This window comes from Dipodomys merriami, unplaced genomic scaffold (assembly GCF_024711535.1).
Source record: "Dipodomys merriami isolate MVZ:Mamm:240054 unplaced genomic scaffold, mDipMer1.0.p SCAF_94, whole genome shotgun sequence".
Lineage (NCBI taxonomy): Eukaryota > Metazoa > Chordata > Mammalia > Rodentia > Heteromyidae > Dipodomys > Dipodomys merriami.
The window spans coordinates 4,581,175-4,722,640 of record NW_027206557.1 but is presented as its reverse complement, the minus strand read 5'-3'; the positions used below and the strand labels follow the sequence as shown (position 1 = coordinate 4,722,640).

Sequence of the window (141,466 nt, the reverse complement as noted above, 5' to 3'; positions counted from 1 at the left end):
TCCCTCCCTCCCTCCCTCCCTTCCTCCTTTTAAAACCCTGGTTCAGGGAGGGCAGTGGCAAGCATGGGTTCTGTGGGATTCGGTTGGCGTTCATCTCTGCTAAAAACAAATCATCTCCTTGATAACAGAGGCTGAGTCACTTCTGGCAGAGCTGTACCTGCTCACAAAGGAGCCTTGAACTTTACACCAAGAACAGCTGTGGGGCTTGTGTTTCCAGTTTGGTTCAGGCTCTGGTGCTGAGTGGCACTGGACCCGGATTCAGCTGTCACCTCTGTGGCTTCCCAGATGTCCCTCCCCCCCTCACCTGTTCCCTCCCGCCCCAGGCTGACATCTGAAGGGGATTCCTAGGACAGAGCAGGACAGGCAGCTACTGGGCCCCTGGGGCATGGCCTGTGCAGGGAGGGCCTCTAGGACCCTTCTGGGGACCTCTGTGGGGCTCCTACTGTGGGCCACCCCTGCCCTGCTCCAGTGCTCCCTGGACCTCTCTCCCTCCTGCCCCTGCAAATATAAGAACACCTTCTGTGGAAGCCCTGGTGAAGATCAAGGTAGCACCTATGTGACAACCCAGAGGGACTTCCTTATTTTACCTTGTGGGTCACATAACCACGGGATACCTTGCTAGGTTGCTTCATCCTCCGTGAACCTCTGCAGACCTGTGGCATCGATGGGTGGTTCAGCTTTTGGCCATCTGCTGTCAACTGAAACATCATCCTGCCCAGACTGGGCTTTGAACCACAATCCTCAGATCTCAACCTCCTGAGTAGCTGGGATTACAGGCATGAGCCACCGGTACCAGGCTCAGGATGCATTTTATGTATGTGTTGGGATGTCTTGATGAAACCCTCTTATACAACCCCCTTGCATCATCATCATCATCATCATCATCATCATCATCATCATCATCATCCTCATCCTCATCCTCATTTCATCATCATCATCATCATCATCATCATCATCATCATCATCATCTCATCATCATCATCATCATCATCATCTCATCATCATCATCATCATCATCATCTCATCATCATCATCATCATCATCATCATCATCATCATCATCATCATCATCAAGCATCGTTGTTGTCATCACCATCATCATGATCATTGTCATAATGGTCATCGTTATCATCATCATTGTCATCATCACCATCATGATACATTGTGCTAAAACATCCTACACCTTTAGTGGCTCTCCTGTCCTGCTCTGCAGACTTTGCAAGATGGCAACCTCAGTTCTAACTTGAACTTCCAGCCTGCCAATGAAGCATGAGCCATCATAAATTTATCTACTTATCATCTAGTGTCTATTTGTTTGCCTATTATTGATCTATTATCTGTTTTAGCCTCAGCCTCAAACTTCTCATCTATCAAATGGGCTAAGAGTCGTTGCCATGGATGGGGCTGAGAGGCTGGGTTCCCAGGGTCCCTGGCCCCTGCTTAGCCTTGCTCTGGTCAGAGCTGATACCTCTCAGGGAGATGCTCTGGTCATCCATGGTCCTGCCTGCTTTGTTCCTTTGGCCCTATTTGTGACAAGTGGTAGAAATTACATCCTACCACTCAGATCTACTCTTTTGCCTGGGCCTCAGCACTCTGGAACATGATAAGGTCCTTAAAATTATAAATGATTGTGTAGATGGGAGGGAAGGATGGTAGGGGGAAAAAAAGGAGGAGGCAACAATGCTTGATAAGAGATGTACTCATTACCTTGCTCATGTAACTGTAGCTCCTCTGTACAGTATTTTCACAATAAAAAACTTATTTAAAAAAGTACAAATGAGACTGGGCACTGGTGGCTGTAATCTTGACTACTCAGGAGGCTGAGATCTGAGGATTACAGTTCAAAGACAGCCTGGGCAGGAAAATATGTGAGACTCTTATCTCCAATGAACCACCAAAAACAAGCCAGCAGTGGAGCTATGGCTCAAGTGGTAGAAGGTTAGTCTTGAGCAAAAGAAGTTGTGCCCTGTAAGCACCAGGCCTCCCCATCCATATTCTCAGCATGTGTTGACTGTTGTCCTTTGGGGTTTAGTGAGTGTGTCACTCTGTCTCCCAGGGGAGGACAGGGTGTTTATATGTTCTGTCACCTTTGGTCACGTCCGTCCCAGCTGCTTGGACCCACACAGGTCTCTTCTCCATTGTCTATGCAGATCCACACATAGAGATCCATGACCTCCAGCCTGGAGAAGGGGAAGGTCTCCTCCTGGAGGCTGGCCTCACTTCTGTCTGGCACAGGCTGCACTGCCCACCAGGGTTCCATAGCCTGTGAGGCAGCTGTTATCTGGAGTGGGCGTGTCACAGGCAGTCAGGCAGGCTGGATGAAGTTGCTTCTTGAGCAGAGGCAGCGGAATCATGTGACTCTGCTTTTCTCTGACCTCTGCCTGCCACAGCTCCTTTTCGTGGGTCTCAGATCACCCTGGCATGTTGATTTTTGCCATATTCTGCCAGTTATAGGTCCCCAGAGAAACAGAACAAGCACAGGATGTGTCTAGATGGATAGATTGGTAGTTCTATCAATAGATATATAGATCAATAGGTAGACAGTTGATGTCTAAGTAGTTAGACAATAAAGACACAGTAGCCAGACACATAGATGATAAATGGATAGATAGATGCTAAACAGATAATAGATCAATAATAGGTAAATAGATACTAGATGATAATTAGATAAATTTATGATGGCTTCATGCTTCAAGTTAGAACTGAGGTTGCCATCTTGCAAAGTCTGCAGAGCAGGACAGGCAGGTAAGACATGTAGCCAGAGCTTCTGTGTGGCAGTCTTCAGATAGATTATTTCTTCATTAGGAAAACCTCAGCCTTTGTACATAGGTCTTCAACTGATTGCATAAGGCCCATTCATAGTATGGAGCCGGATCTACTTCTACAATAGATTCAAGTACTGAGTTCTGAGTCAAATGCATCTAAAAATACCATCAAGTACCATCTCTAGAGGTGCCTGACCAAACAGCAAGGCCGGATATCCTTGCTAACTCGACAGAAATCATTCACTATGACATAACCCCAAGCTGTTTATCTTAGGCCTCTGAATCTGAACTCTGAGTGCGGGCTTTTTTCCAGTTTGCTTGGGAATTTCTTAGGCCATGTGAACACACTAGTTTCTGCTAGATGGGATGGGGAGTGGGTGATGGATCACTTTCACAGAGCACGGCTAAGCTCACGCATCTAGGACATCTGCTAGGACAGAATAGAGCCACAGGCTCAGTGAGGAGGGCAGTGATTTCTTTTTTTTTTCATTTCTGCTTTTCAGTGTTTCATCCCAAATTCACAAGGATATGAATGACTTGATGTAGTAGGAAATTTATTAAAGAGGTAGGAATTGGCCTTTCGAGGAGGTGGCTGGCTATGACTCAGCCCCTTGGCTGGGTTGGCCAGGCTACTGGGGAGAGAGCTCCTGGCCTCAGACTCAGGCATGGGCATTCCCTCACTCCATGCACCCTCATGCCCTTCTGTCTCCATGACAACACAGAGGCCACTGGTTAGTTCTGAGCCTGGGGTCTGGAGTACCTGGCCTTGCCTACAGGGAGGCCCCATGCAAAAATGGGCGAGGGCACCAAGTCTGTGCCCAGCATTGACAGATCAGAAGGGGCTGCCCTCCTAAGACTGTGGAGGCTGAGCCTTAGAAGTAGGCTGTGGCCAGGTTGTGTTCTTTTGAGTGATCTGTAGACGATTTATAGATGCTGGTGGATTCGATGAGATAGGAGAAGCAGAAGGAAAAGCCAGACTGTTCTCAGAGAGGCCAGCTTCCTTGTTACCAGGGCTCAGTTCACTGTGGGAGCACTTAGGAGCAAAGATGGTCTCTAGCCTTGACCCCAGGGCATGGAAGGAGGGAAATGTTGGTGCTGGTGAGAGGGGAAGAAATTAGTTCTTCCTGCTTCCTGCCCCAGGAAGGCCTCCACATACTGTTCTGAGAAAGAATATGTAGTGGGGCATAAAATCTCACAGAACACCCTGGACTTCTGCTTTCTAAATGCCGGGCTCTCAAGTTACCTGGAATTCTAATCATTATAGCTCATGTTCGTGCCCCCACCCTGGCCAGGCACAATTCTGATCTCCCTAGGTGTGTGGTCCTCCATGTGGGCACTAGATTTCCTAATGCCCCTCTCCCATCTTGCCCTGTGGTCTGCATGTGGGGAAGGACAGGTGCTCTGGACTGCAGGTTCAGAACAGAACAGATGTGTGAATCTTTCAACTGTGCTTTCAACAATGCTGGATACAACATATTTGAAGAAAAAAGTGCACCTGAACTGAACATGTGCAGACATTACAAATAATCCACAGACAATCTAAAGCCTGCAGCAGATTGACTGGGTTTGGTATGCATGCTGTGCTGTGTGCAGTAAGGTACCTGAGATGGTGCCTCTTGGTATCTGGGTTGGGTATAAATGCTGCTCTGTGTGCGGTAAGCTAGCTGTGGCTCTTGGTACCCACAGAAGCCCTGGTGTGTCTCTTGGTACTGAGGCACAATGGCTGTATCTGCTTTGGTAACTGTGTTGGGGGAAGGAGAAACTGAGGCACAGAGCAATTAAGCCAACACACCAGGATCACGAGCCTTCATTGTGGACCTAGGATCAGTTTGGACCAAGTCTGTGCTCTCCAGTACCCTGCCATGGTATCCATCTGTGAGATAGGCCACCTGCATTTGCAGATCTCCAGTGCCCTGCCATGGTGCCCTTCTGTGGGATGAGCTGCCTGTGTTTGTGGCAATACATTCCTCCTTTCCCAGGCCTCTAGCCCTCCCTGGATTCCAGAGCCCACCAAGGCACCAACCAACTGCCCTCAGGCTTCCTTACTGAATGTTGTATGTGACTTTCACCCCAAAGCCTTTCCTCTCTTTTCTGCCTAAACTGAGGTGAGGGGTTAACAGGCATGCTGCAGTGATGCTTGAACTGCAGATCTCACAATAGTGTGAAAGGCCCTTACCATGCCAGGAACTACAGGAAGCTCAGGGACTACAGGAAGTTCTAGCCTTTTCTTCCCTTACAAATGGTAGTGCTTCAGCCATTGATGGAGCTAAAATAGGAGGGATTTGCTTGTGGAACTCAGCTCCTGTATAATTGGCTAATGTTCTCTTCCCAGGTATAAAGACCATTGACAAAGGAGAGTCAAATTACCCTGCATTCCCTGGCTCCTTAGGAAGAGGGGGAAATTGGTTTTTGAATATAGCATAAATATCATCACACATGTCCTCAAATACAGACTCTGCAGTGTCTTTTGTGCATGACCTTGGCTGAATGACTGCAGTTCTTGGGAGTTGGGGAGGGGTGCGGTCACCTGTGTGGGGAGCTGGAGAATAGGATCTGCTATAGTCAGATGCTTTTTCATTTATAGTGGTGTTATGGCCTGATAATCCATGGCAAATAAAAATGTCCTAAGTCAAAAACCCATGAATAGCCAGGCACAGGGACTCCAGCCTATAATCACAGCTACTTGGGAGGCAGAGATCTGGGCTGAGTCTCCATCTCAAACAATGGCTGGACCCCTTGGTGCATGTCTGTTATCTTAGCTATAGAAGATGCACAAAGGCTGGACATAGTGTCTTGTGGCTGTCACCCTCAGGGACTCAGGGAAGCACAAGTGAGAGGATCACTGGTCACCTGGCCTGGGCATAAAAGCAAGACCCAACCTGGAAAATAACCAGTGCACAAAGGAGCTATCAGCATGGTTGGAGCGGTAGCTGCTTGCAACAAGCCTACTCCCCAGTACTGCCAACCTACAAACAAAAGCATGAACACATCACAGCTTAGCAACTCAGTGCATTGTCAAAGCTTCTGTTGTCTCCTCCTGTGACCATGCCCCCTCTAGGGCTGGGCTGGGATAACTACTCAGCATTGCAAGGGAACGTGAGACTCCTGCAAACGCCTAGCCTGGGACAAGAGCCAAACTCAAATCTGATGGCTGGCTTCCACTGAATGCTCGCTACTTCCTCAGCATTGTAGACTCACAAAGTCCTAGGTTGAGGCATCTTAAATTAGTGATGGTGAGTACTTACTCGCTGGCTGGCTCTGAGGATTTCATCTGTTTATCTAAGCCCATTGGTTGAATCAGTACCTGGCCAGTATATGCCCACCAAACCTGGCAGCTGCTGTGAACCACTGGATGGAAGAGGCTTGGGATGGGAAATCATCTTGGCCTCTTTCTCCAGCCCCAGTCCTGGCCCCAGCCCTAATGGCTTAGCCCAGAAATGACATTGGCCTTTTACAGATGTTTACAAAAATCTAGCAATAGTTGGCAATCTAATATACAAGCAGGAACTTTGCAAGTGACTATAGAGAGTTCAATTTCCTTCATTTTAGAAACTGAGGCCTGGAGAGGGGAAGGGCATACTCAGAATGAGTGCCTGTTGGAGCTGGGCTGTTGCTCTGTTTAGATTCCCAGCTCTGTGTGTGGCTGTGCTGAAGTACAGCTTAGAGGTCTCCAGATACATAGACCACTTCTGGGAAAAGGTCCTTTAGACTCGGGTGGTCCAACTTGGCACTAGAGGGTTCTGATGGACAGTGCCATCAGTTTAACAATCATTCAGTAATCCCAGCCCAGCTGGACTTGGAGGTACAAGTCCATAATCCCAGCTACACAGGAGGCACAGGCAAAAGCTTGGGAGCTTATTTGAAAAATAATCTACGAAAGCAAGACTGAGTGATAGAGCACCTGTCTAGCAAGCCTAAGATTCTGAATTCAACCCTTAATATCACACAAACACACACACAGATGGGTACGTATACACACACACACATGCACACACATACACACAAGTACACACACATATACACACACAAACAAAACCTGAGCTGTGTGTGATTAATCATACGAATTCAAGAGAATTAAAATTCTTGCTGTACTTTCTTTTTTTTTATTGTGAAAATACTGTACAGAGGGGTTACAATTACATGGGCAAGATAATGAATGGATTTCTTTTTTTTGGGGGGGGGGTCCGGTTGTGGGCCTGAACTCTGGGCCTGGGCGCCGTCCCTCAGCTCTTCAGCTCAAGGCTAGCACTCTACCACTTGAGCCACAGTGCCACTTCTGGCTTTTTTCTTTTTGCTTATGTGGTGCTGAGGAATCGATCCCAGGGCCTCATGCATGCAAGGCAAGCACTCTACCACTGAGCCACCTTCCCAGCCCATGAGTGGATTTCTTATCAAGCATTGTTGCCTCCTCCTTTGTTTTCCCTTACCATCCCTTCCCATCTCCCTCCCCTTCGCCCCCATCTCCCCCTACCATGCCAAAGTTGTAAAGTTCATTTTCAACATAACATCTTGTTAATGGGTTCACCTGTCTCCCTATTTAAACAATTTGTTTTTTCCCTTCCCCTCCACAAATTATACCAACATCAAATACAGTGAAAACAGGGGTTATACTGTGGGGGAGGGACATACAAAGCAACAAAGAAATATCTTATAAATATGTTAGAAACAATAGTAAGAAAGAAAAAACATTTGAGTCCTTATCTTGGGGTTCATTTCGCTTAACATCAACTTATCTGACTATTTCTGCTTGTCTCAGACATATACTAGTTATTCTTGCTGTGCTTTCTGTCCCAAAGATTGATGTCTGAGCCTGCAGGCAGACACATTTCTAGATCATCAGGATCTCAGAGACATGGCAGGATTGAGAGATCCTTTCTTAGAGTTCCCAGGGAGGGGAATATTCATCTATTTTCTGGATAGAGTTAGATCTAGAGTCAGAACCAGTCCTGCTATCCTCCCAACCCCACCGTAGGCTGAGGGGAAGCTGGGCCCTGCTCTGGGATTCTGAGGGGGAAGGTAGGCCCTGGTTGGGGGTGAGCTGCCTAGCTGCTGCTGATCTGCCTGCTCTCCTAGAGGCTAGGCAGACCCCAGCTGTGGCTCCTAGGGCTCTTGCAGGCTTTGCCAGCCCTTCCCCTGAAGTGGGGCTGTCCTGTCTCAGAGGACCTCTGCATTTCAGACTCTTCCAGCTCCTCTTCACAGGGGAGAACTTAGCCAGCTCTTCCTAAGGGATCCTCACACCTTAGGCTTCTCTGAGAACCATCTCTACCTGCCCCATCTGGAATCTGTCTTCTGATCTCTATCCCTGGGATGTGGGACTTGGGCTGGAAGGCCTGGTGTCAGAACTTAGAGAGCATCACTTACTCATCCACACCTGGCTGCTGAAGGCCTGCCCTGTGCTGAGCCCTGCCTTGGGCTGCCTGCTCTGTGTTGCCTAATGTAAGCATTATGCCCACCTTTACAGCTCCACCCAGACCTGAGCTTCTCCAAGCCCTAGAATTCCTGCCATACAGCTGGCCCCTCCCTCTCTCCACCCTGACCCACCTGAACTCCCATTTACCTCACTTCCTACACCGGAGACCCTGCTGCTACTTAGATAGTGCTTCCTCTCTGGGGGAAAATATGGCTCCTCTAATACACCTTGTAATAATCTTTCTCCTGTGCCTGCCTGCCTGCGTGTGGTCTCCTGGGTTGGATGTGATGGATCCATTCACCTGCTCTGTGCTGAGGCCTGCCCTGTGTTGGGGCCTGCCCTGTGCTGGGACCTGTCCTATGCTGGAGCCTGGCTTGGGCTGCTTGCTCTGTGTTAAGGCCTGCCCTGTGCTGGGGCCTGCCCTGTGCTGTTTGCTCTGTGTTAAGGCCTGTCCTGTGCTGGAGCCTGCCCTGTGCTGGGGTCTGCCCCGTGCTGGGGTCTGCCCCATGTTGGGGCCTGCCCTGTGCTGGGGCCTGTCCTGTGCTGAGGCCTGTCCTGTGCTGGGGCCTGCCCTGTGCTGAGGCCTGCCCTGTGTTGGGGCCTGTCCTGTGCTGGGGCCTGTCCTGTGCTGGGGCCTGTCCTGTGCTGAGGCCTGCCCTGTGTTGAGGCCTGCCCTGTGTTGAGGCCTGCCCCATGTTGGGGCCTGCCCTGTGCTGAGGCCTGCCCTGTGCTGGGGCCTGCCCTGTGCTGGGGCCTGCCCCATGTTGGGGCCTGCCCTGTGCTGGGGCCTGCCCTGTGCTGGGGCGTGTCCTGTGCTGAGGCCTGTCCTGTGCTGAGGCCTGCCCTGTGCTGGGGCCTGCCCTGTGCTGGGGCCTGCCCCATGTTGGGGCCTGCCCTGTGCTGGGGCCTGTCCTGTGCTGGGGCCTGTCCTGTGCTGAGGCCTGTCCTGTGCTGGGGCCTGCCCTGTGCTGAGGCCTGCCCTGTGCTGGGGCCTGCCCTGTGCTGGGGCCTGCCCTGTGCTGAGGCCTGCCCTGTGCTGGGGTCTGCCCCATGTTGGGGCCTGCCCTGTGCTGGGGCCTGCCCTGTGTTGGGGCCTGCCCTGTGCTGGGGCCTGCCCCGTGCTGGGGTCTGCCCTGGGCTGGGGTCTGTCCTGTACTGAGGCCTGCCCTGTGCTGCGGCCTGCCCTGTGCTGGGGCCTGCCTCCCTGTGCTAGGGCCTGACCTGTACTGATGTGCTGCGGCCTGCCCTGTGCTGGGGTCTGCCTTGTTCTGAGGCCTGCCCTGTGCTGAGGCCTGCCCTGTGCTGGGGCCTGCCCTGTGCTGGGGCCTGCCCTGTGCTGGGGCCTGTCCTGTGTTGAGGCCTGCCCTGTGCTGAGGCCTGCCCTGTGCTGGGGTCTGCCTTGTTCTGAGGCCTGTCCTGTGCTGGGGCCTGCCCTGTGCTGGGGCCTGCCCTGTGCTGGGGCCTGCCCTGTGCTGAGGCCTGCCCTGTGCTGAGGCCTGTCCTGTGCTGGGGCCTGCCCTGTGCTAAGGCCTGCCCTGTGCTGAGACCTGCCCTGTGCTGCGGCCTGCCCTGTGCTGGGGTCTGCCTTGTTCTGAGGCCTGTCCTGTGCTGGGGCCTGCCCTGTGCTGGGGCCTGCCCTGTGCTGGGGTCTGCCCTGTGCTGGGGCCTGTCCTGTGTTGAGGCCTGTCCTGTGTTGGGGCCTGTCCTGTGTTGGGGACTGTCCTGTGTTGGGGCCTGCCCTGTGCTGGGGCCTGCCCTGTGCTGGGGTCTGCCCTGTGTTGGGGCCTGCCCTGTGTTGAGGCCTGCCCTGTGCTGGGGCCTGCCCTGTGCTGGGGCCTGCCCTGTGCTGGGGCCTGCCCTGTGTTGGGGCCTGCCCTGTGCTGGGGTCTGCCTTGTTCTGAGGCCTGCCCTGTGCTGAGGCCTGCCCTGTGCTGGGGCCTGCCCTGTGCTGGGGCCTGCCCTGTGCTGGGGCCTGTCCTGTGTTGAGGCCTGCCCTGTGCTGAGGCCTGCCCTGTGCTGGGGTCTGCCTTGTTCTGAGGCCTGTCCTGTGCTGGGGCCTGCCCTGTGCTGGGGCCTGCCCTGTGCTGGGGCCTGCCCTGTGCTGAGGCCTGCCCTGTGCTGAGGCCTGTCCTGTGCTGGGGCCTGCCCTGTGCTAAGGCCTGCCCTGTGCTGAGGCCTGCCCTGTGCTGCGGCCTGCCCTGTGCTGGGGTCTGCCTTGTTCTGAGGCCTGTCCTGTGCTGGGGCCTGCCCTGTGCTGGGGCCTGCCCTGTGCTGGGGTCTGCCCTGTGCTGGGGCCTGTCCTGTGTTGAGGCCTGTCCTGTGTTGGGGCCTGTCCTGTGTTGGGGACTGTCCTGTGTTGGGGCCTGCCCTGTGCTGGGGCCTGCCCTGTGCTGGGGCCTGCCCTGTGTTGGGGCCTGCCCTGTGTTGAGGCCTGCCCTGTGCTGGGGCCTGCCCTGTGCTGGGGCCTGCCCTGTGCTGGGGCCTGCCCTGTGTTGGGGCCTGCCCTGTGCTGGGGTCTGCCCTGTGCTGGGGCCTGCCCTGTGCTGGGGCCTGCCTTGTTCTGGGGCCTGCCTTGTTCTGGGGCCTGCCCTGTGCTGGGGCCTGCCCTGTGCATCATTCATCTGCACCTGGTCGCTGAGGGTCTGCCCTGTGCCCAGGATCTGCTCCTGTGCTGGGGCTTGCCCTCAGCTGAGCTGTCTAGCTGGGAAAAGGAAAGATGGGATCACTGTCCTAGTAGACCTGAGGTTCGGCAGGGAGGCAGGTAGTAAATGAGATGATTGAGTCAGATGGGTGGTGAGTCACGCAGGTGGAGGTGCTGTGCTATGGGTGAAAGGAAGCAGGGTGGGAGATTTGAGCAGGAAGCTCCTTGGGGAGTGTCTTTGAGTGGCGAACTTGAAGGTGAGGCAGGGCCATTTAGTGCACTTTCTTGGTCCCATCTGCAGGGACAGTGCTCACAGACAGTGCTCCAGGAGCAGTATAAGCACAGCATGCGGTGACCCATGGCACCCACCAAGTGAGCTGGGGTCCGTAGAGGGCACCAAGGGCAGGAGTGACAGGATGCAGTTCCTCATCAAGGCTGGGACAAGCAGCTTCCCCAGGGACCTTGCTCCTCAGAGGGCATCTGGCTGTGGCCTCTGCCTCTGCACCCCAGCCTCCTGCTCCACCCTGAACAACACACTGAGGATTTAGCCTTATTTTGGCATTATGGTGGTTTGAACTTGGGGCCTGTGCCTCCTCCTGCCTCTCCCCACCCCCTGCCCTGGCTATTTTAGATAGGAGCTCAATCTACTTATTTTAGGCTTCCTTCATGCTGGAATCATCAGCACATGCCACCACATCTAGCTCCCCTCCATGAGGACAGTGTCTTGTAGATTTTTCTGCCTAGGCAGGCTTAGAACTGTCATCCTCCCAACCTTGGAGGCATGCACTATTGTGCTTAGCAGTGATTTGACAATGGGTCTTGTGAATTTCCCTGTCCTGACTGGCCTCAAACCACAAACCTCTAATCCGCAGCCTCCAGGGTAGCTAGGACTACAAGCATGAGCCACTGGCACCTGGCTTCAGTGGGGATGGTAATGCTTTTTTGGCTGAGGCAAGAGGAAGTGGGTTCAAGAAAGAGAGAAGTGGGCAGCAGGCTGTTGGGCTGGGCCTAGGCTCTGGAAGCCTGGCTCTCAGCCCTAGAAGAACAGTGGAGAATCAGAATCATTCCTTGTCCCAGCCTCAGCTCTGAAGGCTTTAGCTATAAGGCCCCTAATAATTAAAAAAGAGACTCAGGCTGCTCCTCCTGACTCTGGGGAGGGACACTCATCTGCAAATAAATTAAAACCAAATCCAGCAATTTGCATGGCTTGGATTGCCTTCGCAGGGTTATGGAAGCTTCCAGTTTCTTGCAGAGAAGGTGGCATGAGTAATGCTTTGCTCCACTAGCTTATCCTGAGAGGTACTTCTGGCCATGGATTCTGTGCTGTGCTTATACTGTACCCCAAGCATTCACCCTGAGCACTGCGCCCAGAGCACTGACCCTGAGCATTGTTCCTGGTCACTGTCCTGAGCACTGTGCCCACAGCACTGACCCTGAGCACTGTCCTCAAGCCCAGAGCACTGATCCTGAGCATTGTTCCTGAGCACTGATCCTGAACACTGTTCCTGAGCACTGACCCTAAGCACTGTCCTTGAGAATTATCTCTGAGCACTACTCCTGTCCCCTCAGACCAGACCCAGAAAGTGCAAGAAGAAGGAGGCTCCATCTATCACTAAATGGCTGTTTGGCTGGGGAGCTGTCTCCAGGAATCATGCAGTCTTTCTGACTCTTCAGTGGCCTCAGGTCAACCCTTTACTTCTTGGTGCCTCAGTTTACTGCCAGGAAACAGGAAGAAGCCTTTGGTTACTGCAAACTGTGACCTCCCCAGGGCTTGCTACCAATGTGGATCCTCACACTCCACCCTTGCCTCCTCCACTGCGCACCTCACACCCCTCCACCTAACCTCCTCCACTGAGCAAGTACCTCACACCCTTCCACCCTCACCTCCTCCACTGCATACCTCACACCCTTCCATCCTCATCTCCTTCACTCTTCATGCCATTCCTGCCAGGTCCCCTTCAGTCTTAGGACCTTTGCCCTGACTGCTGTCACTGCTCTAAGGTTTCGCTCCAGATCCCATCCTGGCTCCCTGCCTCCTTTTGCTCAAATGTAACTTCCCAGGGTTTCCTTGCTACCCCTAGTCTGGACACCAAGCCCATGGATGGACAGCTGCCCTGCAGACAGCCTCTTCCCCCCTCCCCTTTCACAGCCAGCAGAGCTGATCACACCTGTTACCAAACTCCCCTCCATTCAGACCCCACCCCACGGTGGTCCTGGGCCTCCCTTTACAGCCCATCCATGGTCCTGGGACTTCATTCATACCTCACATCACGGTCCTTGGCCCTGCAGAATCATCTTTGGGGACCCAGAATCTCACCCCTGCGGGATCATGCTTACAGAGGTCACAGTGGGACAGGGTCCCAGGAGGTTCACAGGCCCAGTTGGAACGCAGTGTCTGCGCTGGGACTGAGAGATTGGCTTCAGAAAGGCATCTGTCTGGGGGCTTCTGAGTTGGTGGGCTTCCTGCGGGCTGGAAGACCTCAGGAGTCCAGAAGCTGGCTAGGTGGACCCTGGACAGTGGATTTTGAACCTCTGCTCCTTGCCTGTCACTGCCCTCGGGTGGCCAAAGAAAGCCATTGCTACTTGATTGCCGGCAATGCCCTCTGGTGGCATGGAAAACCACAGCTTCTCAATGCCTGACACACCCTCTGGTGGCCATCGGGAGAGGCTATTAATCAAGTGCCTGGCACTGCCCCCTGGTGTCCACAGGTGGCTATTGCAGCTCTATGCCTGACACTGTTCCTCTGGTGGCCACAGGGAGCCACTGCTACTTGATGCCCAGCACTGCCCCTTGGTGGCCAGGGAAAGCCACTGCTGCCTCACAGGGCCCCATCTACAGTAGGGCCAACATAGGGCTGAAACTCAATAATCTTTTTTTCTGACAGTGGAAGGATCGTCACTGACACAAGGCTCAGAGCCTCCCAGGAGTGTAAAGAAACTGGGTTGAAAAACACTGGTGCAGTGTCAGGGTGACAAGTGAGGGCTGTTCTTTCTCTGAACCGGGGTTAAGTAGAAGCCAAACCCCAGGACCTGTCAGCAGGAGGGTACTAAAGGCGTGGAGCCTACCTTTTGCGGGTCCAGACCTATATGTGGCTTAGGGGAGTTACAGTAGGCAGGCAAGGGAGCCATCCACCAGCTCTGGCTGCCCCTGGGGTACTGCAAGGGGCTACAGAGTGAGCCTCCCCTTCTAGCATGTTTCGGATTGATTTTCTAGTTGGAGCTGGTTTATTTCCAACAGAGTCATGATTCTCAAGTTAAATGATAGGGAAAGTGGCACAGAGACAGAACCTCAGGTAAAGACCAAGAACCTTGTTTGGCCTTAAGCTGGGCCAGTCAGATAGGCTGGGGTGTGTCTATAGGTGAGAACACAAAAGTAGCTCTGGGTGCACATCCTCAAACCCTGCATCCTCCTTCCATCCCTCTGGATTATATAATAACAAATAGTGACAAAGTCAAGGGCCAGAAAGCCTCAGATCTTAGATTTTTCATGGAGCTTATGCCTGAGGGACTCCTTGATACCCCTTTCCTGGCTCTGGGTGGTTAAGCTAGGCTTTCTGAGTGAACAAGTAATCCCAGGGCTACAGAGTCACACCCTGCCCAACTGCATGGAGGCCCTGTTTCAACTTGTCTTGCTCTTGGTGCTGCTGGATGTCTGACCTTGCCTGACTACCCTTCTCCCTCCCTCCTTGCCAAGTCTCAGTCTCCCTCTGGGACATACTCTATATGCAGCCCTTCCTGTTAGGTGCAGCCCTGTCCTCTCCTCAGATAGACTACAGCCTCTCAGTCAGGTGATCCAAAGGACATAGTCCAGGTTTAACTTTGTTTCACTTTCAGCCATGGTGCCGAGCAGCAGGCATAGTAAGTGGGCAAGTAAAGTTTTTGGCATGGGGCTTCTTGTCATCCTCTTCATTCTGCCCTCCATCCTAGCTGGGCCCTGCCATGCCTGCCACACCTCCTCCTAGGGCCAGCCCATGCCTACCTCTTCTTCTCTAGCCTCTTGTTAATCTTAGCTGGGCTCAGGTCTCCACAGACAAAGCCAGAGCCCTACATGGTGTTGGATTTCTGGCTGGAGTGGTTTTGCTTGGTAAATTGCCATGAACATAAGGGTGCAGCAAGGTCCCCTGTGTGGGCTGGCCTGTGCGTTTCTGGAGGGTGGCATTTCTGGTGTAGGTGCTGCTGGCATGGGGGAGGGGAGAGAATTACAGAGGGGCACAGAGAAACAGACAGATAGATCAAGAGCAGAGACCAAGGATCTGCTATAGCTCAGGGCTGCCTCACCCTTGTGGTTGGCAGGAAACAGGAATCAGAGCCCTTGGGGGAGGAAACCGGACTGGGAGATGCTAAGATTTCATGACCAGGGTCAGTGAGCTTGCCTTTGGAAATAGTTGTCCTTAGCTGAGTTCAGCTTGCTCTACCTCAATCCTGTTCATTAGTTTATTTGTTAAATCTTTCCTTTATGTACAGGAGTGAACTTAGAGCCTCTGAAAAACATGGGAAGCCCTGCATTTGCAAATGTGTGTTATAATACCACAATCCCCCCTCTCTCACACACACACATACACACACACACACACACACACACACACACACACACACACACACACACACACACACACACACAGAGGAATAACTCGGGAAAACAGATTGTATAGACACCCCAGGGTCTTAAGTGTGAGCTGGTACTCTCACATGATTTGGGTCATTGGATCTGGGGGCCAGAAACTTCTTGGGTGGACATAGAGGAGAGGTAAGCAGAGGGAAGTTATTAATGCACAGCAAAGTAAAGGCAAAGCCCAAGGATGCTCACCACACAGCAGAACGGGCAGGTTCAAGAAGGAAACCGTGCAGAGGGGCCCAAGAATTTAAGTTTTATTGGGGGGTCTGCATAGACAGAGGTGATCAATGCTGGAAAACTGTGTTAGTGTGTAATTGATCCTCACATGTGCCATGAGGGGAGTTCTTGGCCTTGGACTGGCTGCCATTTTCACAGATTGGGGGGACTGTGGGTAAGCAAACCCTGAGTACATCACAGTTGCATGAATGTCTGCAGTGCAGGATGATTATTTTCTACACAGGCCACAATTCTCAGCGGTCAGGCTTGCTAACTCCCTGCCTAACTCCTGATCTCCACCATTGCTCTGAAAGATGTCACCACTGAGGCCTCTGGGTGAAGGATGCTCCTGCAGCTGCATCAGAATCTACCATGATGTCAAGTAAGGTTTTGTATTAAAAGAGTGTCATAATCCAGGCATTGGTGGCTCACGCCTGTAATCCTAGCTATTCAGGAGGCTGAGATCTGAGGATCAAGGTTGGAAGCCATCCAGCGTAGGAAAGTTCATGAGACTTTCTATCTCCATTTAACTGCCCCCACCCCCCCAAAAAAAAAAAGCCTGAAGTGGCACCGTGGTTCTAGTGCTAGACTTGAGCAAAAGAAGCTAAGGGACAGTTCTTAGGCTCTGAGTCTAATCTCCAGGACTGACCAAAAAAAAAAATGGGTTCTCATACTCACCTCCCAGCATAGATGGGGTCCTCCCGCCTCATGTCATAGTCAGGTATTCACACTCACCGCACGCCCACTGTGAGACAGGGTCTTCTGTTGTTCCCACATCATCTCAGCATGGATCGTGAGGCCCTCATGGGTCCTGGGCCCACGTAGGCCTTGTGGCTCTGGCAGAATCCATGGAAATCAAGTTCACATTTGAGGCCTCAAAACCACAAGTATAGTGCAGGCCAACACCAAGCCCGGCCCTCTGTCCAGTCAAGTACACTATCCTTCCATTTTGTCCTAGATTCATGATGGATGTCCACGTACTGGAAGGCTTGGGAATTGCCTGGACCCCTGGGGCCAGCACAGATCTGCTCCTAAGATCCAGCCAGAGCACACAAGGCCCTGGGTGTCACAGGGGAAGGGCAGGGTCCTCTCCCAGAGCCAAAGACACCCAGAGTTTATTTGAAGGTTTAATTTATGGGAAAATGATTCCACAGGATATAAACTTTCATATTTCATCATCATTCGTATCCTTTTATTGTATTAGATATCAATTTTCCCCTTTTCTGGATTTCTTAAGAGTCTGGATTCTAGGGTATTTCCTGTTCAGTGAGAAAAGGGCCTGCTCTGTACCAAATGGTGCTGTGTAACTGCCTATCCAGTAACTGATGATAAGAGGAGGCACCTAATGAGTTTGTTAAAGATGAAGGGATGTTGGAATCTGGTTAACACAAATCCAATCACTGGAAAGACTGAAGAGAAGAAAGGACAGAGCTTCCCCAGCAAAGGGGTGTGTGTGGAATTCTGCAGCAGACACCTCCTGCTGTGCTATGCACCACTGCCTCTTACCTGGGCCTGAAGGAGCCTTGGGTCAGGTCAGTTCCTCCTCTAGAGTGGAGGCAATACTGGATCCATACTGCTGTAAAACCCCTCCCCCAGGATGGCAGGCCTCTCCTCCTAGTATCAACCCTACAACATACCTGAAGCCTCCTGATCCCAGAACCATACAGGGGCCAGCTGGGATTCAGGGGCTCCACAAACCCTTGTGCCTGGACTCCACATACATTGTGCTTACTGACTCACAGATGAACTACATTACAGCTGTGTAAAGAGGCATACGGCCTCATACGCCAGTGGATGCACACATGTGTGTCCCCTTGTACACAGGCACTGCTCCTCTGAAAGTTATGCCATGGCTGGGTCTTCTGCATGATCCCTGTGAGGTGATGGCCACTAGATTTTGCTCCCTTCCTCTCCTTTTGTATCTTAATGTGCAGAATTAAGTAAGCATGTTCCCTGATCATGATACATTGCTGTCATTGTTCCTGCAAGCCATGTTCTATTACCTATAGTAAATAGAAACAATTCAACAAGGCTTATGAAAGAAATGCCCTAATCAAGAACACTATTAATTGTGGGCGTCTCCCCTGCCACTTGTCTCCTGAATCCAGCCAGTTTCCTTTCCTTGCTTTTTTATTTAAAAATTTATTATTCATTTTACTAAAGCTCTATTTTCTCACAAATTTTAGTTTCTTGCTTTAAGTTCCTTTTAACTTTGCAGAAAGATGCAACACTGTATGTCATATTGAGGAATCTTCACTTAGATCCCCCTTGCTCGGGGATATTCACTTAGATCCCTCTGGCTAAGATTCAGCATGAGGATGTTGCCCTGAATTCCTGAGATGGTGGCCAGTGAGATCAGAGTCCATCTTGGCTGAATCTGGTTTGGGGTCAGTGTGTGCCATGAAGTTGTATTTTGTAGATACTGAGCAAGCATGCCATATGAGATTCTTTAAAAAACTCATTGACTTTGCTGGGCATCAGTGGCTCACACCTGTAATCCTAGCTACTGAGAAGGCTGAGATCTGAGGATCACGGTTCAAAGCCAGCCCGGGCAGAAAAGTCCGTGAGACTCTTATCTCCAATTGACCACCAGAAAACTGGAAGTGGTGCTGTGGCTCAAGCGGTAGAGAGCTCACCTTGAGCTGAAGAGCACAGGGATAGCGCCCAATCCCCAGAGGTCAAGCCCCATGACCAACCAAAAAAAAAATTCATTGACTTATTATCTTTAAGTAGTTGCACAATGGGGTTTCAGTTCCACATGTCAGTTTATGTGTACAAGGCTTGTTGATCAGTGCTGCCCCTTTAGGCCCACCTCTCTGACAGAGATTTAGTAAACATTTAGTAAACCTCTTCATATGGGCAATTATTGTTTGGAAATCCTTTTCTTCAAAAAAGTATTTATTAATGCACATATTAGTTTGAAGAAAATGATATACAAGTAATAGTATGGATATATGGGCTGAGTTGGGGCCCCTAGATTCACATGTTCAAATCTGTCTCTCATATGTCAGATTCTGACTATACTGGAGACAGTGGTCATTTTGGTTGAGCCCTGCTCTTATGTGACTAGTGCCCTATAAGAGGAGGTAACTAGGACAAGAATCTATGGAAGACTGTGTGTGTGTGTGTGTGTACCAATACAGGGGCTTGAACTTGGGGCCCTGGGTGCTGTTCTTTAGCTCCTTTTGTTCAAGACTGGAGCTCTCCCACTTAAGCCAGAGCTCCACGTTTGGCTTTTTGGTGGTTAATTGGAGATGACTCAGGGACATTCTTGTTCTAACTGGTAGAAGGAAGACTTGTAAAAATGAAAAGATTGAAAGCCTGTAACACTAGCATCCTCAGGAAGCTGAGAGTATGTTTTAAGCCAGGGTAGGCAAGAAATTCTGTGAGACTCTTATCTCCAACTAACCACCAGAAACCGGAAGTGGAGCTGTGGCTCAATGCAGAGTGCTAGCTTTGAGCAAAAACAGAGACAGTGCCCAGCCTTGCCTGAGTTCAAGCCCCAAAACCCCCACAAAATAGAAAAAGAAAAAAGAAAAAAAAAGATTGATCCATAGTCAAGGGTCCAAGAAATAATTCCTCAGACATTTTACCCTTGGACTTCAGGCTCCAGATCTGAGAGACAATAACTTCGTTGGTTGGCAGCTGGTGGAGTGCAGAGGGGGCAGGTGAGCAAGTGTGGGGAAGACACCACTAGGTGGGATCCGTCTGGTCCTGTTCCTAGCTGACTGCCTGCTACAGGACCTGCCTGACAGCTGCAGGACCTGCCGGTCTGAAGCAATCTCAGGCCATGTGTGTACAGCTAGCTCTTGGTGCTCAAGGCACCAAGGGGCAGAGGGTCTTGGCCCTTATCTTCAGACTTTAGGAAGCGGGGTGCGAGCACCCGGGGCAAGAGGTCAGGCGTCTACAGGCTGCTGTGCTAAGTGTGGCCTAAGGGACGGCCCGACTGCCACTCAGCTCCCCAAGGGCAAGGGCCTGAAGCAGGAGCAACGCCCACTAGCGTCAGTCCGCCCGCCAGCGGTAGGCTCCTCCCTCACCGTCCCGCCCCTATGGGGCGGAGCCATGTCCCTCCCCCACCGGGGCCCCGCCCTCCCCGGAAAGGGGCGGAGCCAGCTAGGCCGCCTGAGAGAGGCCCCTTCCTCTCTGTTCCCCGCAGGAGGCCCCTCCCTCAAGCTCCGGCCCGGGAAAGGGGCAAAGCCAGCCTTTCCCCGCCTCGCGGGAGGCCCCACCCTTCCTGCTCCTGGAAAGAGGAGGTCCCAGCCTCCCTGCCTGCGGGAGGTCTCTCACTCCAGCCCCGCCTAGGCCCTGGAAGGGGTCGGAGCCAGTGCATCTGCCTGAGATAGACCTCGCCCAGATCCGTAAAAGGGGCGGAGCCAGCGCGCCCCCCTGTGGGAGGCCCCTCCCTTCAGCCCCGCCTAGGCCGAGGATATGGGCGGGGCTATCGCCGGCGCCGCTGCTGCCGTTGTCACGGCAACGCGGCCATATTGAGCGCAACCGACTCAGAGGCCGGGGTCCCCGTCCAGCGTGGCTTGCAGACCGGCGGCACAGCATGGACGGCCTTTTCGTGGAGGAGGTAGCCGCCTCGCTGGTGAGGGAGTTCCTCAGCAGGAAGGTAAGGCCGACTGGGCCTCGCACCAGGGCCTCCGCGGAGGAGCAGCCTGGCCGCCGCTGGGGGCCGCAGGGCCTAATCCCTGGGGGAACTAAACCTTCCGGGGGCAACGTTTCCGATGGGACTCGTTTCTCGGATTCACTTCCGTTACGGCCCACACTTCCGATAGCCCGACGAGCCCAGCCTCTCGGGTCTCGGCTCCGGGCTAGATGCCCCGCTGGCGGGCGGGAATCCCGAGCGGCCTCCGCAGTTTGAGGGGCGGGGCCGGGGGGTTCCGGGCGGGCTCCTGGCGGGCTCCACAGGGCCAAGGGCGGAGTCGAGGGCTCCTCAGGGTGAGGGGCGGGGCCGGGGATTCCGGGCGGGCTCCGCGGGGCGAGGGCTTCGCCGGCCGGCGGGGTCACCCCCGACAGACCCACCGGAGTGCTTCCGGGGCGCCCCAAAGTTCTCCACGCACAAAGGGTTCAGGCTTTTAGCTCAGGGGATTCCCGCCAATGCATGGATTCTTGGAAGAGATTTTTGTACGTCTTGCCGTTGTCTTGTCCCAGGGGGTTTTGGAAGTGTTTGCAAGTGGAGGACCTGAGCCCTCACTTCAGGAAAAGGGGAGCGGGAACTGGGGTCGCCGGCATGGAGTTTGGGCTTTGCACCAAGTGACCGAGAGCTAAGGATACTGGCCGGTTCTGGGTGTCCTTGTGATACATTCAGCTGGGCCCAGGGCACGTGGACAACACGCACACATGCACTGCTTTGAATGGAGCAAAGAGTAAGGACTGAAGTTAACCTAGTGAAGGTTCAGATACTCGATGCTCGTTTTCAGTGAGCTCGCACACGTCACTCATGATTCTGACATAGACACAACGTGTACATTAGCATGCTATTCAGCTTTACACCTGCTTCCCCATCAAGCATCTCTTTTGGAAGTACTTTTGTGTGCTTACCGTAATTTATTTCATTTTAAGTTTGGTTACCAAGAAAACTCCCACTGAGAGCTTTCTTCTGCCTTTCTTTTCTGGAGCACAGATGAAATCCACGGGTGCATACAGTTTATCTTCCCACTCTTACTCTGGCTTCTCTCCTATGTTTTGCCCTATTCAGCCCTGATTCATCTTTAGTCATAGTTTTTCCAGACTTCCTTGCAGATGATTTCAGTAGTCTGTCTCATCAGTTGCCTTACTTAGGTTGGAGTTAGCAGATCTATCTGTCTCAGGACTGAAAAACTGACCTCTGAATTGTATCTATTCTTAGCTTAAATAAGATTAATTAGACCTTGCCAGAGAACCACGCAGACAATCCAGGTACAGAGAACAAAGAAATGTTTATTGCCGGGAAAAGGGGCCAGCAAGACTCCTTCTCACAAAGGAGGAATGAGAAGAATCCCGGCTATTGTCTAGGGTGGCCTGTATAACCTAGGGGGTTTAGGGGTGGTCTATATAATCTAGGGGGTTTAGGAGGGGCTAGAAGGGGCTAGGAGACAGAGACCCAAGTGTGGAAGTGTGGGCCTGGGGCTTCATCATGGCAGACTAGATTTATGGCTGCTGTCCAATAGTAGATAAGGGTCCTGCAATTGTCCAGACCTAAAGGTCACTCTAAGGGGCTCTTGTTGCCTTCTATGGTGGTAGCTGCCCCAGATAAGTGCCATCCCAAGGTAAAGGGGGTTGGAAGTTGGTTATTTACTGTCTTTACTATATGGGCCTGGTGTTGCCTAGGAAATGGGTATGCTAAGCTGTGGAGAAGGGAAGTAGTGGATTAAGCTATGGGAAGGGACTCATTTTGCTAACATCTATCCTTGGAGATTTTGTTTTTGTTTTTTTTTTTCCTCATAAAACTTATTTTTATTTTTAAAAAATTTTATTTATTTTTTTATTGTGAAAATACTGTACAGAGGGGTTACAATTACATGGGCAAGATAATGAGTACATTTCTTATCAAGCATTGTAGCCTCCTCCTTTGTTTCCCTCCTTGGAGATTTTGTAGCCACCTGACCTGTGCCTGAATGTCATTAAGGACTTGTCCCCAACCACTCAGAAAATCACAAGTGCTGTGACTGCTATTTTTTTATTATTATTATGATGATGAAAATACTGTACAGAGGAGTTACAATTACATGGGCAAGATAATGAGTACATTTCTTATCAAGCATTGTTGCCTCCTCCTTTGTTTCCCCTTCCTATCCCTTCCCATTCCCCCTCTTCCCCCCCACCAAAATTGTAAAGTTCATTTTTCTTTTCTTTTCTTTTTTTTTTTGGGTCTGGTCGTGGGGCCTGAACTCTGGGCCTGGGCGCTGTCCCTCAGCTCTTCAGCTCAAGGCTAGCACTCTACCACTTGAGCCACAGCGCCACTTCTGGCTTTTTTCTTTTTTCTTATGTGGTGCTGAGGAATCGAACCCAGGGCCTCGTGCATGCAAGGTAAGCACTCTACCACTGAGCCACTTTCCCAGCCCGTAAAGTTCATTTTTCGACATAAGGACTTGTACATCTCATTGTTGCAATGAGTCCACCTGTATCCCTATTTAAATGATTTGCTTTTGCCCTTCCCCTCCACAAATTATACCAACACCAAATACAGTGAAAACAGGGGTTATACTGTGGGGGAGGGACATACAAAGCAACAATCGCATGAAAGAAAAAAAAAACATTTGAATACTTATCTTGTGGTTCATTTCACCTAAAATCAACATATCTGACCTTTTCTGCTTGTCTCAGACATATACTATTTACTGCAAATAAGAGAAACCATGGGGCCTATGTTTCTTTGGGCCCGGCTTACTTCACTTAATATAATTTTTTCCAAGTCTTTCCATTTCCTAACAAATGGGGCAATGTCATTCTTTCTGATGGAAGCATAGAATTCCATTGTGTATATATACCAAATTTTCTTGATCCATTCATCTACTGAGAGGCATCTGAGTTGGTTCCATATTTTAGCTATGGTAAATAATGCTGCAATAAACATAGCTGTGCTGGTAGATTTAGTATGGTCTTGTTTGTGATCATTTGGGTAAATGCCCAAAAGTGGGATTGCTGGTTCATAGGAAGCTCCATGTGGAGTCTATTCTTATGGCCTCTGCTCTAGCAGAGACCCTATGTTCTTCACTTCACTTTGCACAGTCATAACCACAAGAATTCTCACCCTAGATACCTATTCACTTACCCAACTCTTTGTTGTTGTTGTTGTTTTTTGGTCCGTCGTGGGGCTTGAACTCTGGGCTTGGGTGCTGTCTCTCAGTTCTTCAGCTCAAGGCTAGCGCTCTACCACTTGAGCCACAATGCCACTTCCAGTTTTTTAAGTGGTTTATTGGAGATAAGAGTCACAGACTTTCGTGCCTGGACTGACTTTGAACTGTAATCCTCAGATCTCATCCTTCTGCGTAGCTAGGATTACAGGCATGAGCCACCGGTGCCTGGCTTCCAACTCTTTCTAACAGAGCTATACTTATACCTCTCCCTTTCATGAGACTAGGAGGCTAAGAAATTTGTCCAGACTATGTTACCCTTTTGCACAAAACCCTTAAATGGCTGGGTATAGTGGTGTATGCCGCAATCTCAGTGCTCTGGAAGCTGCGGCTAGAGAATCATGAGCCTGGGTTACATAGATCTGGTTACAGACATAGACACAGCATAGTCCTCTTTTCCTTTTCACCATCATTAGACTACAAGGCTTTTTGTGAGCCATCTGTCGGTTGGAACTCATCTTCCAGTTGGTCCACATTGCCTTGACCCTTTGCCTACATGTAGCTTCTTGAACTCAAGAGGACATCAATGATGGTCTTCTGGTGAATAGGATCCATGAATTGACTCATCTGGTGCCTCAGCCTCTTCGTGTGTGTGGTTCCACTCCCATTAACTTGTCCTCTATCTGATGTCTGTCACCCTGTCTTGTAGTCATACGTTGGGCTTGTCACCAGCAGCGTCTTTTCCATCAGACCAGCTCCAAGCACCCCACCTGTTGTCGTTTCTGGCTTATCCCCCTCTTTGCCCCTACACAAACTATTCTTCGGCTTGCTCTGCATCTTAAGTCCTGTGTTCCTGCCAACTTTATGTAGCCACCCTACCCCTGCCTTCCTGTAGTCCCTTCCACATGTAGAATCCCTCCCACTAATAGAATGTGTGCTCTATAGGAGCTCCACCATCCTGCTCTCTTTCCATCTTAGTCCTCTGATCTGCCTGCACCTGCACAGCTGGATGAGATCCATGTTGATGCATAGCTTTACATCTACCACCACTCCCCCTGTGGTGTTCTGGGGAAGGCTGTCTACCTGGTTATACCTCTCTAGTGCTGGATTAACATTCCTAATATTTTCTTTCAAACCCCAGAGCTCTTTCTCATAATTTCATGGAGAAAATAAGCAGCATCTTCCCTCGTGCTCCTGGGGATGGATCCCTGGACACCATAAACCCACTGTGGGTGCTTTCCCCATTGTTCAGGCCCTGAGGCACGGCCCATTACCATCCTCACAGCTTTTGCTGGACATATTTCTCCTCATCTAGTATTAGCACATATCGCATTCCTACAGTCAAAACATGTGCTAACATTATCTCAGACCCATACAGCCACTAGTCTTTTCCCTTTTGTAAGAAAACCTCATGGAAGAGCTGTGTGTACTCTCATTCTAACACTGTTCTCACTTTCTGAGACTTGTTTCAATCAGATTTTTTTTTCCCCTGCCCACAGAGACTGCTCTTGTCAAGGTCATCACTGACCTCTCATTTTTACTCCTTTTCCTTCTGATATAATGGTTGTGTTTGCCACAGTTGATTCCTCTTGTCTCCTCCGAGCTTTCTTTCCTTCTCTCAGGTGGACCTTTCTAGGGGTCCTTCCTAGTTACCCCTGCCTCCCCTGACCTGTGTATGCATCTCACCCAGTGCAATGAGTTCCAGTACCACCTGTGTGCTGACAATTCTCAAATGCCCATCTCTAAGTGACTTCGTTTTTTTATGTTTTGGTCCGGTCATGGGGCCTGAACTCTGGGCCTAGGCGCTGTCCCTCAGCTCTTCAGCTCAAGGCTAGCACTCTACCACTTGAGCCACAGCGCCACTTCTGGCTTTTTGCTTATGTGGTGCTAAGGAATCGAACCCTGGGCCTCAGGCATGCAAGGCAAGCCCTCTACCACTAAGCTACCTTCCCAGCCCCTCTAATTGACTTCTTGAGCTCAGATTCTTTCCTTCTATATCTGCAACATTTTTACTTGGATGTCTAGTAAACATTTCAATTATTAGCCTGTCTCTATTTGTCTAGAGATCCTCCCCTAATGATCCACAAATAGCTGCCTATGTAAAACAAGCCATGTCTCTAAGGTTTTGGATACTTGCTGGGTGAGTGTTCAGTTCAGTCTGACATCCCCTAGAGTGCATGCTGGCCCCATTGGTAAGGGCTAGTCTCTTGTACTTCTCCCATCCAGCCTGTCAGCTAGTCTGATGGCTTTACCATCTAGCATGTGGAGAATGAAGCCACTTCTTACTGCTTATGCCACAAATGCCGTGGTCTAGACCACCCTTCTTCAATGTGTATTGCTGTTGTCGTTTTCTACTTAGCCCCCTGCCTCCTCCATCTATTTCTACCTAGCATCCAAGCAATTAAAAAAAAAGGTTACCACATCCTTCACATTGTCTTGTGACCCTTTCCATTTCACAAAAGCCACCATGGCCTTTCCATGGCTCTGGAAGTTGTCCCTGGCTCTGAGGCTCTAGACATACTGGCTCTTGAGCCTCTTCATGTTCTCGCAGTTGTTCCTTGCTTGGAACACTGTTCCTCTACATGTCTGAATGGCTGCTCCCTATCACCTTTTATATCTCTTTTCGTTGTCACTACACCTTCTATAAAGTAGAAACCCTTCCCCACACCCTGTCCTGCCCCCCTCATCTGCTTACCCTAACATGTAGATGTTTTCATAGTGTATTAGACTATTGTCTTTCTCCCTCTAATGTATGCTATATGAGGGTTGATTTTGACCTGATCCTGACTTCCAGTAGCTTGAATAGTTCACTTGTGGTTCATTCTCTAAGATTCAGAGGCAGAAACTAGAAGACAGAAGTGACCACAAAATGACTTTCCATGATATTTGCATACTGAAACCCTTGGAGACCAGTGCCCCTCATCTCCCTATGGAGACCTTTGCCCCTCATCTCCCAATCTTCTTTCATGTTTTGTTTCCATACTGCAGACTTAGGGTCTCTTCCCCAACAGAGTACTAGCTCTTATTCCTGCTGCATTTGTACAACCAGAATAGAGCTGGCACATAGTTGGTTCAGGGCCAGTAGTTGAGTAGATAGAGATTAAGGGAGCTGTGTGGGACCTAGGACTGGCTGTCATGGGGGTCCTGCATTTTATTCCTTGTCTAAAGTGAGTTGACAGCCTTGGCTGACCTCACTAGGACACTGTAAGATCTGAATAATAGTTGCAAAAATGACATTGAGTATAAAGGTTATGTGAAAATGAAAAAAATCTGTTTGATCCTTGCATAACCTTGTAAGGAAGGCCAGAAGAGGCCGATTATAATGAATACCAGCAGACTTCGGTTTATACTGCGTCAGAGAATGGAAGGTTTTGATTTAAAATGGCAAACTGTGACTCAGACCTCTTCCCTCAGGGCTTAAAGAAGACGTGTGTGACCATGGACCAGGAACGCCCACGCTCTGACCTCAGCATAAACAGCAGACAGGACCTCCGTAAGGTTTTGCATCTCGAATTTCTATACAGGGAAAACAAGGTGTGTGCTTTAAGATGTGGTGTGAATAGTGCCACTAAGTTTGATCCTGCCAAAGCATTCAGGGCTCTGCCAGCTATGGCACAGGCTTGGGGGACTGCTGGCCAGCCCTGCCTGCAGAGAGAGAAGCAGACTGTGGTGTTAGTTGTCTTTATGTTTGCTTTGAGCCCAGCCTCTGATAGTCGTCCCTTGTGCTCCTTCCCACAACAAGGGTATTTTAATAAGAATATAGCATGCACTTATACTGCAAATTTTCATCCCCTGATGCATATGCCCTCCTATCCTTGGTCTGAGTGATGGCTCGGTCTTAAGGGTTTGGTGACATAATTCAGAGAAGCAGGAGCTGAGAAAGCAGATGGACTGCACTTCCTCTACTGGAGGGCCTCTCTGACCTGCCCCACTCTGACTGCTTTGGTGAGCCTGTAGCACTCTCATTTGTCACAAGAGCCCAAGAGTATTTCTGTGGTTGCTCAGTGTCTGCCTCCCCCATGGCCTTGGATGTAGCAGAAGGCAGAGATTCTCTTTTTTCATTCTTATGCCCCCATATTTAACACATTGTCTGGTGATATAGTGAGAAGCCAATAAATATTTGTAGAATGAATTAATGATTGGCAGGTGAGTGAGTACATGAATGTACCTACAATTCTGACTTGATTGTCCTTTCTGGTTGGAAGATAGAGCCTTCGTTGGATTAAAAAATAAGTTCTCCAGCAAAGCCTGCCTAGGGATGGGTATATTGTCAGAGCCAGGAAAAAACTGGCAATTGATCATATAGTTCTGCATCTACTGTAAGTTAGCAAGCAAGGCACTGCAATGATATCCCAGGTGGAAATCCAGTATGCAAAGTAGGACACCATGCTGTTAGAAGTGGGGGGGAGAGGTCCTGCCTTGGCCTTCTGGGTTGGACCCTTAGGGCTCAGGGGAATAGCTTTGAAGCTACTGTATGGGGAGTGTGGGGGGGGGGTGGAGAGAAAAGTGGCTGTCCTAGCCCTCATAGCCAGAGGTTCTGATCCCAGTTCTATCACTGTAGTGGTGGTCAGGCTTATTATTTTTAAAGTCATAATTTTATTGTCAAAAGAAGTCTTGACAGATTGGACTGGTAGGGGGTAAGGTCTTCGCTGTTTTCTTTTTAATTTTTAAATTGTTATTATGAAGATGATGTAGGAGGAGTTACAGTTATGTAAGTCAGGTAAAGAGTACATTTCTTTTTGGACAATGTCATCCCTACCCTTGCTCTCTCTCAATTTTTCCCTCCCATCTCTACCCACAATTTGTATAGTTCATTTTCGACATAGTGTGTAGTGCGTATCATTGCTGCATTTGTTTACTTTTTGTCCCACCATTTCTGCGACCCCTTACCTTCCAAAGACAGACAAATGAACAAATAAGACAAAAAGAAAACAAAAACAAGGAAAAAAAAACCTCGTTTCCATTTCTTAAAGCTCCTTTCAATAGATTGCTATTTTTTTCTGATCAGAGGCACATAGGCATTGTGCCAAAGCTATTGTTATACATGCAGAGGAACCTTTGTTCACTTGCAGATCTCTAAGTATATATCAGGGAGGACCTGAATCCCACCATGAATGAAGTGGGATTTCAAACAGCTGTGTAAATGTTAGACATTCTTGTGCTCCCCTCTGAAGACATAGAGGCTGTAGTAGTTGTGCCAGAGGGTTCGTGGAGCTATCACATATGAGAACCTTCCTCTGGGGCTGGGCTGACATCCTTGTCCTCTGGATGCACTCCTGTGTGCCACCCTGGAAGAGGAAGACTGCAGGTTTAGCAGCAGCTAGTCTGCCCCCTCTAGGGGCTCAGTTCTGAGGCAGAAGAGGGGCGGGCTGCTCATTTTAGGAAGATTTTATGTAGGAATGAGACTATTTGGGTACATTGGAATATAAACTATACATTTGCCTAATTTTCAGAAGTTTCTTTGCCATTCATGTTATTTTTATGTCCTCCCTGTGGTTTCCCTAAGTAGCCATTCTCTTAAGAAACACAAGATACTTCCACTAGATTTAATAAATGCTTTGATTACTTGATTGTAGTTGCAGTAAATTAGCTCTGATACAATGAATTGGAGCCTATATTTTACAGAAAAATGTGCTTATTAGTTTTATCTATCTTATGATAATTTTGACATCCGTTCAGCCCAACACTATCATGATTCTAGGAAAACTTTGTAATTTATGGTTAATGTTTCCAGTAACTTGTTTTCCCTTACAGGTATACAGTAGATTAAAATGCCTATATAATTTCCTTATAGGTATACAGTAGGTTAAAATGCCTAGCTGAAAATTGAGGTTTTGAAAAATGTCTAGACTCCTATGAAAGCTATCTATGTCTCTTTATGTCAAATGATGTGAAATCCTGAGTTACACTCCTGACAATTGGGGTCCCAATTCTGTCTTATTGAGAGAAAAATTAAGAAGGTAGAAATAAATGACATCTTTCCCTTAACTCTCTTCAGTCTAAGCTTTGTTTAGACTTAGGCAAAAATTTTTCTTGGTCTTGTACTAAACAACAACAAGAACACCTTCTGATTTTAACTGTCTGACACAATTGTTGAATTTGGTACTCCTCCACTGTCTTTTGGGTCTTGCTCAGATTGTTCTGCAGCCCAGAGCTGAGGAATAACAATGGCAGGTATGGCAAGGCCAGGTCTTCACTAAGTTCTTGTCAGACATTGTGGTTCTGCGGCAACATCACCACATGGCACATGTCCGGCCACAGCTCATCAGGGCCTCATTGTTCCCAGGCAAATGGGTTAAGAACTGTAGGTTTTTAAAGAGGCTGCTGTGTAAGAACCATACCATACACGTGGTATTCAGGTAAGGTGCAGGTTTATTCATTGTTCCAGCTGGCACTAGGCCAGATTGGCACTCTACTTGGCTGGGAAAGAGCATCTGACCTCTGGCCATGCCTTAACTAGTGTAAGGGGGGGAAGGTATGGCCAGGTATAAGGAGTTGGTACCAGCTATGAGAAAGGTGTGGCCACATGAAATCCAGATGTGACCTCAGCGCTTGTGAATGTGACCGATTCCAGGTATGCCAGTAGCCTAGATAATGCAGGTATTGGGTGGAGACTTGGCTGCGAGGAGGGTGGAGTCCGCTCGCCATCTAGGAGTGGACCTTACAAGAACTGACACTGACATGGCCAGGAGCCCAAAGTCAGCCTATGGATTGTCACTTGCATAGCTATGTCTGTTCAAATTACTTGGGATTTTAGGAGAAATCTAGGCTCTGATTCTTGCTGTTCTGGCTGAGTCCGTGTCCTTTGGAGTTTTAAAAACTTCTGAAGAGAACAGCACAGGAAAGGTTAGAGAATGTGGGTATCATTTAGTCCTGCTACTGAAGAATTTCATTTGTTTTTTAAAAATTAAGGTGGGAGTATAAACTGAGGTAGGTCTGACCACCTGTCCATGCTTTCCATACTAACCTTCTGATCCAGGTGTCTCTAATTGCTAGGGTTAAAAATTAAATGTAGAGCTTACTGAATAAGAAAATATGTGCCGCGGACCGGGTTCTGTCGGGACGACGGAGGATACCTAGGGGAGGAACCTGGAATAGGATGGGGAGATGGCAAACAGACAACTCACACACATTAGGAGTGGATGCTGAGTGCTGAGTGCGATTTAATGCAGAGGATAGCAAACTTTTATAACAGAAGTCTCCATGAGAAAGGGCAAAAGGTTACACAATCTTGCTGCATGGCTTCTTTCTTGGGTGGTCACCAGCTGGTCGCCTGATAGGCATTTGTCTCTGGCTTATCTCTAAGGAATACAATGGGTTTGGGTTTCGATGTTTGTCACCAATTAACCATTACCTATTTTTATAGAGGCCTTAACTTTCCCATAAGATCTTTCCTGTCTCTTCTTTAATAGTAAACTTTAAGGAGACCTAGCAATTCTCTTAGTAAATAGCAGGAAATTCTCTCTCCTAAATAATTATCTCAGCAATTGCCATACATTCTTTCTGTTTTAGCTGAGCCTATAGCTTCTTGTAAATCCCTTACAAATAATTCCTTCTGCTGAAGTGACTTTGTGAAACCGCCAATACTTTTATATTTACTTATAACTTGTCTACTAGCCTTCATAAGAGGGGTTTCAGGTTAGCACTTAACTATGGTGAGTTAGTCATATTTTTAAGACACTCATCAGATATTGCACTCGTCAACACTCTTAAGAAAGAGCTTTGAATAAGGGAACGTTGACAATGAGCAAGTACATAAAGCAGTAGAAGCAGTAAAGGATTAACAGGCACTCTTATGAGGGAAAGAAAGACAGAAACACATCTTTCCCAGGGGTTTGCCAGCCTTTCCAGGAGTAGGCCTCTTAGAAGCCCTATTCTCCGAGGTAGACTTCGGTGAAGTCCCAAAACTTGGAGATAGGTTTCTGTAAAGCCCCATTCTCTGAGGTAGACTTCGGTGAAGTCCCAAAACTCAGAGATAGGTCTCTGAAGCCCCTATCATGGTCTGATAGATGGTTTCCCATGCTAAGCAGACTCTACTGGAGTCAGCATGGCAAATATGCAGGTCCCAAGAGCTTATGAATCTGTAGTTGATTCGGGTTTATATTGATTGAAGTTTCATTCTTTTGTATTTTTGGTCAGTCATGGAGCTTGAACTCAGGGCTGGGTTCTGTCCCTGAGCTCTTTTGCTCAAAGCTAATACTTTACCCCTTTGAGCCATAGCTCCGCTTCTGGTTTTGGGGTGGTTAATTGGAGATAAGAGTGTCATGGACTTTTCTGCCTGGGCTGGCTTTGAATTGTTATCCACAGATCTCAGCCTCCTGAATATCTAGGATTACAGTCAATAGCATCTGTCTTATAAAGTTATTCTTGAGGGTTGGGGGGAAAGTAGATGAGATTTGCTCTGGCATTCCTCTGTTCTCATAGTTTCCTATAATTGTTGAGTTTTGTGACTAGTGCATTGATTGATAGATCTTCTAGGGTTTTGTCTTTATTGCTACCCAACACAGTGCCTGGCATATATACAAACCAGTATGTGTTTGGTGAAAACACGGAAATGTGAAAACATGAGTGAGAAGTTAGGCAGTTTATGTCAAAGAACTTTTCACCCTCCCCCTGACTCATATAATTAATGATTTTTTTTCCTTTTCTCAATAATAGGCAAAGGAAAATCCTCTAAAAACAAGCCTTGAACTCATAACCAGATACTTTCTGGATCGCTCAGATAGCAATCCAACTCAAGAAACTCAAATTCCTGCACTCGCAGTTCCAAAGAAGAACAACAGATTGCCACTAAGATGCTCAGAGAGCACGCTTGTAAACATATATGACCTGGAGGATGAAGACATAGGATGGAGAATGTCACATTCAGAAGCAAGCAAAGCCAGGTGTCAGCTCTTCCCATTTTAATTTGGGGTCAGCTTCCTGTTGATGCTATGATAAAGCACTGTACACCTTGTGGACCTGTCAGGGAGCACGTTCCAGAGGAGCACAACCATCAGCACATACAAAGGCTTCATGGCTTACAATGGATGACATCTTAACAAACCTATCAGCTATTTTTCCCTAATGGCACTAGACAGACAACCTCTCCCTCCTCCTGCCCTGATGGCAAGGGTCTTGGTTTACCCCATTGTCCCCCCTGCACCGCTTCTGTGGGTATTGTCCTGGTCCCCAGGCCTCTAGTTAATTTGACGTGAGACTCTGAGCTTGGTACAACACAAATCAGGTCAGGCTGGCCCTTGCTGAAAGGGCAGCAGACAGTTCCTGCTGCTTTTAGGAGAAAACATGAATTCCCAAGGATAACTTACAAAACCTTGTCTGTTACAATCCCTCATTGCTCACTCAAGCACATTTGCTTTATAGTCTATGTGCAGGCCTGGGGCACTCCTGGGGTTCTGTGCCTACTCAGTTTCTTGATTCAAGAAAGCCTTGGCTAGAGAACCTTCTGGATGTTCTTAGGCTGGCATGAGCATTTTTCTCTACATAATCTGTCCCAATCACAGTAAATGAGACCGCTGCCCTTCTGTGTGCCTTGGGGCTTGATAGGCAGTGTAGTGGAGAGGTATCAGTACTCAGGTATGCTAGAGGCCAGGGGTAGCCCACAGCCACACTGATCTGCCAGTCAGAGGAGTGATGACTTCTGAGCTATCCCCAGTGGGTTCCTTTCTACTAATTTCTCTTGCTTTGTCTCCTGGGCTCAGTCTTTTGCCCTCTCTCTCTTTAATATTCTTCTCACACATTGTCTTCTCTCCCTTTCCCATGTGCTACCTCTCTCTTTTCTCTCTCCCCTCTCTTTCCCATGTGCTTTTCTTCTCTCTCCCCTCTCCTCTCTTCTCTCCCCTTTCTCTTTCTCTCTCTGCTGTGAAAAGCTGGGGAATACCAAGCTTGCTATAAGTTTTCTCCACTGCTGTCAGTGGTGTGTTTTCCATGGTCACTCGGGTGGGAGACCAAGGATGCTTTTAAGTCCCAAGGCACTGAAGGATGCTAGCATGGCCATTGTCTTATTTTATTTGCTGGTCTTATTTCCTAGGCTGGACTTACTCTGAGACCAAAGTATTTTCTATTTTTTACCTTTTGTAGAGCACTAACTAGTTAGGAACCGTTATTTAGTTATGAATCGGCCTACTGTGAATGACAGTTAAATGTGGAGTTTGCTATCATTGTTGCTGATTGAGTCAGTGGACTGACTATCTAACAGAAACATTCCTTTGCAGACATGACAGTCATGATGGGGATGTGCTCAGTAATTCTGTGTCATGCAAAAGGCCCATACACAGAGAGAATCCCACGTCCACAGGCCCAGGTGGAAGCCCCTCCTTGACTTCTATGTGGGAGAAGATGGTCCAGCTTCCTTCACCAGAGCCTGCCATGGATGGGAAGAGGCCAGGGGAGAAGTCCAGGCCGAAGGCTGGCCTGATTGTCCGAGGCATGATGGCTGGGCCCATGGCCAACTCCCCACAGGTGGGCTGCTGCTTCTGCTGTCTTTAGACTGGGCTTGGGGGACCACTTGTATTTGTAGGAGCCTCACAGCCCCCAAGTGGGGAATCTGGGTGGGGGTAGAGAGAATGCATGCTTCTATTTCCCTGGATCTGCCAGCAGTGACCCCATAGGTCCTTAGGCAAACCTCATCTCTTTATCTCTTCCCTGCCCTTAGTTTACCCATCTTGTCAGTGAAGTGAATGCTGTGATTTTGAATGAAGCACCCATTTTCACCTGTCTCTCTATAGTTGAAGAGTGGAGGACTTGTCTATCTAGAGGACATTTTTCTTTAAGCCATACCATTTAAAAAGGGAGCAGAAGCTGGTGGCTGACACCTGTAATCCTAGGTACTCAGAAGAGGTCTGAGATCTGAGGATTATAGTTCAAACTAGCCCAGGCAGGAAAAGTCCCAGACTCTTACCTCCAATTAATAACAAAAATCTAGAAGTGGAGCTGTGGCTCAAGTAGTAGAGCCACAGTAGTGCCCAGGCCTTGAGTTCAGGCCTGAGGATCAGTGCCCACGTGTGCGCGCATGTGCACGCACAGACACACATGTGCACACACACACATGTGCACACACACACACACACACACACGAACAAAAATCCTGTCCTTTGAGTTTCATGGGCTTACTTTTGTTTTTTCTCTTTCAAAAAATATTCCAAAAATTTTACATCATTATTTTTTATGGCCTCCTTTGGGGAAGGGCCATAGTTTGGTCTCATTAGGTGGGGACTTTACTGAGTAAGGATGTGAGTGTGAAAGGAGTTCACAAAAGAATGAGCAGAGAAGCAGAGCAGAACTAGCACCAGTCATTCTGGGAGTGTAAGCAGAGCTGTGGCAGTTGTCTGTTTCATCTCCCTCACACTCATCTAGCTGCATGTTTGAATGTGAATATTTATGGCAGCACTGTTCTCCTGAATCACATAGGCCCTTTCCCTATCCCTGCCTGATCCTGTGGAATCTTCTTCTGACTCATGTAGACCCTTTCCCCGCCTTTGCCTGATCCTGTGGGAACTTCTCCTGATTTACATAGGCCTTCTTCCTGTCTCTGATCAATCCTGTGGGGGTTTCTGATTCACATTCACCCTCTCCCTATTTCTGCCTGATCCTTGGGATCGTCTCCTGATTCATATAGGCCCTCTCCCTGTTTTTTCCCATCCTGTGGGTCTTCCCTTGCCCCTGCCTGAACCTGTGGGACCTTCTTCTGATTCATATGGGTCCTCTCCCTGCCTCTGCCTGATCCTGTGGGATATTCTGATTTGTATAGACCCTCTCCTTGCCTCTGCCTGATCCTGTGGGGTCTTCTCCTGATTCACATAGGCCTTCTCCCTGCCCCTGCCTAATCCTGTGGGATCTGGGCTTAGAGTTCTCATTTCTCTTGGCTGTTGTCTCTTTTTGTGAGGCAGTTATGTGAGGTCCTTTCTGGCCTGGGTGGGGGACAGATGAAGGGTAGGAGAGTTTGCCTCCCCTGTGGTTCAGGCCACACTGTGGTGCCACGTCTTACCTTAGGTGTCTTGTTGAAGAAGGGCATCACACACTGGACAAAGTCCACAGGAAATAGGCTGGGAAGATGAAGTGTCTGGAGAAAATTCTAAGCTTTGAGATGTTTAATCTTGTACAGAGAAGTCTTAGGGGTAGAATGTAAGAGCTTTTTCACACATAGAGGTAGGGAATGTCCCAGTCCCAGGATGGCAAATGTGTGGCTTTCAGACTGCCCCTCTGTGATGCTGCGCTTGTGAAAGACATTACTAGTGGATCTCAGTACACTTTTTTCTTATGAAGACTTGGTATGACTTTAGAATATCCCAGGCACTTGATTAATGAGGGCATGTGAGCAAAATTCTTGTCATTGAGGGTTGAATCCGTGAGCTCCTGAGAGTGAGGACCCATTAATGTCATAGGGAGCACACAATTCGAACTGCTGGCCTTTGCTAGACTGAGAGATGTGGGACTGCCTTTTAGACTCCTGAAAGCCCTCTGGCCTCGTGCTGGCAGAAGCTGCCTGTGGCTCTGTGCTCCCTTGCTTCTGGAGCAGGCTAGGAGTAGGGTAGAGTCATATGCTAATAGAAGCTTGATGTCCCTTGCTAATCTGCCTGTGGCTATTGGCCCCTTCATGCTGGAGCAGGCTGGGAGTAGGGTAGGGTCATGTGCTAAGTGATGTCCCATCACTGCTTGTCTGGGTGAGAATTCAGACTGTATCAGTAACTTTTAGATGCTTTAGTCTCAGGATCTCTTTATTTGTCCTAAATAAAGAGACCCCAGAAACTGGTGTTGTGTGGGTTGGATGATGACATTTGCTATTAGAAATTAAAAGACTAAGATAAGAAGATATTTACCTACTAAATTATTCAAAATATAAATTACTTCATTTAAAAGTAACAAAAGTTTAATGGGGAAAACTATTTTTCAAAACAGGGCTGGGAGGTGGCTCAGTGGTAGAGCGCTTGCCTTGCATGCTTGAGGCCCTGGGTTCGATTCCTCAGCACCACATAAGCATAAAAAAAGTGGTGCTGTGGCTCAAGTGGTAGAGCGCTAGCCTTGAGCTGAAGAGCTGAGGGACAGTGCCCAGGCCCAGAGTGCAGGCCCCATGACCGGACCCAAAAACAAAAACAAAAAACTATTTTTCAAAACAAAAAAATGAGATGATCAGTAACACTGTTTTGCATATTAAAAATCTCTTTAATGTCTGGACTTGTTTTTGCTGCTGCAAAAATGAGTTTGTTGCATTATGGTGTTTTAGTTGAAGAAAATTTGTCCAAAAATAAAGGAAAAAATACTCTAGTTTTTTCAGAAAATTGGGGTTATTCACTTTTGATAATACCCCCAAATTAGACAAATTGTAGTTTTTTTTTGACTTTCCTTTCCCTTTTAGGTTTTATTTTTGTGCCTGTCCTGGAGCTTGAATTCAGGGCTGGGTGCTGTCTTTGGGCTTTTTTGCTCAAGGCTAGCACTCTACTTAGTCATAGCTGTACTTCTGGCTTTTTGGTAGTTAATTGGAGATAAAAGTGTCATAGGCTTTCCTGTCTGGGCTGGCTTTGAACCATGATCTTCAGATCTCAGGCTCCTGAGTAGATTACAGGTATGGCTCACTAGTACCTGACTTTTATTTTTATTTTAGTATATATTAGTTGTACAAGGGAAGTTTCATTGTGATATCTTCACATGTGTAAATAATATATTCCAATTGATATTACCCTCTCTGTTACTCCCTCTTCCTAAAACTATTTCAGCAGATTTCATTGTTCTTTTTTCATTCATACAAATAAACTAGACAAATTATAGTTTCTTAATTTTTTTTCCTGGTCCTGGAGCTTTTTTGCCCCAGGCTAGCATTCTGCTACTTGAGCCACAGCTATACTTCTGACTTTCAGATGGTTAATTGGATGTAAGAGTCTTAGAAACTTTCCTGCCCAAGTTGGCTTCAAACTGTGATACTCAAAGCTCAGTAGAAACTTAAGCCATGTGAATCAGCTTTTTGTAATACATCAGTTTCCATTGGTCCACTTGCCCTTGAAGCCTTTATCCTGGCATGATTTCCTAATACGTTGCCTTGGTCATTTGGATAATGTTGGTTACTGAGTTGTGTGGATTGTCCAGATATGGATACATTTCACTGTATCTATATCACGTTTGTTGGTGTCACCACCCAGCATCTCAGAAAAGTCTTTAAGTACTTTAAAGCCAACATTGGCAGATAGGTTTTTCCAAGATTCTGATTTTTGCTCAACAGTTTGTGTCTTAACACTGACAACAGTATACCATGTGTTTCCCTTGGTGTGACAAGTGCAATTTATTTTCATGAAATGCCTGCCCCATACCCCTGTCAATCTTGGAGGTTCATCTCTGGGTAGTTGAGTGAAAATAGCAGCAGCTGCAGTTACTGTGCAGACAGTTGCAGAAGTTCTGACTGTAGTCCTTTATATTTAGCAGACCATTACAGAAGAGATTGTTGTAGCTCTGACCAGACTGAATGAGGTTCATTAGCATTCATGCTTAAGTATGGATTTTCTCAAGTGAAATTAGCATTTTATTTATTCCCTTTTATTGCCAGTGCATGGGGCTGAGGAATACCTAGAACCCACATGACATTTGGTACTGCCACCCTGATTTTTGATGCAGGCCAGCATTTTCCCACTGTTTTGTATATGCAGGCAACATCATGGAGGCAAAGAGGTTCTGTTATTACTGTCTGAATAAGTTTTCTATTGCCATAACCATAACCAAATGCCTGACTCTGGATAAAAGGGAAGAGGTTTTTGTTTTTGTTTTTGGCTAGTCCTGGGGCTTGAACTCAGGGCCTGGGCTCTGTCCCTGAGCTTTTTTGCCAAAGGCTAGCACTGTACCACTTGAGCCACAGTGCCACTTCTGGCATTTTCTGTGTATGTGGTACTGAGGAATTGAACCTTCATGCATGCTAGGCAAGCACTCTACCACTAAGCCTTATTTTAACCCAGCCAAAAGGTCTGTCTGTCTGTCTGTCTTTCTTTCTTGTCGGTCGTGGGGCTTGAACTCTGGGCTTGGGTGCTGTCCTTGTGCTCTTCAGCTCAAGGCGAACACTCTACCCCTTGAGCCACAGCACTACTTCTGGTTTTCTAGTGGTTTATTGGAGATAAGAGTCATATGGACTTTCCTGCCTGGGCTGGCTTTGAACTGTGATCCTCAGATCTCAGCCTATCCTAGCTATGCAGGATTACAGGCATAAGCCACTGGTGCCCTGCTCTCTTTCTCCCTCCCACACTCCCTCCCTCTCTCTCTCTCTCCCTCCCTCCCTCCCTCCCTTCCTTTCTCTCTCTCTCTTTTTCTCTTTCTTTCTTTTTGCTTCTTCACATTTAAAGATTGAGAGGCCATGCTTGAATGGCCCATCTGCTTGGCTTCTATGAGGGGCTTCTGGTTGCCTTGTAGCCTGCTGGATGGCATCACAACAAGAGAACTTGTGAACGAGAAGGGCATGTATGTGGATCAGGAATTCAGGTTTCCTTGTATAAAAATTCTTTCTTGCAATAATGAATCTAGACCTGTACCACTTCTTTCTGCAGTTGTGCCTATGGACCTATCTTCCTTGTGCTGGGCTTTACTCAGCACCTGCACACTGGGAACCAGGCCTTGGGGGATGCAATGACTGCTGAGCGCCAGTGACTCACTCCTGTAATCCTAGCTACTCAGGAGGTTGAGATCTGAGGATCACGGTTCAAAGCCAGCCCTGGGCAGGAAACCCCTTGAGATTCTTATCTCCAATAAACCACTAGAAAACCGGAAGTGGTGCTGTAGCTCAAGCGGTAGAGCGCTCACCTTGAGCTGAAGAGTGCAGGGACAGCACCCAGGCTCAGAGTTCAAGCCCCACGACCAACAAAAAAAAATAAAATTAAATTAAAAAAAGCAATGACTGTAGTAACAATGACAACAAAAATAGCTTTGAGTTCCCAAAAAGGGTGTGGGGAAACCTCAGGGGTGAGTGGGCCACACCTTGAGAACTGGTCCTGTCTGTTGTGACATTTAATTCTTCAGTATGTGTACTTTGTTCCTGCGGTGGTATGGGTAACCTGGACCCACTGTACTGTCGGGGTGTGGCCGACAGCTTCTGCTTTTGGTAACTGTTTTGGGAGGCAAGGTTTCCCAGGAAACCTGAATCCTATGAAGGGCATCAAAAGATGTGAAGCTGGATTTTCCCTGGATTTTCTGGAAGCTCTTTGGTGCTTTGGCCACATTTGTTGGTTGCCCAGGAGAAAAGAGCCAAGGTGGGTTAGGCATGTCATCATTTCCACTACTAGGCCAGCTTTGTGATTGAGGGTGAGGTGTCAGGGCTCCTTAGGGATGGTGACTAATACCTTCCTGACTCTGTAGGGATGCCCTGGCAACTTTGGGAGCGTGTTTACAGATTCCATTACACCAGAATCTACATAATTAGCTCTCTTCATTCCAGCCCAGCTGACCATTTGGCACTGAATTATTTCTGGTTTTTGGAAATGCTGAGAGGTCTAGAAAAAAACCTAAACCAAGGAAATGCCTAGTAGGTTTATTTTTGTCCTTCACTTCCATTACTGTCCCACCCCCAGAGATGAGTAAGAGGAGCACTGATTCCCCTAGTTAGTCACAGACAGGAGGAAGGCAATTTCACCTGATTCTTTTATTTCAAAAAAATCAATGAAATCTTTTTTTTTCCTAGTCCTGGGGCTTGAACTCAGGGCCTGGGCACTGTCTCTGAGCTTCTTTTGCTCAAGGCTAGCACTCTACCACTTGAGCCACAGCACCACTTCTGGCCTTTTCTGTTTATGTGGTACTGAGGAATCGAACCCAGGGCTTCTTGCATGCTAGGCACTCTACCACTAAGCCACATCCCCAGCCCCCCAAACCAATCAGATCTTGAGTGTGACCCCAGGGTGGTCTTTTCCTTTACTGATTCACCATCTAGAGGGGCCTGAGATTGAGTGTTACTGGGGATCGGGAACAGTAAAGGTTTGCCAACTCCTGTGATGCCTGCTCTGATAAAGCGCTGCATTCCACCTACCTGCAACCTTTGGGAGGTGATGGCCACCACCCTATCCACCCCCAATCCACCTCCAGCCTGTGGGAGGTGATGACCACCACTCCATCCATCTCCAGCCAACTGATCCGTAACTGGAGGGAAGTGATGGCTACTATTCTGTCTACCTCCAACCCAAGGGAGGTTATGCCTGCCACTCTATCCACCTCCAACCCATAGGAGATGATGGTTGCCATCCTGTCCATCTCCAATCTGTGGGAGGTGATGGCTCTCTGTTCATGTCTAACCTGTGGGAGGTCATGGCTGCCACCCCATCCACCTCCAGCTGAAGCCCTTGTAGTAATGGTGTAAGGAGGGCTATGGACTCTGGAGTCTATATTTTCCATGGTGGTAGCATTGAGTGATACCTCCCAGGACTGGCAGGATGTTAAAAGAAGGGGTTGGAGAGGGAGCAGGCCCCTCTGGGGAAGGGAGATGGGGGAAATAGATGTATTTATTCCAACTCCACTAGGTGGGACCCTCATTGCCTCTGTGGTTGCCCCTCAGGACTCTTTGCGCAAACGCTCTCTGAGGCGATTTCCACCCTCAAACGTCAAGACCCAGCCCACAGAGGAGGAAAGGCCATTGGTACACAAGATTTCTGCCCTTGCCCCGGCCTGTGCAGGCTCTCAGGGGGTACTGGCTTCCAGCAGCAGTTCTGTCTCCAGGAGTTCCCCAGGCCAGCAGAGCAAACCCATCATGGAGAAGCTGGAAATTACCCCCAGCAGACAAGAGCAGCCCCTACAGGACAGACTCAAGCTGAGGAGTCCTTCAGAGGACAGCTCAGCAGAAGATGGTCCTGCAGAGGTACCCTGGAAGATGCACTTGTCTGGTGGGAATTCAAAGACCACCCAGGAGCTACTAGAAAGAACCTTCAAGCAGCGGGACAGCCAGGCTCTTCCTCTCAGGTGAGCTTGCTGAGCAAAGATAGTGACTTTCCAGAGTGCATGCTGCTCAGTCCCTCACGGCCTCCAGGGGGCCTCTGGGACTCCTCAGTCTCCCATTGTCAGCCTTGAAGTGGGCTGGGTGGGTGGTGGTGATCAGCTAGAGGAGAATGGAGTCAGAGGTCATACCTCCAGGGGCTACAAGATATATCCAATCTCTTCTACTTCTTCCCCTAGGTGAAAGAAGGCTTTGATAGACGGCTGGCCCCAAAAGAGTTGCTGCAGTCAGCCAGGCTGCAGCCACTCAGTCTGGCTCTGTATACAAGGTGTTTCCTTGTTTCTAGGTACAGTCAGGAATTGACTCCCACCAGCCTCCTTGCTGACATTTTTTTGCCCTGTTCCCACTCTTATTCTCTTGCAGTAGGCCTGTATGATTCCTGTATGGATATTTATGTTCTACTAATTGTGCACCCCTGGTTGGCTAGGGTATCTTTTTTTAACCTATCATTACATTTGATTATGTGGGATTTTGATGAGTAAGTTCATGAAGGAAGCTGGCTGAGAGATTCCTCCCTCTTGAGACTACCTAATGATGAGGGAAGCGGCCCTTCGGTTTCCCTTCTCTTGAAGAGTTAGTGTAAGATTGTTATACTCCCCTCCCCTCTGTCTCCTCCCCTCTCTTCTACTCTTTGTTGTGTTGATCCTGGGGCTTGAACTCAGGGCCTGGGCACTATCCTTGAGCTTTTGTGCCCAAGGCTGGTGTTCTACCACTTGAGCAATACCTTCACTTCTAGCTTTTTGCTGGTTATTTGGAGATAAGAGTCTCATGGATTTTTATGCTCTGGCTGGCCTTGAACTTTGATCCTCACATTTCATCCTTCTGAGTAGTTAGGATTATAAGTGTGAGCCACTAGTGCCTGGCTTGTGTTGATTATTTGCTGATACAGGGTCACATTTTTTTTATGCCTAGGCCAGGCCAGCCTGGACTTTGATCCTTTTATTGGTGCTTCCTTACATTGCTAGGATGACTGATACATGCAAGTATACCTAGCTGTTCTGCTTCCCTAGTACCTGGGATAACAGGCATGTATTACCATACCAGCCATTGATTGAGATGAAATTTCCAGAACTTTTTGCCCAAGCTGGCCTTGCGCTGTGATCCTCTGAACTCCCAACTTCTAAGTAGCTAGGATTACAGACTTGAGGCACTGGACCTAGTCTAGCTTGTTTGTTGAGATGGGGGTCTTACTGACTTTTTGCCAGGGCTGGCCTCAAAATGATTCTACTAACTTTTTTTCCCAAGCAGGTGAGATTACAGATGTGAGCCACTATGCCTTACTAGTATCTGTTTTTCTTTTGAGTTTGATCATTTTTGCCCTGTTTCTTTGCATTTCTGTATTTTAATTTAATTGAATTATATTACATGTAAATTATTATACTGGCTTTGGTTAATGTTTGCTCCCTTAAAGAGGATTTAATTTCTTTTCAGTAGATATTAATCTCTTATTACCTTTAGACTTAAAATATTACCTCTTATTCAGTTACTTGTCTAATAACTTTATCCATCATGTCCTTTGTTGAACAGGAATCCTTAATTCTATCATAACTAACCCCTTGCTTGGCACATGATTTATACTTTAAAGTCTCCTTTATTAAATTCCTTCTTGATTTTAGATTTTAGTAAGCTTCTCCTACATTTTTTTTCTATTCACATTGTAGTATTGAGCTTTTCTGTTAGGTATTTAAGCTTGTTTATTTGTTGGGATGAAAAAATGTACTTTCATTTTTTCTCTTCATAGTAAGGTGAATTTTCTAGCACTGTTCTCTACATGGCCTTTTCTTTCCTGATTGATTTGTGAAGCCACCTTCACTTTTCACTGAGGTCTACAGACTGGCTTTGTCTCTGAGCTCTCTAGTGTTTTTATGGGTCTTTTCCCTCCCTCTCTCTCTCCCTCTCTCTCCCTCTCTCTCCCTCTCTTTCCCTCTCCCTCCCTCTCCCTCCCTCCCTCCCTCCCTCCCTTCCTTCCTTCTGGTTCCTATGATCTTATAGTCATTACCTTAGTGGAGCTAGTCCTCTTCCTCCTGCCTTCTGAGGTTATTTAGTTGTTTTAGGTCTTAACTCTTTTTACTGGCCTTTCTAGTTTCTGTCATCTAACATGTCTGGCATGTTCTTGGAGAATGGCCTGACCCCTTGCTGTGAATGTCTTGCTCCTGATGCATCATGACAAAATCATGATGTGACTCTACTCCTATATTTTCACCTCCATCCTGTTTTATTATTTCCGTGGCACCTTGCATCTTCTAAGATTCTTCCATTCATTTACTTGTCTATTATGGTCTCCTCCACAATAGATTACAAACTTTATGAAAGCTGGAATTTTTATTATATTCCTTGTGCTCACACAGTGCACTCAGTGAATACTTAATACTACTGTTTTAACAACAGTGGTACTCTAAAGGTGACTGAACTTTGGATATTGGTCTATTTTGTATAAACACTGGTTTACATTCTATGTAAGTTTATTATTTTAATTTGCATAAAAGTTTAATGAGGGAAATACAGTCATAATCCCCATTTAACAAATGAGGAAACTCTCTTGGGAGTACTTTATCTGTCCAGGTCATGCATCTGGTAGGAGTCAGAGCAGGCGTTTGAACCCTGCTGCAGCGTGTGGTGAACACATGATGAATGATGTCAGATCCCTCCAGGCTTGGCCTGTGACTGCTCAGCCTGAGCCCCCAGTGGCTGGAACTCATTGCTTCTATAGCACCTTTGTATGACTCCCCTGTTATGGTCCACTTAACTCAGAGAGCTTTCCTTGCCTTGCCATCCAGTGCTAGAATTGGTTGTTACTGCAGACAGGGATACAGGAGAGTGACCCATATCACATGGAAAGGAATGACTCAGAGCCAGGAGGCCTGACTTCTCCAGTATCAATTTGGTCTTCATTCTGTCCTTACTCACTGGTTGGCCCTGGGTTCATTATTTTCTCTCAGTGTCCCCAGTGTTCCTGACTGTAAAACTTGGCCACTGAATAGATGATCTCCAAGCATTCTCCCAGCTCAATGTATCTTGTTGGCTTAAAATGATTACTTCCAGGCGCTGTGAAGGTGGCTCAGCAGTAGAGCACTTGCCTTGCATGCATGAGGCCCTGGGTTCAATTCCTCAGCACCACATAAGCAAAAAGAAAAAAGCCGGAAGTGGCGCTGTAGCTCAAGTGGTAGAGCACTAGCCTTGAGCTGAAGAGCTGAGGGACAGTGCCCAGGCCCAGAGTTCAGACCCCACGACCAGACCAAAAAAAAAAAAAAAAAAAAGAGAGAGATTACTTCCAGAAGTCTTCTGTGACCTCTGCATGAATCATCCAGTATTTACTAAGAATCTGCTGTATACAGGGCACTTAGGGGTATGACACATTGGCTCTGAGACTAACAATCTAGAGTGACACATGTGCTCTGTTCTTCATAGCCACTGTGGCCTTGGACCCATTATTAAACCTCTAGGGATGACATGAGCCTTCTTGGAAGAGGGGGAGGTAAAAATGCTTCCACAGTCCCTCCTAGCCATGATCAGGTGAGCAGTAAACAGCAGTGTTTAACAGTGTTTAACTTTTATTTTGGTCAAACAGTATCTTATCATCGTTTTTACTTCTCCTTTTCCTAACTCCTCCTTCTTTTACCACTTATCCTGTGCTTTCTGGGCACCATACTAAATGTATTAATTTTTTTTTTTAATACATGAAGGTAGTTGGTGGCTTTTTTTGTTTAGGGGAATGTTTTCCATTTACATAGCATTTTCCCCAACTACTGAATTCTAAACAAATTAAAACAAATAGTATCAGGAAGACTGTTAGATATAGTATCTAACTGGTTAGATATAGTATCTTTGTGATAAAAAGAGGTGAATACAGGGGCAAGTCAAGAAGTCTGGTAGGCTCAAAGCTAGACCTGGATGGTTTCTCCCAGGTGTGGAGGGCCTCCTGGGAAAAGCAGATTGTGTCTGAGGAAAAAGGAATGCCTGTTTAACCATATTCACCCATCTGATAAGTCAGACTTCTTTTAGGGAAGAGTGTGTGAGGGGAGAGTGGAGCAATGATGCTCTCTCCCAGAGGAGAAATGGGTCTCTCTGGGTCACCTGAGCCATCTGTTAGGAACAGGGGCTGGATGTCAGAGAGTGTGGAGAGACACTGGATGTATTTGTTTCCTGTCACTTGTGCAACAGTAACCACAGATTCAGCTGGAGAACAGTACTGATTTGTGATCATGCTGCTGTTGCTGGTGGCTCCTTCCTCTGATTTCAAAGCCAGCCACACTGGCTGAACTACCCCTAGGCTGCCATATTTCTGAGTCTCCTCCTCCCTCCTTCTCCTTCCACTTGAGAGGACCTATCAGACAGCATTCGACCCTGGTTTCCCCAGGCTGCTTTTTCAGGGCAGATTGTTTGCGTTTTGGTTTCATCTACAACCTTATTCCCTCTTGCCAGGCCACTTAACCAGTTCAGGGGTTGGGATTAGGATGAGGTCATTTTTATACCTATGATTAAGGGCAGCTGTTTCTTTTAATATTTAACATTTTTCAGTCTCAGTATAGTTTCTTCTTGCTCAGTTTCCCTTCCTACCACTGTTGGATAGTTTGTGTCATGTTTTATCTTTGCTGGGGGTGGTGGTGGTGGTTCTTCTTTTTCCTCCTCTTCTTGGTTCTGGGATTTGGACACAGGGCCTCATGTTTGCTAGGTAGATACTTTATCTCTGAGACCTGCCTCTAGCCTTTTTTTTTTTTTTTGTACTAGTTAAAATTAGTTAAAAGTGAGATCAGATCTTGCATTTTGCCTAAGCCTATGCTTGGACTGTGATCCTCTGGTTTTATACTTTCCATTGTGGCTGAGATGGTAGGTGTGTGGCACTGCATGTAGCTTTCTTGCTGAGGTAGAGTCTCCATGCTGGCCTGGAACCTCAGCCTTACATGTAGCTGTGATGACAGATACACAGCCCAGTGTGGACAAAGAAGCAGGAAAATTCACAGCTATAGATCCAGAGAGTGTTTGCTGTGATGAGTCTAGAGAGCTCAGGGTAGGTATTAATTCCAGGAGTACTGGTGAGCTTCACCTTGGAGAAAGTGGATATATTCTCAGAATTAAATTTTGAACTTAGAGTCAGTAGAACAGAAGTTTGTTTGGAATTTTAAATAGGATGTTTTAAAAAGCAGAGTGTAATAGATGCTCCTTTGGGACCCACTTGAGTTCCCACCTGACTGTTGGGCTGGAATGGTTCTCATTTTGTGGAGGAAAAATGGCCCCTGAGAGCAGAGGGGCTGCGTTAGGGACTCTACAGGTAGATCACAGCCCTCCTGTGAGCAGTTTCCACTTTGCAGTACACAGGCTTCCCTGAACTCATTACACCTCCATCGCAGCTGCCACCAGCCCACCAGTGATGTCCTTGTGGTCATGTGCTCCTTGCCTTGGTTTTGAGTAATTCCCGAGAAGAAATAAAAACCAGAGAGCAGTGATGGGGAGCACTGAGTACAGGACTGCTATGTTATAAAGGAGGAGCTAGAGAAACCTTCAGTGAGATACCTGGGAGAAAGCCAGGAGACCAGAGGGAGGGGGGTTGCCTTTCAATCCTAGAGACAGATCCCCAGGGAGAGTGGGTCTCTGCATCAGCCTGCTACTTGCTGAGGCTGGCTTCGGTGGAGGAGGAAAAGAGGCAGTGAGAGGATACCCGGGCTTTGTTGTAGGGACTTGGAGTCCTCTGGAGCTCAGGTGTTTCCTTCTGGACACAGAAACACTGTGGAGGCTGGGCAGTGACCTGCTGTGGTCTTACTGATGTTTTGATGGGATTCTTGTGGTTGCATGTTGAGAATGAATTCAGGAGGCTAGCATGGAGGGAGGGGACTGACTGTAGAAGTGTTTGAGAAGGAATTAGCTAGTGGTAGTTGGGTCTAGACAGTGGCAGTATAGGTGGTAAAATGACGCTACATTGTATGATAGGTGGTGAGATAGGGCTACATTGTGTAGACATGGAGATTGATTTGTGGCATAGATGCTTCTGCCTCTGTTTGCAGAGGTAAAGACGACCCATGGGTTTTGGCTGAACAGGCACAGAATTGACTGTCCCTGAAACAACGAACATGGGAGAAATAGGCTTAGGCCTTGGCCACAGGACTGGCACCCTGCTGCTAGTACACCATGCTATTTTCTCTATAGCAGGCCAAGGACAGACTTGGGGGAGGGAGGAAAGTAGGAACAAGCTGCCTTCTAAGCTCACAGCTCCTCATGTCGGGATTTGCAGCCTCTTTGCTCATTTACCCTCACTGGGTCATGTCCTGGTCAATCAGTGAGACAAGAAGTATCTTTGAATGCCTCTTGGTGTACCAGCCCTGCTGTCACTGGGGATGTTGAAAGACAAGTGGCTTCTTGTGTTGGGAATCTGGGGCCTGCTGGGAGGTACCGTGGTGCTAAATAGTAAGGACGACAAGGAGGGATGCTCTTGAGGTCCTAGAAGTATTGGGCATAGAGAGGAATTAGAGAAATTTTCATGGGGAAGCAGCAGCACTGGGCAAGGAGTGGTGGTGAGCTTGGTTCCTAGGTGCCCTCTTGTTTGCATCCTGGAAACAATGGCTTCAAAAACCTCAGAGTCCTAGACTTTGGCCTGATCCAGAAGACAGATCTCCTGACATTGTGCTGTCTAGGTTTTTAGGTGTTTTGCAGAAGAATGGACAGCAGGTGGCAGTAGATCCATGTGTATCTTCATAACACCACTGATGTCTGCTTGCCTCAAAGCATTTCATTCACCAGCACTCACCAAACTATGGCTCATAAGCCTGGGGGAAGGGGAATGTATTCCAAATCTTCTTGGGGCCTCTGATCCTTCCCAAGCCCCCAGATCATGAGTACAAGCCACAGACCACAGGAGCCTGTATGCGTCCAGAGGGAATAGATTCTGCTGGCTTGGTTTGCTCCTTAGTGGAGGATGTGGCAATACTGATTGGTCCCCTCACCTGAGCATTCTGAGTCTAACATCTTAATTCATTCCAATGCATTATTTGGACTTTGACCAGACCACAGAAACTCGTACATAGCTGCCTTTTGTGACTTGCTTGACTGCCAGACACTTTCCTACATGCTGGTTCTCCCACAGGACTATGGGCTTTGGGGAGTTAGTCTCTCTTTGTAACCTTTTCTGAGGTCTCTCTTCTGTGACTGGTCACCCCTGCACCCTTCAGCATGCGCTACATTTGATCTTGTGATTGTGCCCAGTCTGCAGACAGAACCAGTTCTTCTAAGCCTGGCTTCTCCGTGGTAGGACACTTGACATGAGATGCCACTGAAGTGCATGTCACAGGCTACTTGAGGTCCTTCTGGGGGGCTCATGGCTCCTGCTTCTGTGTGGCTATTTTAGCTCCATGTTCCTTCAGTTGTAGGTTTTTCTTTTTTGGTCCAGTCGTGGGTCCTGAACTTTGGGCCGGGGCGTTGTCCCTCAGCTCTTCAGCTCAAGGCTAATGTTCTACCACTTGAGCCACAGCGCCACTTCCGGCTTTTTTCTTTTTGCTTATGTGGTGCTTGAGGAATCGAACCCAGGGCCTCAGGCATGCAAGGCAAGTGCTCTACCACTAAACCACCTTCCCAGCCCTTAAAGGGTTTTATTTATTTATTTTTTTTGTTGTTGTTGTTTGGGTTTTTTTTTTTAACTGTATTTTTTTTGTCTTTTCTTTTTTGGTACTGGGGATTGAACCCAGGACGTTGCACTGCTAGGCAAGCGCTTTGCCACTGAGCTACATCCCAGCTCAGTTGTAGGGTTTTTAAGTCTTTCATCCAATGGATCTTCTGGGGGAGAGAGACTTCCCATGACACAGATTTCCTTTGAGATAAAAAAAATATGGCTATCAGCAGGTAGAAGGGTTAGTGATCTCATTTTGTCTATCCGTAGACATTGATGTGGCAACTCCAAGGTCTTCCCATCACTGGGCCTTATTGGCTCTTCCTAAGGTCCCTGAGGCCTGGTGTGTAGGGCAGGGAGACGTCCTGTGCTATCAGAAGGAAGCCATTGAGAGACTCAGAGGTAATTTTTGGAAGTTGAGTGTGGGAGAGCTGGGTAAGTATTATTGAGATTCTTCTTTCCTGTGTATTTTCTTTTTAACTCCAAAGCTGTCTGCCAAATAGCTTTTACAGGTCCCAGTTACTACAGCCTCAAAGTAAAAGCCCACATGGAGGTCAGTAAGATGAGGTCAAGGAGTGAGGCAAGTGAGGTATCAGGACACAGCACATCTGGAAGAAGGGCAGTCACCTTGGAGGGAGTGCTTCCTGGAATATTGCATCCTAAGTCTCCTCCTTGTTACACTCTCATCTGAGCCTGGCTAAAAGAGTACACCTTTTGTTCTTTCAGTGTTATGGGTACCTCATAGTATAGAGTAATACTATGAAGATTGGACCATTTGCTTGTCTTTCCCCATCTATATCTATAGACTTGCAATAACAATGTTGAGTAGCTGAGAATGGACTCAGAAAGGAGAAGGGAAGGGAAGATTTTACTGATGTTCCGTAAGATCAATGTTATAAAACTTAAAACTGATATTTAGTAGAATTGAAGCAATTTGAAATTTCATCTTTCAGGTTTTCTTACTGACATTAATTACCTCATTAATTTTTTTTATTCATACAGTCATTTAACGAACTAATCACCCAACCATCCAACCAACACAACCATCCTTCCATTTAACCAACCAATTAGCTTAACCTACCAATCAACCAGCCAACCAGTCAACTCAACCCAGCCAACAGAACCAGCCCCAACAAGCTACCCAGCCAGCCAAACCTCCCCACCTATCTGCTCAAATTTCAATACCCTACATTGGCCATCTGAAATCTTGCCTTCCTCAGGATAACTTCTTCTTGATTGCTTCCTTGTTCCTAGATTACCACTCAGAGCATATACCACATTGAAGAAAGTTGAATGAGCTACTTTGCTCCTCCTACTGGGCTGGTACCAGCTCTATTTCTTCCAGTGTTACTCAGAATTGTTCTAGTAAATAACAGTGGAGATGAGTTACTGGCTTTGCTGAGTTGAGTGAGAAGTGAAATGGTGAAGTATTTCCCTCTGCCATACAACTTACAGAAGAACTGGATTAGTGACCTAGAAATGACAGGCAGTACCTTTCTTGGGCCAAATAGATGATGCTACTTGAAATGCCTTTGAATCTTATAGGAGACAGTTGCCTGGGTGAGGCAGGGCTGAGTGGAACCTTGAAGGCTGAGTGGCACTTGATTAGCCTGGTTGAGGATGAGTGAAAGGTCTATTTCTTCTCTTCTTTCCTCCTAGCCTGGGATGTTTCTAAGGAAGAGCTGGCTGGTGTCCATGGGTCTCATTCCTAAGGACCAGAGTGGCTCTTTGGTTCCTCCTTGGCTCTTTTCCCTAGGGTGTGCCTGTTCAGACATTTCTGGATGGAGGGCTGTGGGAAAGAGCAGGGGCCTGTGTGCTGAGTTCCCCTAAGAGATTGGAAGGGCACAGAGAACTAGGGAAAGACGGACTTCTTTGTTCCTCCGAGAGCCAGAATCCTTCCCTGTCATATCCCATTCTGTCTTAGTGGAGAGGACACTGTGATTCCCTGGTTGGTTTTTCTAAATGCTAGCCAGGAACAATTCTATGCTTTACTCCCAGGGAGAGTGGAAAAGACTGCTTTGAAGCAGTTGAACCACTGGCATTTTGTACAGTTTCTCAGATCACAAATATGACTTGCCAGGATGGCTTCCTGCATGTGGACGGCCAGATTTTGCATGTGTGCTTCATTCCAGAAAATTTTACTTTGTTTTTTCTGCTCATTCCTCAAGAAGTTACTAAAGTCATGGGGTTTCTTTCATTTCCGATTCAGGCCAGACTTGGCCATGGACCTCTTAGAAGTGGAACCTTTTCCCAATTTTTTATCTTAGTCTAGATGCACTGTATTTAATTTTGTTCAATTCAGTGAAACATTTGTGAGTACTTATTGCTAGTTCATAAATGGTGTTGGGGAGAGATGTGGAAGGTGAGGTTCTTGTCCCCAAGGGCCTGAGGAATCCTTGCACATATGTGCCCCAATATTAAGTGGGGAAGAGACAATGACAGGGAGATGGCCAGAGAGCAGGGATAATGATTATTGAGTACTCGCTCAGGATTTGACCAGCACTTTTAAGGTATTGCGTATAGTACCTTATTTAACTAGTAGCAGCACTACAAAGGTTTTTGGATCCACTTGACAGGTGGGGAAACCATGGCACAGAATGGTCAACCAATGTGAGTCTGTGCAGGAAGTGTGGCTGAAGAGGTCTCTTCCACCCTGTCCCTGGCACCACCCAGACCATCTTCAGGAGGCAGGAGATCGGCAGATTTGGGACCATAGGAGGTGGGACGTATGCTGGGTGGGATGCATGTGGTAGGGAAGGGGTGCTGTCAGTACCCCATTCATACTCTGCCATGCTCTATATCGATACTTGATGTAGTGATGATCCCCTCAGGCCTTACAAGTTCCTACAGTGCCTTTTAAGGCCTCAGTGAAAGAGCTTATTCTGCTCTTCAGTTTCTGACTTATTTGAAATTTGTTTCTTAAGCAGAGCTTTGTCAAGTTATGGAAGACTGCTAGTTGGGGAACACTGCATTTTATTGTATTGTAAGACTTTGAAATTCAGCTTGCTGTGTAACATATTTAGTAACTCTTAGCATGATGAGGTTGAAAAGGCCTGGATTTAGAATGAGATGGATTTAGGTTCAACTTCCAGCTCTGCCACATACTACTCTATTTTCAACCCCATGTGACCCAAGGTTTAGTTTCTTCATCTAAAAATTGGGTGATAATACTTACCTTTTTAGGATTATTGTTATGAGGAACAAATTAAACAAGATATATAAAATATTTGGTCTACAACCTATTTTAATACCATTACCCCCTTCCCAATTTGGTCAGTCTTTTTTAGAGATGAATATGTTCTTGAGTAGGTGGGATTTATGGGGGGATGAGACATAAGGTTGTCATTAGTTTGGGAAAGACTGTGTTGGCTGGAGGGAAATGCTCAGATACTCAGTGGGGGCTGTGGGCAATGGAGATGAGAGCCTGAGTTCCTGCCCCTGTGACTCACAGCAAGTGTCTTCCAATAGCCAGGCACTCAGTAAGCCCCTGGAATGCATTTGTGCTTGAATGGACTTGCCTTCCGGGGTCATTTCCCCTTTATGAGACAGGGAGAAGTAGGTCCCTGCTAAAGCTCTCATGCACCCTCTTTTCCTACAGCTCTCCCACGGCCCTGTTTGCTCTGTGGGTTGGAACAGTGGCTGCCTCTGGAGCCCACATGGCTGTGATCTTCCATCTTACCTTGCTGCTCTGCCTGGGCCAGCGCATCATTAGCTTCAGTGAAGGGCTGGGCTGATGAAGTCTTTGAGAGGAGGCTGTATTCCTGAGTGATAATGTGCCTCCCAGTGGTCCCCATCTTGTTCAGCTTCTTTCCCTGTAAGTAAAAATTCTTTTGAAATGAGCAGAAAAGTCAGTCAGGCATTCTGGAAATGTCGCTGGCGGAAGCCAGTCCCAGAACTCTGCTCCAGCTGAGGACCTGAGACTGTTTGTGATGCTTATTACATTACATCCCCCTTCTCAAGAGCAGTGAACATTGAGCGCCCTCTTCCATGGAAGGCAATTTTGACAGGTGTCCAAGGGCCAGTCCTGGAGCTGCCAAGCACCCACCACACAGATTCCTCAGCCTAGATTCTTCCCTGACTACACCAAAGCTTCCAAACAAATCTCAAGTCACTTTTCAGCCTTGACTTGAATAGAGACCCTTAAAAACCAATACTTTCTAGGAGAGATTAGAGGAAGAGAAGTTGAAAGTATCCATTTCAGATCATAAACAAAAGAGGATGTGGCCCACTTAATATTTAATCAAGACATTAGAACTAATTCCTTTTAAAGACAAAAGGGCATGTGCTGCTGATACAGGGGTCTGGGAATGCTTAGGCAAGGGTCCTGGATTTAAAAATGTGTCATCATACAAATAAGCCCACATAGCTTGTGTAGGAGAGGCAGGCTGAAGCACTTAGAAGTGATATATCAGGATGTTGCAACTTAACTTTCAAATACTTAAGCAAAAAACGTGTGTGTGTGTGTGTGTGTGTGTGTGTGTGTGTGTGTGTGTGTGTGTGTGTGTGTGTGTGTGTGTGTGTGTGTGTGTGTGTGTGTGTGTGTGTGTGTGTGTGTGTGTGTGTGTGTGTGTGTGTGTGTGTGTGTGTGTGTGTGTGCCTTTGCCTGTAGAGAGGGAAAATGTCAACTTATTGTGAGTGAAAGGTATGCTGGTTGTGCGTTTATTCTTCCAGTTCTTCTTGTGGCTTAATGGTTTTCAAAATAAAGGGAGGTTGAAAGCTCATGGGACAGACAGGGAGAGGGGTAGTTAATGGAATCTGTCATATATCTCTCAGTGAATATCAGAAAAACAGCGTAATAGGGTTGTAGTGGGTCTGACATCTGAGTGAGGTGATGGCATAAAACCAGCTGCTCCAAGGAACCTGAGGAGAGGCCCCTGCCCAGCTGATGCTGGACCTTCAAGGTACTGGCAGCACTCAGAGGCTCCAGATGCACACAAAGCAGCCTGCTTGGGTGACACTCCAGAGGGTAGCCCCGTCACCTGCCGACCACCCTGCTAGGACTGAAACTTCTCCCCACCCTCTGGGGAGACATTTCCCCAAACCCTCATACTTTGATGATATCCATATCGTGAAGCTCAGCGTGACATTTAAACAGTGGACTGCCTGACGTGGTTCTGTTTCAGATGTTTTTGTTTGTTCTGGAAATTGTTCCAGATAACTTTGGTCACAGCTCTTCCTGTTGGCTACTTGCTGGGGCCATTGCTAACCCACATGGTAGATCCAGAGAGGCCTGTGGTTTGGGTCTCTGTGGTCTGGGTCCCATCACCCCCACTTGGGTGGAGGGAGATGATGGCAGGAGGGTATAGCTGAACTCTGGGGATAGAGGATCTGTGTGCTCAGCCTCCCACAGCAGTGTTACATTCACATCCTCTGGAACCTGAGGGACTAGGCCCTTGCAAAAAGGCTTTATTCTGCTTCTGCAGTAGTTTTGCTTGTTAACTGAGAAAAAAAGGTCAGGTTACTGATCTTTTTTTTCTCTTTTACTTAGAAACTCATGTGGAATATTGTTACCTGGGAGGGTAACAATTTGGGAGGGAAACTTGCCTGTGCTAACACTTTAAATCCCTGCTTGCTGACCTCTTGAGACAGGCCTTGTGCTCCCCTGCTGTGAGGTTTATGGAAAGTTTCAGTACTATCTCCCTGATCCCATGACTAGCTGTGTTCTCAGCCAGCTTCCAGCCTCATAGTGCATCCCCACCTGCCGTAGGACTCCCCACCCAGGAGCCACCTGAGAACCTCTCCTGAAAGGCAGGAGCCTGCAACTCTGAAGGAGCCCAAGAACACTCACACCCCATTTCACATGAGCAGCTGCCAGAAGAGGCACAAGAGGCAGCCAGCTGACTCAGGGACACCTCTGATTTTAGTTTAGAGTATGCTGGTCCCAAGTTGGGGCTGGCTTGTTCATGGAACATTCCACAAAAGTGTAGCACTCCCAAGTTTACAAAGCTGACTTGGGTTTAGAGCAACATGTTTCTCCTTCGTAGAAAGGCCCAGAGAACAGCCAGTCCTCTGTGCTTGGAGAGTAGGTACAGATTTCCTGGAGGTTCTTTTTTCTCGATGACAGTGTGAGTGGAAGGAAGAGTAGGAGCTGCCTTGGCATGGCCTTTCTGTCCTAACAAGGGCCAGACAGAAAGTCCTAGTAACCCACCAGGGTTACTCACCAGATGCAGAGGGCCTTGGATTCTGAGGATTCATGCATCAATGAAGTGAAGACAAATGAATGAAAAAAAAAAACTGGGGGACTTAACATCAGTTTCAGAGACCAATTCAGATTATGTAGGCCTGAAATTTATATAAGCTGAGCAGTCTTTTAAGGAAAGGGGTATAAAAGTATCTCATTTTTGAAAATTTCCAAAATTACAAACCATGCTAACACATTTCTAAGGCCTTTGGAAGATAGTCCCTACAGCTTAAGTCCTGTTAATGAAATGGTAAAACAGACACTGTTCAGGTTGTTATTATAATTCTAGCAAAGAAAGGACATTAAAACAACTTTATGAAATTTCAGACAGTTAAATAGACAGTAACTTGAAATTAAAGCCCTATCTTCAAAGTGAGGTGCTTTATGCATCACCTCACTGTTGTTTCTCATTGTCCTTATGTCATGATGGACCTGGGTTTCATGAGCTGGGTGTGGCAGGCAGTTGACTGTCTTAATTTGTAAAGTCATTATGCTGCTTACCATGCAAAACTTCTATGAGAGTTAAATTTAAAAATGTGCTCAGTAAGTGCATGGGAAAATAGAGATGCTTTTCGGGTAAGCAGTGACTACTTCAAGGGCACAGTTGATGTGTTGCAGAACCCAAGTGTCCCAGGGAGGAAGCACTAGCTAAGGGAAGTCTCACTTAACACCCAAGGCTGCATGAAGAAATCATGAGCTCCAAGAATACGATTTAAGCACAAGTCTTGCCATTCTCAAAGCAAACAGACCTATCTTTGTCCTTCCAAATGGAGTCAAGCCTTGAGAGACAGTGCTGTTTCAAACTGCTCCTGGCTCTTTGAGGAAGGCTCACAGTAGGGAATGTTGTGTAGAGTTCAGAATGAAAATTCTTTATTCTAAGTTGTTTTTGCTACTCTTTGGCATGTTTAACCAAACAGAGTGGAGTGGATTGAATGTTTGCTGGGACCTCTTGGCATGGATTACTTCCCTGGATATGTTTATTTGGTCCTTGGAACTGTAAAGGGCAGGACTGGTGCTCATCATGGCTTCTCTTCACAACTAAGCAAACATCTCCACACAGCTTTCCAGTCCCCTTTAGAGACCAGTGGCAACTTTTCTGTAATGCCTTCCTGGCAGCCTGGCAGACTTTCCAGCTATGAGGAGACAGTCTTGGAACCCTTGCCCCTGGTAGAACTGTCCTAGGGTGCTGGTTCCACTCAGGAGCAGGTCAGGCTTTCCCAGTTGGAAGCATCATCAGTGGTCCTGCAGCTGCTATGAAAGCTGTGTCCTGCTCAGAGCCAGGGCTCCTGGGGCATGGGTAAGGACCTCCAGCATCAGCCTGCCCTTTGGGCTCATTCAGCCCCTTGCATTAGGCATACTTTGGTCGAATCTAACAGTCCATGGAGTGCCAGGTTATGGTGAAGAAAGCTCATGGCTAGCACTATAATATTTGATGTGTCAGAAGAATGGCTACTTAGTGAAGTTGGCCATGTTTCAGGGATGAATTCTGTAGAGCGTTTCCCTCAAGAAAACATTTCATCGTGGAGCATCATCCTCTTTTTGTTGCCTGTGGATCAAGTCCTACCTCCTGTACCAGCCACCTTGTGAAGCTGAGCTTAACCACACCCAGGAGACTTCAGCCCCAGACAAGGTCAAGAAGACATGAAGATAAAATCTTGCTGGATTTTCTCCCATCTGCCAGGGCAGAACATCTTATCCTCATGCATCCTGGGTCCTAAGCATGAGATGCGTGAAGCTGGGATGAACTGTGTGGCTTTGCCTGCCACCCAGGGGATCTTGGGAGAAGTTCTTATTTCTCCTCCCCCATTACCTGCAGGCTGCCAGGTTGGGCTAGGTCTGGATTTGCTTCACAACCTGCATACTGGATGTCGGTGCCCAGGTTAATTCTGAGCTCTCAGATTCCAGAGAACATCCACTAAATACCAATTGTATGCTACGGCTTGAGCCAACAGAAGATTGGGAGAACAACATTAAAGAAGGTCATATCTAGTACAGTTTTGTTTTGCAAATTCTTTGAAGGAAGGAGACTAGGATTTTTGTTTCTCTGTTCCTGGAATGTTCCAGAGTCCATCCTGACTCATGGAATAGATATACAGGAAGGAGAATGTCGGACTTGATTTTGAGTCTTGCTCATGCTCTGCATACTTCTTGTTGAGGGCGCGTGCCAAAGCCTGTCAGGAGGGACACATACGGAAAGAGAGTTAAGCTGAGAAGTCATCACTCTGAAGAACAATGGTTCAGGAGGCAGGAGTACAGCATGTGTTCTCTCCAGCCAAACAGCCTGGCCCGATGGCTTTTCCAGGAGGATGCAGGGCCATCAGGACCCTCCACCCCAATCTGTCCTCACCAGGCGATGCCTATCTTTGTCCTACCTTCGTCATCATGGACCCGGATGAGGAAGATGTGGGTATGCATCCCAATTCCCAATTAGGGATTTTTTTTACTCATTTCAGGAAGATCATTTATTTGGATTGAATTGTTAAGGCAGATTGTTTTCACAGTGTTTCAACCAGAGAGCTTTCTCACAGGAAATATCAGACCAGGCAATTATAGTCAAGTTTTCCACATCCTTAAGAGGAAAGGAAAGAGAGAGGGAGGGAGAAAGGGAGGCCATAACATTTTCTCTATATGTCTCAAGTCTACGCCAGAACACTAACCACTGTGGGCATTTACAGAGGTCACCACATGTTGTGAACATAAGAATACTCGGTGACTTCTGGATAACCTAGTCCCTCTTGAGACTGCATGTTCCTTATGATTTAATTTTAAAAACGCCTGCTGATCTAGTGGTAGAGGGAGGTGGAGGAAGCCCTCACAGGCCTGGACACCTCCCATCCGTCCAACTGGCCCTCAGCAGTAGAGGCTTGGGGGTACGCCTTTCCTCTACCAGTACCCATAGCTGACCCTGAGGGCTAGGCCAGGTGACCTCCCAAGGCTGTCCATCCAATTGCGGCTCTGGACCTCATCTTTCCCTTGGGGGAGCACTTGGCTCAGGCTCCATAGGGAGCCAAAGAGAAATGGGAAGTGGGAAAGTTCTGAGGAGAATAATTTCGATTTTTTAAAAACCTTTTTTGTATCAGCTTGCTCTCAAATTTGTGGCTCACAGACCTTTCAGCATTCAGTCTTCTGTGCCCACCATCTAAGAGCAAGGATGCAGGATAGGGGGGCTACAGAGGGCTTGGAGTGGGGTGGGTCTGAAGGGCTGAAGTCCAGGACTACTAGATGTACTGTCCCCACAGCCCTTCCAAGAGGGCTGAGGCAAAAGTGGAGACAAGACTCAGCTGCTGCTCATTGGCTTGCCTGCCCTTTCCCTCTGTGGAAACCCTGGATTCTGCACTTCCCCCTCCCCTCATGTATTTCAGGTGTAAGTCCTTCAGGAGCTAGTGTGTTCTGGTTACTCTTAAGTTTTTAATCATAATTGTCTAAAAGTTCAAGTTTAATCACTATCTTGACATCCTCAAAAAAATGAAAGGGCTGGATGTCAGTGGCTCATGCCTATAATCTTAGCTACTCAGGAGGCTGAGATTGAGGATGGTGGCTTGAAGCCAGCCTGGACAGGAAAGTCTGGGAGATTCTTGTTTCCAATTAACCATCAAAAAGCTGGAAGTAGAGGTGTAACTCAAATGGTAGAGTACTAACCTTGAGCAAAAGAGGTAAGGGGAGGCTGGAATGTAGCTTAGTGGGAGAGTGCTTGTCTAGCATGCATGAAGTTTGATTCCTTAGTACCACATAAATAGAAAAAGCCAAAAGTGGCGCTGGGCTCAAGTGGCAGAGTGCTAGCCTTGAGCAAAAGAAGCGCAGGGACAGTGCCCAGGTCTTGAGTTCAAGCCCCAGGACTGGCAAAAAAAAAAAAAAAAAAAAGGTAAGGGATAGCTTGGAGGTCTCAAGTTCAAGCCCTTCCAGTATTGACACATATGCACATGCATGCACGCATGTATAAAAGGATTTTAGAAAGTTTTAACTCTGAAATGGTCATTTTGCTTCCACAGTCCTTGCTTATTGTCTCTCATTTCTGTTTTACTTTGTTTAAAGTCCTCCCAGATTAGCTGTGGTTGTTATACTGTGATTGCTTTAATTTAAATTTTTTTCAGACTTCTTTTCTCATTATTGCTCTGTATTCTCTTATTTACTCTTCTCTGGTTCATCTTCCTTCTTCTGACACAAGCTCTTTAGAAGATTACTCAGTGAAGCTCTTTGAGAGTAAATTTCATTCTTTGCTCCAAAATGTCTTCCCTTTGTCCCTATCTTCAGTGATTTATTTTCAGCTAAGGATGTCCAGGTTGACAGATACATTTCTCATCACTCTGAAGATGTTGTTTTTTTGTCTTACAGACTTACTTAAAAAATCCTGTTGTTGCCGGGCGCTGGTGGCTCACGCCTGTAATCCTAGCTACTCAGGAGGCTGAGATCTGAGGATCGCGGTTCAAAGCCAGCCCGGGCAAGAAAGACCATGAGACTCCTATCTCCAATAAACCACCAGAAAACCAGAAGTGGCGCTGTAGCTCAAGTGGTAGAGCGCTCGCCTTGAGCTGAAGAGCTGAGGGACAGCGCCCAGGCCCAGAGTTCAAGCCTCACGACCGACCAAAAAAAAAAAAAAAAAAAAAAAATCCTGTTGTTATTATAAAGGTGATGTACAGAGGGGTTATAGTTACATAAATCAGGTAATGAGTACATTTCTTTTTGGACAATGTCACCCCTTCCCTTGCTCTCTCCCAGTTTTTCCCTTCAATCCCACCTGCAAGTTTTATAGTTCATTTTCAACATAGTGTCCAGTGAATATCATTGTTGCATTTGTTCACTCTTTGTCCCTCTCTTTCTGTGTTTCCCTTACGCTCCCGAAGACACATAAATGAACATACTGAACAAAAAGGAAAAAAAAAACCAAAAATAGCAAAAAAGAAAAACTTCTTATTTTCATTTCAATAAATATTATTTTGTATGATCTGATGCACATAGGCATTGTGCCTGGCTTTCTGAGTGGTTTACTGGAGGTAAGAGTCTCACGGACTTTCCTGCCCGGGCTGGCTTTGAACTGCAATCCTCAGATTTCTGCCTCCTGAGTAGCTAGGATTTCAGGTGTGAGCCACTGGCTCATTGTGCTTTTCTTTTTTAAAAAATTTTTTTATATATATAGCTTTTATTGTGAAAATACTGTACAGAGGGGTTGCAATTACATGGGCAAGATAATGAGTACATTTCTTATCAAGCATTGTAGCCTCCTCCTTTGTTTCCCCTTCCCATCCCTTCCCAGCCTCCCCTCGCCCCTCCATTGTGCCTTTCTTACAGCCTTACCTTTGAGAAGTCACTACTATTTGCTCTGTGACTTAAAACTCTCTTTGGTATCTGGTAGTTTCAGTGTGACATATCTAAGTGTGCATTTAGTTTTATATGTCTCATTGAGGCTTGGAATATCTGGGCTGGTATCTGGAAAGTTTTTAGCAATGTTTTTTTTTAGTGTTTTCCTTTCTCACATTCCATTTTCCTTCTATAATTTCTTTCCTTCTATAATTTCTGCGTCTCTTATATACTCTTTCAATATTGTTTTGTTTTGACTGAATTGTATTCCAGGCAAGGTTCTTGTCAGTTATCTCTTCACTGTGTGCAACATAGAGTTTAAGATTACCAAAAGTCTTTTCTTAACTTTAAAAAAGTTCAAATCTGTAGAAAAGTTGAAAAAATTGCATAATGAACACTTAATGTACCTTTCACCTAAATCCAGCAACTGTTAATATTTGGCCAAATTTATTCTTTGCTCTCACCTTTCCTCTTCCACAATATATACTACATGTTTATATATATACATGGATTTGTATGAAACTGAGTAACTCAGTTTCTTGGCATTTCATTCCTAACATTTCAGCTTATATTTCATAAGGACAAGCAAGTTCTACCACACAGTCACAGTGCCATTCTCACACATGAGAAACTGCACATTATATACCTACATCATGTAATCTGGAGCCCTGAGTAAATTTCTCTTAGATGTCTCCCAAATGATCCTTGAAGCTTTACTTTTTCAACCCAAGGTCCAGTTAGCATTTACTTACTTTATTGGTTGATATGCCTCGCTGGTGTCAAGTTTTTAGTTTTCAAGTTTTCTTTAAGAATGTAGGCTTGTTGTCTTCTATGAATGCCCATATTCTAGATTTGTAAGTTTGTTTTATTTGGCAAAGGCAGTGCATATACTTGATGTATATACCTCCTATTATATCCCAACAGGAGCATGTGATGTCAGTTTATTTTTGGTAATGCTAAGTGAATCATTCTGTGAAGATGGTTTGTGTCAGTTATTCCAGTATCGTAAAGACAAGTTTCCCTTTTGCAATTAATAATCTATAACTTTCAATCATGTGAATGTCCTGTTCCTAAAAACCTCTCATCCAGTGGTATTAGCAATCCATCGATGATCTCTTTCCATTAAATGATTAAATTAGTATTAAGTGGTAGTTTTCTAATTTCACTTTTCTTTTGCATTTATTAGTTGGCTGTGTTCTATAGAGTAGCATTTTCCTGTTCTCTCTCTCTCTCTCTCTCTCTCTCTCTCTCTCTTTCTCCCTCTCCCTCATCTTCCCTCCCCACTTCCTTTAGGAGCAGACTGTGGATCTCTTCCAATATGTTGTATATCATCTGTAATACCATGTGATGTGTGCACATTTAATTACTACAGTGACTGCATTTACTCTTCAAAGCTGCTTGTTCTCCCATAGTTGCTTCTTTCATTATAATTTGCATGCCTTTAAAAACATTCCCCCTGATGGCTCCAATTTACAGTATGTCTTAGATTGTCGCTCAAGTTCTTCAAAGTCTTCATTTTCTGTGTCTACCAGCTTTGATTCAGGGTGCATCAGTCACTTCCTCCTGTGTTCAAGAGTGTTTTATAATTTTAAGCATATATTGAGTAGGACTTAAGAAACTTACATTACTTCTGTTAGGTATCCTGGTTTGTCACTGTCTTGGGAAAATTTATGTTAATTTCTTACATTCTAGATTCTTAGGCTGTATGATTGGTGGTCAGTTTAAGCTCCATTGATGCTGGGATCTGGTATTTCATTGGGTTGGTGATCTGTGCCTTCATTCTCATAGGATACCTTTCTTTTGGAAAGAATAATAATAAATAATCCAGCCAATGTCCAGTACAGACAGAGCATGGAGCTTCTGGATCCTCTATGTTGTGTTAAGAGCTAGTGAGTGACTACTGAGAGTCATTTACTGAAGAGCAGTATGTACTTTCCTGATGACTATGCCTGGAGCACATCAGTCCTTTAGAGCTTCGTGCCTGGCCTGTTGTGAGTGAAAGAACTGCTGTCTCCAGAAGACAAGTGGCTTGCCCAGGGCCAAACAGAAGGGAGAAAGGGATAAGAACCCAGGGCTCTTGGTGAGTCTACTAAGCCAGGATTTAGTCAGGCATTGATTAAGTCTAGGCCTTGTGTACCTTGAACCCAGGGCCCATCCTTTGCCTCTTTGTCTGGGACATCAAGGGAAGTGGAGTATGAGGTGGAGGCCTCAGGCAGAGCAGGCAGGCTGGTGTCTGCCGCCAGCACCCTTGGATTTATTAGATGTACACTTTGTCACATGTCTCTGGGTTAGGGTTATCTACACAATGGCACTTTAAGAATGTATTTTGAAGCCCTCAATTTATCTTTCTGCCATTGTTCATAGTAGTTTTCACTCAAAGGCAAGAACATGCCTTTGAACTGACCTTTTAAACTTTGCATTTCGTTGGCCACAAAGGGGCACATGAAAGGAACAATTGCACATTCTCCATGTATGAGCACACTAAGGCACCAAGTTTCTTAGCTGGTTCTGCAGCTGATGACTGGCTCTCTGAGGGGAAGTCCTATGACCAGGGAGAGGTCCTGCTGTTTCCCATCCAGCAGATACACCATCCCCACCTTCACCATGCCTGAGGCCATTTGCCTGCCCTCAGAAGCCAGGAACAGTTCAGGGACTGGGCTTTATCCCATGGTTTCTAGGAAGTTTCTGGGCCAAGGAAGGGGGTAAAAATTGGAGAAGAACAAAGAGCATTTGAAGTCAAGGGCTAGCTGGCTCTGGCACTTCTAAGTTGTACAACCTTGTTTAAGTCACTTAACTTCTGTGAGAGTCACTCTGGTACTCAGCATCTGTTTATGGACCTGGGACTTATGCTGGATTTGTGGGATGAGTGAGACCAAGAGAATTCTGCTACCCTCTCTTCCTTCTTATTTACAACTCTTAGCAGACCTATCATTTCCCAGTGATGTCATAGCAAATCACCAAACTCAGTGGCCTAAAACAGCATGAACTTATTGTCTCACAGCACTGGAGGGCTGAAATCTGAAACCAGTTCCACTAAGCTAAAGCCAAGGTTTGGTCAGTGCTGCTTTCTTGAGGCTACTAGGGAGACCTCTGTTCTTTTTACCTATGTATTCTTTGGCTGTGGCCCTCTTCCATCTGCATTGCACACCACTCACTCTGCTTGTATCATCTTAGCTTATCCTCTTCTGGCTCAGATCTCTTTTGCTGTGCCCTTATGTTGTAAATGGTGGGGAATAACTGGCCAATGTACTATATCAGGTACTATATCATTTGGTACATAACAGGACAGAGGTATATGCTTCTTGTATGCTTCTCATTGGCTGCCTGTGGCTGTCTGCCTGCACTGATAGTTTTCTGTGGCCTGCATATGATATAAATATCCAAATGGTTGTAGGCAGAGAAAAGGTTCTTCACCCCTATAAGGAACCTTGTGATTAGATTGGTCCCATCCAGAGGATATGGGACAGTCTCACCATGTTGGCCTTTAGCTTCATCCCACTTGCAAAATTCCCATTAGCCATATAAGGCAAACACCTGAAGTCTGGGAAGTAGGACATGGGCATGTTTAGGAACCAGTCCACCATGGCACACCTCATTATGTGTTTTGCACCTTTGGTGGTCTTCCACGCAGGAAAGTGGGCCTGCCGGATGGCCTTGTGCTGGGTTGTGGAGGAATGCTTGAAGGCCTGAATGAATGAAGTCCTGTTTTCAGTTGGTCTTAAGGGGATTAGGGTGTTCCAGGTAGAGTAAGCAGGGCTTGGCATGAGACATTCCTACCTGTGGATGATGGTGGGTCACAGCAGATGAATCTGTGAGAGCCAGGCTATGGAGAACCTATGGGGTGGCCCAGTGGGCTGGATTTTATTCCATAAGGCTATTGCCATTATATTTGGAGTCATTGCTTGAGTTTTAGTTCCTGTGCTGCTACTTACTTGCTGTGTAACCCTGGAGAAATTATGAAGCCTCTCAGACTTGGTACAATAACTGCTTTGGAAGACTGTTATGAGAAGCAGATAACTTTTGAAGCTTGCAAGGCACCTAGTACAATGCCTGAATAGTCAAAGAAGGAATTTGTTATTGTTATAAATGTGGTATTGTTGATGGTGATTGAAAAATTGCAGCCAGACAGCAGTCATGGCCAGACTTTCCTTGTAGAACAATGATGTGTGAAGGTGGGAGAGGGCCAGGGGCACCACACTGGAGGTCAGGAAACCCTTAGGACATCATTAGGACACTCAAGATGAGATGGGAGAGCTAATGCAGAAGTGCTCAGGTGGGACACCAGCAGACTCATGTGTCCTGAGATATTTAGCCTCTGCTGTCCCCTACTGAAATGGCAGGAAGAAGGACACTTACGTAGGACAGGCACAGAGGAAGCCCAGATACTCAGCTGTGCTGTGGAGCAGGTGGGCTGAAAACCTGGCACGATGAGACTTCTGTGAAAGTTGAGCATAGTTCTTCCTCCTACTGTGCGGGATCTCTGTAGTGATCTCCCTTGTGTATCTTAGCCCACTTTCTAGTGCATTCCTCTACTCCACCTCCCACAAACAACCACAGAGTCCTAGGAGTTTGGGCTTTGCATGGAGGTGCTGCCTGACTGAGTGGGGAGGAGAGGAGGAGGGAGTAGAAGAGGAGAAAGAAGAGGAGGAGGAAGAGGAAGAGGTCAAGAAGGGGTATGGAGGGGAGGGAGCACTGTGTTGGAGGAGAAGGAGGACCAATAGGAGGAAGAGAAGGAAAAAAAGGAAGAGAAAAAGGTTGAGGGAAAGGAGGGGATGGAAGAGAAGGGAGCACTGTTTTGTAGAGTCTGAATCTGTGCACTCTTGGCTGAGTCCTGCACGTCCTCTATGGTCTTCCATTCACGCCCATCACACATCCTCCAGAGGAAGCCAGCTCAATGGGGTGCACCCTGCAAGACTACGATTGTTACTTCGGTCATATTTCATCCTGCAAGGATGTTGGAGGGAAACATATTTCAATGCCACCTTCAAAAGAGCTGTCATTTTGAACATAGTAAATGGGTATTTAGAGAGTGATATAATGTTGTTATTTTGAATACATTCTTTTAAAAAATGGTTTTCCTTTAGTTTGGATTGATGTATGCTGGAGGCAAACTCTTAAGGGGAGCTTCCACACAGGTGGATCATTATAAGATGCTCTGCGCACATACCTGCGTTTACAAATCAGAATCACAGAATCTCTTTCTCAGGTAACAAAAAGTTGTGGCCTAAGTTCTAAGTCTCTATAAATGGCCGCTGGTGACTTTACAAGAAGCTCAGAGAAACAAACCAACAGAGAACTCAGAAACGAGATGGAAGCATTCTATGTAATGATTCTGAAGATTATCTCTCTGTATGAGACACAGACATCAGTGAAACATGTTGACATTTGGTACTTGACAAGTGTAAACCACAGGGTCTTCCAACCTCAATTAGTAGGAGTGCATGTGATAGTAGAGCCCCTACAGATACTTCGAAGGCCATTTGATGTCACCCCATGTGGAGCCTGTGGCTGAGAGAGGTGAGCTGTTGAGTCACACACTGTGGCAAGGCTGGCACTGGAAAGAACTCCTCAGCTCCTGACCCTTTCTCAGCTCCTCCTACCTTCCTAGGCTATTAGGTTTCTTTGCCATTCTCCTCTGGTACACTGACATTTTATTTTATTTTTCCAGGAATAATCGATTGGTATCTGACAAAGTGGATGATGAGCTGGGTGCCCTTCGGCTTGGTAGGTGTGAGCCCTCGGAGACTGGTTGGGCTTCCTCCTGGCTGGGGAGTATGCTTTTCTTCTACCTGACCTCAGGAAGCAGGGACAGGCCCCTGTTCTGTTGCTGTCTTCTCTATGCTTGTCTTGCTGTCTTAGAAAAATCCTTGGAGAAGGATTGATAATTTATGGTATCCTCTCAGAGGATCCCCAGGATCCCTTTCTCCATTTGGAGTTTCTCTTAGGACCATTTAGACCCTATGAAGATTTCCAGAGACAGTTGTAGACCATGGTATTACATAGCTCTGCTTAGGGAGGCCTGACCTTTAAAAAAGTTTCTAAGTGTCTGGTTGAGGTATAAGATACACAGTGAAATAAGTGTGCAAGGTGAATTTACCTTCCATGTTCATGAATTGAAAGCCATTGTGTAAGTACTTTCTAAGACAAAGATACAGAACCTATCTTTCTGCTTTCTGTCTGCACACAGTTCTCTGTTCTTGGAAAAAGAAAGTCAGAACCGAGGGTGGCAGCCAAGGGATATGTGTGCGATAGGAGACTTGAGGGCTCTGAGTATTTGCTTCTCTGGAAGCCAGCCACTACCTGTTGGGCCTTCCCAGCATACAAGCATTCTCAGTTTTTCTTCCTGCTTTAAGCATTCCTTTCAAGCAGCAGGAAGAGAGTGTGCCCCCCTCAAGTAAGTGTATAGTCTCTGTGAGTGAGATGATCTCTTCTGCTTTGATCAGTATGAAAGCCGGCAGCCCTGCACAGGGAGGCAGGGCTTATTTATAATGCTTAACTAACTTCAGAGATCCAAGAGCTTCAATCCGAATCCCCAGAAACGATGGTGGGGGCCATCAGCCTTGCCCAGGAAGGGCAGGTTTCTGTACAAGGCAATGCCGAGTGAAGGATGGAGCCAGGAAGCCCTGGCATCTAAGGCCTTCTGGGAGGCACTATGCTTGAAGATTTTCCAAGGAAAGGCACTTGTTTGGACATAAAGCAAAGCAGTTCCCGGCCTTTGGAACAAGAGCGCTTCTCTTGGAAGGAAGGCTTTTAGCCATTCTCAGAAGCTAGCTGTTTGAAGTGCATCTGCACATTTTCTTGAAGAAAGCAGACCCCTCCCGGCTAGCACAGCTAGTGGTTTAGGAAAGGATAAGGAGATGGAGGAGAAGAGACTATGGGACCCACTCACCAAGATAGTCAATTGGAGAGAAAAAAGAGTCTCATGGGGGAGAGACACAATGGCAGCTTAGAAATAAGGCACAAAATTTGGTGACACAACATTTCTTGCTTTCTCTGATCCCACCTGAAGTGAAATGCAATCACTGTGCAAGTTTTTCCTCCAAAGGCTATGTAAAATGCAATGGGACACAAATTCCTTGCTTCTTTCCAACCAGACATTCATGTGAGGGGCTTAAAAATAGCATTCTCAACAACTGGCATCAATGACAGTTTTGTCTGCTTGGCTAACATATTATTCTGGAGCAATGTATTTTTCCCTTGCATGAAGGCCTCTTCACCACATCTGAGCCCAAGGCTTGCTCTGTGGTCTAGAACTAGCTCCCTGCATGCAGCCAGGTCTTCCTTGTAGAAATCAACCTCTCTTGGCTGCTTGCTTCACAGAGTTTCTCATGTCTGTGTGTCATAGGCTTCAGCCTCCCTCCCTGACTCACTTCATGGGCTGGGCAAAGCATGTCACAGACCCTGTTCTTCCTGACAACATCGGACTAAACAGAAGACTCAAATAGGCTGAAATACTGCCTCCCTATGCTTCCAGAGACAGTCTGTCCGCAAGCAGTATAAGTAGCTCCTCAGGCCTGTTGGCATCACTTAGGGAGCTCTGCCCCCTTGTCTGGGGCCTTAGATACATTTCTTCCAGCCAAAAGTCTCAGTGTGGACCTTTGCAAACCTGCTGTCAGACATCCTCATTTCTGTTTGGCTTCCTCTAGCTCACATCAAAGACAGTCTCTCTCTCTCTCTCTCTCTCTCTCTCTCTCTCTCTCTCTCTCTCTCTCTCTCTCTGTGTGTCTGTTCCTACATGAAGTATAGTGTTGTTTAGTGCACATGCATTTTTTGCTCAGTATTCTGTTAAAATAGCTCAATTGATTTCTTACTCTCTCTGCCTGTGCCATGTTTTCAAGCTCCATTCATGTCACTGGGTGGACATCTGAACTCTATATTTTAGGTTATTTTTTGTAAAAGCATGGCTACAGTCGCATTTTTTGAAGTGTTTAGGAAATGCTCTCATTTAAATGCAACTTACTTATATTCCAGACATTTTTTTCCCTCTTTTTTTACAAAGGTAGAATCTACTCCTCATTCACTGAACTGGGCCTTAGGAGTTTGCCTACGCTGTGGCTGACTCCCGCAGAGAGAAAGTGAGGTGGTAGAATAAGACACAAGTGTTGTCTTGGGGATGTTGGCCCTGCCCCTTTGCCTTGCTCTGGCTCTGGCATCTGCTGGGCTTGGCTTTATCAGCATGATGGCTAGATGTTCTTTTCCCTCAGGCCCTTCACCCATGCACTCTAGGAGATTCAGTGGCAGAAGTTGGAAGGGTAAGCAGGGACCTGAGCCAGTTGAGAAGTTGAAGGTGGTGTTTCAGAGGACTCTAGGACTGATAGAGGACCCCCATCCAGTCTATGGCTTTGCATTATTTCTAGCTGGAGGTCCAGGGGTGGGCAGAGTGACTATAGATGACTTGTAGTCAGCCCGAGGTGTATCATGCCTGTGTCACCTGACAGTTTCACCTGACAGTGGTAGTTGTACTGCTGTGGAGGTCCATGGCATCAGTAAATATCAGTCACAGTACTGAGAAATGGTTATGAGAAATGAAACTTGGGGGTTGGAGGTGTGGCTCAGTTGGTAGAAGGTTAGCCAGTAGGTGAAATTGGAAGGTACTGAGTTCAAGTCCCAGTCTGGGACCTAAACAAATAGAAGAAAAATGAGCCTGCTCTCAGGGTGACAGAACTGTGCATCCTGCCTGTTGACCTTCTGTTAAGGAACTGCTCCGTGGCTTACATCTGGGGATGTGGTTTACTCCAAATGTGGCATTTTCTAGTGGACCAGCCATGATCATTCTTGAGGCATGATGAGGGGAGGGGTTATGGTAAGGAGCAAGATCCCTCTTGACCTGCAAATTTCTTTCCTTCTGGTGGAGCCCTAGTTGCTGCAGAGCAGGGACTGGGGTAGTGTAGAAGTACCTGTCCCTCATCCAAACCTTTTCCAACTTGGTGTCCATTATGTTAATGACTTCCTGGTCTGTTCTCTGCAAGTCATCCAGTAATCCTCTTGTTTTTGTTTTTCAGAGGACATAGAGGATGAATTGGTGAGGGAAGAAATCATTCTGTCTCCTAGCCCATCAGTGCTCAGATTACAAATAGCATCAGAGCCAATTGACCTTGCACTGGCAAAGGTAAGTACAGCTCAGAAATGTAAGGAGAATGCTGTGTTAAATACATCTCAATGTGGATAAGGTCACTGTGATATTTTTGGTCCAGCATCTCTCATTGTAATCTCTTAGTCACTATAGAAATTGAGATCTGAGTGTGACTTAGAAAAAAACCTGAACTGAGGGTCAGGAAACTGTTTGAGTTCTGGCTGCTCCCTTTCCCTCTCCAGGACAAAGGGTGTTCCTCCTCACCCAGATATTGCAGAGCTTCTTCAGCACAGCGCTAATGGGCACTGCCAGCCTGTAGTGGGAGTGAGACAGTTGTCCCCAAGGCTTGGTCTGCTCCTTCCTGGGCTCCCAGACTGGCTTCAGCCAGCCACAGCAAGGGAATAATAGGGAGGATGCATTTTTTCACTACCATCCCTGTTTGCCCCTGTGGCCTCTTGGATGGGCCGTGGCCACAGGACACAGGAAGCAGGTTCCCAGCCATGACAGATTCCACAGCAGGGGCCCTGGGATACTAGTAGGGTGAGTGGGGAAGGAGAGCGGCTCCTCAGGTGTCAGGCTGGCTGCTTTTTCCTCTTGGCCTGAGAATCCTACAAGATGGAGTGTCCTTCCTGAAGTCTTCCAGCAGCCTTTCTGCCAGGACCAGGAGGAGAGATGGAAGCTCTGGAGACATTTCCCATAATACAAATCAAGAAGGGCAAGATTTTTCTAGAAGGTTCCTGTTTTTCCCCCTTCTGCCTCTAATCTGCTTCTTGCTTTTGAAGCCACAGAGGGTCAGGCACATTTAAGAGACCCCAAAGTGAGGAGTGTGTGCTCTGGCTATCTGGCATCATAGGCTGTGGCTCTTTGCAGAGAGATTGGCTCTTGGAGGTCTCAGAGACTACCAGCAAGTGTGGTGGGAGAAATCAGTGCCCATGGAGAGAAGGGGAGAGGAGGACTGGGGCTCAGGAAGTTTGAGGATTCAAAGCCCAGCCTATTGAGAGGAGAAGAGAAGATAAGAGAGGAGGGACAGGTCTCAGGGTATATGAGATCTTGACTACACTATGCTTGCTCCAGAGATGATAGCCTGTGACTAGGAGACAGAGATGGAATTCATCCAGAAAACCAGAATCTGTATAGTTTCTTGGCTCTTAGGAGATGCATTTCAGACACCTGCATGATTATAGTTGTTACAAGAGGGAAACAGCCCAGATGGATGAGTTCACATACCCAATGTACCATCAGCTCACTTCTTTCTTTTTTGGCCAGTCCTGAGGCTTGAACTCAGGTCCTGGGTGCTGTCCCTTAGGTATTTTGTTCAAGGCTAATCCTCTACCACTTGAGCCACAGGTTCTCTGGGGTTTTGGTGGTTAATTGGAGATGAGTGTCACAGACTTTGCTGCCTAGGCTGGCTTTAAACTGGAGTCTTGAGCATTCTGAGTAGTTAGCATTACAGATGTGAGCCACCTGTGCCAGAAAGCCATATGACATAGGACAGATGCTTCTGTTAAAGAGATCTCTTCATATTCAAGGAAAAGAAAGAAACAGAAGAACCTACTCAAATGTAAAGTAAGAGAGTAGGCCTGGTCTGTATGAAAGGCTCGATCTAAGCAAGTCCAGGGTAGAAGCTGTCAAGTCCACCTGGTGGTCCTGAGGCTTACTTGAGGCTTCAGCGTTCCTTGGGATGTATAACCAGGGCTAGGCATGCAGTCCACCATGGAGGTGCTGCTCTGAGGCCCCATAGTGATAGTGGTGGGGGAGATTGGTATTCCTGAGGCTTGGGGAAGGTAGGAGGTAAAAAGTCAGCTCAATATCACCTGGAAATCTGGGAAGAAAGATGATACTGCCTTGGGAGACAGTGGGAGCCTCTCTCCAGTTGGGAGTGTTAAGGCGGGGTCCATGGGGTCACTTGGAATGTTCATGTGGAGTTCATGGGTCACTCACAGGTGGCTTTGGAGAAGGGATTATTTTTTTTTCCCTGCAGAGAACTAGAGCGTATATTTTAGACTTTGCTTTATGGTATGTGTTGCAGCTATTCACCTCTGCTAGGATGTAAAAGCACCCCTGAACAAAATGTAGACAAATGGACATTGCTGTATGCTAATAAAGGTAGAGGTTAGGATGCCATCAGGTACCAGAGTACTGTTTCTTAAACCTGACTGCAAAGTGAACCACTACTGATAGTGGTGTTGGGGATTCTGACTCAGTGACTAAGCCATTGCTTAACATGTGGAGGGCCCTTGGTTTGACATGTGCTAGGGAGCAGTGCAGAAAAACAACGGAATAAAACAATACAAAAACAACAACCCTACTGATACCCAGGTCTCACCCTCAGGAATTTGGATTTATTGGCCTGGCCTGTGGCCCAAGCATCAGGATTATTTTTAAGAGCTTTCAAAGACGTTGGCCCTTGTCAGTTCAGGCTGGTCTGGTCTGCAGATGTTTCAGAGGTAAGACCCTCAAGGTCAGATTTCTCTGCCCTCAAATATGAGAAGAATGGGCCTGCAAAATAGAGTAGAGACACCCTGCCAAAAAGGGCATGGTCCCATTAGAATTCCAAACAACTCCAGCGGGTTATGCCCATGAGAAAACAGTCAGTAAGACTCTTTCTTTCCACAGGAAGTCAAGACCCTTCTGTTTGGTTCTGCTTTTTGCTGTTTCAATGAAGAGTGGAAGCTTCAGAGTTTTTCCTTTAACGACAGTGACTCACTAAAATACGGCATTGTGCAGAACAAGGCAGGTGATTCTGGAGGCCTCTGAGGGCCTTCTGCCAGGCTGTTGTGCATACTGGGGCATCTCCCTTTTGTGATAAACAAGTCAAGCATCTGTGGAGCTGCCTAGGGCTGTCCTATTTCTTCTGAGGGTCTGCTTAGGGTCTTCATGAGGGGTGAGAAGTGGAGATAGTGACTTCATACGGGGTGAGGGATGGAGATGGCTTATCAGCCCTGTGCTCAGTCCTGTGAAGCCTACAGAGAGGAGCCCTTCAAGGCTCCTTTTTGATACTGGGAAGGAAGGGACACAGACATCTGGTAGCATCCTGAGGTGGCCTACAGCCTGGGCCAGATCAAGAGGGAAAGTGTTCTCTGTGCTCCAGAAAAATCTCCATGCCTACTCCCACACAATCAGAAGCTACAGGAGAGTGGGAGAGCTCTTCCTAGAGGAAGAGGCTTTTAGGGTTAGACAGTCACCACCCTTACTTAGCCTGTGTACCCTGAAACATTTCCCTTGGGTGATGGAAAACTTGTGACACCTCCAGCTTTACTCCCATGATTATTGCAGACTGACTTGTTATGTGTCAGGATCAGTGTGGGACAGAATCCTGTGGTCCACAGAGAACCTTGTGGGTGAGGGAGCAGAGCAGTGGGACCCTGTTCTATGATCTGGGGCTGGAGGTGGCCCAGCCTGTGTGCATTCCTGGTGACATGTGTTGTCTTCTGCAGGGTGGCCCCTGTGGGGTGTTGGCTGCTGTCCAAAGCTGTGTGCTACAAAAACTCCTGTTTGAAGGAGAGAGCGGAGCCACTCGCCCTCGGTAAGTCTTCCTTTCCAAGGGTTGTCCAGAGCGGCCAGAACAAACAAGCAAGGAAATGTGCACGTTCTTTTTACTTCCTGCCTCCTGAGGTCAAGAAAGGAAAGGGTCATGCAGCAGGCCTGTTACATGGATGATGAGACAGGCGTGTGTCTGTAGGAGCCAGGAGAGCTGGTAAGCACTGCTCCAGTTGGCACACAGCTACTGCACAGCACCATAATGGAACTCACTGCTGCTGCTTTAGAAAGCACCAAGCAGCTTATTGTCCTTTCCCCACCCGCGTTTACCTGTTGCCCTTTGACAAAGTCCAGAGCCTCCTGCCTCTCCATTATCTCCCCTCTGCCAGCAGCCAGAACCACACATTCCAGCTGGCCCGCCAGCACATAGCTTCCTCCCCTGCAGCCACGTATTTTCCATCTCTCGTTTTGTTTGTACCTGGGCACCCATGTGCATTTGCATGTGTTCAGCCTACATTCCTGGAACTCTTCTGTACAGGAACAGGGTTGCGGGGAACTAGACCATTCTTTCCTCCCCAGAGGCACACAGTAAGATTGAGGCACTGTAGAAAACACTGATTGCACATCATAGCTGGTGCCAAGGGAAGAGTGAGGAGGCGCCCGAGTGTGGCCTCCCCAAGAGGGCAGACTGCTTACCTTGTTGCTCAAGGGCCCAGCAACTAGCCTGGCTCACATTGTCCTCAGAACTACACAAAAATTTTTTTTTTTTGGGTCCGATCATGGGGCGCCTGGGCACTGTCCCTCAGCTCTTCAGCTCAAGGCTAGCGTAGGTACCACTTGAGCCATAGCGCCACTTCCGGCTTTTTTCTTTTTGCTTATGTGCTGCTAAGGAATCAAACCCAGGGCCTCATGCATGCAAGGCAAGTGCTGTACCACTGAGCCACCTTCCCAGCCCAAGCTACACAAATTTTGCATTTGTACTTTTCTTTTTAGTTGGAAAACAACAAAATCACCTATAAACAATCACCCAGACTGAGAATAAATATGAGCAGGACCCCAGAAGAACTTGTTTCTGCTCAGTAGATGCCCTTTTCCCCTTTGCAGAGTTACACTTCAAGGGTCCTAAAGGCAGTCTAGTTTTTCAGTTCCTGGGCTTTATTGAAAGTCACTTTTTTTTTGAAGTGAGCATTTCAGAGCCTGTGTTGTCAAGACGACGACAGAACCCATCTGTCCATCTATCTGCCCATTCATCCTATCATGTCCAAAAACCTGGAGACACTGTCCCAGAGTTTGCGGCAATCAGACAAGGCATGTTTGCTCACCATTTTAGTTATACCCATGAGAAGGTAGCTTCTTTCATATGTTTTCCAGGTAATTTTAGAAGATAATCAATTCTTTTCTTCTTTATTCCCAAAGATGCTACTCATGTCATGACAACACATGTCATTTCGATTGCAGTCTGACCTGTCCTCATCTCTCTGCTCCCTTCCTGCCTGCCTGCAAGCTTGGCTCAGCAAAATGCTCTAGGAAGTTTGAATCTAATATTTTGGTTCCTCCCTCCCTCCCTCCCTTCCTTCCTTCCTTCCTTCCTTCCTTCCTTCCTTCCTTCCTTCCTTCCTTCCTTCCTTCCTTCCTTCCTTCCTTCCTTCCTTTCTTTGTTTCTTCTTTTGTTTCTTTCTTTTTTTCTTTCCTTCCTTCTTTTTGTCAATCCTGGAGCTTGAACTCAGGGCCTGGGCACTTTTTCTGAGCCTGTCTGTACTCAAGGCTAGCACTCTACCACTTGAGCCACAGTTCTACTTCTGGCTTTTTCTGTTTATGTGGTACTGAGGAATGGAACCCAGGGCTTCATGCATGCTAGGCAAGCACTCTACCACTAAGCCATATTCCCAGCCCAGTGTTTTGATTTCTAATGAGGCCAAAATGGGCCTCTGTGCCCAGGATTCCCCTTGCAGGATGGCATAGGGACTGAGCACTTTTTTTTATTTTTGGTCGTGGGGCTTAAACTCTGGGCCTGGATGCTGCCCCTCAGCTCTTTAGCTCAAGGTGAGCACTCTACCACTTGAGCCACAGTGCCACTTCTGGCTTTTTCTGCTTATGTTGTGCTGAGGTATCAAACCCAGGGCCTCATGCATAGAAGACAAGCAAGCACTCTACCACTGAGCCACCTTCCCAGCTCTGGGACTGAGCAGTGTGTACTCAGCAAGATGACAGGGCTGATATAAACAGGTAACCTTCTTGTCCTTGCTCCTAAGATTGAATAGAACCAGGTAAGTGGGCAGGTGATGACAGGGGACATGTAGGCTGCTGAGGGTTCAACTTACCTTCCTACAGGGAAGTTCTGATCCTACCTGCAGGGGAAACCACGCCCCTGGACCTCTTCATACACACTCACACACTCTTGTTCCCCCTCAGTTTTTCCCTCTTGCTAAGGCCCACAGGCCTATGTGCTCAGATGTGATGCCCATTGGCCCGTTTCATTGCTCATCTCTTTTTTTGGTTGGTGTGGGGTTTGAACTCGGGGCCTGGGCGCTGCTCCTCAGCTCAAGGCGAACATTCTACCACTTGAGCCACAGCACCACTTCCAGTTTTCTGGTGGTTTTTTATTGGAGATAAGAGTCTCACAGACTTTCCTACCCGGGCTGGTTTTGAACTGTGATCCTCAGATCTCAGCCTCCTGAGTAGCTAGGATTACAGGCGTGAGTCAGTGGTGCCCAGCTTCATTGTCCATCTTTATGCAGGCTTTCCCAGGTCTCCTACTTCTAAGGTTTCCATCTCTGATTGGTGCTCTTGTTTGTCAGAGTAGCTACTGGTCCATGCTTGCCTTAGTTCTCTGGACTCTGAGAACTGGAGTTTCTTAGTCTATGCTTGCCTTGCTTCTCCTGACAGAACACAGACACTGAGAATAGGACTTTCTTGGTCCATGCTTACCTCACTTCTGACAGAACACAAACCCTGTGAGAATAGGAGTTTCTTTGTGCTTGCCTCGCTTCTTCAGACCCTGTGAGAACTGGAGTTTCTTGGGCTGCCTCTTCCACAAAGGACTTTGGGATTTTTGTTGAATGAGCGAATCAAGAAATGAATGAATTGTGTGGACAAATAGGGAGGGGAGGCAGTAAAGTGAACAAGATCTTCAAAGTCTCCAGGGAAGGGGGAAGAGCCAAGCTTTGCTTGGGGTCAGGGGGTCAGTGTAGTATTTGGAGGGGCAGGGGTTGGGTGGGGTCTGGCTGCAGAGAGGGCTGCTGGGCTGTTGGGACCACCCGCTGTTAGAGCAAGCCTTGACTCTGGCCCATGTGAAAGATGTCTCATGACTCATTTCAGCCTGAAGCCCTTTCAGAGTTGCTTTTGAAATTCAGCTTTGGACTTTTAGGGGAAGCTGGATGGCTTCTCATCCACAGGATGTAGGGCTTAAGTTGGTTCCTGCCTAAGACACAAGCCTGACTTGCTTGTGGCCCACCACCCAAGCCCAGTAAGGGTTGTAAGAGCTTTCCCATCCCTGCCATGTCTCTTAGGGAGTATAGAGAGGGGACTAAGACTTGTGTTGGAAGGCAGAGGTCTCTCCAGGTTGAGTAGAAGGAACTTCTTCCCTAGTTGTGAGAGCTGTGTTCTCTCCCATTGCTGGCTTGCTGGGTGCTTGCCATAAAAACAAGCACTGACAAGGCCTACTGGGCACCTGCTATACATCAGGTCTACCATAGCTCCGTGGTCAGTGGGGTAGAAACCAAGATGCCAGAGCTGCTGCATCTGTGCTTGGAGGCCTCTAGGCTGAGCTGGCTGTGGCCTAGGCATGCATAGGTGAAGAGGATGGAATACTGCTGGGTTACCTGATATGTGAAAGTTGTGTCTTGTGGGAATTTTGTTCTTTGTGGGAGTTTTGTTATTGTGGAGGTTATTATATGTGGGGATTGTATTGTGGAGGGGTCTATTGCATGTGTGTTATTGTGTAGGGTAATATAAAGGTATTGTGTAGATTTTATGTTTTGTGTGGATTTTGTGTGCTGTGTGGAGTTGTGTTGTTTTGTGGGGTTGCATAGTGTGTAGGTTGTGCCATGTTTGAGTTATTGTATGTAGGAAATGTTATATTGGGGTTGTGTTAGGGTGTGTTACGTTGTCTTTATGAGTTGTATTATGTGTATGTTGTGTTGTGGGATTGTGTATGTGGGGGATTGTAAAGTTGTAAAGAGATTGTTTTGTGTAAAGGGGTAGTGTGTGGATTTGTATTGTGTGAGTTGTGTTGTGGAAGTTGGAGTATGTTGGGTAAGTTTTGCTGTGTATGGGTTTTGTTGTGTAAGGATGTATTATGTTGTGTGGAATTGTGTTGTGTGGAGGTTGAGTTATGTGTGGGTGTGTTGCATGGGGGAAGTGTATGTAGAGAGTGTTGTGTAGAGGTTGTGTTGTATGTGGTTGTATTGTGGGGGTTGTATATAGGAATTTGAGTGGTGTCATATATGAGTTGTGTTTGTGTTGTGTGGTTTATGTTTTGAGGTGGTCCTGTATGGTTGTATTGGATGTGTTGTAGGAAGGAGCTGGCTTGGTGGGCCACTGCCTTGGCTTTAGTGGGCCAAGTGGTCTTCTGAAATGAGGCCTAGTTGGACACCGGATGTAGAAACAGGGCCTGGACAGATATCAGATGTAGAGATGGGGCCTGGATGGACACCGGATGTGGAAGGTGGTCTCCCCTCCACCAGAGCCCTGTGCTCTGGGTGCTGCTGTAGTCCTTCTACCTCTCACCTCTGCTGTTTTCAGGCCACTCACATGATGCTCTGCCACACAGCCAGGGCCTAAGAGGATAGGCTTGTACCCAGGAAGAGGTTTGAGAGGTTGGCTCAGCTGCCAGCTTTCTGACAAAGCCTGGAGGAGTCAGGAAGAGGTGGCAGAGAGCAGCTGAGGAAATCTAGAGACCGTCTTTCTTATATGGTCAGAACTCTCCCCTAGTAACCTTAAAATTAGAAAGTAAAAATAGCCGCTGAAAAGCAAAGGCTTGTGCCAGTGAGCAGGACCATTGAACTTTTCCACTGTGGTGTAGAGGAAGAAACTGAGGCTCAGCGAATGAGAAGTGCTAGCTCAGAGTTAGACCAGGACCATGGTAGAACTGAGATTGGTGAGTGGTACTCACGTGGTGCAGAGTGCTGCTGTGCCTCAGAAGCAGTGGGGGGCCAGAGTAGGCAGGAGGGCCGAGAGCTGAGTTTGGAAGAACTGATTGTTGGCTCCTTCCAGGCTCTGTTTTTGAAGCACAGATGATAAGAGTGGAATAGGAGCCCTCACTTTTCTGGGTGATGTTATTGGCTGAATCTGGGCTTCAGTTAGCTTCCACCTTTACAGAGGTTGACTGTTCACAGTATTCCTGCTCAGGAACAGTGTTCCTGTGTGCCAGGCTGGCTTGAGGGATCATGCTCCCTTTTGACTAAAATCCCAGGATATCAGAAATGGTCCAGCTTTAGAGAAAGAAGGGTGGGCAGGCAGGCTTCTCTGTTGTCTCTGGAAACATCAGGATGCTTTGCCAGATAAAGAAGGTGCAAATATTACACACCTGAAACTGATGACTTACAGAGCCCTGTCCTTTGCTTCCTGTTTGATTCTGCAGATTGGTGACAGGAATATGGTTGTGAGAGGATTGTAGAGGGGGATGGCATCCTCGGGGGAAGCTATGCAGAAATAAAGGCTACTTGGCAGGGCTGGTGTTTTTTCCTAGTGACTGTCTGGCCTCATTAAACCTCAGCCCATCAGGCTAGCAGTCGGCCTCCCACCCTCTCCTTAGTCAGCTACACAGAACCAGGCAGCAGGACTGGGGTTTTTCCACTGGAGAAAGAGAGATAAGACTCACTCCATTCTCTACCTATCTGCCCTCCCATCCCACAAGAATCTAGACCAAGGAGGGGCCTTGGAGGGCCGGTGTGAATGGGAGATTCAGTGATGTCACCCTGTGAGTCCTCCTCCCTTCTGAAATCCTAGAGACTGAGACCAAGAGGAGGAGGGGCACTTTGTCTAGATCACTCTGGATTTGGGGGCAGAACAAGGCTTGGAGCCCAGGTCCTGAAGCCCCAGGCCACTGTCCTCTTGCTCCTCCCTCCAGAGACTCAACCCAGACAGCAGGCAAGCAGAGTGGAGAGGGCCATGGCCTATCCATACCTACCAGCTTTCTCAGAACTTTTATAGACTCATGGGCATGTCCAAGTGGATGCCAGGCAGTGTTGAGGCCCTAAGGGTAGAAATATCTCTGTTCTTAAACACTTGGGCAAGTGTATTATGAATAATTTCCCCATCTACCTCTCCCTAGACAAATGCTTTCACCCTGCCCTTCTGAGAGGAACTGGACTCTTGAAGACACTTCTGGTGAAAGAGCCTGGCCAGGTGCCAGATTCCTGGTAGGAGTGTGGTAGTCATGTGTCTGAGTTGCTGAGGGTTGCACAAGGGTTGCCTCTGAGTGAAGATCGTGTCCAGGTGATATAGGCAGACACAAGTGACTCCTACCTGTGTCATTCCTGCAGGGCAAGCACTCAGGCACATATATTCAGTCTGACAACTTCAGGCAGGCTAAATGCCAGAACATAAGGGTGAAGTATGTTGGAGGAATGAAGGCCAGGTAGGAGTTGGGAGTGTGATGCCTGAGAACTAGGAGTAAACCCTGGGGCTCCTGACTGTGTAGATACTGCACTTTCCCAGCCTCACCATGTTGTCTAGAAAACCATGTCTTAAATTGCCATGGCCCAGATGGAGAAGGCTAGAGGGCAGCAGGGAAGGCTGGAGAAGCTATGAAACAGATGGACAGAACAAGGACTTTGTAGACATAGGCAGGTTCAGAGGATCATAGACAGAACCTATAGAGTTGAAGATGGCTTGTACCAGGAGCAACATCTCTTGGTTGTATTACATGGTGCTGGTGAGACAAGTCTAAGATCAAAGGGACATTGGTTCTCAAGACCAAATGCCTGAGAATAGAGCTCAGAGGTAGACTGCATGTCTAGTGTACACAAGGTCTTGGCTTCGGTCTTCAGCACAGAATGAAACAAAACCAAGATCTTAGGACATTGGGTATACTATGTAGTAGGAGGCAGCCTGCCCTGGTGAGCCAGTGCCCTCTAGGACCAGGCTCAGGAAGGTGGGTGTGAGACTCAGGATGTGCAATTAGCAGGATGCAGCAGACCTTGGGGGAAAGTAGGGAATGGCACCAGAGCTGTGCAGACACAATGGAGTCCATACTTTGGGTTCTGAATCCAGAGATAAATGTCCAGGCCTCTTTCCTCTGCCTGACAAGTTCTGCTGTTCAGACCAGGCTTGTCCTTGATGCAGCCTCTCCTGAAACCGAGAGCAGTGTTTTCTCAGTGTTCTTTTCTAGTTAGTTGTGACCTGGACCAGTGCTCTGGCAACTTGGGCTCTGCTTCGATGACACTGAGGTCACCATTTCCTGCAAGGAGCACCATACGCTTATGAGTCTGGAACAGCAGCAGGTGGTGGCTGCCTTATGTTCCTGTGCACTGAATGTGTGCTGCATTCCTATGTCCTGAGTGCCTGCTCAGTTATGTGCCTGCTTGGTTATGTTCTTGTGTGTAGAGTGCTTGCTGCTAGTTTGTGTCTCTGCACACCAAGAGCTTACTGCTGTGCTCTGCCCCTGCATGTTATTTGCCACTGGGTTATGTTCCTGTGTGCTGAGTTCTTGCTGCTGGGACATGTTCCTGCCTACTGCATGATGCTTGGTTTTGTTCCTGTACACTGAGTACCTGTAGGGCTATGTTCCTGGTACTGTCTGCTACAAGATTATTTTCTCACATACTGAGTGTCTGATGCAGGGTTATCTTCCCATGCTGAGTACCTGCTGGTACTGAGTGTTAGCTGTTGGGTTATATTCCTGTGTACTGAATGCTGCTGGGTTATATTCCTGTGTACTGAATACTTGCTACTGGGTTATATTCCTGTGTACTGAAAGCTTGCTCCTGGGTTATATCCCTGTGTAATGAGTGCTTGCTGCTGAGTTATTCTCCCAAGTGTTTGCTTTTGGGTTTTTTCCCTGCTAGGCTCATTGAAGCTGCAGGGCCAGTGGCAACCCCCTGCTCTGCAGCTCAGCCCGGGTATGGGGATGGGGGAGCTGAGGTTGTCACAGACAGTCGTGATAGGAACAAGCACCAGGTCCCTGGCAGGTGCCGTCTGCTTAAGGTGCCAGCGCTCTGAGCAGCGGCATGTCCGGCAGGTGCCATCTGTGTAAAGTTCCAGTGCTGTGAGCCATTGCTCATCTGGCCAGTTTTTCATGGGAAGAATGAGAGGCTGCTCTGTCCTGTCACTCTCATTTTTAAAGTGAAGGCCCACAACATCCTGCCTGCAGGTCCCTGGCCCTGCGTCCTGGCCCTGGGCAGTCATTGTCCACCATGGCATTAGCTAGTCTCTTGGTTTTCTTCTGTCCCAGGGCAAGGGACAAATTGTGGTATTCTCTGCCATCTGTACCTTAGTGTGAAGTTCAGGCATTTTGGTGACTGAGAACTTGGAACTCTCTGTTTACGTGTGCTGCTCAGTGGGGTCCCCACCAGGCCTTTTTTCTGGTTAGGAAACCATCCACTGAAGTGGCTTCTGCAAGAACTTCAGAGCCCCGGGCAAGGCATGAAGCACAGCTCCGAGAGCCTGGAAATGCCAAATGGAAAGAAATGGCTATATTTGGCTGTTACTCTTCCTCCCTCATTCTCCACACACCAGGAACCTCTTAGTCACATTTTTATTGCAGGAGCCTCAGCCCCTTTGGTATTGGCTGCCCATGCTGCCTGAAGCTCTTTCCTAGGCTGTGCCCATCACTCTCTATCCATCCCTCTCTGACCCTTCTCCCCACCACCCCATGGTGGCTTATAGTTCCCCTGACCCTCCTTACCTTCTCTGGGAAATCTTCCCGCTCTCCACCCTTCTCCTGCCTTTTTACGCCCTTCTTCCTAGGAGTCTTAGGGTCTCCTTAAGCTTGGTGAGTCAGAGGCTAGCTGGATCTCCACCCTGACTGTCGCACAGCCTTACTCTCTATAGTTCAGTTACAGCCATAGTGTCATTCTTGATAGTGTCCTCCCCTCACCCCAACCCCTTGTTTAAGAATCAGCCTGTTAGGCTTAGCACATGGTCCCCTTGGAACCGTGGCCTCATCTCCTGTTGTATGCAAGTGTGGAGCACTTGTTGGTCTCTAGGGCCAGGGAGTTGGGATGGCCAAAGCTGGGGCAGGGACGTGCCTCACATCTACCTGAAGTGGCAGCTGCTCCAGGGCATGCCTAGTGGCTCTCCTGGCCTCTGTCAGCACATGGCCCTTTCTGAGCACACTTCTGGCCCTGCCAAGCCCCTGGGGCCCCTTGGCTCCAGTGGGATGTTTCCTGAGCCTTCATCTCCTCTAGCCTCTTTTCCCTTGGTCCATCTGAAGGCTGTTCCCTTGGTCCAGGTCTGCAGAGGACCTTCATCATAAGGCCAGGCTCCACTTGGAGTCCCTGGGCTACAAGTGACCTCAGGGAGAGGGGAGCCCTTGGAAGTGCAAGAGCTGTGTCTAGGCTCTTGCCTGGGAGCATAAGCACATTCCATTTCTTGTCTTCAGGCTGCTGCAGCCTTCAGATGCCCAGAGGACACGCTGCCTCACCCTGGCCATCGCAGACATCCTGTGGCGGGCTGGGGGCCACCAGCGAGCCGTGGTCACATTGTGAGTAGATTCAAGGGCTGCCCAGTTTATGCTGGTACAGCTACAGGCCACCCTGCTGTGGGCACCCCAGCCTCAGTGGGAGGACTATATTCTGGGCATCCTGCCTTGGGTAAGGGGCCAGGGAGGCCCCCCATGACTCTTCTCTGAGGAAGCCAGTGAACTCCACAGCTGGTTGCCCTGTGTATGTTCCCAATCCCTAGGCCCTGGAAAACAGCCCCTCAACGTGGCCCTATTTGTGTCACCATTCCCAGTCCCTGGTGAGGGACATGCTGGAGCCCCCTCACATCTTGATTCCTGGAGGAAGAGTCTGAAATGGAGCCCAGGCCTGGATCCTTGGGCCCTGATCCTGTCCTGACCCTGTCCTGTCCTCCACAGTCTGCAGGGATGAGCTTGCTGTCCTTTGGCCTGGCTTCTCAGAGTATACAAGTCACTTTGTCCCAGCTAGGAAGCTAAGCTTTCATAGAGGAGGTACCTTGGGATCCACGGACCACGTACTGGTTTAGGGACTTAAGAGAAGGGACTCCCAGAGACAGACTCTCAGAGCTGTAGTTGGACTAGCCCTGTGACCTTGGGCATGTGCCAAGATCTACCTCTATGCCTCATCTGTTTACTTGTTAGAAGAGGATGATAGCCATGAGTATTTTATCGGATGGTTGTGAGAACTAAGTAAGTCAGTATAAATAAATGATACATGTAATATATATAATGTTATTAGGTTGAGTCCTTTGTCAGTATAGATGAATGATAAATAATAAATGTGGAGTTCCTAGGGCAGTGCATTATCACTGTGACTGCTACAGTCATTCCTGTTGTTGCTACTATCTGTCTGCACAGTCACTCCTGTTGTTACTGCTTACCTGTCTCTAGTGCTCAGGCCCAGGTAGCTTGTGACCCTTGACCCTGAAGAGGGATGTGACAGCACTCAGGGAAGAAAGAGTAGGGCTAGATTGCTCCCTGTTGTAGAGATTAAGAAACAGAAGCACAGAGAAGGGAAGGTAGCAGGCCTCACAGCTGCTGTTGGCACATAGCCCCATACTCAAATCCTATGCTGAGTTGGTGCTGGTCACCCAGTTGGTTGCTTGATAGTCCCAGTGGGGAGGCATTAGAGAGACCAGGGCACAATTTCCTACCCAGAGACAGCAGTGGGACAGCTGCCGCCTTAGTGTTCGTGTTGTGAGTGCCAGGCAGACTTCCTCCTGGCAGGCATAGGCTTGCATACTTACTCCAAGCTCACCCTCTGTCTCTTTTTCCACTCATTTTTTTCTTTTCCTGCTGGCGATTTCTCTGGGCCAGGCTAGTGGGTAAGTTCAAAGCAGGGAAAAGGAGAAGTCTGGCCAGTTCTTTCCATGGGAGCCACCTTCTCATTTGTCCTTGCATAATTACATAGCCAGACACAGCCACAGTGGCCTCCCAGGCTGAAAGCTGGGTAGACTGTAGGCCTGGCAGGCAGGAAACTTTGCAAGTGGGAGGCTGGTGTTCCTCTTAACCAGGACTTACACACCTTCTTTTCCTTTTTAGGGCTTCAGGAACACAGCAGTTCAGTCCAATGGGGAAATACAAAGCAGATGGAGTCTTAGAAACAGTACGGCTTTCTGGAAATTATCACTCAGCTTTTGGCTTTGTTTGGGGACTGTCTTCTTTCCTGTCCAGCTGGGGCTGGACAGGCCTCCATCCAGTGTAGCCCAGGCTGCACAGACTCCTGTGAGGGTTTGGGGTAGGCAAAGGTAGTAAGCTGTGAGGATGGACTCCAGCTATGTCCCCACAGCCTCAGTGGCCCCCAGGGTGCCCCACTCTGACCCCACAGCTGCACATAGTGTATCAGCTGGGCCTGGCCTTCTCACTGTCTTCCTATGGCTTGAGCATCTTTAGGGTTCTTCCAGGATGGTGGGGTAGATGGCTCTGGGAAGAGAGGAAGTTAGGAGTGGGGAAGGGCAGGGAGTGAGGAGCGCCAGCCACAAGGCTAGATGCAAGTGGAGCAAGGGGAGGAGAGAATAAGCTCGTCCTTCTGTTTTGTAAACATCAGCACAATGAAAAATCTTAAAACTTGCCACCTCTTCACTGAGAATTTTTGTTTTAACCAGTTGGTTTCATTTGACCTTGCTGGGACATAGGTAGCCCTGGGCCCTCATGCAGGGCTTCACTTTGTTGGATATTTTCTTTTCCTTGACCTGCTGGAGCAGGCCATGGGTGGGGTAGGAGGGCTATAGCTTCTGTTTCTCCTGGATTCAGGACTAGCCCAGGTTCTCCTGGCCCTGTTTCCCTGTCTCAGGAAGGTCCTGTGCCTTAGTCCCAACATGTGGGAATCCTGGGGACTCCAAGGGAAGTCAGGGCTGCTTGGGGCTGACTGGCCTGGAGTCACAGCAGCTTAGGTATGGGGATGCCAGCTCTGTAGGAAACCACTCTTCCCAGGGACTTGAGGGTTTTGCAGTATTAATTCTAGGGCCTGAAGACAGACTCTGGATGAGGCGAACAGCTCACCCTTGTATCCTCCCTCAGCTCATGCTCCATAGTTTGACCTGCTATGAAGATCTGGTGACTTTTCTTCAACACAGCATTCAGCAGGTATGAGCAACTGTTTGTTTTCACGATGTCATTAAGCCTTCTCACTTCCTTGTGGAAAGGCCTGCTGGGCCCTGATGCTGGAGCCAAAAATGATGGGGCTATGTGGGCTGGAGAAATGTGGATCAGGGTATGCCATGCAGCCTCTGCAGCAGCTTTGCCTGGAGCAGTCCCCCATTGGACTGTGAGAACCTGCCTGGAAAGGGAGCTGGGCCTATAAAAGGAGCAGGGCCTGGGAAGGGAATGAGACCTGGGAAAAGAGTGGGGCCTGAAAAGGGAGTCAGACCTGGGAAGGAAGCCAGGCCTGGGACCAGAACAGGGCCTGGAAAGGGAAAGAGCACAAAACAAGGCTGCAGGGCTCTTTGTCTGTCTGAGAGCAGGTCCAATTCCATATCAGATGAAGAGGTTTCCTGGGCAGGCAGTTGCCAACTGGTGCTTTTGGGACCCTGTGTGGCACAACCATGTGCCAGTGTCCTGGGGAGGCCAGGCTGGCCCAGGCAGGGACCCTGTGGGGGCCCAGTCTACCCAGGGGGCCCATATAGTCAACACTGGCTGAGAGACCGGCTCTAAACGGATGACCTTCGGGCAGTCAGATCGTTTAGAATCCTCTGTGGAGGGGGTCCACAGCTTCTGGAGCCTGTCAACCTGGATTGTGTCCAGGTATACCTCTGAGTAACTTTGCAGCCTCAGATAACACCCTGAACCCCTCTGCACCTCAGTTTCCTCATCTGTCAGACATGGGTGGTAATAGCTGGGCCTGTTGCAGGATACCATCCAAGGGCCAGAGCACCTGGACAGAGCAGTGTCCTTGGTACTGTCCACATTCATTGGTGTAATCATGGTCCCAGGGCCACCTTGGAAGGGCTGGTTGTAGATGTATGAAAAAAGACATTGTGGAGAACAAATGCAGCATGGGTCAAGGCCAGAAGACCCCCAGCCTCCGAGACCCCCAACTACAGTCCAGGAAGAGGAGACCCCGACCTCTAAGACCACTAACTACAGTTCAGGGACAGGAGATCCTGATGTCAGATACCCCCAACTACAATCCATGGACAGGAGACATTCATCTCTGAGGCCCCTCAATTACATTCTAGGGACAGGGATTCCAACTAAAGTCCAGGGACAGGAGACCCCAACCTCTGACATCCCCAACTATAGTCCAGGGGCCCTGATTCTAGATATCTATGAGTACATTCCAGGGACAGGAACCCCCAATCTCTGAGACCCCCCAACTACAGACCTCACAGCCCTGATACCTGTTAGACCATCCCCAGCCTCCTCCTGCCTTTACTCAGTTCTCTGGCTGTGAGATCTGTTAGGCCCAGAGAAGACAGAGGTTTGTTTTTGTGTGTTTGTGTGTATGAGAGAGAGGAGAGAGAGAGAGAGAGAGAGAGAGAGAGAGAGAGAGAGAGAGAGAGAGAGAGAGAGAGAGAGAGAGAGAGAGACAGACAGACAGACAGACAGACAGACAGAGACAAAGAGAGACAGACAGACAGACAGACAGACATGTACCTGAGCAGGGAGACTTTGCTGATACTATCCCCAGAACTTAAGAGGTCTTGCCCAGCCTGGAATGCAGCAGGCCCACTAGTACTAGATGTCCTTGGCAGAAAGAGAGCTGCCCTGGCAGCAGGAAGAAGGGTCCCCATGAAGTCATTTGACTCCAGTGCTGAGACCTCCCATACTAGTAGCCCAAGAAGCAGACCCAGAGCCTGCATATGAACCCAGATTTGGGCCTTTCTGTGTGGTATGGGGGAGAAATAGGTTGGGTGTGCCTTCTTCTGCAGTAATCTAGGCCCTGGGCTGCTGTCACCTGCTGCTTGCCTAGGCTCCTTTGGATTCTGGGAATAAGGCAAAGGGCTGAATGCCAGTTCAGTACATTCCCTGCCCTCCAGAGCAGTGAGAGACCAGGCATGAGGGCTGTGAGCTCCTGGCTGCTGCCTGGTCACAACCAGCCTTGGGAAAGTCCTGGCTCCTGTTTCCTTAACTGAAAATGGGAGAAAACACAGTTGCCAGATCTAGTGGTGGATCACAAGGAACCTAAATGCTGCAGGAGATCTTTTCTGCACACAGCTCTTAGAGTTGCTGGATAAACCTGTTAAATGAAGTGTTGTGAGGCTGCATCAGCATCCCCAGGGCTGCTCCCAGCCTGATGGCCTCAGCATTTGAGTAGCCTGGAGGGAGGGTGGGATGAATATGGAGCTGCCCAGCCAGAAGAGAAGTGACAAATGAGACTCCTGTGGTAGAAGGACCCCAAATGATCACTCAGTAAGTAGGTCCTAGCTCTGTAGATTGATCACTGCCTCTGGTGAGGGGCCAGCCCTCAGTACCAGGCCTCCAGACCCACAGGTAGGGTCTCACCTGTGTGTCTGGCCAAGAGAGGGGTTTAGTGTTTGGGTGCTAGCGGCAGGCCCCTCCTTCATGTGGCTGCTACACCCCGGCAGGCTCCTCCCTGGCCCAGCCCGTGGTATACTGGGCCAGCCAGTCCCTGGCCCTTGTCCCTCTGGACAGCAATGCTCCCCACAGCTTAGTTTATGTTTTTGCTGGACACAACTGAGCTGTCTCAGCACTGGGCTCACCAAGTCCATTTTTATGGGTTGGCCTAAGAGGAGCTCCCCTTGCCAGGCCTGGAAATGTACACCAAGCCATCTCTTCCCAAAACAAATAGACTCCTTGCTTGCATTTCATTACCATCCATCCCCAGCAAGGTGTCTGGTGGCCCAGGTTAGCTCAGGTACCCCACCCTGCCTCCCATTGGAGCCCCACGGTGGGCCCAGGTCTCTGTATGGCCACAGCTCTGTGTGGGGAGAATGGCCCCTTTTTCCCGAGTGGCACCAGACATTGTTCTGGCCCCAGCTGTGGTTTCCGGCCCTGCCTTCTGCCAGGCTTGCCTCTTAAGCTGGCCTGTTATCCTGTGGCCTCCCATGTCTTGGCAGCTAGATTTTGATGAGATAATTTTAATAGATGTTTTTAGAAGCAAGATGGAATACTGGTACCAGTCAGTTGTATTCTGATGGGCAAGGAGGCCAAACAGGGGCTACTTCCCTGCCCTGTGCTGGGAGCCAGCCTGAGTGCTGGCTTATCTTGGGGTGGTCCAAGGACTGGAGTGACAGCAACAGCCCCCACCTACACAGGATCTTGGGCCCCCTGTGTCATTGCCATTCTTGTGTCTGACTGTTACACAGGCAAGGCAGTGCCTTAGGGAAGATCCTCTTGGCACCAGAATTTTAGTCAGTAGGCTTTGTTATTTTATGACTGATTAACTAACTAATTAAATTACTGGATGAAATAGAGATTATATTTCAAGAAAGAGATATTTTTGTCAAAAACTTGAGCTATAATCATTACCAAACAATACAATATTTGGTTCTGAGTTTCCTGGCAGCCAGTGCAAAAATGGAAATATGATAAATTGTATAATTTTTATTGGCTGTGGTAAAAGAAACAAGAATCCCCCCCTTTCAGCATTTTAAAACATATTTCATACTGATATACAGCTGTAGGACAGGTATAAGAGGTGGCAAGAAGTGACTCCCCAGGGAACATGGTCTGTCATAGCTGGTTGTGACTCCTGGACTTGCTGAACAGTTGGGCAATGCAGAGCCAGAATCATATTAACAGAATTGGTTCAGCTTTGGTCTTTCCCTCTCTCCCTTCCTCTCTTCCTTCTAGTTCTGCCTAATCCTAGCTACTTAGGAGCCCAAGATCTGAGAATTGAAGTTCAAAATCAGCCTGGCAGGAAAGTCTGTGAGATTCTTTATCTCCAAGTAACCAGCCAAAAAGAAAAAAAAGCTGGAATTAGAGCCTTGAACAAAAACAGCAACAATACCCCCAAAACAAACTCAAGGGATAACACTCAGGCCTTGTCACACACATACACACACAAATACAAACAAAACAAAAATCCACGATGAACAAAATACCAAACCTTTGATGTTCAAAAATACAAAAATTTACCAAAAAAGCCACATTTTGATCTACCTCCCTCACCTTCCTAGGAACCCTCCCCCTTCCCCCCCCCCCCCGCCCCCATTACTGCTGAGAACAGTATAATGCCACATGAAGAGCTGGCATTGGGGCGGCCCCAGCTTCCTGTGGAGTGTTCAGTCAGAAGCTGTGTAACTTCAGGCAGGTCACCTTGTCTCAGCCTCAGTGGCTGACTGAGGGTGACGAACAGTGCTTACCCCCAGTCTTGGCCCCCTAATAGAGCTCTCAATTAACTCCTGTAGCCTTCAGGGTCTCAAGGTCATGGGTGGCCTCCATGGTGGCCTGTGTGTCACTTGTGCCCTGTCCCTATTGTTCCTGAGCCTGGGGTACCACTGTCCTTTAGAGGGGCTGGCTGATGAGATCCACATGAATTGTCTGCAGGTCATAGGCCTGGGGCATGTTTCTGTCTGGTGTGACCCCACGTGTGTCCTGTGTCCTTATCCTTTCTCTCCCACAGTTTGAAGCAGGCCCATTCGGCTGCATCTTGCTCACCCTGTCTGCCATCCTGTCCAGGTCCCCAGAGCTGTGAGTATCTCTCTATCCTCTTAGAGGGGTGGGGTGGGGGCAATTGGGGCTGGCTCTTCCCTGCTGTCCCCATCCCCTGCTCCAAGCCAGGCCAGTGTCTGACACATAATGAACCTAGTATCTGGTTGAAAGGAAAATTGGCTGGGGGGGGGGGGTTGGGCAGGGTGAGGAAGAGGGCAGCTGTGTTCTCACCTGCCCAGGTCACCTCCTTGCCTCTGTCACAGACTTCGTGTGGACTTCAGCACTCATACTTTGGGATGCAGAGGGTGGGCAGTGGAGGCTGAGCACCAAGAGGTGACTCAGTCTCTTAAGAAGCAGGGAGAGGGAGCTCTTTGTGTGTTGTCCCAGGCAAGATTGAACTGATGTTGAGGAGCAGGTGAGTAAGTGGGTGCCAAGGGGCCTGGTCAGCAAGGAGGGGCACTGGCTGGGTCCCCCCTGTGCAGTCCCTGTATATTACCAGGAGCTGAGCTCTATGCAGCTTGCTCCACAGGAGCTATCTGGGCTTCTTGTTATCTTGGCGCTCTGTCACCAGGAACCGCAGAGTAATAGCAGGTGGACAGCATTGCGAGGTGAAGCATGGTGATGGCTCTGTTCCTTTCAAGCAGAGGTGAACCCGAAGGCCAGGAGGCCTGGGAGAGTGATTTGACTTTTGGGGGTCTGACAGGGAAGGCTTAGAAGCAGTGCTCAGCTGGATCCAGAGGAGGACTTCCTGCATGGCTCTGAGGTGTGTAGGCAGGGAGGCCCGTTAGAGGAGATGCTTGATCCTTCTGTGGCTAGTACTGTTCTCCTGGGCCTCTGTTGCAGTCAGGAGGGGGCCACATGCTCTGCTCCTGTGTCAGCTTGTCTGCCTGCTACTTGTTGCCCCTGACCTTATCTAATGGATGTGTGTATAGCACTTGCTGGGTGTTTTGTCATGGCAGGACCAGGATATGAGTTGTTCCTGGCATGGGCCTTTGCAACCCCTCCAGGCCTGGCTTACTAGTCCCTGCATGGAGGGCTGGTGGGGGGCTTCCAGCCTCATACAATCTCTAGCCAGGCCTCAGCTTCTGTCCTCCCCATTCTGTCCAACTAGACCAGTTCCAGCCCAGGCTGCAGCACCTGTGGGCAGTGGGTTGGTGTGCAGAAGACATATAGACCTGCATAGCCTCTGCTAATGAGCTTGGGGTCCCAGTTCTGCCAAAACACATGTGCCCACACATGCACAGATACACACAGGCGATATACACAGACACAAGATACATGCACAGATACAGACATGTATACACAGACATGGGCACACAGATACACATATATACACATACAGATGTGGACATACAGGCACATGTGTACACACATAGACACTTGGGAACATAGGCACACACATACAGACATGGGCACACAGGTAGACACAGAGGCACAAATGACACACAGATGTGAGCACACAAGCAAACAGGTGTACATGTACACACATACAGATGTGGCACCCAGGCAGACCCAGGCACACATTACACACATACAGATGTGGCCACATAGGAGGACACATAGAGGCACATATGTTCACACAGACATGGGCACAGTGCGGACCCAGATGCACACATTTACATACGTATAGATGTGGCCACACAAGCCGACACATAGAGGTACACAGGTATACTCATGTAGACATGTGCAGACACAGAGACACACATGTACACACATAATAACGTGGTCCCACAGACACATAGAGGCACATGTGTATACACATACAGATGTGGACACATAGCTACAGGCACATGTGTATATACATACAGATGTGAACACAGACATATAAAGGCACATATGTGTATATATATATATATATATGTATATATATATATATATATATATATATATATATATATATATACAGATGTGGGCATATAGGCAGACACATAGAGGCAAACATTTATACACAACGTAGAGATGTGGAAATACAGGCACCCGTGTACACACATATAGACATGGTAGATACAGAGGCACAAACGTACACACAGATGTTGGCACATAGCAGACATGTAGAGGTGCACATGTACACACAAACAGATGTGGGCACAGTCAGAGGCACATATGTACATACCTACAGATGGCACATAAACACAGATGTACACACAGACATTAGCACACCGGCAGACAGGTAGAGGTATACATGTATACACATACAAATTTAACACAGGCACAGGCGTGAGCACAGAGGCAGACACAGGCGCACACACATACAGATGTGAGCACACAGGCAGACACATAGAGGCACATGTGTATACACATACAGATGTGGGCATACAGGCAGACAGGTGCACATGAACACATACAGATGTGGGCACATAGGCATACATATAAACATACAGACACGAACACACAGGTAGACACATAGAAGCACACATGTATACACATACAGATGTGGGCACACAGGTACACATGTTACATAGAGGTGTGGGCATATAGGCAGACACATAGAGGTGACGTGCACACAGGCATGGGCACATAGGCACATGTGCACGCATACAGACATAAGCACATAGGCAGATGTAGGCACACATATACACAAATACAAATGTGAACGCACAGGCAGACAGGTGCATGTGTATACAAATACAGATGTGGGCACACAGGCAGACACATAGAGGCATACAGGTACACATGCAGATGTGGGACACGGGCTGATAGACAAACATATATATACAGATATGAACTCACAGGCAGACACAGTTACATGTGCTCAAATACAAATGTGAACATACAAGCAGACACAGGCCTACATGTACACAGGTGCCATTAGCTGTCTCCAGACTAAGAGCCTTCTCTGGGACCTGTGTGAAGATAATTTGTGGCCCATGGGACAGCGTGGATCTCAGCTTCCCAAAGGACTCAAATGGAGGTCCTGTAGGCTTGGCTTTGTCTTACCCCCACAGTTCTCCCTGTCCCCCCACCCCCATCTTTACAGGACAAGCCCGTGAGCAGTGCCAGTAAAGGCAGTCACAATGCCTAGCGTTCTGTGTGCTAGATCTTTGTTCTCTGCCTAGATGCTCATCTTTGTCCCCATCACCCTATGAAGGGGTCCCTGTGGTCATCTGTGCAGAGGTAAATAGTCTGCCTTTTATAAGAACTGGCAGCTGGGGGATTCTTGGTTGGCTGTTTATGGAGCCAAGCTTGAGAGTGATAACAGGTGTCAGTGTCCTCTAGCCTAGAGCTTCTTTCCCGGGAAGTGGGTTGAGGACTCCTGCCTCTTGAGATGGGCTGTGCCTGGCATGACCCTGCTGTATGTTCCTTTGAGTGGTGGCTGCTACTCGGTGTTGCTGCCTGCTTTAGGCTTGTCTTGGTACCCTGGGGGGAGGTCTTAAGGCCTCCTTAGTAGGCACATTCTTGGGGACATGGTGATGCTCACACAGGTCCTTCTGTGAGGTGCTTGTTCTTGGCAGGCCCTTTCTGAGCAGAGGTGGGTCCTGAGCACCGAGTGCCATTGCTTGGAGGGGCCCAAGGAGGGCTAAGTGGTAGGACCACGCTCTGACTTAGATGATCAGTGGAGGGGTGACCCTGAAGACACCTCTTTCTGATCTGGTCAGGTAACAGAAAATGTTCATTAGATGGAAGGCTTCTAGTAAGGGCAGGTTGAGCCACATGTTCCCAGGAGGCTGAGATCTCACTTGTGCTGACCCTACCCCACCACTGTCCAGGTAGACATAGACTGGAGTAACAACAGGACTGGGGGCAGCTGAGAGGTCAGATCCCTTGTCCCTGAAACAACCTCATAGTGTCATTGCAGTGAAGGGCTCAGCTGACAACAGCACTATCTGTGGGCCTAGTCTGAGTCCCTGCCTCCTTCCTTGCACGTCAGGTGACAGATGCTGTTCAGTTGTTTGCCAGCTTATAAGGAAAAGTGTAAAGTGAGGTCCAAACAATCTGCGACAGGCCCGGTGCTGGATGGACTGCTGTGCTCCAAGATCAGAATGGGCCACATTCCTGGGTTGCCGAACATGGCAAGGCATGGTGAATGCCCACAGGGTCTGCTGAGGGCTATCATTATGTCCACAAACACTAAGCCTAAGCTGGAGGAAAGAGGCCCTCATCCTGCAGCTAAGGACAGGAATCAGGCCCAGGTTTCAGGGGGTCTCTTGTGACCCTTGATCCCCTTGTATTATGTATAGCACCACTCACCTCAGAACTATATACTTTCCATGAAGAGGACAGGCCTGGGAGGAGGGAAGTACTTACTCTGGAAGGTTTTATGCCAGACTAGCCTCAGCTAGGGATGGGCTGATACCCTCTTCCTTTTCATGCCTCCTGGGGTCCAGCTTCTGAAACTACTCTGCAGGATGTCCTCATTCCCACTGTCCCTCACCATGTGTGGTATATTTGCTCTGCATTTGTACAATCTAGAGCTTGGGTCTGGCACCAGGAACCAGACAGACATGACATGATCTGGTCCTGAAAGACTGCTGCCTGGAGGGTGGAGACAGGCACATGAGGATGGATTGATGCACACCTTCGGGCAAAGAGGGGTGCCTTCATGGAGGAGGGGATGTTTAGCAGGGTTCTAAAGGAAAGCCAGTAGGGTTTTGACAGCCAATAGGAACAACATGACACAGACTACTATAGGGGTTAGCTGCCCAGGGTCTGGTCAGGGATGAAGGTATAAGTGGGAGGTAGCCTGGCTTTGAAGCAGTAAAGACTTGTAGTTCAGCTAGGTCCCATTTCTCCACCCTGAGAAGCCTCTACCAAGCTCTCCCTGGGCCCCCTGCCCTCCCTCTTCGTCCTGCCTGGAGAGGTGAGAACTCTGCAGTACACAGCCCTTTCCAGGGTCTGCTCTCCTGTGGCCTTAACCCTGTGAGGTGGCTGCTGCTGTCCACATCACATCACACAGTGTTATGCCAAGGTCGCGGGACCCCCACCAAGAAGACCACTGAGAGTCAGACTCTACAGCTGTTTTATTTAAACAGGCTGCAGCTTGGGCCTCGCCCTACACTCCAACACAGCAGAGCCCAGGAGGAGAGCCCCGAGCTAAAGGATTTGCAGGTCTTATAAGGGCACACAACCAGGTGGTTTAGCACCACGTGTTGCTCTGCTCTGAAACAAGCAACAAATGGTCACTGCCTCAAATACTCTAACCTTTCAACAGCACAGGTATCCTCTGACACAGAGGGTCCTCTGACTCGCCCCCTCCCTCCCAGCTTTCCTTTAATACCCACTCTTCCTAAGTCCTTTTCAGGAATTCATAGCTCTGTTTCTTACTCTTGGAGGTCATGGAGCTTTTGCTGTGACAGAAATGGTTGAGGCTGCAGGAATTGTGGCCTCTCCGTCATTGTTTTCTTGTTTTTATTATTGTTATCGTAGGAAAAAGGAAATGACATTCACTGAATGCCAGATGCTTTATATAGTTTGGCCCACTCTGTTCTCATAGTTACCTATAATAGATGGGGCACCAGTATATCCATTTTTTTCAGTGGGGAAACTGAGGCTCATAGGGGCAGCCCATAAGTGGCAGTGGGTTTGAGCTTGGCACTCCCTGACTTGGGAACCCAGGTTCTCAGCCATATCACAGGCTGCCCTGTCCACCACTGAGTGTCCCAAACAGTCATCAGTGCCCACCTGTGGTGGGGATGCAGCAGAGGGCGTGGCCTCCAGAAGGGTTAGACAAGAGCTAGGCTGGACACAGGCAGAACTGGTGTACCTGTGGTCAGGTGTGTGAGGTGGCTGATTGGGGGTAATAACTGCCTATGTGAGGCTTGATGTCTTAAAGATCAGAGTTGGCCAAGCAATCCTGTTCCTGTCCCAAGAGGTCCCCTGAGTTTCCTCTCTTAGCCCTTAGCTTTGTAAATGAAGAGGTAGGCCCAGAGAGAGGCAAGGACCTCTAGCTCAGGAGTCTGTGGCCTCAGCCTCTGCTCTTAGGAAACTATCTGGAGCCCAAGAGTTCCCTGAAGAGCTATAGAGGCTGATGGAGGAGGAAAAGATGGGCAAGACCATCACTATCTACACAATGGCAGCTCTGCCCTGAGATTTCTTTTAAAGGAGGATTGAGCCTACAGCATTGGCACACAGAGCCTTACTTCTCACAGCTCCAGAGGCTAGAAGTTCAAGATCCAAATTCTGTCAAGGTTGGCTCCTTCCAGGGTCTCTGTCTGTCCTGGGCCTTCATTGGACACTGTCTAGAAGTCCTCACATGTCTGCCTGTGCATGCCCTACCCTATTTAGTACTCTACTGAGTAAAATAGGACAACAGCCAGACTTATTAGGGCTCACCCTCACTTTCATTTAATCACCCTGCTAAGGACATTGTGAGGTCCTGAGTGTCAAGACTTCAATATGTGACTTTGGCATAGTTCAGCCCAGTACACCTCTCATCCTAAGACTCTTTTGTTGTGGAATGGAGACCACACAGCAGCTGCACAAGCAGCCTGGACTTGGGTCTGGTGCTGAGGGCTGACTAATGGTGAGACAGAGCAGAGGCCGTGCCGCTCTGCCCAAGAACTCCTTGCACTCAGCCCCACAGGAGCTCCCTGGGGAGGTCTGGGCATCTTGATTTGCCAAAGTTGTAAATCTCTTAAGCTATAAGCCGCTCCTTGGCGTCTCCCAATTGCCTTGATGTGAAATACAGATGTTCCTTCTTTTTAAGATCCAAGCACACTTTAGAATTTCCCATCGTGTTTGCACCTAAGTATGCAATTACCATTTCCCCCCATTGTCCTTTCTGCCTGTCCCTCTGCTCCTAGCTGACGCAGGCTCCCGGGCCCACTGGGCGAACACGAGGCTGTGAACTCGTGAAGATCGGATGGCTTCTGAAAGCTTCGGGTGGCTCTTGGCCAGCGATGCTTATCGGTCCCCCTAGGGCTCCTTTGAGGTTATTTTCTTCTCATCAGAAGATGCTTGTATATGCCCCGGAGAACGTTTCCATCAATTCTTCTGCCTCAGCTAGCGCCAGCCGAGCACTGTGCTCAGCCATGAGTCACCTCTGCTGGCTCCTTCCCAGATCCACTGGCTGTCTCTGGTAGCCCAGCCCTGCAGCACTTGCCAGAGGACCCGAACCTCTGTGGTTCTCGGCAGGCCAGGATGGTACTGCAGCCCATCTCATGAGCACCAAACATTCCCCATTTGGCCCTGCCTATCAAAACCACAAGAAAGCATTTTCCCTCCAAGCATTACAGAGCTCGAGTTTCTAAAGTTGTCTGGGAAAAACACAGGTCAGGATATGTGTTTTAGGTCTGTGAGCACACAGTTAGATTTAAAGCCTGAATCGGGATCAGCTTCATTTATAATCCACCAAAAGAACCATAAACAATTGCTGAGCCCTTGTGACCTCTGGCCTGGTTATTGTCCTCTAGGGTATGGATATAGGAGGTGAACCTTGCCCCTGTATCCAGGCGGTGTGCGGCCCTGCTCCAGCCAGGCCTGGAAACTAGGCTCCCTATCCTCACCCATCCCAGTGCAAAATCTTCTCTTGCATCTGTAAAGTCAAGGTCATACTTCCTAGCAGACTGGAAACCTGGAGGTTGGTACTCATAGGCTGTAGCCCATGGCTCTTCACTGTTTGCTGGCTAGCCAGCTCTGGTGCTCAGTGTGGCTGAGGGAAGCTGCATCCCAGTGGTGGAATTTGGAGCATGGGGAGAGCCAGCACAAGGTTTTGAGACTCAGGGCTACTTGCCTCCTCATGCCTAGCCCTCCTAGGTGACATTGGCCCTACCAATTTGTCCCCAGTGCTACTCAGCCTTAAAACTCCTTGCTTTGGGCTGGGAATTTCCAGGAAAGGGGCTTTTCATCTTGTTCCACTTGAGGACTCATTCCAAGGATGGAGCCACTGTACTAACATTGGGGCAGACATGGAACTAATGTCAGTCACCTGGGAGCTGAGGGCCCTTGACAGGTGAGCCCCTTTGTGGAGCCTGGCTTTCTGCCAGGGCCTAAAGGAATGCCCACTTGGTGTCAGGCAAAAGCTATGCCCTGGAGGAGTCAGTGGCTATTGCTCTAGACCTCAGGGAAGGTATGTGAGTTTTTGCTATTGCCAGTAATACCACCCCACGGAGAAGGTAAGCTTTAATGAAAAGAGGTTTATTTTGGCTCACAGTTCTGAAGGTCCAAGGTGAAGGGCCAAACCTGGTGAGGGCCTTCTTCTGGCAAGGACCTGAGAGGGCATAGGGCATTGTACAGGAGTGTGTCTCCTTCTTCCTTCTCTCTCTACCCCTGCCTTCCTTCCCTCCCTCCTTCCCTCCTTCTCTCCTTCTTTCATTATGCCACCAGGATTTAATGGTGGGACTCACCCTGCCAACCTTACCTAATCTTGGTCATTTCTCCAGTGTTCCTCCTCTAAACATTGTCTGATTACTCTCTCACCACCGGGATTAAATTTTAACACATGATCCCCTGGGAAACCACTTAGGTCATGTGTAAACTATAGTAGCAGCATTACTGTCTATTTCTCCCATGTCAGTGGTGTCCATTCCTCCCCTGTCAGTGGTATCCATTCCTCCCGTGTCACTGTCCATTTCTCTCATGTCACTGTGTCCATTTCTCCCATGTCAGTGGTATCCATTTTTATGTCACGGTGTCTATTCCTCCCATTTCATTGACTGGCAGACTGAGTCCAGAAAAGGAAGGAGGGAGTAGCGGTAGTTAGGATGTGAATTCAGAATGTAGAAGTCCTCTCCTGAGGTCCTCCGCTATGTCTTGCTTGGCTCCTCATCCTCTGGTGATCCAGAGGCCTGGGGTGGCCAGAAGGAAGGCTTTTGCCCAGGGAAGACTGATTTTGGTAGAGCAGGCCTGCGTCTGGAGCCTAGAACACAGATGGCTCATGTTCCCACCAAATATGGAATCCCCATCCTGGAGCCGGAGAGGAGTGCCTGATCACCCAGAGAAACTTTATTGGTTAGCCTTGGTCTGTAAGGTTGCTGAAGCCATTCTTTTTTGTGTTTTCTAGTGTCCGTCAGGACTTTGATGTCCCCACCAGCCACTTGATTGGAGCACATGGCTACTGCACACAGGTCAGGGGGCCTGAGTATGGAACCTGCAAGGGAAGGTGGATGGTTCTCCCCCTTTCTCTGCCCCTTCCTTCTTCCCATCTCTGCCAGCTCCCTCCTGGCAGCCTGCATAGGCCCACCTCTGCTGGGCTTCACTGCTCCAGAGACTAAAAAAGAGAGCTCTGTTTACCATTTCCTTCTCTGGAGTACTTGGAGTGTACAAACCAGTGTGCTTTAGAGCACAGGGGATGCAGAAGCAGCAGAATGCAGGCCCGGTGCTGCACCATATGGCCCCAGCTGCAGGGAGTGGGGTCCTAGATCTTATATTCACCCAGGACATTGTCTTCACCACCACCCTCTAAGTCTTTACAAATGGCATCCCATGAGGCTTTGCTGGAGGCAGGAGTGATGCCAGGAAAGGAACCTGTTTAAAATTCTCGTGAGCATCAAGCCAGAAACAAAATCCCACCTGGGCTTCCATTCACCCCCTTCTCTTCACAGCAAGGCCTCTAGAGTGCAATGTGGGCCACAGGAGCAGCTGGTGCTGGATGCACAAGGGGCTCCAAAGTCATTCTTCTGCCCTGCAGGCCCCACTCACCTGTGTCCAGCTCTGGAAATCCACCTGGGTTCCCTGCAGAGGTGAACGGGACACCATAGCAGGGCAAGGCTGGCCATTGCCCATCTGCCCTTCTGACTTCCCAGGACATCTGGCTCACATTCTGGGTGCCAGTCTGCGCCACAGACCCCCCTTTGTGGGGTGGAAAGCAGGGCTGCCTGAAGCCTCTTTTGTGGAATGGAGAGCTCTGCTGCCCTGGGCTCCCATAGGGCTCTCTTTGTGGGGGGTGGAAAGTGGGGCTGCCTGTAGCCTTCCTTTATGGGGCAGAGAGCGAGGCTGCTCTGACACTCCCTTTGTAGAGTGGAGAATGGGGGGCTGCTCAGGTTGGGGGTGACATCCAGTGTGGGGCTGGGGTTAGCCCTGTTCTTGCTGCACTTGCAGAATGAGCTCTGGGGTACCTTTCCTCCCTGGACTTCGAGTTCCTCTTTTGTAGATGGGACATTTGAACTAGACCAGGAATGCACATAGATTCTTGATGGATGTGTTGAAGAGCAGGCTCAAATCCAGACATATAACAGACTTTCCCAAGGAGACCACTGCCATTGGCCCAGGGACACACATCAAGTAGCAGAGTGCCAAATATTGGCTAAGCTTTGCCATGTGTGGTTTTTGCACCTATGGGCAGCAGGAGGTGCATAGTGCCCCTTCTTGTGTGAACTACGGTCACAGCATTACTGTCCATTCCTCCCATGTCACCTTCCTCCAGAAGGCTTGCTACTGGGAGGTGGGTTCTGAGCACATCCCCATGGAGGAGCAGGGCCTTTTTCCTGTTGCAGACCAGATGGAGACTTCCCACTGAGAACACTGTCCCCAAGGTGCAGAATCTTAGAGCAGATATTTCCTCTAACTTTATCTCTGGTTTCCTTTAGGAGGATACAATGGGGCCACTCACTTCTCCCTCCAATGGGGCCCCCTCTGCAGCCATCAGTGGAGGCTTTTACTGTCTCTGGGGCAGGGGTGCTGGTGTTAACAGGGATTTATTAACCCCGGATGTTGTTTTCACAATTTCAAGGAAAACATTCCACAAACTTTGCCTTGTAGGGCGTAGGCTATATAAGGGCAGCTGTGGCTGTTCCTGAGGGCCAAGAAAGCCTCTGCCTGCACCTCACCAGGTGGTGCCAGTTCTGGTAGGCAGGTGGCATAGACAGACTTACCAGCCTGAGTCCTTCCAGAGGCCAGAGTGCAGTGGTCCTGGCTAGAGGAGAGGGGTGGAGGTTCAATTGTGGCGCTTGCTCATAAAAAGGTCAGGGTCAGTTCCTCCCAGTCCAGATGGGAGCAGCAGAGCCCTCAGTGGTCCTCCTGGTGGGGGTGATGCAGACTCTGCATCGTGCCAGCTCCCAGTGCAGGGTTCATGGTTGTTGCCTTGTCTGCGTGCGGCATGGGCCATAGGGCCATGGAATGCCTTAATACCCTGTCCTCCCTCTGAGCTTCTGTCTTCTTGGCCCTTTACTGTCTTCCTCTGCTCTGCCTTTCCCATGATGCCCATGGTGTTGAGGTGAGGCCCCAGTATGGCCTAGCCCCAGAGTGCAGCCTTTGGTGCTGGGGGACAGATTGGGTTATTAGGGGGTTCTGGCTGTTAGGTATTACTGTGCTGGGGTAGGTGAAGGGTACTTAGGCAGTCTGGACTATTTTTATAATTTTGAGGCTAAAGTCATTACAAAATCTAAAAGTGGATTTTAAGAACTCTTAAACGATACACATAAAAGTCACTCCTCCACAGAGTAACTCTCACCCAGACACATGGCCTTGCTGTCTGGGCCCTGGAGCCCTGTCATGTCCTGCATTGGGCTTGGACCACATAGCACAAACCTGACCCCTAGCCTGGATCCTGGCTTGAAGCTATGTAAGTTCCCCCCCCTCCCCAAAATAGATACAGCACAATCTGGGGTCTAGAATAGTGTCCTGTGCAGTTGGTGCTCAGCGAATGCATGGAATAACAACTGAGTACTTAGAGTTGCTTTGATGAGAAGCTGGCAGCTTTCCCTTCAGGGCCTGTGGAAAGTTTAGTCCCCACTGCCTCTGATTTCTGTCTCTTTTCCTTCTCCACCCTCTTTCCCTGTTGCCAATATCCCCCCTCCCCAGCTGTTCCAGGGACTTGACTCGGCTTCCCTTTCCCGTATCAACAGGAACTCGTCAATCTGCTCCTGACCGGGAGGGCCGTGTCCAATGTTTTCAACGATGTGGTGGAGCTGGACTCCGGGGATGGGCGCATCACACTGCTCCGTGGCATTGCTGCGCGGAGTGACGTTGGCTTCTTATCTCTCTTTGAGCACTACAACGTATGCCAGGTACCTACCTGCTCACCCTCTTCCAGACCCCAGGAGCCCAGCTCCCAGGGCCCATAAGATGGGGAGACATAGAGCGAGACTCCAGATTCCGAGCCAGCCAGACTACAGGTCCAGCCTGAATACAGGGGGGCTAGGGGAAGTGCGATGGTGGACATGGACATGGACACCTAATCAAACCCAAAGCCAACTGATACTGCGTCCTGTGAAGGCTGGTCAGAAAGGTTTTGGTGGGGTGGGGCTCAGTGTGACCATTGTCAGAGAGGACTGTCCCAGAGTGGGGTGGTGATGATGGTGGTGGTGGTGAGGGCAGCAGGGGTGTTGAGTACCAGGATCTTGCCCAGGCAGAGGAACTCGATATCTTATGCCTTTAATTAGTTTCTTAGGGTAACTGGAACAGAACTGCAGGATGAAAATTTACACGGAAGCATACTGTGTCATAATTCTGAGTGCTGGAAGTCTGAGTTCGAGGTGCCAATAATGCCCTGCATCTTTAGAAGCCAACAAGAGAACCCATTTGTGCTATTTCCCAGCATTCTTGATGTTTCTTGACTTACAGAGGTGCCCCAGCACCCATCTCCCTTGTCACATGGTTGAGCTCTCACCGTGTGCCTCTTTTTCTTGTAAAAGGCTCCTCCAGGATGACTTCATATTAACACACATAAAGACTTTCCATTTTGAGGCACTGGGTACTTACATAACTTTGGGTTACGTAACAGTTAAGTCCATAGAAGCTCATCTGGTCCATTGTCTGGGATGTGGTGTCTTGCCTCTTACGTCACCGCAATCAGGGTCTCAAGAAAGGCTGGCCAAGCATAGGTGATCACGTTTCTAGAGAGTGTAGCAGGACTGAGTTGGGCTGGCTGGCATGCATGGATCCTGCCTGCTGGCCCAGCTGCCATAGGTCATCATGGAGCCTTGTTCTGTAGAGGCTTATATAGGAAGCATTGTTCTGGGGGTGCCTGTCCCTGCTGGGTCTCATGGAGGCCTGGAAGAGGTCATCTTTCTGTTTTTCATTATGTCTCCACAGTCAGGGCACAGACTCCCCTGCTCCCATCTCCCATTAGGAACCTTGGAGAGTGCTTAGTGAATGGTTCTGCAGGGCTGGAGGGGCCTTCCTGTGTGATGACATGGCTGGGCATGCTGTCCCTTGTGAACAGACCACCTGGGATCCAGTCTGAGTGTCCTCCCTCGTAGTGAAGACTTACGGGCTCCAAAGATTGGGGAATCAAGGAGACGGGTGTCTTCGGGTTGTGATGGTGTCAGAGGGAACCTAGGAGTGTAGCCACGTGGCTGAGGAGAGCCAGGCCTTGAGAGTGTAAGATTCTGGGTGGCTCCAAAATCTTTAACACAAAATTCCAAGGGTGGGGCATGTGGATTCCCCAGGCTCATCATTCCTATGTCCAGGGCGTTGGTCAAAAAATGAACTCGTTTCCTTTGGTCAGTAGAGGGCAACTGGTATGAAATCAGTTGAGGTCATCCTTGGAATAAAAGGACTTGATATTCAGGCTTGCGTGTTCTCCTCACAGGCACCCAGAGGATTAGCTCCTTGCCATGTGAGATTGCTGTCCCTGGCTTTGCAGGCCAGTCCCCCGGGGGGAGGGGGGGCGGGAACCTGCTACTTCCCTTCTTTGGAGAGCTCCCCAGAGGCCTAGCTGTAGCCTCATCTTGCCATGGAGCATCAGTCTGCCTCCTGCCACTGCCTATCAGCTTCTTACCACAGCCTCTTGCTAGGGGATGGCTGGGCCCTCCTGAGGATGTGGGCTAGAGGGGTAGGGGGACTGCCAGCAGATGAACATCTCAGATGACCCACACTGTGTGTGCTCAAGGGGAAGCACAGGAAGCTTTGGACCAGAGATATGTCACCTCCTACCTCAACCTGGCTGTGTGTATGACCCCACTGAGCTATTCTGGTCCACCTGCCTTCCACTTTGCTCCCTGCATCCTAGAACTTGCCAAGATCTGAGCCGCTTTGTAGGACAGACCTACCCAGAATAGGGGGCTATCCTTGTTATTTGTATATGGGAGCTGCTGTGTATGTCTCCATGGGAACTTGGGCTGCCAGGCACAGATGTGGGTATCTTGGGCTGGTTGTGAGAGTGGCTCTTCCCACATGCTCCCTGTGGCACAGGCACCAGGCTGGCATGGACACCTTGGGCTGGTTGTGAGTGGCTTTTCCTGCAAGCTTGTGTGGCAGGTAGCTCCTCTGCAGAAAAGCCCCTTTGTGCATCAATGGGAAGCCACATTGGCATTGGGGCTTTGGCACATACAGCTATGTCCCTCCAGTCATCTAAAGCCCCATAGAAGCCAGCCCTGTAGTCACACCTGTGTGTCACACAGGACTGGGCTGAGGACATAAGCACAGTAGGACAGCAGAGTGCACATGGTCAAGACTGTTTTCCCATCCTCAGGGAGACCCCTGCCACAGGCAAGTCTGAGCATAGCCCCTCTGACCACCTCAGCCCGCAGTCACCCCTGTCACTCCTGTGAGTGGCGTGGAGGAGTATGCCTTTTTCCCCACTGGAAAAATAATTCCCATTCTTTCCTTAATCCACAGGTGGTAGCTGTAAATACCTGAGCATACAAACATCTCCCTGAGGCTGGTAGGGATTAGGCCAGCCCCAGCCTGACCTAATGCACGTAGGCCGAATAACTAGGCCCCCAGCCAGGAGAGGCACTGCCCCAGGGACTTGTGGGGAGCAGGGAAAGAGCCTACTGGTGGCTAGAACATTCAAAGGTCCTGGGCCAGACCTTTCCCTTTGCAAGGCAGATAATGGCTGTGTATTGAGTACTCTGCTGACATACATCTGAGAATACATGCATCCGCCCTCCCCTAACCTCCTTCCTGAGCCCCTGGGCATCTGTCCTATCCTATCCTCCACCTGCCTAAGCCTCTCTGGTTACAGACTCCTCATCAGGAGGAAGTCCTGCTGCTTCTTCTGGCATTGCATGACCTCTCCTGTACTCTCTTAACTGAGAAGGGTCTGTGTGCTTTGAATTTCTCAGCCAGTTCTTCTTGTATCACCCTGGACTTTGCTGCCAGCTCCATGAACCCCACTCCTCCTATCCTAACTAGGATGGTGGTTCTAGTTCATGCCCCACTTAATTCCCTACAACCTTACTTTGCCAACTACCTAGTAGGAGCTTTAGTGTGGGATTGAAGAGCAGTTGTTCAGTGATAAGCTCTAGGGAAAGAGGAAGTGATCCCATCCCAATTGGGGAATGGGAGAAGTACCTTCCGAAGGAGAAGAGAATTCAAGAGTTGGACAGACCAGGGCCTGATGAGCTGGGTAAGAGCAGGTTATGAGATAGTGGCCAGATGAGGGCCATCAGTGGGGCTGAAATGAGTGATGGTTCAGGAACTACAGGATTCAGGTTGCCCTCCCCCCTCCCCCCCAGCCCTGGGCTGGGGAAGGAATAGGCGATGCTTGGGTTAAGGTGTGTGTAAGGAAGGCTCTGTGCCACCGTGAAAGGGCAGGCCAGCTCTGGAAAGTGAGCCTGTGGACTGGCAGCACCACATGGCCTTGGAGGTCAGCTCTGGCTCTAAGACAGCAGATACCTCCGCCCCTGTCCCTGGGCAGTTTGTGTTATTGGACCTCTCCTTTCTCCAGGTCGGCTGCTTCCTGAAAACCCCAAGGTTCCCCATCTGGGTGGTGTGCAGCGAAAGCCACTTCAGTGTCCTTTTCAGCCTGCAGCTAGATCTCCTGTCCGACTGGAGAGCTGAACGGCTTTTTGATCTGTACTACTATGATGGCCTTGCCAACCAGCAGGAGCAGATCCGACTAACTGTAGGTAAGATACCCTTAGCCTGTCCCTTCACAGAAGGCCTCAACACTCCAGGTGTCAGTGAGCAGTGTGGTTCACAGAATAGATATCTGTGGGGCCTTGAGCACCTGATGGTGTTAAGGATGGATGATGAAGTCGGAACCACCTGTGAAGTACCCTGATTTACTTAGCTGAGAAGGTTGGATTTATTCTTTTGGCAGTCAGGAGCCATGGAAGATTTTAAGACAGAAAAGTTGTGTTTTAGGAAGAGTATGGATATGATTCGGATGTGTTTGGAAAGAACATTGTTGTGACTGAGGTAGGGCACAGGGTGGTGGAAGATGGTGAGTCATCTATGGCCAGGAATGAGGCTGGATCTGGTTGAGATAGAAGTGAGCGCACAGGTATTAGAAAGACCTCCAGTGGCTGTGTGATGACATGGCTGGGCGTGCTGTCCCTTGTGAACAGACCACCTGGGATCCAGTCTGAGTGTCCTCCCTCATAGTGAAGACTTACGGGCTCCAAAGATGGGGGAATCAAGGAGACGGGTGTCTTCGGGTTGTGATGGTGTCAGAGGGAACCTAGGAGTGTAGCCACGTGGCTGAGGAGAGCCAGGCCTTGAGAGTGTAAGATTCTGGGTGGCTCCAAAATCTTCAACACAAAATTCCAAGGGTGGGGCATGTGGATTCCCCAGGCTCATCATTCCTGGGTCCAGGGCATGGGATGTGTTCTGTGTCCTGGGATGATGCATGTGCCTCTCTCCCCCTCCCCAGATACCACTCGGGCCACCCCTGAGAATAACCACAATGACCTTGTCCCTCCGCTGGAGCTCTGCATAAGAACCAAGTGAGTCAAGCCTGTCCCTATCTCAGGTTCTACTCTGCTCTAAATGGGAAGGAGGGTGTGCTTAGGGGATTTGACCTAGTGGTGTGCCAGGTAAGAGCCCTGTGGTTGGAGCCTATACATAGCAGATTTCTCACTACTGTAGCCCTGCTGATTCTAAGCATGACTGCATAGCCGGATGAATGCTGGGCCTCCCTGGGGGAACGCCCCAATTGTGCTAAGCTCTGTTAGACCTCATGGGGCAGCTGGGACTTGCTGGGACTTGGTGAGGGAGGCTGTAAACTGGAACAGGAGGAAGGGGGTGGACTGGCCAACCAGGGCCTGGTGGGATGTGACTGCCTGTAATAGAAGCTTCCTGACCCTGCCACCCTGGACCTGGAGAAGAGGAGGCTCAGCGGCTGGGAGTTAGGGGATGCCAGGCTGGGAAGGAGCACCCCACACCTGGGGGAGTGGGCTCACCCTGGGGGGGGGGTTCCAGGGCTAGAGCTATGCTCTGGAGGGTTGGGTTGTCACTGGCATGATGGGGAGGCCTCATTGTGTGTTGAGGGCGCACCTGAGGAAGGAGTCCTCCAGAAGGGAAGTCAGAAATCTGAAGCCAGGGTGCCTGGGTCCAAGCCCTTGTTCTGCCTCCTACTATGAGCTGTTGGATGTCACTCTGCCACTCTGTTATCTGCGAAGTGGAGTAATGGCAGCACCAGGCCTGCATGGTTCTTAGGAAGATGCAGAACCTTAGCTCCTTAACACTGCTCTTGTCATTATTGTCTTAGCCATGCATATGCCTTGTGTCCTCAGGCAGAGTCTGTTTCCTGTGGGGTCATCTCAAGCTCTGAACTTATGGTTGACTGAGATCCAGGTGGCACATCTGGCATCCAGGGTCACCGTCTACCCGAAGGCCTTGGGTAGGGCCAAGGAAGAATGAGGACACCATGTGCCATAGAAACAGCAGGAAAGGGAAAAGGAGAGGGGATGTAGTATTCCCATCAGTGTTGTGCTAGGACTGGGCAGATGCAGCATTCCTAATGGCTGTGTGCTGGGACCGGCTGGATGCAGCATTCCTGCTTGGCAGTGTGCCAAGGGTTGAGGGCACAGGCAGGTTCCTGTCCTTTCATGTACAATGGCCCACTCATTCCAGGTGATGAATGAAGAGCTGCCACTTTGGGGAAATGAGGTGGTGCCAGCTTTGGCACCTTATATGGGCCAGTACAGAGACCACAGGGCATCCGTCCTGCCAGGGACACAGTCTCTGCTACGTCTGGACCCCTAGATCCTCCATCATACTTTCTGTGCATCCTCCTATGGGGCAGGCGCCCAGGCTCTCCTGCTCTTTCTGGGTGGGGAAAGGACAGAAGTGAGTGGCTCACTTCGGCCTTCCTGGGCTCATCCCTAATTGGCAGTTGTTGGAGAATGACTCAGGGTTGTCCCCAAGGAAGCCCCTCAACAGAAGTGGCATGGCACGGAACTAAGGCCCGACTCAGAAATGGCACCTGGGCCATCTCAGCTGTTTCAAAGGCAGTGAGGGGGAACTAAGAAGCTACTTACATCAGAGAGAAAGCCCAATGCCGGGGGCACAGTCTCTTACCTCTGCTTATACCCTGGGCTGAATAAGGCCTTGCCCAGCCTGTTCTCCACAGTGCTTCCCAGAGGGAGAATAACTCTGCTTGTGCAGCCATCGCATCAAGAATACCAGGCCTGGGGACTTGTCCCTAGGGGCCTTGTTTCTAACACGTTTTCTTCTGCCTGTTATATGTCCCTGTCATGCCCCACTGCTCCTAATGCAATGCAGCTTTGCATCACCATTCTAGAGATGCTTGGCAGCTGAGTGAGGACAGAACCATTGGGTACTGACCCATCAGATAACATACCATCATAATGGGGAACAGCAGGCCAGGCCCCGGAACCCCGTTCCAAGGGTTGGATTACAAAGGCTTTGTGCTTTGCTTTCATCCCAGACTCTAAAACATCTCAAAAGAGGAACTTGGGAAAGTGGCCTCGAGGTCATGGTGAGGATTCATTGGAACTGGTCTGCCCATGATGGGGGTGTAGGGAGGGTTCCTGCTGCCTGGAAACAGACTTGTTTTCTGGTGAAATGGGTAAGGGTGAGAGCTGGGTATACGTGCTGTCCTCTCCAGCCTTCTTACAGGATGGATTAGGAGCTGAATAGACTACCGGTAGGCTAAAGGGTTTCTTTTCCATTGCACGCCTGTTATGGAACCCAAGGTAGACTCCATGGAGAAACATCGACTGGACTCCATGGAAGAAACACCTAGAACTGGGGCTAGACTCCATGGGAGAAACATCTGAAACCCAAGAATCAGTTCCTGCTCTCAGAGCTCTCAGCTGAGTGGGAGCCAAGTTCAGAATGAACCCTATGCCACTTCAGAGGAGATACACCTCCCGCCCTCACACTCAGCTCCACACACTGCAGGAAGCTGGCATTGGACATACCTCACCCCTGTCATCCTGAAAATTGTGTGGGTCCATACAATTCTAGCCCTTCCTTTCACAGATGGGGAGACAGGGACTCCAGAAGGGAGGTCCGAATGTGCCCAGCCACAACCCAGTTATGAGCAGCTCAGGCCCTCACAGTCCAGCCTGGTGGAAGGTCACCAAGAGGGCAGTTTGATTTCCTGCCATCTGGCTTTGTTGCCATGGAGACATTGCACAAGCCAACTGTGGGTTTTGCCTCTGAGAAGACAACCCTAATTGGAACCAGTGTCCCCACTCTTGCTGCTCTCCACTGTGATGCAGTCCTAGCCCCATCCAGTTGTCTGTTCCTTGTGTTGGTTCAGGAGAGCTGAGTCTGTGCCCCACTCTCCCCTGCCACTCACCTGGGTCAGGAGAGCGGGGTCTGTGCTTCACTCCTCCCCTGCTGCTCGCAACCATATCAGCAAAAACCATTAGCGTCATTTCTAAACAAGGCTCACATGAGCTCTCCATGCTTCTAGACTCACTGGAGTAAGAGAAAATGAAGCAGTTGTCATCAGTCCAGAGAGAAGAGGAAAGAACTCATGACCAGGCCTGAGGCGAGGGCCCAGATGTTGCTGTTCAGACACTCAGAAGAGAGATTGAAAATGTAATTCCAGCTGGATCAGTGCCTTCAAGGGCCCGGGGCAGATCAGTTTCCCCCTTTTTCCTGCAAAAGCCCTTGCCTGTGCTCTGTATTTGTGGTCCCTGCCCAGCCCTACCCTGGGCTCTGTTCTCACAGTGCCCTCGCCCATGGAGAGGGCCTTTCTGGATGTCGGCTGCCTCTCTGGCCACACCATGCATGCTCTTCTGATGTACTTCTCCCACACACCTGCCTGGCCCTTGAGATCATTCCTGACCTCATGACTCTTCCTCGAGCTATGCGGAATGGAGAGTGACAGGCGGTTAGTTCCTTCCTGTTTGGGAACTGGGAGAATCAGCTGGAAGCACCTAGGCAAGGGTCTGGTTGGAGGCAGAGTTGAGGAGAGGGGTGTGGGCATGGCTTTGTGACCACTGAGGTCAAAGGCAAGGAAAACCAAGTTTCCTTGCTGGGCCAGGGAAGGGCATCCTCCTGCCACGCAGGTCTGGGTGGTGATGGTCCCAGGTATTCCGTCAGCCAGAGGTCACTTGTATGAGAATGTGAGAGTGGGCAAGGGGAAGAATGGAGAGCTGCCTGGGTTCCAGATGGCAAGAGTGCAGGGACAAGCTTGACATGTGCCTTTCTGTAGAAATTCAAAGTGAGCAAGAAGAGGCCCTGAGTACCTCTCTACCAGGTCTGCCCTCTTTACTGCTATGGCTGTACCTAGATCTTGCCCCTCTATGAAATATGCCAGACTCATTGGTGTTCTGAATCTGTGGAAGCAGGGAACCACTGTCCATTTTGATGTCCTCCTGGGTGGGAAAGGGCCCCATTTGCAGCCATGGCATGGCCTTTCCACAACGGAGTACATTTTGAGCTCCAGGAACCACAGCATTTTGCTGAGGTCAGCCTCCATGCTGGTATCTTCAGTCAGGGGGTGTAGCATGGAGTCAACCTGCTGAGTTATTTGGCAGTAGGGTGGTTGTGTACCTGTTAGTTTTTGGCAGTGGAGAAGCCGCATACCTGTTGGGTTAGTTGGCAGTGTGTGTGGCAGGGGTTGTATACCAGTTTGGTTATTTGGCAGTATGGGGATCACATACCTGCTGGGTTTTTGGCAGTAGGGAAGGGCATGTACCTACTAGGTTATCTGGCAGTAGAGGGGTTGTGTACCTGCTGAGTTATCAGTAGAGGAGAGTCATGTCTCTGCTGTGTTATCCTGCAGTAGAGGGGTTGTCTACCTGCTGGGTTATTTGGCAGTCGTAGGACATCCTTAGTTGTCACAGCAGGGAAAAGGTCCTGAGCATCCTCTAGTGTACTAGACAAGCCCCAGATGCCAAGAGTGCCCCACTGACGACAGCCTGTGCTTTGAAAAGTCACACTGATGGTCACCTCCTGAGTCAGCTAGGATGATGATGAGCCCAGGTTTTTGACAGGAGTGAGGCCGCCTTTCCATCTCATCCCTCCCCTCTTTCTGACATCCCTAATTTTTGTTGATTGCATATGCAGAACTCTTATTCATCTTGTATTTGGCTCAGACATTCAGAGCAGCATCTGTTGTATCTCAGCCCTTTCAATTTGTAACTTGTCTCAGTTTTCCACTGTTGTTACAAACGACTCCCTGGTGGCTTCCAAGCTTTGCACTTACTGACTGACCAAGAGTTAGCTCTCTCTGTAAATGCATAAAGGGCTGGAGGTGTGACTCAAGTTGTTGAGCATCTGTATAGCAAGCATGAGGCCCTAAGTTTATACCTCAGTACTGCCAAAAATAAATAGAAAATAAAGTCAAATGTTAGGAAATGTCATGGTCTTACCTACAATAACTTTTACATTAGAACTGAATTGCTATTATATCTCATCTTGAACTGCTATTTAATGCTACCCCATGCCTCCTAAGGCTTCAGAAAGCAAACTCTCAAAAGTCTGTCATCTCCTGTGATACACATAGCCCTTCACTGGCTGCTTGTGGCCTGAGAGGAAAGCCCAGAATCTTTACAGCCCTGCAGGCGCTCAGCCCCTCCTGCCTCTCTTCCCATCGTTCTGGGCTTCTCCTGCACTGTGAAGACCTCATCCTGCACAGATGCCCCACAAGGACCCACATGAGGTGCCTCTAGGAAGCAGCTGGGTCCAGAGGCCTGAGAGATACTCTGTCAGCAGAGCCCAGAGTACAGTACAAAGTTGGCTGGGGTGCAGATGAGTAAACCACCATCTACCTGTCTTTTTCACTGCTTCTCGGGGTCCTGATGTGTTTGTAAGGTGTTTGGGGGGGCTGTGAGTGCAGAGGAGCAAGGCAGGCATTGGTGGAGAAACTTTTGGTAAGTGAGGGTCCCACCAGGCCTCTGTAGCTCTAACTCTTCCTCCCTTCCTCCTTAGGTGGAAGGGGGCTTCTGTGAACTGGAATGGCTCAGACCCCATCCTGTGACCCTTGGATGCACCTAAGTTCTACAGCTCTATTGCTCATCACCAGCAGCCCTTGCACCTCAAGCCTTGTACAAGTCTCTGAAAGTCATCTCCACTGAGGCCAGCATGACCACAGACATGTAAAAAGGCTCCATTACCCCCTCTCTGAAGGGCCTGCCCAGGCCCCGGGGGGCCCCAGTGCACTGTGGAGATTTTCTTCTGCCAAGCAGCAACTGCCAAAGACAGGATTGTTCCTTGAAGGCCTTAGATATGAGTGGCCATGCATTCTATAAAGCAAGAGTCAAATCTGTGCTGGACTTCTTTTTTTTCACCATTGGCAAGGTCTGAGGCAGGAAGGAGATGTTGGAAGCCCCAGAGCCAGGACTATAGTGGCTGCCCCTGGCAGGTGGGTCTCTTGCATGGCCAGCACTGGTCTCAGGTGCCACGCTACAGAGGCTGAGCTGACTGAAAGCAGAGCCGCTCAGAGGGAGAGCTGGATCCCCAGAGGCCTGGTTGGATGAGGGATCCAGCCAAGCGGGTGTGAAGAAGAGCCAGCAGGGAAGGGGCCTCTTGGGCAGGAAGGGGGATGGGAACAAGCCAAGGGACAGGGAAGTGAACTGTTGAAGTGTGAGTGGGCAAAGGCTCTGAGCCTGCAAATGACAGTGAGGGAAAGCAGGCCACCCAAGTCATGCCTCAACATTCGTCTGTGTGCTGTGGGTTTCATGAAGGAATACTAGTAGAAACTCTGGTAAAGAGGAAGGGGTAGGGGATGAGTTGTGCCAAAACCAGAGGCCATGACAGGCTAAGGAGGAGGAGGATGCACCTGCCCTGGTAAGGAGATATAGGAGCAGGTAATGGCAAAGCCCAGAATGAGTAACTCCAGTGCAAGAACAGGTAATGGCAAAACCCAGAACAGGCAACAGCTATGCCCAGAACAGGAGCTGCCCCCCTTGCCTGACCCTGTCTGTGCCCAGTGAGTACCTGGGCTATGACCTGGGATTATGCAGAACTAGGCATTTGTGCTTGTGTTAGAGGCTGACAGAGGACCAGGTAAGGCACAATGCTGGAGGCATCCTGGCCTCAGCCTCTGAGTGCCCTCCTGGGACTTAGGATATAAGCCCTGCTAGAGCTAAGTCCCTCTATAGTGTGGTGTGGAGGGGATAGACCTGGCATTTGGATCTCTCAGCACTCAGGTGTGAAGGGGATCTAGCTGGCATTCGGTGATGTCACCTACAGAGCTTGCCTTGTATGCCTTGTAGATGGAGCCTGACTCTGGAGAAGTCAGGAGGTGCCAGTGAGGCCCAAGGGAAATGGGGGACAAGGACTACTCTGCACTGTGTCCGAGGCCCCATGGGGTTGACTATGTAAACTGCAGTGGCTGCTCACCGCATGGTTCCTGCAGAACCACTTCCTATATCCCCTGCAATGTTTATGGGTTTGTTTTCCTTGGCCAGGGACAGGCACTGGGGACAGAGCTGGGCAAGGAAGTCAGCTGACCTGTGGAGCCCTTGTTTATCTACCTAAGGAGGAAAAGTGTCTTTCAATGAAAATCACTTAGCCTTTCAGCTGTGGGGTGGGGGGGGGGGCTCTTTGGCAGGGCTGGAAAAAAGCCATGCCCAGCCTTGCTCCAGAAGGCGGCATCTAACAAGCACAGAGCACTCAATATTCTTCAAGCCCAGAGGCAAGAGTGTGGCGTTCCATGCCCTGGATTGGAAGGTGAGAAGAGCTGAGCACCACCTGCTCCCAGGCTGTGGTGGCAGACCGGCCCTCTATGCCTACCAATCGTCAGGAAGGAAACAAGGCCTGGTCCAGCCAGGCATTCTGTATCTGAGAGCATTTCTGGAACCCATGACAGGCTTTGGAGTTCAGAGCTCTTCCTAAGCTACAGTGAAGCCTTTTGTGCTCATGTGCATATGTTAAAGCTTTAAAACTGGAGGAACCTCTTCCAGCTTCTCTCCAGAAAGGGTGAGAGGTACAGCCTTATAGTTTATGCCCCACCCCCACCCCCAAAGCCTCACACCCACAGACATCAGGAAGCAGGCCTCGGTGGCATAAGAGCAGAGGACAGCTGTTCACTGCCACACTGCTGCCATTCTCTTCTCCTTCCCTTGGTCTCTGCATGGGCTAGCAGGCCAGGACCCCAGGCTCTCTTGAGAGCAGAGCCCCTTCTCCCACTGTGGTGGCCACTGTGGGAGGGAACTATCACTGACTCCTTCCGGGAACTATCACTGACTCCTTCCGGGAACTATCACTGACTCCTTCCACTCCAGGGCAGGGTAGGACAGAAAGCCCTGGAGGCCAAGTAGACATTCAGGGTTCCTGCCCAGGAGGGCGCCTCCTGCTAGGGCTCTCCAGTAGAGATATTCTCTAGCTGCACTCCTGTTGGGCCAGCCCCTGCACCCCTGCATTCCCTATGCAGAGCACCAAAGCAGCTTGCTCCCTGTCCAGCCCTGGCCTCTCATCCTTTCCCGGGTAAGCCGGCCACCATTCCTGTACTCTGGAGGCACACACAGGCCTTCCATCAGTTCTAAGCTCCTCTCCTCTGGCTTTAGCAGTGGAGATAGCTTGAGACGCTAGCAGCAGGCCTCATCAACCCCACACTGCCCGTACTGTGCTCATGGCCAGGAAGGCATGACAGAATGGCAGGCCATCTGTGCAGGGCTCCACGACTACACAGAGGCAGGTCATGGGAGTCATTTTCAGGATGGTCAGTGTTATGCAGGGTCAGAGCCCTGCCAGGGACTGGGGGAGGTCCTGAGCCAAGGTGCCCTCAAGAGTGCATGGGACTGCTCCATAGAGTTGCCATGTCTAGGCTCAAATGAGGGCAGGGTCCAGCCCATCCTAGAGCACCAGGGCTGTTGAGAGAAAGAAGTCCCCATGAGGGCCCGCAGTGAAGGGCCTGAGCTGTAATAGCTCCTAGGCACTGACTGCCCTGGACCCTGGCTTCACTACTCAGCACGGCGGGCCTTAGACTTAAACATGAGTTCTACGTGTCAGCCCCACGTGAGGTCTTCAGGAAGCAGAGCCTCAAGTGCTGCCTTAGGCCATTAAACCAGAGTGTGCATTTTCACCAAATCAGAGCTCAAGTTGGAAAAGCTCTGGACACAGGCTTGTGATTTTCACAAATTCTGGAGAGGTGTGGTAGAGGCACTGAGGCACTCAAGTATGCTGCCTTGGGTCAGATGGTCAGGGTCAGCGTGGTGCCCTGTTGCCTAGCCCAAGTGGCTGTCAGCATTTGACTGGGCCTTAATGGTTTCTCTGTAAGATTGAAGCCCAGAGGGTGTAATGGGTTGAAATGAACTAACACATCATGAAGCATGCAAAATGGGGCTCAACAGTGTTGGCTTTCGGTTCTTGCAATGTGGGTAGAAGCTCCTTGGCTAGCCCATGATAGAAAAGTGCAGAAAGTGGTATCGAGAGCAGACCGAACAGTCGTCTGCTGTCTTATCCTGCCTAGAGAGGAAGGTGGTTCAGAGGACCGGGAGGTAGAGAGTGGGAGTCAGCAGGAGGCTGAGAGCAGAAGGCAGAGGGCAGGTGGAGGCCCCAAATGGTGGCCAGGGCAGAAGCTTTCCCAGGAAGCAGAGTGCTGCTCAGACCTCTCCTATGGGGGGGAGGGCCATGCTGAGTAGAGGTAGGGAGTGGGTTGAAAGGCTGTATGTACTCTCAGGATGGCAGTGTAGGCCTGTGTGAGGTCAGGGTACAAGGAAAAGTGGCTGATGGCTTTTTCACATGCCTGTGGATGATCCTTGCATGGCTACCAGCCCTTAGGGGATCCCCAAAGTTGTAGTAGGTGAGCAGGCTGCAACATTTCTGCCAGCATTGCTCTCCACCCTAGTCCTCCCTGCTCCCTAGTCATGCCCCATCCCCTTAGGCCTGTGGGAGGTGTAATTTCTGAGCAAAAAATGTCAGGCATTTGTGATAGTGGAGATTGTGTAATGCAAAGGCCAGGATAGGGTGGGCTGGCTGCTTATAGTGGGGCAGAGCCCAGCGGGGGCCTGCATGCAGGGTGGAGATGTGCACATCCAGAGCTCTGAGGGGCACAGGAATTAGGACACCTCCTTCCCCTGAGAGGCAGGAGGGAATCAGAACAGCTCCCTCTCCTAAAGGGTCACAGGGGAATTAGGAGACCTCTCTGCCCTGAGGGGTTACAGGGAAATGGACAGCTCCCTCCCCAGGTGGTGGGGGTTTGGTGATGTCAGGAGCCTGCAGGTGGCCTTCCCTGAACACTCCTGTCCACTTTCCTACAGATACACATCCTGTGACTTGCTTGTCCAGCCAAATCGTCCAAGGCCTTTTCTAACTACAGATGGGGAAGCTGAGGCCAAGCAGGAATTCTTACGTTAGAGGCCTCTGGGCACATTTCTGTTTTGTTTTGTTTTGGTCGTGGGGCTCAAACTCTGGGCCTGGGTGCTGTCCCTGAGTTCTTCAGCTCAAGGCGAGTGCTCTATGCTTGAGCCACAGCACCACTTCCATCTTGGCACATTTCTTTGCTGGGCTGGAGGATCTAAAGCTGCTGGGGGTGAACCCAGCCTGCCTCACCCCTGCCTCCATAGCCCACTCTAAATCATAGCAGTGGCTTTGAGGCTTGTGATCCTTGCCTTCTGTGCCTGTCATGTAGCAGGTCCCACCTCTCCCACAGAGCTGACATTCCTTTGGGAAGACTTTGAGAACACCTGGACCACCCATTGGAACTCAGCCACAGGACTCTGGTGTATCTAGCAGGCTAATACACATGTACACGACACACATGTGCACACATACACTCACACACTTCTGCACATGGTTTCTTCCCTAAGCCCAAGGCTCATGCCCCTGCCTCCCTCCTCTCCCAATACCTGTCCCAGCCCAGGACTCCCATGGAGTGCAGAAGGAGCCCCACCCTGTGCCCACTGCTGCCCCACCTCCAGCTGACAGCCTGTGTTGTGTAGTGCTAGGCGGGAGAAGCTGTCTGAGGTGTCTAAACCGTTGGTTCTGGGTGTGGTTCTGAGATTAAACCTGGCCCCTTTCCTGTGGCACTTGATAAGGGTGATCCCGGGTGTTTATCTGGCTTTTTTCTGTTTTAGGGCCTTTTGACGTCTGTGAGACTTGGCCAAGTCCCTCCTCCGAGAGCCTCAGAGTCCTCAGTGATAAGCGTAGCAGCAGCCGCCTCCCAGTGGCTGTGGCTTGCTTGCTCCCCGCCACTTGAGACACCTGCTGCCAGCACTGTCCTGAGCCCTGCCCCTTCCTGGCCTGGCCCTGGACGGAACCTGGGGTGCTATTAATAATTACATCAGGGATGATTGTGTAAACGGCCACCACGGAGTGTGGGAACCTTGTCTGAGGACACATGGTTGGGGTTTGCATGGTGATTTTCCCACCAGCCCCTGGGGCTGGATTCCACTGGGGCACAGAATTCAGAGGAGGAGCCCCTATATGACTGACAAGTGAGGGAGTCCTGGAGGAGGATCAAGGCAGAGGAGGGGAATAGGACACTCTAAGTGGCGGCAGGAGAATTTGGGGGTGATGGGAAGGACTGGGTCCTGCGGGGCCTTGAATACTAGGCTCTCGGTTTCCTCCTGTGAGTGTGGGAGAGCTTTAGAGCAGGGCACGGGTAGACAAGCTGCATTCCAAAGATGGTGTGACAATACAGAGGAGGGGGATCCAAAAGAAGATGCTAACTCTGAGCAGGCAGGGGATAGCTGGTGTTGGGTGATCTGGCCTGGGAGCAAGGGTCAAGGCAGGCCTTGGACCACATCTCCTATTTTGCCTCCACTTCTAGGCAGGCAGAGCTGAGCCTCAGTGGCTTCTCCCTCTCTTGCCCTCTGGCAGCTGCAGCTGTGCCCACGGAACATACCTGCCTCCCAAAGAAGGCAGCTTCCATCCGCCTGCCTTGGCAAACCATGAAGGGGCCTCAATGTGAGGAAGTGCCAGGTCTTTGTTCTGGCTCTGGCTGTGGCTGGACCCACTGCCCATTGTTCTCCCATCTGTGTGTGACCTTGGGCAGCTGCATTGGACTGCCTGGCTCCCCTGGGCCTGGTCTCCCAAGTGCACCATGGAAGACAGCCAGGCTGGTAGAGGGCTCTCAGCCCCATGGGCAGGGCCTCTTCCTGCAGGGTACTGTGTCCCCTCCCGGATTCTCAGGGCCTATTCCTGCAGGGTACTGTGTCCCCTCCTGGATTCTCAGGGCTGCTTCCTGTGGGGTACAGTCCTAAGTTCTCAGGGCTCCACTTTAGCCTCTTTGGGATGGGGTGGGTACTGGAAGAACTCACTTCCTGAGGACCAGGAATCTCTTAACAGGTATAAGAGCAGCTTCTGGCCTCAGAATCAAGTCCACAGTGTTCCCTTGCTGCTGTTGGCCTGGCCCATCTGGACCTGTGCATCTGTCTGCCTACTCTGGTCACTCTTGGGTGGGAGATCCTTGTGCTGGTCTCAAATCCTGGCTTCTATGATGTGTTACTTACATTAAGTTACAAAATAAACCCACAAAATAACGCTTGTGTCTCAGTCTCTCACCCATAAGACAGCATCTGTGACGCCACATAACTGGGGCCCATGCCCTATGCTATGCTTTGGTCCGCCATTTTACCTGAGGGCAGGTGTGAGGCTCAGCCCCAAGCTGGGCTTTGGTCCCAATGAGGTGATAAGTCAGGGTGATTGGACTTTACAAACTGTGACAGCTCTGGAGACTGATCAGCAGTGAGTGGCAAGTACCAAGTACCAGTCTCTAACAGATCTGGCACTTAGTCCTACTAGGGGTAGAGAAGAACAGTCTCAGCCCAAGTACTTGCTGGGAACCAAGGCTAATAGGTAGCCAATGTCAGGTCCTTCCTCTTAGCCCCTACCTCCCAGAGGACCTGCTGGGGTTCTGGGAAGCCCACCCCATGGATGGCAGGGGAGGGGAAAGAGGCCTGCTGCCCTCCTCTCTTGGCTCCCCTCATTTCCTGAGACTTGGGGACTCTGGAATATCTTTGAGTGTCCTGATTCTATACCCACAAGCTATTGTGTGGGAGCCCAGCCTTTCCTTCAATTCAGCCCTCTCCCTGAGGGTATGTGGAACAGAGAGAGCTCTGGGTCAGAAGCCAGGGGGCTCAGAAGGAAGCCAGTTGGCCCAGGCAGGCAGCCGATCTGACCATCACCTCCTGCAAACCCCGCTTCCTTGGCAGAAATACCCAGTGCTTTTCCCTCCTTCCTGGCCATAGCAGGCACATCTTGGGTTTATTTGTATAATGGTTTTCCATTTCCTTTTCTGGAAAATCATCAGGGCTGTGCCCCACTCTCATCAGAGGGGAGACTGGAGGGAGAAGGCTGAGAACTGAGGCTTGTGGGGTCCACTTGTGCTTACTCTGACACCTTGTGGCACTTGGGCAGGCTCCTCTAGAACATTCCAGTTTATGGAGGGCAGCTGCCATTTCCAGCTCCCAATCACACTTGCCTGGTGGGAAAGGGCTCCTTGAGGACCGAACTTGGAGTGTCTTCACCTCTGCATACTCCAGGCCTCTTCATTTGTACACCCAAGGACGGGGAGGCAGAGCTGCCAGCCATGGAGAGAAGTCAGGGTCACATAGGGACATCCTGGGGGAAAATGAGGTGGGGCCTGCCAATGACTCCCCCTGCTCCCACTGTGTACCAGGCCAGCCCTGGGTGAGTGGCTCTGTGGGTATAGAGCCCACCCACAACCCCAACTGCTTAGACCTTTCTCTTCCCAAACCACCTCCCTTCCTTCACATAAACAGATCTGCAGACTGTATCCCCTCCTCCAGGAAGACTCTCCTAATTACCAGGAAGAGGTGGGGCTCTTCCGCTGCCCCACCCCCACCTCTTCCTGTGCTGTAAGCCTGGGTCCCAGCTGCCCCCCCGAATATCTGTGTGGCAGAGCATCACAGGGCCAGCTTCTTTCCAGTGGCTGTGGCGTCTGAGCCAGCAGGTGCCAGAGACAGGACTAAGTGGCAACATAGTCTTGTGGGGAAGCCCAGGCTGGGCACCAGGGGCTCTGTGCCACCGGATCAGTAACTGAGCCATGTTGCCCTAGTGAGGTACCTGGCCCAAGGCCTTTCCCTAGAAAGCTCTGTTGTTCTGCTAAGCATGGATGACCTTTCTACTCTGACCAACTCCGGCTCCAGAGTCAGGGAAAGACTTCCTGTCCATCTACTGTCTTGGAGCCCTAGTTAGTAAATAGCTCTTTCCATTCTTAATATGGATTTCAGGAAACTCAGTTGGGGACTAATGCTAAGTGGCAATCTCTCTCTGGACCCTGAACAGTTCCCTTCTTTTTGTTTTCACTGGACTGAGATTTAAGACTTTTCCAGATAATTTGGTCCATTACTGCTCATAGTATGGTTCTGGGACCCTACGGCATCGACATTACTAGAAAGCTTTATTAGCATTACTGTGCTCTTTAGTGTATAGTACATTAGTGTCTCTTAGGCCCTACCCAGGGCTGATGAATCAGAACTGTACTTTCACAGGCTGCTGGCGATTCACATTCCTGTGAGAGTCTGGGATATCCCCTCCCCTCTCCCCTCTTCCCCCTCCCTTCTTCCCTCTCCCCTCTCCCTTCTCCCCTCTCCCCTCTCCCATCTCCCCTCTCCCCTCTCCCCTCTCCCCTCTCCTCTCTCCTTTTTCTCCTCTTTGCACTCTTCCCCTCTCCCCGCTCCTTTCCCTTTCTCTACCCTCTCTTCTTTCTCCTCTCTTCTCTCCTTCCCTCCTCTCCCTTTCCCTGCCTTAGGCTTCTAGTGCCCTGCCTAGGCCTGAACCCACCTCCCAAAATAAGCTCTGGCTCTAATCATGCCCCTGAACCCTGTCCTCTGGTAGGTCAGCTCTCAGAGGGTGCCAGGCTCCATACTCTGCCATTCTCTGTAGGTGCAGCTGATAGTGAGCATGGGTCTGACTTGGGATCCCCCTTCAGAAGCTGTCCTTAGACTGGCAGTGAGGAGTGCAAAGTGGTATTGGATGGCAGGCCTCTTCTGGCCGGCTCTGAGTCTAATCACTCACAGGGCTCTGGCCCTTAGTGCCTGGCTAGATGCTGCTTTGCCGGAGGGTAGGGAGACTGGTTCATTGTGTACAGTGTTGTGAAGTCACTTCTGCCTGTGGCCTCAGTTTACCTTGGTACAATGGGGTCTTATCCACCTGGAGGCCCTGTGACCTTACATTCTAAGATCTTGGGGTTCAGAGGCACTGAACACAGATGACAGGAGAGTACCAGTGAGACCCCTCTTGAGGTGACTTCCCAGGACCTACAGGCTCAGCTGGAGGTCAGTGCCATAGAGAGGGAGGCATGTGTGCTGGCCGCTGGACCCGGGGCCGTAGTGGGGGGACCATGTCATCATTTTCTCATTAGGCGAGACAGTGATATGCCTGTGCAGTGATCTTACTGGCCCCGTGGGCCGCAGGAATGTTGGCTTCACACCAATAGGATCCCCAGGCAGACAGAGAAGGAGAGGTCTCAGTGCATGTGGTAGGGGGCCCTGCTCAGCCTCCCACCCCAGCGTGTACCCCACCATCCATGTCCACAGCTCTGGGACACAAGAAATGACCCTGTGTGGTGTTTGCTTTGTGGGGGCCCTGTATCCCCTCCAACACTGGCTTGCTGAGCTGGCAGACTGCTGGTTCCATTCAGCTTGAGTGTCTTTCTCATGCTTCCTAGAAGCTGAGCAGAGCCAAAGGGCTATGAGCAGAGAGCTGGTCAAGACCAGTCCCAGCCTCACCCAGGCTGTGAGGTAGGGATAGCTGGAGAGGAAAAGAGAGAGTAGCACGCATGGAGCAATTGGAGTCGTCAAGAGAGAGACCACAGAGCAACGAGGCCCAGCCATGACTAGTGCTGATCCTTTCTGAGCCATGGCTCCTCTGCACACATTTAAATTCAGCCCATGGCAGAAGCAAGGTGAGGGAGAGCCTGGATTATGAGCTGCACAGCTGGTGAGGGATGTGAGCCTTAGAGGGGCAGGGAGACAGGGAAGAAGAGATCAGGACGCCAGGTAGCTGTGCCACAGTGTGCAAAACAGAGTGTTCCTGAGAAGGCAAGGTCAGTGAGCATGCAGCCCCCATGTGTCATGTGTGTGCATATGTGTGTGAGTACATGTATGCACGCACTGGCATTTTGCACACCATACATGTTACACACAAGCTATCACACATAGCACACATACATGTACACATGTGATATGCACAGATGTGGATGTGTGTGTCATGTGTGCACATGTGTATAGTCATGTACAGTGGGGAGGAGAAAGGGACCAAAAGGGCCAGTGTGATGTCTTGGATGTGGAGTCAGGAGGCCCGAGGACCATCCTGAAGGACAGTTTTTCCACCAGGAGCTCATTGGAGGTCAGTGGAGTCCATCCAGAGTAGGCGATTCTCCACACTACTCACACATGCCTGGCAGTTGGCAGTGATGCCAGTCAGGGCTGCTTGGTCCTTTCGTGGGCCTCGGGGCCTTTGGCTTCCTGGGCTCTTCCTTCATGGAGGCGTTATGAATGAGACTTATGACAGCCTTGGCCTGAAGATGAATTTACTAACCCTGGTGAGGTGCAAGAACAGCTGCAGGTGCAGCACTGCAGGTAGTCCTAAGGGCCCCAAGGCTGTGGTGTCCACTGAGCAGTGCCAACCTGGGAGCAGGGATCAAAGGGCATGAGGCTCTCAGAGCAGGGCATCCCTCCATCTGCGGAAGCCTGCTGGGCCTGCACACTGGAAAAGCCAAAGAACCACAGAGGCTGTGGCCCTGGGGAGCTGCTGACTTGCTGCAATGGCCTCCCAGAGGCCCAGGAGCAATGTCCAGCTGCTGTGTACATCACAGAAGGAGGCAGAGCTAAGGAAGAGCTAGTGAGAAGGAGCAGAGCATCCAGATCCTACGAGAGGGTGCAACCAACACTCGGCCCTACAGAAGGGCATGGGGCATCCAGGTAAGGGACACAGTAGGAAAGGGGGTGATTGCCAGAAGCTGGGATCCCTACCTGCTGGCCTGGCTTTGAGCACCTGGAAGACCCCCTGTTGGGACTGCAGGCTGGGGCAGGCTCTGTTCAAAGACAGGCATGTCAGGTCCTGAGGTTATGAGGAGAGGGCAGAGTTCCTGAGGATCTGTATGGTTCCCAGTCAGGGAGGGTGCTTTTCTGAGTCCTTGCTTAGAGCTGAGGAGGATGCAGCCTTTAGTCATGCAGAGCAGCGATAGAAAGAGGCTGAGTGTGGCTAACAGATCCAAGCCAGGCACCAGAAGCCCCAATTCTAGACCTGGCTCTGCCTTGTCACACCCCAAGCTTCTAGGGCTGAGTCCCTTCCCTATCTGAATCTGTTTCTCCATGAACTGAGGTCATCAGAGCCAAGTCCATCTGGTCCCTTTCTTTCCAGCTTGCTACTTTGTGGTGTAATAAGGCAAAGACTGGTGAGGCTGAAAGAAATCAGGGTGGGGGAGTGAAGGGAGGCTGCAGCTGGGCCAGGCCCAGGGCAGAGGAGGAACGCAGTAAGGAAGTGCTCCAAGCCACTTCCACACAAGGTGCTTCCTTCCAGGGCTGCTCCCAGCAGAGGCCTGGCCTGGCCTGGCCTTGCCAAGGCTGTGGTTGGGCTGCTGGGCACAAATGCCAGCAGCAGCGTTTTCTGTGGGGGTAGGGGGTGCCTCCCAGGCCAGCGGGGACTCCCCCTCACAGGACAGGGCTGGGGAAAATGTGACTTCAGTCCTTGGTAGAGACTTTGCCAGCCCCGGGCGGGGTGGAGTGGAGGCAGATCAGCCCCATTTCCTCAAGTGCCCTTGTTGGAGCTCGGCCTGGCTCTCTCACCGTGACCTTCATCCCTGGATGTGGTACATGAGTCCCGTGTAGACAAGTTTGCTGTCCTGTCTCTAGCTTATCACCAATGGGACCACCACAAGAGATCCTGGCAAACATGGAATAGAAAGCCCCCCCTTTGCAGGAATAGGTATAACGTGGTCCCTCATGCGAAGGGGACGATATGGCTGCTCAGGACAGGCAGCAGTGGGGGGCAGGGGCAGGCGGGGACCAGGAAAGGAGATGGAATAGGAGGCCGCAGCCTAGAAAATTATTAAATTGTTCCATCTCTGGTGAATCACCTCGGCCCTACTAAATCCGTTTTTTATTTAAAAGAGATCGTATGACGCCTGATGTCCAGGCGCTATCTGTGGACGGGGAGGCATTCCCAGGCTTGCAGAGGTGGGCTCTGGGTATTTCTTGGATACAGAAGAGCCAGGGCCAGATGCTTCTGGGTCACCAACTATGCCCAGCTCTGAGTCAGTCCCGCTGAAGGTGCTAGGGGTAGGGACTCAATGGCCACTTACAGGTCTAGCTTCATCCAATAAGGAAACCTGGGATAGCCCAAGAGGGATGAAAGCCTGGCCTCAGGACTCGGGGAGGCTGGCTGAGTGAGTATGGAGTCAGCAGGTCAAGTGCGTAGGGATTCAGCAGGCTGGAGGCAAGGAAGATGGCAAGCTCTTGCTCCAGGCACAGGGCGTGGAGGCTCAGGAGCACAGCCCCGGTGTGAGGCCAGGAACACGCGAGCAGGGGGAGACAGAGGGGAGCAGGGATGCAATGAGCTAGAAGCAGTGGGGAGACGAACTCAGAGGCTACTTTCCAGTTGCAGGCTTGGAGAGTCTGCCTGGCCTGACAAGAGGATGGTTTTGCACCCCTGCTCTGTCCGTCTGGAATGGGCCCATCTGGGTCAGCCAGAGCCAGGGCTGGCAGGTGGGGATGAAGGGCAGAAGAGAGCTGCCAAGCAGCCCTCTGGGAGGATTGCAGGCAGAATGGGGAAACCTGGTCAGTGGATGGATTTTCTTTGGCTGGGGATATGTGTATTTGGTTCTGACCACTCTGTCAGGCCCCTCAGGAACTGTGACCCATCTTCCCACACCCCTTACAGCTCTCTTCTGACTCAGGAAAATGCAACTATACTGTCAGCTAAACCTTACTCAACGCCATCGGTGTCCAAGTCCCTCTTCCCTCAGGCCCCATCTTCCCAGAGGAAATAAAGACACTATACTCCCCAACCAGTGTGTAGGCCAGGGAGGATCCCTCTCAGCCCTCAGCCTCGTATTCAGCAGAATCATCAAGCCTGTGACAAGCAGTCCAGCCTGGGGTCTTATTTCCACACAACCCAAGCTCTTCACCCTAAGGCGGCACCTGAGGCTCTGTCTGGCCTCCTCTGCTCCTGGGGCCAGAGACCAGTGTTCTTTCCCTGACTCCCATAGAGACCTACCCTGACTGTGCTGGGAACAGCAGCTCTGCTGGGCACATCTGGAAAAGTTGTTACCCAGTCAAGACCACTGTTGCCAGCAGGTTCTGCGTAGACGCCAGCCCGCCTGGAGCTCAGATCTAAAGACAGAGAGCCCATCTTGTTTATCCTGGCAGGAACTGTGGGTCCAGGCCATGGGAGGCATATGGGAGCCTGAAATGGTATGGGGACACACTGGGGGAGGAGCTGGCTCACAACCTGAGCCAGCTGTGCCTACTCCCTTGAGCTCTACCCTCCGTGCTATGCTGCCTTCCAAGGTTCAGTGAACCCTGGCCTTAGCAAGGCTCTATCCTTTCTTCTTGCCTCCTCTGCCTGGCCTGGACTGTGACAGACAAGAGGAGGATCTGAGCCTCCCTGAGTCCAGGGCTTCTTCCTTCCTATCTACATGGTGAGGTAACTGCTCAGAGGTCCCTTAGTCTCCTGGGGAGAGTGGGAGGGACTGAGCTCCCCTTAGCGGTTCTGACCATGCCGATGTTCTGTGGGTCCCTCCTAGAGATGTCTTTTCCCACAGGGATGGGGTGGTTGTGGCAGGAGGGCAGAAGCCCTGGGGAAGGTGAGGACACTGTGGGTCCTGAGATTGGTGGAAACATTGATAGGTGACATTGATACATCCTTTACCAAGGCAAAGGTGCTTTGTCTAACTTGTTACCCTGGGACCCCCACTTCCTGCTCTGCCCCAGTGCAGGGTGATTGTCTGGTGGGCCTTTCCTCCCACCTCTCTCCCTCTCTCCCTCTATCCCCCCTGCCTGCCATGACCTCACATAGCTGGGGACACTTAACTTATGAGGATGCTGTGGCACAGTCCATGGATGACTCTCCACAGATTGCGTGCCATCTGTGCTAAGGTGGTACCTGGCCCCAGGGACTTACAAACATGTGCAGGGCCACATCACTTATCTTTAGATGCAGGACCTCTGCCTGTGAACAGTGTCACACAGGCCAGAGCAGCCCCATGCTCCTGACTCTGGTCTCTGCCTGGCCATTCCGGCCTCTGGGGCAGAGCCAGCAAGTCTTCTTGCCTGGGTTCCTGTTGGCATCACATTTTAGCCCTGTACCAGGCAGAGAAGGTCAGAGACAACTATGGGTCCTGCCAGGGACCAGGAAGCTGAGAGGAGGCAGAGGATGGAATCTCTACTTTGCGGGTATAGTCTGAAGGAGATACTTCAGAAGGGGAACAGCCCTATTACAAGCAAGCCAGGTCTGGGGGGGGCACAATCCTGCTGCAGGAGCCTGCTTAAAGGGGGAACAGGGCAGATCTAGAAACCTCTGTACAAGGGAACTCCCCCTGTTGGGAACTCTGGGGAGGAGCCTCTGGAAATGACCGAAGAGCTTCCCTTGGGGCTCCATTGTGTCCAGGGTCCCAGTCTAGGACCAAGGGGCATGGAATGCAGAGCCAGGGCCAACCAGAGTAGAAGATGAGGCCCCTGGGCCAGCCTCTCAGAGGGTTACTTCCAGCTACCCAGGCTGTCTGAGTAGATGCCCTGCATCTTCTGACCTCTGACATCCTGCCTTGAGGCCTCTTTCTCTAGGCCTTTGTGGCACTCAGGTATGCACAGTGAGCCTTGTTGCCACTGGCCACTTACCAGCCAGCCAGTTAACAGCTGACCATCATGCAAACACCATGCTGGTCCCCAGCAGCTCATCCGAGTGTCAGGGGCAGCACATGGGCAGAAAGTAGCCACTTACCAGCCAGCCAGTTAACAGCTGACCATCATGCAAACACCATGCTGGTCCCCAGCAGCTCATCCGAGTGTCAGGGGCAGAAAGTAGCCAGTGATGGCTGCGGTCATTCTCTGAAGGAGACCCTAGGCCACAGTGGCACATGACACACATTCATTCTGCTCCACTCCCGAAAACACAGACCTCATATCTCACTGGGCCTCAGTTTCCTTTTTATAATGAGTGGAGACAACACCTTTGATAAGGAACGTCGTGGGCAGGGAGAAGGAGCAGAGGGGCTCTGATGGTCCTGGGTTCCTCTCAATGGGCAGAGAGGCCCCTTACCTGCTCAGCTCACCTTCTAGCACAGCAGACAAGTGGGCTCTACTCAGAGCTCCTAAAATCCAGACTTGCTCTGTCAATTGGCTGCCACTGGGTCTTTGTGTTGGGATACCCAGGCTGGACTGAGGAAGTCTGAAGCACACTTTATGCCTCCTACTGCTGGCTCTCCATCCCCTTTTTTTGTCCAGTACTGGGTCTTGAACTCACGTCTTGCTTGGGGTTTTCTGCTCAAGTCTGGTGTGCTACCACTTGTACCACACCCCCATCTTTTCTTGTTTTGTTGGCTAATGGGAGGTAAGAGTCTCACGGATTTTTCTGCCCAGGCTGGCTTTAAAAAAAAAAGAAGGGGGTAACAATGTTTGACAAGAAATGTACTTATTACCTTACTCATGTAACTGTAACCCCTCTGTACAGCATCTTTACAATAAAATAAATACAAAAACAGAAAACTGTGATCCTTAGATTTCAGCCTCCTGCATAGGTAGGATTACAGGTGGGAGCCATCGGAGCCTGGTTCTGACTCCTGCCCCTCCTTACTTTTTTCGTTTTGTCTGTCACAGCCCTAGCCTATCTCCCTGTCTCAGGGAGTCTCTTCTTTCCCTTAATTCTAGCATTGCTCAGTTTCTATTTCCGCTGTCTTCATCCTGTCTCTGTCTCCTGTCCTCTTAGCCTGTGCCTTCCTCTTTCCCTTTCTCTTCTCTCTTCTCTCTATCTCCCCACTGCCTGGAAACTCCATTGCCTTTGAGGGGAAAAACCCATCCCCATCTCCCTCGGCCTGCCCTCAAGTCACTGGTTTGAATTGTTCCCAAGACTGAGGGTTCCCAGAGTGAGGGCTCCCCACAACCTTGTTCGTTTTTCTCAGACCTGCCCTCACCTCTGCATGTGGGGGTAAACAACCCCCTGATGTCCCTTTGGTCCCAAGAACTGAGGCCTGGCTGGTGGGGGGAGGGTCCTAAAGTGACAAACAGTTCTGGACCCTGCATGCAGAGGCCCAGGCCACTTCTTGCGTCTCCAGAATTGCTCACAGAGGTTAATATGCTGCTCCAGGGTGGGCTGGAGATTCCAGGCAGGCCGATTGTGGTGCCTGATTCCAGGGAGGGCAACGTCCACCCAGAGTCCAGCCTGCCTGCTCCACCCCCTTCACAGCCAGCTCTGCTCGCTGGCACCCCAAGCCGGCACACTGGGCTAGGACACCTGGATTTCTCTACCCCCCTGAGTGGGGCCAGCTTGGAGGAATTTCCCAAAGCCTATTAGAGCAAAGTTGCCTCTTGCCTGCCTCTATGAGCTGGGCAGGGCTGAGGGCTGAGGGTTGAGGGTGGAGAGAGGGAGGGAGGGAAGGAGGGAGGGAGGGAGGGAGGGAGGGGAGAAGAGGAAGGAAAAAAGTTGGCAGCCACAGTAGAGCGGCGTCTGCATCCATCCAGAGGAGGCTCGTGCCGTGTGGGGCGGGCCAGGAGCAAGGAGAGGCCTTCCTCCCTTTGTGCTCCCCCCCACCCCCCCAGCCCTATAAATAGGCCCAGCCCAGGCTGTGGTTCAGTCTTGGAGGGAGTTGAGCACCAAGCAGTGAGTTTTCTCCACCAGAGTCCCTGCCAGCATGGCCAGCGAGTTCAAGAAGAAGATCTTCTGGAGGGCCGTGGTGGCCGAGTTCCTGGCTATGACCCTCTTCGTCTTCATCAGCATCGGTTCTGCCCTGGGCTTCAATTACCCACTTGGCAAGAACCAGACGGCTGTCCAGGATAACGTGAAGGTGTCGCTGGCCTTCGGGCTGAGCATTGCCACGCTGGCCCAGAGTGTGGGCCACATCAGTGGTGCCCACCTCAACCCAGCAGTCACCCTGGGGTTGCTGCTCAGCTGTCAGATCAGCATCCTTCGGGCGGTCATGTACATCGTGGCCCAGTGTGTGGGGGCCATTGTCGGCACCGCCATCCTTTTGGGCATCACCTCTTCCCTGACCGTGAACTCGCTCGGCCGCAATGATGTGAGTAGTGCCCAGGTTTGGGGCTGATGGGGAGGGGCCCTGGCCCAATCCTCTACCCACTGTGCAGATGGGGACACTGAGGAATGGGAGGATGAGGGGTGCAGGAGGAGGTCCTGTAGAGAGTTGGGGATGCTGAGGAACGGGAGGATGAGGGTTTGTGGAAGGTGGTCTGGTAGGGAATTGGGACTGGAACTCAGCTGTGCTGGAGCCACAGCCTGTTTTCTGCCAGGCACTGTGGGAATGGGAGAACCAGAGGATAATGGTTCTGCCAATATCTTAGTCCTATGCCATCCTTGGGGTGGGCTCCTGCTGTTGCCAGCCGTGCCAGAACCCAGTACCCAGCACTGTAGCCAGTGTTGCAAGTCTTAGCAGGACTCCCTTGTGTGTGTGTGTGTGTGTGTGTGTGTGTGTGTGTGTGTGTGTGTGTGTGTGTGTGTGTGTGTGTGTGTGTGTGTGTGTGTGTGTGTGTGTGTGGCACTGTTAGGGCTCCAGCGCAGCTTCCAAAGCCACACAGAGAATCGGGGAGAGTCCTTCCTTCCTCCTTTGCCCCTGGGCATCAGATAAACATGGGAATCAACCCCTTTGGGGGCTGTTGATGACAGTCGAGGTAGAAAAGGGTGTGTCCCCAGGATCCTGGGCATGGAGGGGTGTGGCATGGGTGTTTATGTGTGTGGAGGTGGAGGTGTGCACGTGTCTGCTGGCTCAGGACACCTGGGCTTGTGGGAAATGTATAGCGTTCGTGCTTTGGAGCTTGGGTGAGTGTGTAGCTGCCTGTGTCCATTGCTTGGCGCTTGAATGACATGCACACAGATGTTGATGACAGTCAGTTGCTGGAAGTAATCACCCTGCCCTGTTTAACACAGCTCAGTGGCTGTTAGGAGTGGTGGCCACACAGGCTTTCCAGCACAGACCAGGCTTTCTAGCTCCTCAGCCAAGTGCACTTGAGCCCAGGCTGGGGGGTGGGGGGTGGGGAGTGGGGGGGGAAACAGTCTGGCAGAGGAGCTGAGTAAGAACAGAAGGTGTCTCAGAGGCAAGCAAGCTGGGGGCACCCTCACTGGAGGCAGAGAGGAGGGACTAGAACTAGAACACGAGGTTGGCCAGGCCCTGGCAAGGCAGGAGGATATGGGGACAGTAAAGGAGCTGGCCAGGGCTCCTCCTCAAGGACAGCACTGGGTGATTAGTCCTCTCGTTTCCAAAGTTCATGTTCTGGAGAAGGCCACCAGGAAGGCAAGGTGAAAGTCTGGCATGGGGGCAGAGGCAGATGAGCACTTCTGGGTCACCGTGACTCCTTTCCAGCCTGTCCCTAATCTGCTGCTGCTGACCAAGATTGAAGATTAGCTCTGCGTCTGGAGTTTAGACTTTAGCCAGGGAAGACGTGGCTGTGACAGGTGTAAGGAACAGAGCCAGGGAGGCTGTGTCTCCTGGATGTAGTCTTGCCAATGGGAACAGAGCTAGGTGGCATAGGGCGGCTGCAGGGGGTGGGGAGGTGGTGAAGCCAGGCTCACCCTGGGTGAGCCAGGCACGGGCCAGGCCTGAATATCGGCTGGCAGACTTTGCTGTCTCTAGCATGGCCATCAGCAATGAAGGCAAGAGGCCTCTTTGGTGCCAGCTGGGTCTGGCTACACCCTGCTCTAGCTCCCATCCCCTCTTTAACTGTCATTTGTCAGATTCACCCCAGTGTCTGGGCAGGGACAGGGTACAGATGGAGGAAAGAGAAAGGCAGGCCAGAGTGGAGCAGTGTTGGGCTGAGAGGCGGGTGCCTGGGTTCAAATCCCACTGCTGCTAACTGGTTGAGCTTCCTTGCTGAAGATTTCAAGGTGCAAGGCGGGAACCTGGGGCTGGGGATGGCTCTATTGCACCCACGCTGCCCGCTCTTTTTATTGGCTCACGCTTATCACCTGTGGCAAGGAGGGCTTGGCAAGGAGGGGCAGTGCCAAGTAGAAGATGAGACCTCATGGTGCGGGCTCAGTGTTGACCCTCCATAGCACAGATGTCTGGGATTCCTGAATACAATCTGGGCTCCCTCAGATGTTGGTGCTGGGGTCTGGAGGGGCCTGAGGGTGGAAGGAGCAGGGGACATTCTCTTTCCTCCTGTTACTCTGCTCCTTGCCCCACCCTGACCAAAACCTGGGTGGGGCAAATTGTTGGCATGGAGATTTCCAAAGAAACGAGGGGACTAAGTGGCAGGAAGTGGTTGGAGTGAGTCAGGGGGTGTCCCCTGGGGACACAATGGGGACAACTTTCTCCTGACTGAGTCAGGGCTCTGGGTACGCCCTAGAGAGACCACAGCACTTAGGGGCCAGGACGAGTCTAAGAGATGGACTTGAATCTTGACCAGGCGAAGGCGCTGAAGCTGGGGTGAAGACCCTGGCCTGTCCCTGCCTGGGCTCAGTGGCTACCACTTTGGGTGACTCCACTCCCTGGTCAGGCTAAGGTGTTCCTAAAATCCATCTGTGAAGGGGACAGTAGGGGAGGTAGAAGATGTCAGGGCCTTTGCTGTCTAATGTTATTCTTACACTCTCTGGCTGGACTCTTGTGGACATGGCTGTGCTGTTGGGTGCTGAGTACAGGCTGGGCTGGACAGGGCTGGACAGCTGGGCTCTCTGCCCCGGGAAACTCACAGCCTCTGGCCTAGATAAGCCTTGTGTACAGCTGCCTGTGATATGGGACAGGAGGCAGGTGTGATAATGAGGTGTCAGGCAGGCTGGGGACTTTTGAGCTGGAAGGGTTGGAGGACCAGGAGGGATTCACGGAGGAAATGTCATGTGATCAAAGTGTGGAGACCCTCAGAGAGAGGAGGGGAGAGAATCTGTGCACGCCCAGGCAGAGGGGCTGGCACCAAAGCCTGGGGGGTCAGTGGTGTGGTCAGGCTGGGGCCTGGGGCAGGCTGGGCTCTGGAAGAGGGTGGGGGCTCAGAGTTTGGCCAGATCTGACTGGTCTGGGAGACTGTGTTTCCAGAGTTTGTGTATTTAGCCTTCTGGGGAGCTGTGGTAGAGGGTGGCCTCCTCTTTGGGGTCCTCTTCATCCTGTTGATTCAGGGGCTAAGTACTTGGAGAACACTCCTGCCTGCTGCAAACCATGGCCCTAAATACTCCCTCTTTCCATTTCCTGAGCTTCAGTTTCCCCAGCCAAGAAGTGCCAGGGCCCCGGGGCTACTCCTTGCTCCACCACTGAGGCTCCTGGCCCCTGCTCCAGAGCTTGGGGTAGGTTGGGAAAAGGGAGGTCAGAACTGACCAGCTCAGCCTGTCCTGACCAGGGAGGGGGCTGGGGGCTGAGTGGCGATGGCTGAGACGTGTAATTATTGTTTCCAGCCAGAGCCCAAGGATAGGGAAGACATGAAGAGGTGGAGCCCCGTGGTGACTTCCCTCACCATGGAAAATTCTCCCGCAGGCCCTTGAGCAGCCCACTTGGCATTGCCTACCCCAGCCTGCTGCCCACCCACCCGCAGCCTGCTGTCCTCCAGGCCTTCTGTCCCCCGGCCTGCTGTCCCCTGCCCTCAGTTATTTTTTGTCTCTTCAATGAGTGTGTGCATGCATGCATGTGCACGTGCACACACACACACACACACACACACACAAATACAGCACATGCATGGCACATAGCACATTCTTAAGAACCACTCACTGCCTATATTCAGGCCCTGGGCTCTAGGAGGATGGGGTCCTCAGTGGAACCTCTTCCTTTCCCTGCCTGAGTAAGGGAAAGGAGTCAAGAAGAAAGATGCCATTGCTTTGTGTAGTTCTTGTTGGGAAGATAAGAAGACTTCTGGGAGCAAATAAAAGGCCTTTGAGACCCACTTCTCACTTAAGGGGGCTCCTCCCTACCCCCCTTCCGCCCCTTTCCAGCTAATGGTAACCCCTGGGTCAGTGTGCACACTCAGCACAGACACAGCAGTATAAATAGCACAACCATTGGGACCTCCTGGTGGCAGAGACCCCCCCTTTTCCTCCCCAACAGAGCATGCTGGGAGACAGTCAAGTCAGCCATGTTCCCAGATACTTGGCCAACACCTGACTGGGCTCTCTAAATGTCCTCCTGGGTTTAAAAAGTGATACACTAATTTGGAGACAAAATATTTCCCCTATTTTCCTTAAACCAAACTTGTTAAATTCAAGGTTAAGTTGTTCTCTGTTGGTGCTGTTGACATTTTTTTGTTATTGTTGTTGTTGTTGTTCGTTTTTGTTTTTAAAATAGGTTGAGAGGAAGGGTTAACATTTTTTTTTACTGTGGAAGTAGACTGACATAGTTATCCTTGTAATTGTGTCTGTTTTTACATTATGCATTTTAGGTTAGAGTGCTCAGGGCTTACAGGTTGAGGATTTTTATAATTCTTTGATAGAGTTTTTTTTTTTTTAGCTTAGTTGTTCTGTAATAAACCTCTTAAAGTCTAACTAAAAAGAGAGAGCGAGCCACCTCTAGACACTTGTGATCACCATGGATACAGGAGACACTGTCTACAAAGCCACAGGGGAAGCCAAACCCATGGGTACACTGTGTGCACATGTGAACAGAGAGGGTAGCCCAGTGGGCCCCCCACCACCCTGTGCCAAGTGCTGGAGACACTAGGGGTGAAGGTGAAGCCTCATATCTCACATCCCCTGCTCCTCAGGAGGAGATGCTCAGAGTCTCAGCCAGGGTTAGGTGCTCTGCTGACACAGGGTACCCAGGCCATGTTGAGGGCGCTAGGCCACAGAAGCAACACTGTTGGCCTGGCTGAGGGGATCAGAAATCATGGCATGGAACAGTCAGTCCTCGCCTGTTCTGGAACTGTGATATGCCTGCAGTCACAGAAATACCTCTGCCAGCGACCCCAGTCTAAGCTGAGAACAGCTAGGTTTCTTGGGAGTGAACATGTTGGCCTGGAGTATGTGGTATTGGCCAGGAGTGTGTAGTGTTGGCCTGGAGCGTGCAGTGTTACCTTGGGACAACAGTCCTGCCTCCTCCCTGGGCCTCTGCCTCCCGCTGGCCTCTCACTGTACTTCTGTGGACCAAAGGCTAGTGTTTGACCTTTCCAGCTAGGACGCAAATACAGGGGTGATGTGTCCTAAGAGCTTCTCTGGGGCCTGGCTGCCTTGAGAGAGGATGACGTTTCTAGAAAATTAGCATTTGCCGCCATTCTGTACTATAGAGAGCTTTGGGCAGGAGCTGGGAACAGTTCCCCAGCCAGAGGCTGCCCATAGCAGTGGTCAGTGAAGGGCTAGAACTGAACTAGGCCTGAGGCAGTAAGCACACCTGGTTAGGACAGGCAGGGAGCTTATGGCTTGCTGGTGCTTTAGAAGAATCCTGTGGGCTCTTCTATTGCTTATACTTACATTTGATTATTGATTATTTTCACTCTGATCAGTGAAACTGAGGACCTGGGCCAAACAAGACTATGTTGGAATGTGCAAACAATTACTGTTCCAACAAATGACCGCACCTGGGATTGGCTCTATTAAAGCACTTGTTTTAGATTTCATGGGCTGCACAGAGCCATATAAGGCTTGATGTTTTACTTGCTCTTTCCTAGGTATTCACTTTCATTAGGCCTTTAACTTCTTATAGCTCTGAACTGTCAAGTTTCCAGGCTGAAAGTAATGTAGATCCCTCAGGTAGAGGAAGAAAGATGTCCGGGAAGGCAGTGGTGGAAGAGGCAACAGAGTAGGGAGGCTGCAGTCTGTGGCTTCTGGCTGTCAGACAGGGGTACCTTCTGGGGTCTCCAGGTCATAGGGGACTCCAAGCTTCTTCCATTGGGCTTGGAACCATGAAAAGTGGAGCCCTGGGGGAGGGACTGGGACTCAGACATAGTTACAAAGCAGAGGAAGAGATGAGCTTGTCCCTGGCTGCATCTGGGTGAAATGTGTGTGAGTGTATGTGTGTGTGTATGTATGCGTGTGCCAGTGTCCATTAATCAGCAAGGACGGCCTGGCTTCAGGGATCCTGCCAGCTAGCAATTAGGCCAAGCCTAGAGAGCAGAGGATTTTCCACAGAGGCTCCCTACCCCTCAGACTGAGTGTATCCATCATAGCTTCCCCCTCACTTGGTGTGCCAGCCTCTGCCAGCAGTGCAGCGGCACTAACTCCTACCTCCACACCTTTGAGCCTTTGTCCTGCCTGTCCCCAAATCCATCGGAAGCAACAGAACAGAACAGAATAAGAGCTATGACCATCACCCACTCTCCAAACATCCAGCATGGCTCCACAGCCTTTGAACCTCTCAGCTGCTCTAGAGAAAACATCAGATCCACTTTGAAGATGGAGAAACTGAGGCCCAGAGAGGGACAGGCCACATCCAAAGTACCTATACGTAGACGAGTCAGGATCTGCACACAGGGCTTCTGCCTCCACTGCCCAACCTTGGGGTGGAAAGAAAACTGGGCCTTGCCCAGAGGGCGGGGTTAGCCAGAGGGGAGGCAGCTCTGGGGTCGCCAGGAAAGGGCCTGAGCTGGATTGCAGGGCAGGAGAGGGGATGTGAGTCACTCCCTGTAAACCAGGACTACAGACAAAGGCGGGAAGAGGGGAAGAGGATTGTTCTCCTGAGGTGCTGGGCAGGGGTGGGAAACCTGTGGTGGGGCAGAGGATTGCCCCCTACCCAGGATTGTTTAGAAGTGACTCCCCAGTATCTTCAGGATTGAGGTGGGGGTTTGAGATCTAGACACGCTGCCTCAGAGAGGGCTGATGTGGTTCAGCTCCTTTGTGGGGTGCACCTGATCCAGGACCCCCACGGAGGAGAGTGTCGGGCCCTCTGGGGAGGGGTCTTCCTGGGGCGGCCGCAGGGGGAGGGCGTGGAACCTTCTGGCAGCTCCCATTCCCTTCTTTTTCCATGAGTCATGTTTCTAAAAGTGGCTCAACAGTGGTGGCCGCCAGACTGCAGTAGGGGGGCCCGTGCGGCCGAGAAAGAGGGCAGGGCCTGCAAGGAGAGGGGAGGGACAGGGAGGACAAGGCCAGAGAAAACGGGAGAGAGCCACCAGACCAAGGAGAGAGAAGACAGAGGGAGAGATGTGGAGGGCAAGGACAGGGGAGAGCACAAAGGAGCAGCTAATCACTGAGAGGTCTCCCTTCCCTCCAAGCAGGAGAGACTCAGGTGCAACAGGGCAGGGATAGAACAAAGCAATGTCCCCAGCTGGCTTGCTTCTACTCTTCTATGAGAGACCATCCTCCAGGCCTGGGGTTTACCCTCACCTTTGGCCTTGGGTACCCCAGACCTAGATGTAGCTGAAATGGAGGCCCCACCTCTGATCCAGGTGAAGCAGGGTGGAAGCAGGTATTGGATGCTGAGCGAAAGCATCAATGGCAGGTGTGGGAGGGGGCACAGCTTGGCACCACCCAGGGTGTAGGTCTGAGCAGACCAGCCCTCTAGGCTCAGTGATAGGCTGTAAGGGCAAGCGTGTGACTTTGGTGCCTGGGGGTCTTGAAGCCCAGCTGTGACCTGTCCTGCTCAAAGGCCTTATCCTCTCCCTCCCCTGCAGCTGGCCCCTGGGGTAAACTCTGGCCAGGGCCTGGGCATCGAGATCATTGGCACCCTGCAACTGGTGCTCTGCGTGCTGGCTACCACTGACCGCAGGCGCCGTGACCTTGGGGGCTCGGCTCCCCTGGCCATCGGTTTCTCTGTGGCCCTGGGACACCTGCTAGCGGTGAGTAAGGCCTTTCCAGATGGGGCAGTGGGGAGGACAGGGCTGGGTATCATGGGCTGGTGGGGAGGCCCTGGGCTGAAGAGGAGGGGACAGCTCTGAAGGCCCGGAAGGAGACAGAGTTCTCTGGGTCTTGTCCCTCTCCTGGGGCTGATGGACCCCCTTCTTGCTTCAATTCCATTTGTTTCTTCACCATCCCTCACCCCTTGCCACTTTCTCTTTCCCTGTTCCCTCCCCACACAACAGATCGACTACACTGGCTGTGGCATCAACCCCGCTCGATCCTTTGGCTCTGCAGTACTCACCCACAACTTCAACAACCACTGGGTAAGACCATAGGGCCCGTGGAGGCGAGCAGGGCGTGGCAGTAGGCAGTGTGAAGAGTAGATTTAGGTCCAGCCTCTGCCCTTGCAGCTCAGACCTGCTGACTCCACCCGGCTGCCTGACCCCCATGTCATTCTTCCTCTCTGGTAGAGAGCATGGTTCAAATCCCAGCTGTCACCTTCTGATTCAACAACCTTGTATCCTTGGTGCCTCAGTTTCCCCAAGTGGGAAGTGGGCCTAAGGGAGCTCTCCTTGAGAGTGGCCAGGTGGGGAGAGGACTCTCAGTCTAAAGTATAGCTCAGTGCAGTGGCAAAGCCCCGTGGGTTTCAGATCTAATGATAGTTGGCATGTGTGCTCTAGGCCAATTAAACCATTCCTAGGGCCCTGGGAAAGGCAGGGCAGGGAGTGGCCAGTGACAGCTCTCCTGTCCAGGAGATGCTGGGGGTGCACAGGAATCAGGAAGTCAAGGTTTAGCCCTTCCTGCCTCTGCCCCAGGCTCAGGTGAGCAAGAGTGGTCTGGGGGTAGCAACTGAGGGGCATCCAGGAGGGTTCCCCAAGGTAGGAAGATGAACTCAAAGCACACCAACTCTCTCCTAGATTTTCTGGGTGGGACCGTTCATCGGCGGTGCCCTGGCAGTGCTGATTTACGACTTCATCCTGGCTCCACGTAGCAGCGACCTCACGGACCGCATGAAGGTGTGGACCAGTGGCCAGGTGGAGGAGTACGACCTTGATGCCGACGACATCAACTCCCGGGTGGAGATGAAGCCCAAATAGAGAGAGCCTGGCCTGGGCATCAGTAGGGGGTGGGCAGGGATGGGTGGAGGGAGGGAGGGAGGGCTCTGAAATCATGTTATTATAGACACTCTGACAAGTGGGCTGACATTACCCCCAGAGAGCTGTCAGACCTGTGTGGTCCAGGTCCAACCTCATCAGGGGCAGTTCTGTCTCTTTCTTTCTCTCTTTCCTGGTCTCAGAGCTTTAGCAACTCACTCCCTTGGCCATATGGAAGAGTTAGAAGGGAAGGACCACTGCGAGTTGTCCCCTCAGAGTGTGATAGGAGGAGTACCACAAAGTCCTGCTCATCCCAAAGTTGCTCACCACCTTGCCTGCCACAGGTGCCTAGGGTGCTGCCATTATTGCTTTGTGCCTTTGACCACACCCCCTTCTCCTAACAGGGACCCTGACCCGTCCCCCCACAAGGGTGCTTTGAGTGGGAAGGGGTCCCAGGAGGGGCAGTGGGAAAAAGCAAGTTGCAGGTGAGCTTTGCCTTTTCGGTGTGAATTCCATCTCCTGCTTGGACTTGGTACATGACCTAGTAACTGTCCCCATCTCAGGGCCTCAGAGACCCCATCTGAAAAGTGTCAGGGGAGGGGAGAGTTATGTGGATTTGGAAGGTGTAGACACAATGCAGTTATAGAAGGGTCTATCCAGACCAACACAACTTCATTCATTTCCCAAGGACAGAGATGGCCTACCCATCTGCATGCCCACATGTGTGCGGGCCGAGCTTCCAAGCCGAAAGGTGGTCTGGGTTAGTGGGTGCCGTTCCCATGGCTGGCTTCCCAGACAGTCTGCATCTCAGCAGAAAGGACATCACATCACAGAGAGAGAACCAGACTCTAATTGGGCAGTCTTCCCATCCATCATGGCATGGCCTGGCTTGTTATTCAGCTCTCTACTTCCCCTTGCCAGTGTGGATCAGGATGCCATTGTGTGGTATGTGTTTATTAAAGCCCCAAGCCTGAGGAGAGAACGTACCAAATGTGTAGCAGATGCCCTCTATGGGAGCTGGGGTTTCTGAGCAGGGAAGGAGCAGTTCTGGCCCCCTCATGAGCTCTTTGTTGGAGGCCTTGGGGTAGTCATGTGACTGCACAGGCTCACTGAGGGACCCCAGGTTCCCCATTGACCTGGAGGAGAAACATGACCCTTGACCTGATGACATAGCTCCTGCTGCACTCAAGGATAGTTCAGAGCACAGAGTTCACTTAGGCACTGCCATCTCATGCTGGGTTCTCTACATAAGTCCTAGCCCTGGTGCCAGCCCAAATGGAGACACAATTATGCAGGCCTGAAGAGCAGCAGGGTGCTTAGGTTGTCACTAGCACATCGTATCTGCACACCATCCTCCATTCTCTAGCAGGACCTCTAACCCCTTTAACAAATAGGGAAATAGAGCTCCGGGTCCCACAGCTATGGAATAAATCTGGCCATCCTAACACCACAGCCATGTTTAACCACTCCCTGGACCACAAGATGCCTCTCATTCCCAGATTTGCGGTTCTGTCTGGGCAATGGCCAAGGCCAGGGGTGAGGGGCTGTGCTGGGGGTGGGGAGGGCAGACCCACCTGTGCCTGGTCTGGCATCTGGACCCCTGCATCTGTCTGCTCTGTGTATATGTCTCTTTGGAATTGGAATTTCATCATATGTTAAGAAAATAAAGAAAATGACTTGTTGGGTCCTTCTGGCCTCTTGTTGTCTTTTTTCTCGAGACACACATCATCCCTAGGGCTCCCCTGGTCTGTGCAGAGATTGGCCCCACTTCTAGGGACCCAGTCTGGGGCCACAGCCTGTCCTCTGACCCCGGGATCTTGGCCTCAGGAGATGGGCACAGCTATACAACAGGACCTTTTGCAGGGGATGGGGGTGGACCCAGGGTGGATGTGGAGGCCTGGGGGAACAGAGCTTCTGGACAACTTATGGAGTTGTGAAAACCATATCCGATGCTGGAGAAAGCTGAACTAAAGTCAAACAGTGCTGTTAGACCCATGTGCCATCCTTGGAGCAGGGCTAGGATCCACTGGCCAGCCAGGCTCCCACCTTCCTCTCTCCAGACCCCTGAACCAGGGATGGTGTCTGGGGCCTACAAGGGCTTGGGTTGGAGGAACATATGTGGCCATTGGTATCAAGTGAACCAGGGTGGCTTGGATCACATGATGCAGGGGCCAGAACTCATGAGAAATGACCTAGGTCCTGGACATTGACCTCCATGTGAGGGATGTGTGTGTTCTGTAAACTGCCTGTCACACTGGGGACTGGTGTCTGGAAATGGGTCAGGTCAGGGTCAGGCTTGGGTTCAGAGTCTGGGAGGTACTAGGGGCCATCAACCTCCTGGAAATCTGTCTAGCAGACTAGAAGTCCACCATGGGCATGAACTGAACACGGAAGAGTGAAGGAAGGGCTGGCCCCTCCTAACTGCCCCTGGAAAACACCCGGTGTCCACCCCAAAACTGCCCCTGAGAGATACCCAGTGTCCACCCCAAAACTGGCCTTGAGAGATACTCAGTGTCCACCCCCAAAACTTCCCCCAAGAGACACCCAGTGTCCATCCCAAAACTGTCCCTGAGTGACACCCAATGTCTACCCCAAACAGCTCTTGAGAAATATCTGGTGTCCACCCCCAAACTACCCTCTGAGAGACATGCAGTGTCCACCCTAAAACCACTCCTGGGAGATACCCAATGTCTCTGCCATGCTCTGTGGAGGGCTTGGCAGCTGGTGACACAGGGAGGTGGATTCAGGCGGGTCACCAGGAAAGGACTGGTGAGTGTGTGCTGTGAAGGAGGCTTTCTTCCTGAAGAATTCATGGGATAAGTGGGAAGCTCAGCTCATGGAAACTCCCCAGATGGAGGACTTGTGGGTATGAAGGGAGAGGGAAAGCCAACCTAGGGGATCCTGCAAAGACTGGCTGTGGAGGTCTGCTAACTATGAGAGAGTGCTGTTGGTAAGGTGTACCTCCTTTGAGGTGCGTCTCCACTGAGGTCTATTTCTTGTGAAGTATGTCTCCTGTGAGGTGTGCCTTCTGTGAGGTGTATCTCCTGTAAGGTAAACATTCTATGAGGTGTACCTTCCCCGAGGTGTACCTCCTGCAATGTGTATCTTCTCTGGTGTGTACCTGCTGCAAGATGTGCATTGTGTGAGGTGTATCTCCTGTGAGGGGGTCTCTTATGGGGTGTGCCTCTTGCGAGGTTTATCTCCTGTGGGGTGTGTGTCCTGTGAGGTATGCCTCAGGTGTCAAATCTGTGAGGCGTACCTCCTGGGAGGTGTGGGAGTCTCTTGCACAGTCCCTCTTTGCTTGTCTTTCAATGTCTCATCCTCCTATACTTAATCCTTCCCTGTTCCTCCTCGGGACCCAGCTACCTCTACCTCATCATCTGCTCATTTATTTCCATCTCTTCCCACTTCTGCTCCATTCTACAGCAGTTTTCTGCTATAATCGGTGACTTCTAGAATCTAGAACAGAGGTACAGCCTGAAGGAGCTGGGTGTCTAGTTCAGCTGCTATGTGAGAGGAACCTTTCTGTGACTCATCACACAATCTATTTTTTTTTCTTTTTGATGGTGCAGGCCTTTGAACTCCAGACCTCATACTTTTGAGGCATGTGGTGTACCACTTAAACCATGTGCCCAACTCATTTTACTTTTGTTATTTTTCAGTGTCTCATTTTTTTCCCCAAGCTAGGCCTAGATCATGATCTTCCTATTTATGCTGCCCATGTAGCTGAGATGTCAGGTGTTTATTATTATTATTATTATTATTATTATTATTATTATTACTATTATTATTATTTTGGTCCAGTCATGAGGCCTGAACTCTGGGCCTGGGCACTGTCCCTCAGCTCTTCAGCTCAAAGCTAGCGCTCTACCACTTGAGCCACAGCGCCACTTCTGGTTTTTTTTCTTTTTGCTTATGTGGTGCTGAGGAATCAAACCCAGGGCCTCATGCATGCAAGGCAAGTGCTCTACCACTGAG

The 141,466-nt window shown here is 49.9% G+C and overlaps 2 protein-coding genes across 3 annotated transcripts; both read left to right on the top strand.

Annotated features, from left to right (window-relative positions):
* The first annotated feature begins 19,978 nt into the window (after positions 1-19,978).
* On the top strand, positions 19,979-118,051 carry Mindy4 (MINDY lysine 48 deubiquitinase 4). 2 transcript variants are annotated; one of them, XM_070014296.1, is made up of 20 exons: positions 19,979-20,258; positions 26,839-26,958; positions 32,083-32,309; positions 33,639-33,885; positions 40,934-41,334; positions 66,107-66,162; positions 69,441-69,547; positions 72,128-72,244; positions 72,949-73,037; positions 82,536-82,637; positions 84,156-84,219; positions 85,134-85,199; positions 89,641-89,708; positions 98,608-98,671; positions 101,390-101,551; positions 105,160-105,340; positions 106,087-106,159; positions 109,102-109,229; positions 111,570-112,002; positions 116,660-118,051. In XM_070014296.1, exons 1-18 carry the CDS (start codon positions 20,196-20,198, stop codon positions 109,166-109,168), a joined length of 2,274 nt encoding a protein of 757 aa, XP_069870397.1. In that variant the 5' UTR covers positions 19,979-20,195; the 3' UTR covers positions 109,169-109,229; positions 111,570-112,002; positions 116,660-118,051. The 2 variants fall into 2 exon arrangements, with proteins under 2 accessions (XP_069870397.1, XP_069870398.1); XM_070014297.1 differs by lacking the exon at positions 109,102-109,229.
* A 10,266-nt stretch (positions 118,052-128,317) lies between these two features.
* Aqp1 (aquaporin 1 (Colton blood group)) lies at positions 128,318-139,175 on the top strand. The gene is made up of 4 exons (XM_070014255.1): positions 128,318-128,781; positions 136,229-136,393; positions 136,637-136,717; positions 137,312-139,175. The coding sequence occupies exons 1-4, from the start codon at positions 128,398-128,400 to the stop codon at positions 137,489-137,491; spliced, it is 810 nt and encodes a 269-aa protein (XP_069870356.1). The 5' UTR covers positions 128,318-128,397; the 3' UTR covers positions 137,492-139,175.
* The last annotated feature ends 2,291 nt before the right edge of the window (positions 139,176-141,466 follow it).

Coding starts and splice junctions, on each gene's coding strand:
- Mindy4 (XM_070014296.1), top strand. CDS start 20,196: ATGGACGGCCTTTTCGTGGAGGAGGTAGCCGCCTCGCTGGTGAGGGAG. Junction 69,548..72,127: donor TTGACCTTGCACTGGCAAAG/GTAAGTACAGCT, acceptor TTCTTTCCACAG/GAAGTCAAGACCCTTCTGTT. Junction 85,200..89,640: donor TTCAACACAGCATTCAGCAG/GTATGAGCAACT, acceptor TCTCTCCCACAG/TTTGAAGCAGGCCCATTCGG.
- Aqp1 (XM_070014255.1), top strand. CDS start 128,398: ATGGCCAGCGAGTTCAAGAAGAAGATCTTCTGGAGGGCCGTGGTGGCC. Junction 128,782..136,228: donor ACTCGCTCGGCCGCAATGAT/GTGAGTAGTGCC, acceptor CCTCCCCTGCAG/CTGGCCCCTGGGGTAAACTC. Junction 136,394..136,636: donor CCCTGGGACACCTGCTAGCG/GTGAGTAAGGCC, acceptor CCCACACAACAG/ATCGACTACACTGGCTGTGG.